This window comes from Artibeus jamaicensis, unplaced genomic scaffold, assembly GCF_021234435.1.
Source record: "Artibeus jamaicensis isolate MK-2021 breed Jamaican fruit bat unplaced genomic scaffold, CSHL_Jam_final scaffold_1689, whole genome shotgun sequence".
In the NCBI taxonomy this organism is placed as follows: Eukaryota; Metazoa; Chordata; class Mammalia; order Chiroptera; family Phyllostomidae; genus Artibeus; species Artibeus jamaicensis.
In genome coordinates this window covers 10,680,504-10,824,682 of record NW_026522029.1, presented here as the reverse complement: position 1 = coordinate 10,824,682, position 144,179 = coordinate 10,680,504, and the positions used below count along the sequence as shown (strand labels likewise).

Below are 144,179 nucleotides of genomic sequence, written 5' to 3'. Positions count from 1 at the left end.
AAGCAAAATGGTGGGCAGGAGCAAGACCTTCAAACCAAGTTTTCCCGTGGGAATAAGACCTAGAAAATGCATACAGATTGTTATGGCTCGCTCTTACTAAAACTCCATCACCCTGGTCTAAAACAACAAATGTGTATTGTCTATCTTCAAGGTAATATCCAAAGCCTGTATGAGATTTCCCAAGGACAGAGCTAATCGGCTCATCACCATTCCCCTCTGCATGTTATTTTCATTTCCTTGATTGTAGCTAAAATGTAGACAATAATACTCTAGGTAACAGATAATACATCTTTCTCTGATGTAAGACCCCAGGAAAACAATAAAAGCCTGTCTAGGCAAGGGTCAGGGTGCTCCCCTTTTGAGGGAGTGGCCGAGGCACCATAGGCACTCTCCCCTTGAGAGAGTGAGTAGTCGTGCCTGTTCCCTTTTTCCACACAGGGTTGCTGTCGCCTGTGCATTCATTCTTGTCATCAGCCACAATAGGCGGACTCTGCTGGCCAGAGTAGGGCACTTGTGTGTCCCCTACCTTTAAGTCCGGACCCTATGACTTTAATGTTGCTTGAACCAATAAAATGCAGTGAAAGTGATGCTGTACCAGTTTCATGCTTAAGCCTTAGGCACTGTGGCTTTTCGTTTCGCACTAACCATGAGTTTTCATGAGAGAAGTTCAGCCACCCATCTGCAGAAATAATGGGGAATATAGAGAGGCCACGTGTAAAGGGAGAGGTCCTGCAGCTTCATGGAGATGAAAAAGGAGACCCAGATGACAATTTAGATGACAGACCCATAAACTGTTCTGGCCAGCCCGAGCTTTCTAAGCTTTCACAGCTGAAGTTTAGCCTTGTGGCATCAAAGGCCATCTCGGATCTTCACATCTAGCAGATATGACATGGGGCAGACACACTCTCTGCGCTGTACCACGTCTGAATGCCTGAGCCCCAGAACTGTGTGCAATAAAACTTACTGTTTTAAGCCATTACACTTTGGGGCAGTTTGTTATACAGCAATAGGTAACCAAAATAACTAGGAGTTTTTTCCTTTTATAATGAGAAGAAGAAAATATGGTGTATCTCAAGTGCAATATAATTAAACAGTTCAACCTTGAGAGCCAACACTGTGTTATGATGTCATGATGCTATTATTTTTCACATTGAACTTCAGGTATTGCATTATATAACATCTGTGCCAATATTCATTTTCTCTAATGTATTTTTAATATGAAATGTGATCAAATGCATAAGATGCATTTCATTTTTAACAGAATCGTCTCAGTTATGGAGAACAGAAAGCTTATTTTTTAGAAATCTGTTTCCACTCAGGAATTCCAACTTTCATTTTGCAAAGCCTTGTGGGAATACTTTTTCCTGGTATGCATTCCAGTGGCCTTTTTATTTCCTGTCACTGTGTCAAAAGCAGTAAGAGCAACACAAAAGAATGGAACAGGTTACCTTATAATATATATACCATATGGTTGCATAGTCTTATCCCTCCATTGGTTTGGAAATTACTGTATGTGGTAATAGCAAATTGGCCTTCTAATTACTATTCCTTGCATATGACTAAGTATGTTAACATCTAGTAAATAATAAAGATGAGACCTTTCTTCTCAAATCTTGTCTTTCTGATTTTTCCAGCTCTCTGTTATCTTAACTACACCTAAGATCTTTTGTGGCAGGACATTAGCATTCTGCCCCTAAGGATCTAAAGAGTAGCCTTAGCCAGGGCAGAATTAATAAAGGGGAGCACAGATGAAGTGTGAGATACAAAAAAAAAAGCTGTGACAACTCAAAGATCAGTGGCTTAAGTAACTGCCGTTTACTCAAGTGAGAAGGGGCAAATGTATTCGCTTCAGAAAATCTATGTTATTTGTATTCTTTATACTGACATTTACATGAAGAACTGACACTGCATCTGAAGTTATAAGCAAGGAACTGATTTCACCTCAGTGCAGAAGAACCACCCAGAAAAATTTATGACAAGATCTAGTTGTTGAAGAGGGACATACACCTGTCGACTGTACTCCAGGCACAGTTCTTAAAAAAAAAAAATCAAAACAGCACTCTGGCACAAGTGCATTGTAAGAGGGTCTAGAGTAACACAGTGTACACATTTTTTCTGGGCTTCCTTGTCTATCAAAGGTTGAATAAAATAAATCAAAGTCTTATAAAAACACAATGAAAAAGGAACATGATCCTGAACATTACAAATTTTTACATATTTCTAAAAATTATAACATACAGGAAAAGCTATTCTAGAAAATATTTATTTAGTCCATTGAAAAATATACACAGAATATGCCTCATAAGAGAGATATTGGTAAACATAAGGAAATATTAACCTAGACAAAGAGTTAAAGTGGAATTGATAAAAATGATGACAAATTTCAATTCCACTTTTAAAAAGATAATTTTAAAATTAAATAGTGAAATTAAAAGTCCCCATGAAAACAACAGAAGCAGAATTCACAATGTGGAAAACTGTATCCATAGGTTTTTCTCCAAATGGAATTTTTAAAAAATAAAAATATGAGAGGACACAGCTAAAAGTCAGCAGTCTGCAATCTGGAAAAGGGTCTTTACCAGAAGCTGGCCATGCCAGCCCCTTGATCTTGAATCCCTGGCCTCCAGAACTGTGAGAAATAAATTTTATTATTTATAAGCCAAAAATAAAAAATAAAAATAAAAGGTACTATATAGAACAGATTGTTACTAAGCCTGAGAATTACAGTAACCTTGGCAAATAATCTAAAAAACTGAGAGTAAGCAATAGCCAAATATTTAATGGAAAAGAAGAAAACATTTTGTGATTTTACTTATTTGTGTTCATTAGTTGTTTATTTATTTATTTTAATCTAACGAAAGTTTACAACAGATACTACAGAAATACAAAATATAAGAAACAACTTTAAACAATTATCTGTTAACAAATTAGATAACATAGAAGAAATAGATACATCCCTAGAAACATAAAATCTACCAAAACTGAATCATAAAGAAATAGAAAATCTGAACCAATCAATTACTGGTAAGGAGATAGAATCAGTAATAAAATCTCCCAATGAAGAACAGATGGCTTCACTGATAAATTCTTCCAAACATTAAAAGAAGACTTAATACCAATTCTTCTCAAACTCTCTCAATAAATTAAAGAAGAAGGAATAATTCCAAACTCATTTTATGAGGTCAGTATTACCCTGAGACCAAACCAAGACGAGAATGCTATAATAACCCTGCTGAACAGAAATGCAAAAATTCTCAACAAAATATTAGAAAACTGTATTCAACATCAGTTAAGGGATTATATACCAATATCAAGTAGGCTTTATCCCTGGGATGCAAGGATGGGTCAGTATGCTCATGTCAGTGTGTGCATACCCCATAAAATTAAGGATAAAAAATCACATAATCATCTCAGTGAATGCAGAAAAAGCTTTGAAAAAGTTTAACTTCTTTTCACAACAAAATTATCAACAAATTGAGTACAGAATAGCTGTATGTCAATGTGATAATGACCAGGTATGACAAACCCATGGACAACATCATAGTCAATGGTAAAAAGCTAAAAGCTCTTCCTTTAAGGAAAGGAACAAGACAAGGTTGTCTGCTCCTGCCTCTTCTTTTCAGCACAATACCGCAAGTCCTAGCCAGAGCAATTAAGCAAGAAAAAGAAATAAAAGACATCCCAATCAGAAGGGAAGATATAAAATTGTTTATAGAAAACATGCTCTTATATGTCAAAAGACCTGAAGACTCTACCAAAAGAGTTTGATAATAAATAAATTTAGCAAAGTGTACAAGATTGATTTACAAGACATCAGTTGTATTTCTATGTTCTGACAATGAACTACATGATAAAAATAAACAATGCTATTTACAATAATACCAAAAAGAATAAAATACCTATGGTTAAATTTAATCAAGTTAAAAATTTGTATACTGAAGACTATAAAACATTGATACAAGAAATGGAAATAGTACTGGCTGGTGTGGCTCAGTGGATTGAGCACTGGCCTACAAACCAAAAAGTTGCTGGTTTGATTCCCAATAAGGGCACATGCCTGGGTTGCAGGCCAGGTCCCCAGTTGGGGGCACATGAGTGAGAACCACACATTGATGTTTCTCTCCCTCTCTTCCCCTCTCTAAAGTAAATAAGTAAAATCTTTTAAAAAAGAAATGGAAATATATCCCATGCTCAGGAATTGGAAGAATTAACACTGTTAAAATGTTCATACTGTCCAAAGCAATGTACACATTCAATGCAATCCTTACCTAAAGTCCAATGGTTTTTTTTCCACAGAAAAAAACAACCTAAAATGTGTATGAAACCAAAAGCACTCTGAATAGCCAAAGCAATCTTGAATAAGAGGAGCAAAGCGGGAGGCATCATGTTTCCTGATTTAAACTATATTACAAAACTTCAGTAATCAAAAGAGTTTGGCATTGCCATAAAAAGAGACACAGACATCAACAGAACACAGTCCAGAGTAAAGCTATTTCTATATGTGAACCATTGACAAAGATGCCAGGAACATATGATGGGGATAATCTCATCAATAAATGGTGCTGGGAAAACCGGATATCCATGTGCAAAAGAATAAAACTAGATTCTTATTTTATATCAGACACAAAAATAAACTAAAAATGAATTAGAATTAAATGTAAGATTGGAAACCACAAAGTTTCTAGAGGAAAATATAGGGTAAAAGCTCCTGGACTTTGGTCTTAGCAACACAATTTTTTAAAGATTTTATTTATTTATGTTTAGAGACAGGGGAAGGGAAGGAGAAAGAGAGATAGAGAGACATCAATGTGTGGTTGCCTCTCGTGCGTCCCCCACTGGGTACCTGGCCTGCAACCCAGGCATGTGCCCTGACTGGGAATCGAACCACGATCCTCTGGTTCACAGGCTCATGCTCAATTCATTGAGCTACACCAGCCAGGGCTAAATTTTTTAATATCACACCAAAGGACAAGCCAAACACCACTGTCTCCCCCCCCCAAAAAAAAACAAGTGGGACTATATCAATCTAATAAGCTGTTACAAAAAACTGTTATAGCCATTATGCAAAACAGTATGAAGGTTAATTAGCAATTAAAAATAGAACTATCATATGATACAGCAATTGAATTTCTGAATTTATATCCAATAAATGTCTGGGTTTATATCCAAAGGAAGTGAAATCACTATCTTTAAGAGGTGTCTGCACTCTCCTGTTCATGGCAGCACATTTCACAGAATGAAGAAATAGAAACAAGCTAAGGGTCCATTGACAGAAGAATAGATGAAGATGTGATACACACACACACAGGAATATTATTACTCAGCCATAAAAGAAAGAAATCTTGTCATTGGCAACAATATGGATAAATTTGGAGGGCATTATGCCATGTGAAATAAGCCATAAAGAGAAATACATATGCAGTATAGTATCACTTAAACTATATGCCAAATCTTTTCTTTTTGAGTCAAATTCATAGAAAAGAGAGTAGGCAAAAATGGAAATTGGGAGATACTGGTCCGAGTGTAATGTCTTTCAGTTAAAAGATGGATGAGTTTTTAGAATACAATGTACAGCATAGTGATATAGTTAATTCTGTATTGTATACTTGGATTCTGCTAAGAGTGGATCTTAGGAACTCTCACCCAACAGTAAAAAGAACTTTTTCTGAACTGAAATATGTAAGTCTATGAATCAAAATGACTAACTTTCTGAACCCAAGAAAAGCAATGAAAAGAAAAAAAATGATTCAAAATGAAGTCTGAGCCCTCGGGCAGACAGGAAAAACGTTACCTAGGAAAAGGACAAATTTTGGGCTGACCTCAGTCTCTTTTCGGCAGAGCCGAATGACAGTGGACAGCACAGCATTTTAATGGAAAAAGTGTGTGAACTGAAAATTCCACATCAATCAATTTATTGCTCTAATGTGAAAGCAACAGAAGACACTCTTAGGTTAGAAGGACTTGGAAAATGTTGCGGCCAAGCAACTCCTCTTAGAAAAGAAAGAGAATCAATGATACAATGCAAGTGATAAAAGCATAAATCAAAGTAGAAAGGCTAGTGATGAGCACTGAGACTCCTTCAAAGACATTAGATGAACACATTTGAATGCAAACCCAAATGATCTCAATAAAAAATTGGCTGAGGACCTACTATGTACAGGAACTCTTTAAGTACGGGGGAATGAAAGGCATGGCTGCGATTTTAGAGAGGTGAGCTCAAGACCCTATTCTGAAGGAGCGGCACCTGACTGCAATGAGAGAAGAAGGCTTTGAAAAGTCCCAGAGGAGAGTCTTCGGAAAGTTCCAAGTTCCAGAGGCCAGCAAGAGCTTGTCATGTTCCAGAAACAGTGGGGAGGAAGTGAAGAAAGAGGGAGAGTTATACTCAAGGTCCACAGAGCATTGGGCCATTTAGTCATGGAAGGACTTTGAATCTCCTCTACAGCAGTTGAGACACCAATGAAGACATTTAAGCAGAGGAGTGATCTGATCTAATTTGCCTTTGAAAAGAATGGAGAGCAATCATATGAATCTTGGCTTTTTTTTTTGTCTGACACATTTGACTTAGCTTAATATTCTCAAGAACTGTCAATGTGATTGCAAGTGGCAGTATTTTGTCTTTTCTTATGGCTGAGTAGTATTCCATTGCATACATGTATAACATCTTTACTTAGTCGTTTATCTGATTTCACTCCTTCGTGGGATGTAAAACTGAAAGCAACAAGTGAACAAACAAGACAAACAAACACTTGTAGACACAGACAACAGTATGGGGGCCACCAGAGGCAAGGAGGTGGAGGGGCACTAAAAAGTAACAGGGGTCAAATACATGATGATAGATTTGGTTTTGGGTGGTGAACACAGTACAATTGACAGATGATGTAGTATACAACTGCTCACTTGCAACCTATTTAATTTTATTAACCAATGTCATTTACTTTAAAAAAAGAGAGAGAAAAGAGCCTTGGATGGTGTGGCTCAGTACATTGAGCATTGGCCTGCAAACCAATGGGTTGCTGGTTCTGTTCCCAGCCAGGGAACATGCCTGGGTCCCCAGTAGGGGGAGTGTGAGAGGCAACCACACACTGATGTTTCCCACTCTTTTCCCTCCCTTCCCCTCTCTAAAAATAAAATAAATTAAATCTTTAAAAAAAGAAAAGGATGGACAGTAGAATAGTGTTTGCCAGACACTGTTAGGAGGGGGATGAGGAGATGCTGGTCAAGGGTATAACCTGCCTATCATGAGATGAGTAAGTCTGAGCATGTAACATGTTATACAGAACAGAGGCTGAAGTTGGTAATATGGTGTTACATACATGAAAGTTGCTAACAGAGTGGACATGAAATGTTCTCATCACAAAAAAGAAATGGTAATTATATGAGGTGACGAGGTGCTAACTAACGCACCCATGGTAAACATTTCACAATATATGAATATATGAGTGCTCTATAATACATGTGACTTCACGATCATTCTCCAGTTACCCCTATTTTGATTGGGGTTCACCTACAAGCAGTGTTCTCAACAAGAACTTCTGGGCACAATAATTCTCAAGTGCTTGTGTGTTCAAAACCATTTGCCTGCTGAATTTTTATTTGAAGCACAAGTTGGCTGGACATATCATCCTATACATTTTCCCCTGCCTGTTGTACATGTTATTTTTAGCACTGTAAGACACACTGGACCATAAGACACACCTAGGTTTTAGGGGAGGAAAATGGAAAAAAAATGTTGAAGCAAAAAATGTGGTAAAATATTTCATAACCTGTGACCCCATTCCACCACCATCCCCACCCCCAGGGAGCCAGGTAAGCTACATTTGTACTATAAGACGTACCCCCATTTTCCCCCCAAATTTGGGGGGAGTGCATCTTATAGTCTGCAAAATATGGTAAGTATTGTTCCTGTTTTCTGATGCTGGACACTGCTAAGGGGAACATGGATTCTAGGCGATTTGCTTTTTTCTCTTCTGAGTGACCTAACATTTTCGCTGAGCTTTGCAAAGGATTCTTTCTTAACTTTAAGGACCAATACTTTACCAAAATGTATCTCATTATTGATCCTCCAGGTTCCAATCTCCCTGGCATCTGACATGTCTTCAGAAATGTGGACCCAAGCCTTCTCTCCTTTCAGGAGTGTTTTCTTGAATTATAGGTTTCTATATTCTGTGCCATTATTTTGGCTTTCTTCTTAAGGAACTCCAATTATGTACATTTGATCCCCTTCGCCTTTCTCGGGTATCTAACTATTCCCTTTAATCTTTTTCAGCTCCTCTGTATTTCCATTTTATTTTGATCGCTTTTGTCATTCTATACTCTAGATCCTTTTCTGTATCCTCTTCAAAGTTTATGTTGCCCTGGACTTCTAATTTTGTCTTCATTTTGGTGCTTTTTTTTGGGGGGGGGTTCTTTCTACTCTCCCTCCTTAGTTTGCCAATGCACATTTTATTGTCTCCTGTTTTCTCACCATAGTTTCCCCAAAATCTGGAGTTTTCACTTTTTGGGGGGTCTTCCTTCATTGGAGTGGTTATTTCATTTTCTTTTTTTACTTTCAGTTCATGATCAAATATTTGGTCAGAACTGGCCCCTGTCCTTTTTCATTGGCTGAGGTGTTCTTTGAGAAAATGTTTCCCACTTTATTTCTTCCAGTAGGTGTGTGTCAATTCTGGCCCAGCTCCAACTCTGCCTCTTACTGTGGAAGAAACTAGATTTTTTTTTTCCTGTCCAGAGAGTGCAGGAGTTTTCTTAGGAGAGTGTAGTTTTACTGGATTTTCTGAGAGATATGGCCACTTACCCGTTATTCTATTCTAGACCTTTCTCTCATGCACTTTGACCTGCTTTGTCCTCGCGGACCCCAGAGCCCCTGTTTCCCGGGGGGCTGTGCTGAGACTCGCAGCTCCCAGAGCACTAGGATTCCCTTTCTCCTGTGTGTCTTGGGCTGCCTCACAGTCCTTCCAGCTTTAGGCCAATCCTAGTTGCTTTTAGCAACCTTTACACTTAAAAAAAAATCTAGGGGGCATGCCTGCTTTTTAGTTTCAATATAAAAGGAAATTATAGATTTTTAAAATGTATCTTATTTTTATAAGACACATTGGAGAAAAAATGGGAAACACTTCAAGGCCCCATTTACTAAAAGAATTCCATTTTTACTTCTGAAATGCAATAGCTCATTAAAAAATATGTCTTTAAGTTGAGCAGCCTATGATAAAGTTTGTTCGAATACTATGAGTTTTTTCATCTTCAGAACCATTTCTTTCCTGATTTCTTCTGGGTAGATAATTTAGAAATCAGCTTCTGTTTCCTGGATTGGGTTCTTCCCTCAGAGACACTGATTACCCTTGACTGAATCATCTCTTCTTTAACACTCTGATCTTTTTTACAGCCTGGACGCATTGCATGTACCTCAACCCTTTCCGTCACATTAATACTTTAATTGTCAATGTTATTGATATATATCTTGCTATTTTTAAATCCACTTAATTATGTCATAATCGTGTTGCTTTTTGTAGCCTCAATTTATTTCTGGATATGGGTAATGGATTTCTGGACATGTTGTGAGGGACCTCCCAGAAGACCCCTTCATGAACACAGGGGCTTAGTTGGCAGGAAAGTCACCTGATCGTAACTCTCAACTGAACTTCTCTCGAAGGCTAGCCCTGGGTCTCAGGGAGCTTTCTCAAACATAGTCACATGCCTCGCCTTCTCAAGGACAGCCCACGTCAAATGACTGGCCGGTGAGAGCCACACACAAACCCGACCTCCTTGCCACAGCTTGGGACGACTCTAAATGGCCATTCTAGTTCTGGAGCTCCCCACTGGGGGAGCTGAGACCCCTGAGACCACTGCATTGCAGTTTGACTTCTCCCTCTTCTCTATCCTGCTCCATCTGTTCCCTAATGTACCTTGTTTCCCAGAATATTGGTGACAGATTCAAGAGGGACACCAGATCCTTGACACTCTTCCAAACAAGAGGTAAGATGCGTGTTTCTTCCCCTCGAAGCGGGGTGTCCTCTGACTGCTCCAGCCAATGTACCACAGTGGAGGGGACACTGACGTGTTTGGCCAAGTTTTAAGAGGACCGAGAAATCTAAGAGGTGCTGAGATCATATGGAAAGAGAGAGAAGTTCAGCTGAACAGAGAGAGCGCTGAACTTCCAGCCCTCTCTGCAGACCTCAGACATGTCAGGGATCGTGGGACCAGTCCAGTTGCCAAGTGAACACGCCCCCAGGTGTCCACTGCGCAGGAAGCAGAAGATCCTCTGCCACGCTCTGCCCATAATCCATACCCCACAGGAAACATCTCACGCTCCATCTCCATGTCAGAGCGTCCCCAGGAAATGTAAGACACTTGGTGTGAGGAGTGGCCCCAAGAAGCAGACTCTAACGCGGGTTTGTTGGCAATCAGGACACCATCCCTGAGGGGGTAAGAGGACAACCAATGGCTCCCGTCCTGCCGTGTGGGTGTCACTGTTAAAATTTGTAGCCACCGTGCACCAGGGTGAGATGCAGATGAAGAGGAGTCATGAGTAGTTTCCCTGTCTCAGGGTAAAGGGAGGTGTGGCAGGAAGAGAAATCGCAAGACCTACAGGTCAGAGGACTGTGTCAGGGAGGTGCCGGGTGCACCAGAGAAGGACAAGGAAAAGCTCGGGGGTGCGAATTTCCTGTTAGAGGCCAAGTGTGAGATGAAAGCCCCTTTGGCATCCTGTAAACAGTCTCTTATTTCCTGTTGTGGGATGCAAAAGAGAAAGAAAAGAATATGCCATGGAGGAGGCCTAGACGTTAATTATAAGGGTAACAGAGTTCAAGAGAAGTTTGCATTGTCAAGTCCAGCCAGTCTGTTGTGCCAAGGTCAGGTCCATAATTAGAGAGATGTAGGACTCTGAGATGCGGACTGAGCTATCTGGGTTGATGCAGGAGAATACACTGAGTCTCCAGATTCCCCCAAAATATCCCGCGGAAGTCGCTCGCTCTTCCCAATTGAAGACTAGCATCTTCTGTGTTCAAGTTGATACAGAAAACTTTGTCTTGCAAAACAACATGTGCCCCACCTCTGTCCCCACCTCTTCTCTTGCTCCTCAGATCGGTAACTTGGGTGAAGTCACCCAGCTGGGGAAGTACTAGGCCTGCAAACGGGAGAAGGGGAAACGTAAGCCAATGTATGTTATAGATCAAGGATAGAACATAAAGTTGCATAACACATAGCTTTTGCAATGGGAGCAATTTCCTGAAATGCGGGAGAAAACACCTTGGCAAGAACCATGGGCTATACTGCCACACTGCTTGGATGGCTCTCAGAAGCTTGCAAACAGTAAGGCCCACGGTACGTGATGTAGAAATGCTAGAACTACAAGAGCAGATGGTCGAAGAAGAAATGAAAAGGCTCCGAGAAGTGGGCGTGCTGGAGTGGCTAAAACGCACGAGACCAGAAATTCAGCAGCCGTCTCTGTCCACGGGAGAGCTCCACTTACAGAAATGATAGGAGTCGGGAGGCATTGGTCTTAGTAGGAAGTGCAGTGGAAGCTGTTACCTGTAGCCAGGTGTGTTGTAGCTCTGGAAGCCTGGTGTCCACAGGGATGACAGGATTCTGAAGTCAGAGAGTCCAGCTGCTACAGACTAACGCTCAGAAGCAAGATGAGTACATTCATCGTAAATAGCAAGGAGGTCTGAGTGGAAACCAGATGTTCCTGGAGAGAAAATACATGAGCAACCAAAAGAGGGCACTTTGTAGTTCACACCCCAAGAAAAAAATCAAGATAGATGATGACGAACTGGTGGAAACTTCTCTGGTAAAATGACCCTCTCTTGTCCAGTTTCTGAATATGAATCATCTCTCAGCCCAACGATCCAAATACCTATGAGGAATATCACTTAATACCATGCAAGAGAATTCTAATGATTCCCCAGCTCATTCTCAAAGAGAATTTATGACCATGAATTCCAGGAACAAAACAATATAAGAAAGACAAAAATTAATTCAAAGGAGCAAAAAGGGAAAGGGAAGGAAACTTAAGAAAAGTAAAAAGGACAAAATAAAATGTTAGAAATAAATTTTAAAAACATTACTTATTATAGCAAATAGAAAATGGGCAAAATGTTACAATGAAGTCAAAATTTATCCTAATGGACTGATAAACTAAATCCAGGCATACAGGTTGCTTGTGAACGCTACATCTAAAAATGTTACAGAAAGTTTGAAAGTCAAGACCTGGTAAAAAAAGATACACCATGTTTATACTGTTGAAAGTACAGCTGGTGAGGCTTTATTAGTATCAGGAAAATAAACTTCAAAGCAAAAGCATTGTTATGAATATAAAGCAAAAACCCCATGATAAAAATGACGGCCTCCCAGGGTGAGGCAAAAATGACAAACTGGAACATACCGGATAACATACCCCCAAATGTGTGAGGACAAAGGAGAGGGAATATATGAAGAACCAGTTAATCATAGTCGTAGAGGGAGATTTTAACATACCTCTTCTCATAACTTCTATATTCAACAGGAAAAGAAGAATAAGAAAGATCCAGAAATCATGATAAGTAAGTGTGCCACAGTTGGAGAAAATACCTGAGAAACAGTTATAAAACTCAACCACAGTCTGGGAAGGAAGTCCATTTCAACGTGTCTTTTATAACTCACAATCTCTGTTTACAACGTAGCTACATTTTAATTCGATAATCAAAATGAAAAATAAAATGTTTGGAGACTTGTAAGCATATGTTAACAACTAGTGCCCATAGAAAAATTAAAACTTCAAAAATATGAGAGTTGGTACAAACTAATACATTAAAAATGAGAAGAGGCACAGGAGGTATAGAAATTAGAGATTATAAGATGATGTAAATGAAAAATGTCATTGCAAAATTTTGAGACATCAACCCCCTGCCCCCCAAGAAATAAAAACTCTGAGCAGTTCTTTGACTGAGTAAATTGTGCCTCTGTAGCAAATCTGCTCACAAGGAAAGGTGAACAGGACAGGTGTTCCCTACTGAATATGGCTGTGTGTGACTACAAAAATTCATGAGTGATTCCGCTGGCTGTGTCTTCATCCATGTCTGGGCAAGCAACTGAACTGGTCTGCATGTATCTTTCTTCTCAGCTTAAGTTGTGAATGATATTGCTACCCCCCTGAAAAAGTGGTTGTGAGGATGAAATGAATCAGGGCAGAAAAGAATGCTCTCAAGAGAATCTGGCCCATACTGCACACTCTGTGTTCATCATCATCATTAGTAGAAAAATCTTAATACCAATAAATGACAAGAAGAAATATCTTAAGCTCATCTCATCAAGGGACACAGGTCTCTTGATGACTAGCGTTTGTGAAAAACCCTAATCACAATATGCCAAAAGCTGTCATAACACCATTAGTACAGTCTGAAGATTCACCTCTGTAAAATAAGGGGTTACGTTATTGCAAGGAAAACAAATCAGGATTCGCCTGCTGGAACTCCTGTAGTCTGACTGCTCAGTCTAGGGCTGCCTAAGCCCTGCCTGGCATGCAGTGCATCCCAGTTAGGGCTGCCTGCTCTGTCCTAAATGCCCACGGGAATGGCTCTGGGCTCGGTGGCACAGTGGCAGACATTCCCAGGCAGCAAAAGGCCCCTGTGTTCTCTCCAATTCCCCCCAGAGTCTCCCCACAGAGCCACCCATGAAACTGAAGATTCTTGAATTGTGACTTCATACCATATGTAAAATCAATTGCAGAGAGGTTAATGATTTAACGGGCAAAGCAAAATTATAAATAGTTCAGGAGAGAATATCTTCATTATCTCAGGGTAAGAAAGGATTTTTAAAAGGAGATTAAAAGCAGCATTAGCCTGAAAGCATACAGTTAATAAATTGGATGATCTTAAAATTAAGGACTTCTGCTCAGCATAAGAAATTATTTAGAAAGTGAAAATATAACAAAATAGGTAATATTTGCAACATATATAATTGACAAAGAACTAGTCCTGAGGATACATTAGACATTGTAGGGTAATAAACACATATAAGACTAGAAACTGAAAATAAAGATAAAAAAGTGATATTGATTTTTAATTTAATTGTTGTTCAAGTAGTTTTCTATCTTTTACTCCCATCCCAGCCCACCCCCCAGTGCTCCCCACCTCCCTCCCATTTCCACCCCCCACTAATTTCTGTCCATGTGTCCTTTATACTTGTTCCTGTAAATGCTTCCCCTTTTCCCCTGAAATTCCCTCCCCTCTCCTCTCTGGTCCCTGTCAGCCTGTTCTCTATTTCAATGTCTTTCGTTATATTTTGCTTGCTTGTTTGTTTTGTTGTTTAGTTTCCGGCTATAGGTGAGATCATGTGGTATTTGTCTTTCAACGCCTGGCTCATTTCACTCAGCATAATGCTCTCTAGTTCCATCCATGCTGTTGCAAAGGGTAGGAGCTCCTCCTTTCTTTCTGCTGCATAGAATTCCATTGTGTAAATGTACCATAGTTTTTTGATCCATTCATTTACTGTTGGATACCTAGGTTGCTTCCAACTCTTGGCTATTATAAATCTTTGCATTTTTCTCTCTCTCTCATGTACCAAGCCCATGCACACACCCTGTGTTATCTTTTTGTATGTCATGAAAATAGAAAGCAGGGAGGCGTTGCTAAAACACAGATTCTGTGTAGTTGGCTATACTCACTACCGCTAGTGAATGACTTCTCTCACATGGTAGTATCCGAGTTTGCACTAATTCAATAAAATTAGGATTTACTAGAGGAAAGGGACTTTCAGGACAAATTTGTTTAGAACCTCAAATATGTAAATGTGAAAATCTACAGGTGCCAACGCTCTATCTTCTTTTTTCAACTAATTTCCAAACGTGCTCTAAATACACTCCAAGGCCCTGGCTGGTGTGGCTCAGTAGATTGAGTGCCGGCCTGCAAACCAAAGGGTCGCTGGTTCAATCCCCAGTCAGGACACAGGCCTGGGTTGCAGGCCAGGTCCCCAGTGGGGGACACATGAGAAGCAGCCACACATTGATGTTTCTCTCCCACTCTTTCTCTTTCCCGTTCCCTCTCTCTAAAAATAAATTTAAAAAAATATTTTTTAAAAAACATGTCTGTGTCTCTCTCCCAGGCCATGAACTCAGAGGAAGGAAGCCACAGAGAAAGACGAGTTTAAGACTATCTCCAATGGGCCGAACGTCAACAAAAATCTTGAGTTTTCCTGCTTACAGATTGGGAATCATACTTCATGTCCTCTGGCTCAGAGGGTTATTATGAGAAGCCAATGTGATATTTGAAAGCAACTTGATAGCTTCCATGTACTACAAATTTATAAACTATTATCAGTCCAACAAAATATCTAAAGTTAGTGACCACGGCGTATGTGATGGTGACTTTATTTTCCCGGTACCCCCAACAAGTCACTATTATCCCACATACAGTACCACCAAGTCTAGCCAGGCTTTCCCGTGTTTTATTTTCTATCTTTCTCACTTTATTCTTATAGCCAATGGCTCCCAAATTTGGCCGCACACCAGCATCATTTGGAGAGCTCCGTAATACTCATGTAGCTGGGGCCCATCCCCAGCGTTTGAGTCAGTACTTCTGGGGAAGGTTTGAGAAAAATTGCATACTTTATGCTGCATCAATCTGATTTTTTTTAAAGAAGAATCTTGCATGATCCTAAGGTAACATGTAATAAAACAACCTCATATTTTAAAGCTACAGGATACTGAGGAAATCATCACATCCTGTAATGTCTTGAGCTGGGTTTCAGGATGCGGGTCAGATACCCTGGAGGTATATGAAAATTGGGTGTGTAAGTCCTTCTGTGCATTTTCTTAGAGAGAGGGTACAAAGCTCCATTGGGTTCACAAAGGGGGCTCTCTGTGGCAAGGATGGGAGGCTGAGAGCCTCCCAGGTCGCCCTTCTCATTTTGTTCCCACTTAGATTCAGAGAAGTCACTTGACCGCAGTGACATTGCTATTCTCATAAAACCGACACAGCGGGTCAGGTCCCCTAACTTTAATGCCTTTGATTTTTAACTACTTTTCAATGTATGTTTCCTAATGTGAGTGTCTTTGAGTGTTAGACATTCTTTCAGCCAATGACATAATATCAAACATGCATGTATTTAAAGAATGTCATAGAAATATAAGATAGCATCTCCTATCCCAATGGCTTTGATCTACAATCTTTATTTTCCACTGGTTTCCTCTCTCTCTCTCTCTCTCTTTTTGTTCTTTCCAAATTGCCTGGAATCTTCCCCATGAAGTGAAGACTAATTCTTTCTCCTATAAACTGTTATGAACACACTCCCCAGTGACTTCAACTACTAGAGGAAAAATGTCATCCAAAACACATTTATACTATTTAAAATCACCCAAAACGAGAACATTTGCAGGCAATGATGAAGTCTACACAAAGGCAGAAATAAATAAGCCTGAATCCTACTTGTTGTTTTTCTATCGGCACTGACATTAGCCCATTCTTTTCATTTCTCAAAATTTTTGCATAAGTAAATAAAGAAATTTGGACCTTTAGTTGATTACTAATACCCCCTTCACTTTGAAATTCCATAATTGAAGACATTCTAAAAAGCACTACAGCCTTGGCTGCCGTAGCTCAGTGGATGGAGCGTGAGCCTCCAAACCAAAATAAAAGTGCTACATAATATCTCCTAGCTCTTTGTTCTTCAGTCCTAAGTATTTTCCACATCTGCCCTCCCTCGTTTCACACCCACCAAAGTGAACATTAAAATGGTATCTCCATGTGTGGGGAAGAATTCGCTTTCCCCAGAGAGAGATCTAACCTTTGCCCTCAACACTGAAAGTTGATCTCTAGACTCCTGGAATGTTCGGCCCTTCGTGTGTCCAAGAGCTTCGGCCACAAGACAGTCCAAAGTGATATGTGTTGGGAGTTGGGTGCATGTGCGATAAACACCCACCTCTAGAAGACGTGGAGACTAAAGATGTCAGCCCGCCCTCCAAAGGTGCTGACCTCCAAAGGCCAGTCATGCAGACGGACACATGCGATCAAACCCCAGTAATAACTCTGGACGTCAGAGGCTCGGGCACGCCTTTGTCTGGGCTGATGATGTAATTCTGTCACAGTTTTGCGCGTTGTGGCCAGGAGGAGACAGTGCCACTCATGACTACAGGGAGAGCGGGATGTTCTGCACCCGAAACCCTCCCAAATGGCCTTGTGCAACTCTCCCTTTGGCTGATTTTCTGCGTCCTTTCTCTGCAATAAATATAACCACAGATAAAATAGGTTTCCCTGAGCTTTGTGAGCCTTTTCAGCAAGTTATCAAAACTGAGGTTGGTTTTGGAAAACTCTTGAACTTGCAGCCGATGTCAGACGCAGGGACGGTTTTGTGTCCCTGCAGGTGACTGATCTGGAAGCTGTGACAATATATTGCTCTGCTTTGTGTCTCTGTCTTTGGTAAATGAGCTTATTAATGAATAAAAATAAGTGAGAGAAAGATATAGTATTTTAGTCCACCAGGAGTAGAAAGCAGGTGTTTTTAATATTTTTTATTTAATTGTTGTTCAAGTACAGTTTTCTGTCTTTTACTCCCATCCCAGCCCCCCCCCCCCCAGTGCTCCCCACCTCCCTCCCATTTCCACCCCCTCACTAATTTTTGTCCATGTGTCCTTTATACTAGTTCCTGTAAATCCTTCCCCTTTTCCCCTGAAATTCCCTCCCCTCTCCCCTCTGGTCCCTGTCTGCCTGTTCTGTATTTCAGTGTCTTGGTTATATTTTGCTTGTTTGTTTGTTTTCTTGTTTAGGTTCCTGTTAAAGGTGAGATCATATGGTATTTGTCTTTCACTGCCTGGCTTATTTCACTCAGCATAGTGAGAAAACAGGTACTTTTAAAGTTTTGTGTTTCATGTTGTCAAAAAATTCCTTCCATATAAATCCGTAGAAGACATTGTAGGAACTTCATGATTTAACAGTCAACCAGGAGGTTTTAATCTCCTTTCTTTTTTTTTTTGAAATTAATTACTTTATTTATTGCTTACAAAGCTGCTTTTGATATGATACAATAAAGTGTTTTGAAATGAAAATGAAAATGAAAACAAAGGCAGGGAGTTGGGAAATGAACAGTTAGTACCACTCAGCAACATGGGTGAAACTGTGACATTTTTAAGAAGATTGGTTCACTCTTACATATAGAACTATGAATGGAAAACCATGAAAGAGCTGTGTTCTAATAAATAAATCATAATGGTTCGTACTTGCTAATTACTGTAAAATAATGGATTCTAATTTATGAATTCAGAAAAATCTCAGTTACTCTACTGTGCTAAGTAAATAATTGGCGCTTCCATAAACACTGTGATAAACCCAACAGTTGACCTTTCCAGCTCGGAATTCTTCACAGGACGTGGAATAAGTGTGTTTTTCGTCCAGCCCAACAGACTGCAGTAAAAGCGCTTATGAATAATAACAGTTGAAGTTCTTCTCCCAGAGTGGAAAGAAAAATACGAGTGTTGACTCTGGCAGCTCAGGGCGTATGTTTAACTGCTGATCTTTCAGGGAAGAGACGGACAGCATCTCCCCTGCGCAGGCAGAGTAATCAAAGCCAAGCCAGTGTTCTCGCAGCTCTTTACATAGGGCACGGTTTGCTAGCAGGCTCACTCTCCACGACCCAAACGATGTGACTGTGGCCGAGGTCTCCAGTGGCCCAGTGGCTCTCTTCACTTGTGGGACCTTATACTTCTTTAAGTGCTAAAGCTACAGGATTTCAAATAAAGCACAATTTTCATAACCCAAAAGGGTAAGTGAAGAGAGTGATCCTTTAAATACCTAGTGCAAAGCCAAAAAAAAAAAGTACCTGGGGCCTGACCCAATGACCGTGGCAGGTGACAGCGCTTTGTCAGGCCGCGCCACAGGGGTGATTGACGTGTGCCATAGAGCCCGACGTATAACAGGACAGTAGAAATCCTTGGTGACATATTGTTAGAGGCTACGGTCCAGCTGAAGACCAAGTTCATCTTCAGTTTTCAACAGAGTATATCCTGTGAAGATCTAATAAACAAACAAAAGTTGTCCTCAAGTGGCTCTGAATGCTAAAAAATGGAAATGAGGGAGGCCATTATGGTCAACTGGCGGAGGCCGGCGCCTGGTCTACTCCCAGACGAGGTCAGATAAGGTGACGCATCCTTTGAGAAGCAGCGTTACCGTGTACCCTACTGCTGTCATTTAAACAATCTTCAGTCGCCGACTTTCCCTGGAGGACGCTACTGAGGGTTCAAAAGGGCCTTCAGACTTCGTGTGGTCCCCTCCCACAGGTTAAGTTGTTTGTGTAAACTAACCGCCTTGCCAAAGGCCTCCGGCCCAGAGATTCTCATTTCCATTTACAAACAGGCTCCTCCATTTTTTTCCAGAATAAAATATTCATAACATTAAGAAAAGGTTTTTAATCAAAGCAGTACATTGCTCAAGTCAAAATAAGCATTTAAAATTACACCTAGGACCTTGTAATATAGCTCATTTCTGGCAAGCATGTCTTATCTCAAGACTGCAAAAATATTCCCAAAGTAGAATATTAAAATGTTATTAGAAAAATGGTATAGAGGTACAAGAGTGTTGCGTGAAGAGATCCATTCAAAAATCGAATGTCTGCACATGTAATTAAATCATCATTATATCATAAAGGGAAGTCTGGCGTGACTTGAACACTCTCTGACCTGAGGTTAGGTGAGAGTCAGAGGGAGTATGGAGAGAGAGCACATGTCTTAGACTATCTGTACCTTATCATTTTCAAAGAACATGGATACTGATAAGAAGAGTTTGAACACTTAAGTGTTTACATATTGTGATCATCTAAATAATTTAATCAAAAATAAATATATCCCCTATGAAGTAGAAGTTTTCTTGAACTGTTCTGTAATTTTTGCAACTGCATTTAATTACTCACTCTCATATTGCTAGATCATATAGAAAAAATAACTTTCGAGGTAAAATAAAGAGACATAACAAAGTAGCTCATTTAACTCTCAGAACTGATTATATCACATCCTACAAAAATATGTGTTTAGCAAGGCTGGCATCGAGTCCACTACATTAACCCTTTATTTGAACACTGTAAGCTTTCATCTTCATCCCTTGGTATTCATTGTTCAACTAAACCAACATCTACTTGTTTTACTGGGACTCCAGAAAGGTACAAACAAGTAACTTTTTTCTCAAAGAGTGTCTAGTGAAGTTACAAAAACCAACATGTACTGAAGAACTATGGAGTAACTCAACTTACGTTAATTAGAATTATATGAAACAGAGTCACAGTATTTAATGATGGTTTGGCTTATCCCTGACCTTGGGGAAAGCAAACAGTGTCTCCCTAGAAAATAGGAGAGTACCTCACAAGCATAGTAAACTGTATTATGAAATATTATTGCTTGTTCATTCATTCACTCACCAATATATTTATTGAGCAGCTATTTTGAGCCAGGTACTCTACCAAGAACTGAATATGCAACAACAAATAAAAAAACAAAATGTCAGCCCTGGCTGGTGTGGCTCAGTGGACTGAGTGCCAGCCTGTGGACCAAAGGGTGGCTGGTTGACTCCCAGACAGGGCACATGCCTGGGTTGTGGGCCAGGTCCCCAGTAGGGGGCATGTGAGAGGCAACCACACATTGATGTTTCCCACCCTCTCTTTCTCCCTCCCTTTCTTTCTCTCTAAAAATAAATAAACAACATCTTTAAAGAAGCTAAAACTTCGTCACATAGAAATTACATCCCAGACTGGACAAGAGTTTTCTCCTTTTTCTCCCATCTAAGTTTTCATTCTTTTTTGTCATCATCTATTTTTTAAATTTGGCCAATAGCCCAGTCCAGGCTCTTCAGAGTACCGTGCACCTCTGGCACAGGCACTGGTTCAGCGTTACACATAAGACCTACATGAAAACAAGAAGATTACTGTTAATAGTGATTCCTGCTGTGGAATTAATATTTCTGCTTAATTTAGCGCAGGTCAATTCGATTCCATCCTGACTTATAAAATAAGTAGGCCATAAATTATCATGAAATGAATAAATTCTTAGAGCTAGCAATGTTGTTTTGAGCAACGTCAAACTGTGTATCTGATGCTGGCCCCTTAGGTTTACAACGGAGCTGAGACAGTCCTATCACTCAGGGACTTCCTAGCCATTAGCACACTCAGCAGAGTGCATCACCACGTGTGTGAGCTGCTGCTGGTGTAAACCAACCTACTGCCCTGGCGGTCTCATGAAAGCACAGCACCTACAAGTACATGCCGTGCATAATAATTGCTAATGATAAACTGCTAAGTTGCTGGTTTATGCATTTACTGTACTGTGCTTGTTATTTTAGACAGCTCTCTTTTTATTTATTAAAAAAAACTTTGCTGCAAAATAGGGTCCCATGTCACTGCAACTCTTGATGGCATCACTGTCTCTGGTGCTTGGGTGGACCTCGTCTTGCTTTGTGACACAGCAGCATGGTGCCCAGGCTCATAGCCTGGGAGCAGGAGCGCCACTGCGCAGCCAGGTGCACAGTGGGCTGTATAGCCCGTAGCTGTGTGTACATGTGTGTGATGACGTCTGCACAAGACAAAATTGCTTAAGGACACAACTCTTAGAATGTGTCCTTGTCATTAAAGGGTACACACCTGTCAGTATAGATCACCGTAGTTTGTATATCAGATAAATGCTTAGGAAAAAATAAGTAAAAATAAAAACCCTTGGTAGTACACAAAAGATTCACGTTGGTAAATGGGTCTCCTCCTGCAAAAACAAGAGTACGCTGCTGTGCATCCAGGAGCTGGTCCATGGGACAAGCTCCTCAGGTTAGGCAGGGAAAGAGCCGTGTCGATGTTCTGGAGGTCTGACTGCGGGGAGAAGAAAGAGTGGCGTGTGGAGGACTACAGGCGAGCTCCCACGCCCCGCTGTGCAGCCCCTGCACCATCTCACATGCTGCCCCCTTTGCAGTTGAAGATTGCGAGCTCCCCAAGGACATGGACTCAAACTACTTTTTTCATAGCTGCCTCGTAGAAAGTGAACTGATGCAAATAATAATGGGTGCTCAGATATAAGTGAAATCACAAATAGCAGATGACCTCACTTACATGTGGAATCTAATGAACGAACAGAACTCACCAGCCAAAGAAAGACAGACTCATAGACGGAGAGCAGATGACAGGCGTCGGGTGGGGGCGGGGCAGGTGTGGGGGTAGAAGGACGGAGCGAATGGGAAAAAGGACTCATGGACCTGGACAAAGGTCTGGTGATTGCAGTGAAGAGGGGGGAGAAGGGGGTTCAATGGTAATGAAAAATACACAAAAAAAATGTTAAGAAAAATAAAAGTAAATAAATCAAATACAATACTCAACTTTTTGAATTTTGATGTCATTGCTTCTGTGGTGAACATCTTGGATATTCACCCTGCAAAGTAGAAACTCCCTTGGACAGGTCAGTAAAAAGGCGAGAGCTTGCAGGCCTGGCTCCGCCCAGAGGTAGGTGTGCACAGGTGTATCCCCTTGGTGTGCTTTGCTTTATTGCGCTTCACAGATGCTGAGTTTTTGATGAATCCAAGGCAAGACCCTCCACCAGCAAAACGACCATGACCCCCTTTACTGCAGCGATCTGAGACCAAACCTCCAGCGACTCTGGGGTCTGCCTGGGTGGGATGGGCCAGAGGAGTTTTACACTTGTTCGTATGGAAAATAGTACAGTAATTAATAAGTAACTATGCAAGAATACACTGTGTTTCCTGTACTCAGAACTGTAAGCCTCCTTTTGCCCACCCCTGAATGTCTTCTGTTTGTAAGATGATACCATCTTTACCAAGTCATTTAGCTTTTCTTCCTCTTTAATAGTAACAGATGAAGGGAATGGCATGCTCTTTAATGTGTAGGAATCTGTCTGAAATGAGGACTCGGTGCATTTGAAAAATTAATTTGTATGTTACCCCCGTATGTGTTGGTCTGTGTGTGATCTCACTCCGCGACACTAGGCTTGCAAACTTTCACATCCTATGATTGTCTTTCATCACAGCTAAGGTGTGGTGGTCCTCTACCCACCTGGCAGGTAAGAAATTCAATGTCGGTCATTTCGGAGTGTCCTCCCCACGGTAGCTCCATCAGGTCATACAAAATGTCTCGGCTTCTGGGGTGACAGAAAACCAGAGAAAGTGCCCCATTTATACTACAGGACTGTGACCGTCTTCACTGTTCTTTTGACCACACTGATATTACCTTGGAATTCTGAAAACTGCCATCCATCTCGTGGGCCCTGCAGCTTCAGGTAGAGTTTGAACTGGCTCCTCAACTCCCCTCCGCTGACCTCAGGCTCAGCCCCGGAAGCTTTTCTATGGCTCTTAAGTTTTTAGTCTTCACAGCTGCAAGAGTTGGACAGTGGCACAGACTGTCCAACTTCCCTTCCCGGCAAAGTAAATGCCCCTCTAGGTTTCCGCGAAATCTTAGACCACAGTCTCTGAAATGTTCCTCTTCTCCTTGGTTGAGGCTTCACAGTCCTGACTCTGCTGCAGGATACTCTACAGTGTTCAAGTCTGTGTTAGGGCTCACGCCGCCCTCGGATGGGGAATGAGGAGGGGGCTGTTTAGACAGCTGAGTACTGAGATCGCAAGGGGCCTGGGGAAAGCACACCTCCCTGCACCTTGACAGAAGACAAAGCCACGTCCAAGTCTTCAGTTGGCTGTGTTAAGTCCCCATCTGTCTAGCTGGTGGAGCGCAGAGTTGGGTCCTTAAAACCGTCTCTCATGTCCAGCTCCCCTCTCTCCTGGAGTGAACCCCCTGTCCCCTGCCTTCCCAGCTTTCATGAGCTGTTCAAGTTCAAAACAGTTGGAGGGAGGGTTCGGTTTCCACTAGGTGGAGCTCACCATGGAGAGTTTCCTCTGGGCTACCCCTCCCTGTGCCAGCTCCTGCTGGGCCTGAGCCACACTTTCTGGGCCGGTGCCTCCTCTGGCCAAGGACAAGTCTCCAAAGTCTTGGAATTGGTATAGAAACATTTTCACCAGCCCCGCAGTTGGTATTTACAAAGCTCACCGGATCATAAGTTCGTTGGAAACCACTCAAACATTCAGCCACAGCACTGAACACTTTCTTAAAAAATTAATTTATTGGGGGTGACACTGGTTATTAAAATTATATAGGTTCCAAGTGTATAACTCTGTGATACGTCATCTGTATGTGTGTTTATCCTTCCGAGACTCAAATAGCCTCAGACTCTGAGACCTTCAACCCACTTCTTCGTTGCTGCTGTTCCATGACCTCAGGTAATTTCCATGCCTCCTGTTGTGAATTCTTTCCAATGTCTTCTCAACCGACCCAGAAGTTTTATCCGTTCAGAAATCCTCAGTTTGGGAGAGTTTACCGTGTTCATCTTTGGAAGGACAGCCTTCCTTAGCTCTAGTCACAACATCGCAGCCAGTCTATGAGAATGGCGTTCACGGTCACGGAATACAGAAGTCCCTGCGGACTGAGACAGAGGCCTCCGACTCCCTTGGTTGGCACTGCAGTCAGAAGTACCACTTTCTGTGTGCTCCGCTAGAGTTCATAGGTCCATAAAAATGCGTGTAAAACAATTCAGACTCTTACTACATGTGATATAATCATGCATTTTCATTTTATTACAGGAACTTCACTTGGTATTTTGCAGAAATGCTTGCTGAGCTAATTCGAAAGAATGGCTGTACCCCCATCCTCTCTTTCTTGCCGCGTTATTGGCAATAGCCAAGATTGGAAGCAGCCAAAGTGCCCATCAGTAGGTGAGTGGATAAAAACACTAGTATGTTTATACAAAGGAATACTACTCATCCATAAAAAAGAAGTAAATCTTACCTTTTGGGACAGCGTGAATGACCTGGAGAATATTATAAGTGCAATAAACCAGTCAGAGAGAGACAAATACCATGGGACTTCACTCGTATGTGGAATCTAATGAACAAAATAGGAACAGACTGACAGCTGCCAGAGGGTTGGGGGTTGGGGGACTGGGTGAAAAGGGTGAAGGGATTAAGCCAAAAGAAAAACCCTCAGAGGCACAACAACAGTGTGATAATTACTGGAGGAAAAGAAGAAAGGGGGTGGGGGAGGTGGGGGAGGATAATGGAGGGAGAAATAATGATGGGCGGAGCCTTGACTTGGGCGTTGAACACACAATTACCAGATACAGGTGATGTATTACACAATTGTACCTCTGAAACCCATCAGGTTTTATTAACCAATGTCACCTCCAATACATTCAATAAAAATGAAGAAAAGTCCTGGTTGTGATTCTCCAAACTGATTCCATGATTCACTCACAGGTTGAGAAGGCGTTTTGAAACCCAGTTCCCTAAGACGCTGGGGACATCGACAGGTGAGGGTCCCTCTCTCAGATGGAAATGTTTATTTTGAAATTCAGAGCCTGAGATAGGGGACTTAAATGTTCTCTTCTTTCCCCCTTATTTCTCAGCAGGCTCTTGGAAATCACAGAGAAATTCATTCCAAAAGGCTAATTTTTGCTTCCTTTACTGGCCATTATATCCATCACTATAAATCTACTCACGGTTCTTGAAATATTCTGCAGGCTCCCTTCACACTTAGTCTCGCCTCAGTCCACTGGTGTTCCCCAAACGCACAGGGCTTTATGAGAGTCTGTACTGCTCGTTAATACTCTGACACGGTGGTAACACCCGGTTATCTCAAAATGAACTTCCCCCAATTGTAGTGTTAGAATTAGTCTTTCTTATAAATATATATGTGGCATGAAGCATTTCAAATAGTCCCAAGTTTACCCCATACATACCTGGTATTAACTTACCCCACACTATTTAAGCCTAAGAAATGTCATACTGATCCACCTTTCTAAATCAAATATCTTCCAAAGCTCTGCATACCTCGCTGGCAATAAATTCAATTCAGCTATTATTGGAATTCTTTCCCATGAAGGATAAAAAATCCCGAGTTCGTATGTCTGAGAAGTCGTCCACCACTATTTCCAACTCATCCTTGCTCCTTTAGCTTCAAATTGCTGCACTTACCCAGTGGTGCTGACGGGCCCCCAGGTCCTGGTTCGCCCCAAATTTAACCAAACTGGGGGACGGGTGTCACCGCCCTCCCGTTGTCCCCACTGACCTCCGCTGACTCTACACAGCAGGGTGGGGTAATATGCACCACCGGACAGGCTGCAAACCGCCCCCCCCGCCGTGGGTGTCTCAGGTGACTTCATTCTCTAGGGCAAGCAGCATCTCCCGCTCCACTAGAACCTCCCTCCCACTGCCCAGCCCTCTGACACAATTTAGCTGAAAACAAATGGCGTTCATTTTTCTCTGGAATGTGTTTCTTACCTGTGGCAACTCAGGCCTTAAAAAATATAATGAGGGTTTCTGACTTTTAGGGAATGGGGTGAATGAACATGAGGGAAGAGCTTTATTTTTCCTTTTTAAGTGTCCACAGCAGCAAAGAAGCGTGAGGTACTAAGAGTGTGTGGAGGGGCGGGGACAGAGGCAAAGAGACAGTTGAGAGGGAGAAAGAGGCAGGGGAAGAAAAGAAATTCTTCTTATAAGTTTATTTTAAGCACTTAAGCCTACCTTCTTGGGAATACCAGGAAAACTCAGTAAGGCAGCATTAAAAAAAAAGTTGCATAAACTCTTTACAGGTGCTTTGCTTTCTCTTTGATTCACTAGAATAAATATGAGATGAGATTATTACTTATTACCTTCATTTCTAAAATGTCTGCACACTCCATCGAATAAACACAAGATTAAAACAATAAAATAAAGCCTATAAGTTAGTGCCAGGAGAATTATAAAATTATACTAGTGATAGCTTACCCCAGGAGGAAAAGACTGCCTCTAGTTTTTGAAGTACGGCCTTTGAGATTCCATCTTGTCTGCATCTCTGGGACTTCAATGGTGGACCAACGGTGGACCGAGATCAGACAAGGGCAACCACAAGGGTAAATGGAATGGCGGTCCATCCTGTGTTCTCAGCACTTCTGGGAAGAGCAATGCTCATCCCAAAAACCAAAAGAATTCATAGGAAAATATGGAACTAGGCAGAAATAGATATAGTGACATCACAGATAATGGAGACTATACCCCCAAATCAATATCAGGAATAATTACCGATTGCCTTCTCATGCATGGCACAGAAGTAGATTATGGCAGAAAACTGTACTTGAACAACAATTAAAATTAAAAAATAAATTAAAAAGAAGAAAAAGAAGTAGATTACAGTTGTTCTAGTGTAGTTGCTCTACTTTGATTAGTTGCCACCACAAGCATAATTGTGACGCGAACGAAATTGATTACGGGAAGTTTCCCTGATGGCACTGACCAGGAGAGAGAGAGAGAGAATTAAAAAGACTGAACCCTCAGCAAACTAACGATATGAAACCTGTTCTTTTGCTTGTTACAGTAATTGCAATGCTCTAATTGACTCCATTTACATTTTTTTCAGTTGGTTTCTTTAATTTTTCAAGGCTAACTTTGTAGTGGTTTTTCTGAGTCTCTGTTTCAGCTTAAGAGTGTCCAGTGTTTTTAAATAATCAGTTCTAAAATTATTAAAAGCACATTGGATTTTGCTACAGATGACCACATCTTTACGTTCCTGGGTACATAAAACAAACAGAGTGCATGAGTAAAGAAAGACAAAAAGGGAAGGAGAAAGGAAGGAAAGAGAAAGCTTATCTTCAAGGTAGAATGTGTGCTGAGGAACCCAATTATTCCTATCAGTGCCTAAGTTCAATTGGAATACGAGCAAAAATCGATGGGATTGTTGCCAGTAGATCTGCCTTGTGGGTAATGTTGAAAGTTCTTCAGGGAGAAGGAAATGACATGGACGAGCCACTCCCATCCACATACAGAAAGGAAGGGACACTGACAAAGGAATAAGAGGAGGAGGAAGATTGCGTTGTAGGGTTTTAATTTCTGCTCCTTTGATTACTACTCTGGGGGAGTGTTTCTTTCTCCCAATTCATAAAAACAAATAGTCACTAGTAGCCTCTTTCCATTGTTAAATGTTATAAGCAAATAGCATTCTTTTCATTATTAAACGACCAATATCCCAGGAGCCGAAACGGTTATGTTTCAACAAATGCACTGCGCCACTGAGCCACACTGGCCCGAGTGACTAAGTAAGCGAACCTTGATCTAAAACCTCTTAGCTTATGCAAAAATTGAGTCCAAATGAATAATAGATTGAATTGGAAGATATAAAATTATAAAGTTTTAGAAGAAAATGCAGAGAAGTATCTTTGAGAACTAAGGTAGCAGAAGGGAGTGTCCAAGGATTGGCGTCAACGAAAATCTTCTAGTTTTCACACACACACACACACACACACACACACGCACGTGTCTCTAAGTACCTCGGATAAAGCACGTTTAATTCAAGAGAAGATGCTCATATATTGTGGAACAGACCGTGTAGGAAAGACGGGGTGCACCTCAGAACTCCTTCTGTAACAGGTAAGAGGAGAGAGACCATTCTGCACACAGATTGGCCTGGATGCTGAGAAAATGAAAATTAATTGATAATTAGGCCAATATTATGGAAGGCCTTATGCACCGGATAGAAGACTTTGAACTTGATGCAGTAGGAGGACTCCTCAGCTGGTCTGCCTAAGAGTCCCCAGCAGCAGAAAGGGACATAAACACACAGGCCTCAGGGGTCTGGAAGCATGACTGGAACTACCTGCAACTAGCCAGAGTGACTTGAAGTCTCATTCGTCCCCTTTAGAAATCAGGAGATATTTGCATGCTAATAATTAATACAAGACATACTAGTATTCATGAAACCATGCATACATAATGTATGTCCTGAAGTGTGCATGCTACAATTTCAAAAGCGTGAAACAGGCCACAGGTGGATTTTCCTACATTCTTCCACAGAGGTAAAAGTGCACTTTTAGAAAGATAATGGCTTACACTTCATTTTTGGCAAAGAACTTTCATAGTTGCCCTATGGCGGTATGGCTGAAATGGCATATTCATGTCCACTTATAAACAGATGAGGAAATTGAGACATAGGGAATTTCAAGGGCACAATACGTAGCTGCAGAGCCAAGAAGAGAACATGTTTGGAAATCTGAGTCCAACGCCAATTCCATAATCGCTAGTCCCCCGAGAGCAGAGTAGAGTATAAAACCAATTTATCTCGGATCACGTGGAAGAGAGCTTAGTCACGCCTGCACTAAAAGGCAGATTTACCTGCATAGGTCACGTTCACATGTACGGCAAGGGCAGCACTATGGCGAGTTTTTTAGGGTAGTAACTTTTCACATGTCAGATTGGCCGGGCAATGTCAGCTATGGACACCGCTGTGTTTTCCTTGATGCTGAAATGTGACTGGTGGAACTTGTTTGTACTTAGAAGAAAGAAACTGACCTGCCCAGATATACTTGGGGACAAGAAAAAAAGAAAGAAAGAAAAGAAAAAAAATGCCCCATAGCTCCAAACTTCTTTGAAAATAGTTGATATGTCAGGGAGACATTTTTATAAGCCATCTTGGAGTTCTCACTGCTATTCCCTTACATTTGAGAACTTCAGTGGCCAATTACCCTGAAGAAAGCATCAGAAACGAGTAAGGATTCAATTGCGGTCTCCCTCTCCAGTTGGTATCTGTAAGATACTAACCTACTCTAGTTGCATCCACAGATTTCTATCCTCTTTGCTACCAACTTCTGGCTCTTTTGGAGGGTCCACCTGCCCAGAGCCATGAAGAAGGTTTTTATTTTTACTATTTTTTAAACACACTTACCCCTTTGACCAGAGCCAAAAGCTTTGAAGTTCGTTGTTGATAACACACCTGTACCTGATGGGCAACCTGGACACTGGACTGAACTCTCCACTTGGACTACCCCAAAAGCATTATCGTACTGGGCTCTGGTTCCAATGTGGACAGACTTCCTGGAGTATTTTGAATTGGATTCTCTCGGCCTACTGGGCACACACAAAAAAAATCCTGCCAAATGAGACCTGAATTCCTGGACTGGAGAGTTACAGAAAGTACGCAGGGCACATTTGATATCCACAACCTTCTTTCATACCCACTGATAGCCAAAGTTGCTTGTTTTCCTCTGATCTTATTAGCAAAATTTCCTTTGAAAAGACAGAAAAGGAGTAGAGATGATAATAAGTGAATGAGATAAGTAGCTAACTTTGAAAGCAGTTCCCAAAAGAAATAAACAGAAGTTTTGGCTAAAAAAAATATAAATAAATAAAGCCTTTCCAGGAATCGGATTTTTGTTTTGAATTTTCCTTGATAACGCACTTGACCAAAATTAGGATGCTAAGAATTTAATCAGTGATCTCATAGAGCTTACGAGTGCCGATTTATTTTTCCTGTATTTTTGGATATGTGATTTCATGGATAAAAACCTAATTTCACTTTATGTATTTCTGTTCAGGGATAATACTCACCATGTCTGTGAATACAATTCATGCTAAGAAACCAGTGAGGATATGGATTAGTTGTACCTTAGAAACACATTCTGAAAAGAGGTCATTGTCAGGGTTCCTTGTGATTAAAAGAACTAGTCATTACCAAACATTCCAGATATTGGAATCACCTGGGAAAGTCGACTAATGTCTGACTCCCTGCATCACCTTTTTTTTTTTTGTTCTCCTATGAAGTCCAGCCTGAACATCAGGATTATCCAAAGCTCTTCCATTATGTAGCTAATCTAGTAAAATCAAAACTATGCCAGAAGCCTAGAGTCCTGAGTTCCAATCTAGTCTCTTACTCATTGACTGTAAGGTTTTGAGCAACTCAGATAACCTCTCTCACCCCTTTTTTCCCTGTCTATACATTTCTCTCTTCCATAGGAATTTTCTGGCAATTAAATGAGATGCTATACTGGAAGTCACTTTATTATAAGTTACCAAGTTCAGTGTGAAGTCACACATAAACATGAATTAGATTCATATAAAAAAGTGCTAGTTCAAGTCAGAAGGACACCTGCTGTAGAATAATTTCTTGCTCAAGTGAGGACACTCTTTTTGGTCTATTCAGGCTTCCAACTGATTGGATGAGACCAATTCACGTTTTGCAGGGCAATCTGCTTCACTCCAAGTTCACCACTTTATGTTAATCTCATCCAATAACAGCCTCAGAAAAGCACCCAAGGCAATGGTAGATCACATCTCTGGCCTCCCACAGCCCAGCCAAGTTGACATAAGAAATTAATTATTACAGTATTATTATTATCATCTTAAATAAGCCACATTGAAAGGTTTGTAATGACAGAGCTGTATTCTTGGCACTCACCTTCACCTTGACTTTTTCCAAAATATGCTTCCATGTACAGATGCTTCTCGACTTACAATTGGGTTACATCCCAACAAACCATCATAACTTGGGACATATTGTGATTTGAAGGACAACAATGACCAGGACAGTTCATCAGCCATGACTGACTTTCCCCTCTGTACTCCAGAGTTGTACCAAGGGGGAGGCAGCTCTGTTAGGTTCCAGGGGCACACAAGACAGGCCACGGACGTAGGTCGTGTGACCTGACAAATACCAAGGGGCCCCACCTGTGGAAGACATCTTCCCTCAGGGACATTCCTCGAATTCTTATCATTAAAGGTGAAATGAAAAGACCCTTTTAAAATGCACAGAAGTGTTAGCATACAGTGGATTTATTTAATAAGTAGTCTAGGACAGGAATAAAAATAGCTTTGCAAGAGGAAAAAGGTGATTACTCTCTCATCTTTGCTCTGGCAAAGAATGTCCCCCCCCACCCAGATCTCCCCCTCTAAAAAAATTAGTCTTACTAAACTAGTCCACTTGCGTACCTGAAATCAGGTAGATCACAGATTACTGGCTATTACAGCTCTATGACCTGATTCTTCACTATCTTCTCCATATGTTTCTAGGGAGCCATGTTTGTTTCCCAACAATGGAACCCACAATAAGCTCGAAAGAATTATCCATTTTCTCAGTAAACATTGATGGGGTTTGAGGGCTCTTTGTTTTTCTCAGCTAGAGAAAACATAACGTTCAGACATTAACCTAAAGAATGGGTACAAACTGAAAAGAGAAAGCCGTCAGATAGGTCAGCATACAATAATATTTGCAACTGACAGTCTAACAGGAAGAAGAAAGGACTTTTTTGAAGGATACTTATATGATGTGATGGGAACAGCTAAAGCTGTTCTCCAGTGGACATGTTAGATTATCACATTTTAAAATTAAATATTAGATGAAGATGGTTCACTTAGAGGGAAGCTACGTGAGCTCGTTGTGGTTGTCACTCACTCTCACCATAATGCATCCATCCCCTTTGTCTCCTGGAATGAAAACGAAGGAACCTTTCCAGCCCCCAAGGGAGCTGTGATGTAAACAGCCTCACTGTCCCCTGGGTATCGAGTCACACCACTCGTGAGCAGTGTATCTGACTCTGGTCCAGGTGTCTCTGACTCCCAAGTATGTGTTTAAACTACTGAGTTGCACCTCTTTACCCATCTGGGAAAAGAAAAGGTAAATACACACACGACATTTTTAAAAAGAAAAAGAAAGAAACAGAAGAATAGAAACCATCGAAGATGTGTACCCAGAGTAATTTCTTCTCTGATGAATATGTATGCACACTATTTTACATATCAATAGTCATAATATCTATTATGCTACTTATGCCGTAGTTGAGCGTGACTCTTATAAAGTCCAACACCCTTTAGTTACCTTTTTCAAAATTCCTCAATTTATTAAGGAATACATTAAGTATATAGTTTTCATTTTTTAAGAAACACTTTTATCATATTCGAGTTGCTTTCGTAACTTTAGAGAATCGTCCACTCTTTCTGTGTACATTTTGTAGTGTCTACATTGCTGGAGACAAGACGTATGTGGTATTTCTCTAAAATCTTGTGATATATTTATTTTTTGCACTTTGAAATAACAGGTCTTTTATAAAAGCACAAGAAAATGATTTCTCAGTCTTATTTTGCTGACTTGACTATATAGAGGGCTATTTAGCTTTTAGCTAATATTTAGAATACATATGGCTAGATATTTAAGGGGTTTCCCCCCTGAACTATATAGAATAGTGACCCTTGTATTTTATGTTTCCTAAATTTCTGCATTTATTTCAATAAAAAGTGCTACCAAGCCAAGTAAAACACCAGTGGGTAATTCTGAGTCCCAGCAACAGAGCAAGGACTGGTCCCACACATGAAAATGAAAGGAGTCTGCCACATTTGAAGCTTTATTTTTCTCCCTGCATAGCTACTAATTACGAGCAGCGGCTGTAAAACAAAACCCGAAACTATGCAATGAGAAACTTTATTATTTCCACTGTATTCAACTAGGGATGAATATGTTCAAAAAGACCTCACTTGGTTTTTAGCAGGGATGAAAAAATCTGATCTCCAGACTGACTCACGTTACAAATTTAGTTGCAAATATCCAATGCCCCTGACTCAGATTTTGGTAGCAGGTCAAAATACGAAATGAAATCTAATCTCTCTTCATAGATGATAATCCACTTGACGTGAAGACCTCTTCAACTCCCTGGGACTCATGATCTGTACTTATGTCATAACCAGAAATCACAGCGAAAGTGCCCTTGTGGCCTGCTGTGGTCATTCACTACAGGGCCGCAGTTGAACTCAAGATGCCCTGATAAAATGACCTGGGACCAACTAGCCCTATTTCCATCCAAAACACACACTGACCCAAGGCTACTCAGTCAGGTTTCAAACGGGGGAAAACAACGTCATCACACCAAAGAAGCCATTGTCACCCACAGAGAGGCTGAGGCCATTCTTCCTCTAGTTATCAATGGTTTGGATCTTTCTGTGTTTTTCCAGATTCACTGCCATGTCCACAAAGAATAAGAGAATAATCTGCAAGTGCACCAAATTTTCAAAAGCTTCCTCTGACAACTGCTTCTTGGGACCAACAACAGGACAGTAGAAGGACCCAGCACCAATACCCAGCACTGAGGGTCTGCAGGGCAAATGGAAGTGCAAATTCCACTAGAATGTTTTTACTTGGGGTGCTGTCCCCAAGCACCCTGAACAGGGCCCGGACCCATCATTGGGCCCCTGTCAATTGCTTGTGTGATGGTAAAAGGTATGTTCATTTTCACTGATCAAATGAAGGGATGGAAATACTGTACACCCAACTTTGTCTTGGTTACACACATGTACGTCATTCTGTCTACCCGAAGAGAAGAATTTGTCCTATCTGCAGAGAAGTAGCACGATTGCGCAAGGCCCGTGGTCTGGGGAACGGGAGATTTTTTAACCCCAGCCATGGCTTTTAACTGGCTTTTGCAAATCTCATGCTCCCTAGTTTTCCTATATTTAAGATAAAACAGCTTAGAGGTCACTTAGATCTCTAAGTTCTCACTAGTTCTGCAGTCCTCAGTGTGTAGAAAGCTTGTGGTCAACAGAACTGCCAGGTGGACTAAAAGAATTCTGAAGGTAATGCTATCAAAGACAAGATAAGAAAAAAATTACTTGCTGCCTCCAGTTAAATAATATTAAAAGAGAAAAAAATCAATAATTAGAAAAAATAGGCCAGCACCTATTTTTAGTATCATGATAAAAATAACCATTGAGGAGATAGGATTTACTGAATTAAAGTGAAGATTTGCAATTGTCCTATTTCTCTCTCGTTTGAAAGTGCTTTTATTAAAGCAGTGTTGTACGGTAGTCTCTTACATTCTGTGAAGAAAATGCTCTTTCTCTAAACACCGAGCTCCTAGACCGGTACATTTTCTCTTCTTCTTCCTTTTATCGCCAGAGTCAATTCCATGGAATGTGGCCAATGTCACTGTCAATGGCTCCTCTCCATTTATTCTGAAATACTGGCTCCAGCATGAAGCCACCCTGTGCGCTATTCTCCCCTGAAATCCATCTCGCTGTGACAACCTCCCTGCTTGGCGTCACCTGCAGAATGTGCGATATGCACCTTACGTCCGACGCGCCCCAAGTGGACAGCTTGCTTGCCACCCTCATTAGCTTCCCATTGCTGGGTAACAAGTCACAACTAATGGAACAGCTTAAAACAACATCCATTTATGATCTCACTTTCTATAGGTCAGAAACCCAAGCACGGAGTAGCTGACTTCTCTGCTCAGGACCCACGGCCAAAATCAGGGTGTCGGCTGCGGCTTTGGTCTCATCCGGAACTTGGGGTACTCATCCAAGCTCACGTGGATGGAATATCGAAGTCCCGCTTTCTCGGGGACCATCACCTCGGACAAGTAGCTCTTTGCTAGGTGACCTCCCTCAGCATCTTGGCTTGCTGCTTCTTTGAGGCCGCCAGAAAAGCATCCTTCTCATGGGAGTGGTACCCCATCGGGTTCAAGGGCCCTGCTCCCACTCAAGGGGCGGAGACGGTGGGGGTCGTTTAGCGTTCTGCCCACCACACCCACCCACACTCGGACTTCTTCGCTGCGAGTCCTGCCGGGACTAATTGTTCAAGGCCCAAACCGAGGAATCTCACTGAGCCCTCCTTCCCTCGCAGCCTCTAATCAAACTGTCACGATACCCTGTGAGCGCTCCCTCCGCAGCAGGGCCTGGACCTATTCCTCTGCTTCTCTGCGGTCACGAGGTCTGCAGTTCTTTCTCTACGTAAAGCAGAATGGCTTTGCAAAAGTCACCCTCCCATCCCCCTCCCGTATCTCCGAGGCTCCTGTGCACCCCTCCGCCCCCCATTGTTGGTGCCTTCGGCCCCTGCAGAAGCCGCGAGTGAAGCTCTGTCCCCGCACAAACGCTGACCCCAGAAGCCCATGCCCCCCCAGTGTAAGGACGCCATCTGTCGCAGCCCCGCGCCACACAGCTCCCCAGCCCTGCCCTGCAGCAGCGGGGTCTGAACCTTTCTCCGAGGGTCTGTCCCGCTCCCCATTCAGGCAGCTACAGTGTCCACATTATGCAGAGAGAACTCTGTATTAGTGGGGGATGCAGCGACCCTGGCCAAGTCCCTGTCTCTGTGTATAAATTGCACAGAACTTGAAGCAAAAAAAAAAAAAAAGGTTTTACTCAAACCGTGTTGCCTTCTTTTGGCGTCATTTACCACTTTGAATGCAGGCCAAAGTCTTCAAGGAGGCCTGTGAGGTCGGCCTCTGAGAAGAGACATTATTCGATAGCTCAGTGCCTGGCTGGGGAGGGAGAGCTCTGCCGCTGCCCCAGGAAAGACTGTCACCTGGCAGAGAAGGAGGCTGGGCTGAAACCCCAAGGCGGCGGGGAACTGGCCCAGTGAGAGGAGCCGGTGGCAAGCGAGGCGTGACTGAGGCTGTTGATGGTGGGTTGGGGCAGTGCAGCTTCTGACCCTTCCAGGAAAACCTAAGTGTCAGGGACAATGTTAAGTGACTGCTAGTGATCTGATTTAGCACCGATGCCCCCTGCTCATGCTGCTAGTGGCGTGGGGGTGCTCTGGGGGCTCTTTGGAAACCCCCGATCACGGGTAACATGGTCAAAGCTCCCTCCATTACGGTGCAGTTTCGGGGGCTGGCTGCCTTGGAGATGCCCACCACTGTGCGTTTCGTGCTCCCGGCCGTGCTTCCCCCGCCCCAACTCTGGTTCCCCTGGGGACGTCTCTCACATGAGCGCACACTGTGGGAGTCCCTTCAGCCACCCACTTTGGTCCCTGGGGCACAGTCCTGGACTGGGTCCTGCTGGCTCTCTTTCCTGGAATGGCCTGTACTGGGCCCATGCCCGCCTCCTTCTCAAGAGCCTCCTGCCAACCCCCAAGCAGCCAGTCAGCCCTTTGTCATGCTCCAGGTAGAGCAGGTGGGCCTCTGTCCCCGGGTGCCAAGGTCCCCAGATGTCGGGAAATGCACGTAACGCTCTCCGAGTGGCCTCACTGAAGCCCTTTTCAAGGCCACCTCACTTTTCTGAGAAGAGGTTTAAAGCACCGTTTTCCCCCCCAAAGTTCTTCTCAAAGTGGTTACCCTTCTCCACCCTCTGCCAGTTGCTTATGACCTTGAACTACCCGAGGGCTTCAAAAATCAGAGAACTGAGTTTCTGAATGTTCCTTTGTACGTTCAGCAAAGGCAAACTCAGGGTCGGGTCTGCCTCCTAGTCCTGTCCTGGCTGTGGCATTATTAATTCAGTAAGAAATTAGATGAGTCCCGGCAATCTCTCCTACGTGTATCACGTTCTGCTTTGCCTTACGCAGACTTGCAGACATGTGGTTCGTGTTGTGTCCACCACTAAATTGTACTTTTTGTAAGAAGATGCAGTGATTTCCTTATTTATATAAACTTTGTGCCATATACCTCTTCCCCAAAATTAATTGCTGAATCGAATCTTTGCACAGCTCATCGGGGAAAGCTGGTCCGGGGCTGGGGGTGGGGGCGGGGAGGTCTGAAGAGACAAGGCAGAGTGGAAGAATTAAGCAATTAAAAATAAAACATCACCTTGTGCAACATAAACGTACATGAGTTTTATCTGTCAACTATACCTTAATAAAGCTGAACCAATAAAAACATAAAAAAAACAGATATGGATATAAATCCATGCTTCCTGTTCTACCAGCCTGTGGTGTGATCTTGGACTTGTGGCTTGAATTTTCTAAGTGTTTGATTCTTTATCTGTAGACTACAGACAGCAAAGTTTCTCTCAGAAGGTTTTAGTAAGAAATAAGTAAAAACTTATATATAAATACAGCTATTTCAGTTGTTAAGATTTATTATCATTCATATTTCTAGAAGGATAATAGATCTGGCCCCAAATAGTAATAGACTGTTTTATAAGTAATTTCATATGTAATTAAAACAAGTAAGTCTGCAATTATCTGGACAACTCAGCCATTAATAAACAATCTTACTTTCATTATCTGAATCATGAGACTAATTACTCTGCATCTATTTTTTTATACACTTGTCTTAAAGAAGCAAAGAAGAAAGGAAGGAGTGAGGGAAGGAGAGGGGGGAGAGATACAGAGGGATTAGAGGTTATCCATTTCTTCTTCTTCCTCATTTTCCATTGACTATGCTGAACCAGAACGGAAGGGTATTTGCCCTAATAGTGCCACTGATAAGAATAGCTGGGATTTAGGTATGGCTAGTAGAAGGCCTCACACATAAGTATCCAAAGTGGCCAGGTTCACAACAAACTGATACATGCTGTCTTAAGTAATTAGAGCAAGTAGAACCAAGACAGCAGTTTGCAGCGGACCACAGCTCTGCCACAGCCTGAGGTCCCGCGAGGTGACGGGACATGTCGGTGTGGGTTCACAGGGGTTGAAGGGCAGCCGAGATGCACAGCAACAACCCCCGCTCAGGCAGGTGGCAGGGAACATGGATCGTCCCCTCTGAACCTTCTTCTTTATAATAAATACAGAGGGTCTGGCTTCGAATTCCTAGAATTCAGTGTGCGAAATCACTAGCTTGATTTTTAAATAAACTTAGTTTCTATTCTGTACCCTTCCCTCCCCATTTTGCTGGGCAGTAAAAACAATCTCAGTCAATTTAGGGTCATCTCAACCATTTTGGTTATTTACCCTTCTCCCTATAAATTCTTCACTGAGGCCATATCCAAGCTGCAAGGGTCCCAGAAGGTATTACGAAATGAGCAGGTTTTTCTGTGGCTCTTAGTTGTCACTTCACATTGGTTCCCACTGTGATGGACGTTCTGCTGGTCTCTGTCATTGGCTCATACCCATGATTGCCGCATCTTTCTGGTCCACGTGGTCCCTCCTCCAGCCTGCGGAGCATATTCACATCTCTTTCAGCTGGACAGAAACACAGCCTGCTGCTCTCTGGGCTGTGTTTGGTGGGGCAGGAGATTCTAAGAGGCCATGTTAGGAGCTGTACCTTGAACACCTCATTCCTGCTTTTGTTTTTCCTCATGCAAGGGTGGCGGGCGGGAAGGATGGATGAAGGTGGGGAAGGGCAGAACGGATACAAAGCTTGACACGCCTCTAAACTCACTTGGGAGATATCTGGTTTCCTAGGTTTGGAATCCCAGGTTTATGGGGTTTTTTGTTTGTTTGTTTTTCAACCCATTAACCCCAGAGCTGGGGGAACGAGGCACATGGAATCGCTTCTCAGGTGATACACCAGTGTCTGAATGCTGTTCATCTTCTGTTCTTGTCCTTTCCCAGCCCATGAACTTGCCCTGGTACATTGGAAAAACTGGTTTTGATTGATAATGTGTTCGCGTATCATTGTACCTTGGCTTTTCCCCCCCTCCTGTCATCTATGCTTTCTTAAAAATTAGCTTTTTTTCCCAAATTTTTGCATCTGAAACTCAGATGCCAACACTTTGGTCTTGTTGTTGTTATTCTGGTGTTTCAGCTCTTTTCTAGAAAAAGCTCAAAAACCCCCAGTTGCTGATAAAATTGTAACCAGGGTGAGAGGGATGTGGGATTGGGGGAGAGGCTACCACGTAATGACCCGAATATCAGCAAAAATACTTCAGACTGTTATCATCCGACTGCACAATGGTCAGGGTTACCATGGTTCGTACAGAAGGCCTACCTGGTTTCACAAAATATTTTCATAAGTAGCTCTATTATTTTCCTTCTGAGTCTTCAGTAATCTGTATCTAGAATAAAGTCTCCAGTCAGGCCTGTATTAGGCATTGGGTGCCTCATCGCTTGTGGGCAGTTACTGGCATTGTTAAAAAGAATAAAGGAGAAAAGATTCAGTCTCGTGCATAAAGGTGTGCTTATTAAGACTTGCTCGTTTATCAGTGATAAATATCACAATCTGAACTCAAATTCGCTTTTTTATCCATCAAACTGAGTGTTCGGTTTCTCTCAATCATTGAATGTTCCAATCAAATAAATGTTTCTATGAAATCTAATCAGTATATCTGATTCTAATTGGACATATAAGTGTGGCAACCAATATACCAAAATGCTTTCCAATTGGATAAAGTCCATACTTTCGTAAAAGACTCCTAATATATATGAATAATTTTAAGTTATCTAATTATGACCTAATGAGGTCAAATTGAAATTATTTTGGGAAGGACACAAGGCAGCCCCTGGCAGGTGGCTCAGTCAGTTGGAGCATCGCTGCGCAGACCAAAGGGTTGTGAGTTCAATTCCTATTTGGGGTAGGTACAGGAGACAACTGATTGATGTTTTTCGCATCAACATTTCTTTTTCTCTCTTCCTCTCTCTCAGAAAAAAATCAATGCCCACATCCTTGGGTGAAGATTAAAAAAACGAAGGATGCAAGGTAAAGTTATTACATGTACATGTCATTATATATGGTATGGGCTTATATGTCTGCATAAGATTTTCCCTTTGCATCTCTTCCAAAAGGATATGCACCCATCCACCACGGAATCCTTCATTTTATCAATTCCAATGTCGACGCCTAATTAAAGACAGACCCCAACACTGATCGCGCATGACACGAAGCGACACCCACCCCACGATGAACCCCTGCAGTGGCTCTGCAGGCCACTCCCAGGAAAGTCTAGCCGGTGGCCTGGCGCGCAGGACGCAGAGCCCGCGCACCGATTCACGTTTCACCGAGACTTGCAGGACCCGCTCTCCATTGCAGCCCAGCTTCGCCCGCGTTTCCACCATAGGCTCTGTCTTCACGTTCTAAAACACGAACGGGCCTCTGGTGGGCGGGATCGGATGACTGCCCCTCTCCCTTCACCTGTGAAATTTCAGAGGCTCTTTGAAAAGGGCCATTGTTTCCCAGGAATGCCAGGCCCAGTCCAGGAAAGAAAGTCTTCATTTCAACAGGAATCTGGAGCCTGTCTGAGGAGGCCAGCCAGTTACTTGGGGAAAACTGGCAATTCATTCACGTTCTGAACGGTGACTATTCCGGCCTCACTCTCTGACTTTCAGCTCCCTGAGCTTCATGACTAATGTGTTTTTTTCCCCTTAAATCCCAGGGACGTGCATGTGTGTCTGTGTGTGCGTCACTGCAGAAAGGAGAGTGTAGGGCGCGCCGCCGATGAAGGGACCTCTCTTCTCCAACCGCGAGCTGCAGCCGCGAGCTGCAAACATAGGTCCCTCTGTTCCAAGCGCGGCTGGACGTGTACGGCACTTGAGTGCGTGCATGTGAATGAACCCACAGGTTTCACAGGCATTTTGAAATAGGTTCCCAATAAAACACACTTGTGCAAGAACACAAAACCAAGACACAGTGCTTGCATTCAGGGCCCAGACAGAAGGCCCGTGTCTGAAGCGCATTAGAAATAATTTCTAAAGTAAAATTAGGACGAGAAGCCCAAAGAATGCATTGCTCTGAAAAGGAAAATAAGTAAATAAAACAAAACCTTCCTGCAGAGGTACAGCAGAGTCAGATCTTTCTTGCTGGAGCCCACAGGGGCTGACCTACTACTGTTCAGAGCTCTCTGACATTTTCGACAAGGGGACTTGAACATTTTTCAAGATGTGTTCATTCTCCCAGTAAGGTATTTAAGTGCACAGAATCCTTACTAAGAAAACTGACCTCTGCCCTGCAAATGTTTCAAAACATCATTGAACATTCAAATGTACTAAAATGTAAAAACTAAACAACAATGTCAATGAACTTGAAAGCTAGCATTCACCTTTATGCGTTTTTATTAGCAAGGAGGAAGTGGTGTGGCCAATTCAATCAGGAGAGAATTTTGGGACTATTTTTTTTCAGGGCAGGGGCAAGCGGCTCTGAATATGAACTGACGTTAATTTCTTTACTCAGGTCTGAAAGATATTTTTTATGGTGGCTGATACAGCACAGGTTCAATCTCTCATTTAACAGTAAAGCACCGTTCATTTGTGGCAAATGACCACGTAATTATGTTCCAAAGAGAATATTCTAAAATTAGAGCCCCGAAAACAGGCTAATCGAGTCAAAAGATGACATTTGTTTTCTTTCCTCCTCTTTCGTCAGATGTTTCCTGCGATTTTGTGACAAACCTGATGTGGTAACGTTATTTAGTCGCTGGACTTCAGGGAAGATGGTGCACAAAAGGAAGCTTGTCCTTTGGAGACCTGCTGTTGAATCGGTTACAGACGACAGAAAAATACTCTTTTGTGGTCGCTAAAGTTCAGGAATGAATTCTGGCAGTCTTGCCCGATTCCCTAAAGCAAAGTCCACATGACCGAGATCTAATTGGCAGGTTTCGCAGGCGACTCCCACTAGGGCCAGGGTAATGAATGGACTTAGCGGAGGCGTTCTGAGTCAGCTGCCGAGGGGCTGGGCTGGACACCCAGGCTCTTCCTCGGACCCTCCCCAGGCCTGTCGCTCAAGGAAAAGAGACAGCCTGGTGTGCTTTTGCATAACAACCACAGACTCGGTGTTTTTTTTTTTTTTTTAATCAAATTGTAGTCCCAAAGAACCTTTTTTCCCCCCTTCATTTGATGCAGAAAAAGCAAAAGAATCTTAGGAAAGAAAACATATTCTTGGTGGATCACTTGATTCCTTAATTTCCATTCCAGAAATCTTTTCTATTTGGCTTGCATACCCAGCTGGCACGTGACTTCCTCCAGGCCTATGCCAGGTTATGTCTGAGGCAGAAGTGCGGTCCCTCTGTGCCCAGACAGCAAATGATCAAGGCTGACGCAAGAGCCTGATGCCCACCATGACCAAGTGAGGTGTGGAGAAAGAAACTGTGACATCTCGCAGTCTCAGGGACATTGGAGGATTCAGTCGCTGCTTGAACAACGCAGGGGTTAGGGGTGCAGACCCCCATGCAGGCAAAAATCTGCCTGTAATTTTAGTCGGCCCTTCAAATTTCCACATTCCCAAACATGGGTCAAAAATACCATCTTCAATCCACACTTGGTTGGATCCGCAGATGCAAACCCCATCAATAGAAAGGGAGAACTGATTACATTGATATTTATTGGGGAAAAAACCTGCATTTAAGTGGACCGGCACAGCTAAAACCCTTGTTTGGGGTCAACTGTTCTTTCAGTTACTAAGTAACTTTTTTCCCTGTGTGTGAGAGGGATAGTTGGCTTATTTCCTCTAGTTCAGTACATGTCGATAGCATTCGATATTTAATATTGATCTCTCTTTCATCTTCTTCATTCTTTCAATAATTTATGCCAAATTCTATCTGAAATATTTTTGCATCTTCCCCTTTACTGAAGTTCCACCAGTCTCCTAAATCCAGCGATGAAGATTGAATATTGACCACTTCAGTGCCAATAAGAATGTCCCGCTCGAACTGACAGTCAAAGAGAAGTTGAGAATAAAATTACAATGGCCATTGCGACAAAAATTGGTGAAAGATTTATTAGTGTTGGAGGAAGTGGTCTCACTTTCTACCAAGAGATATTGATAAAGAAATATTATTTACTTTTTTAGCAAGTATTTTCAGCACTGATTTGTGGTGAACAGGCTCTGTCATAAATAACGCCCCCCAAATTTTTTTTTTTTTTTTTTTTAATTACAAAATCCTAAACATGTGATTCTGGAACTTAGGAATATCACACTCAATCCCACCCTGGGACATTTTAAGTGAAATGTCCAAGTTAAAACTATACATTATGCCACCCATTTCACCACCCTGCCAACTCACTCACGTGGGAAAGCCCACTGCCATCACAGGGAAGTAAGTTGGGACATCATTTTCATCCTTTGTTATATTCTTGTCCCCTCTCCCTTCCCTAGATCCAAGAGTCAGCACATACCCTATATTCTACCGCACTTTAAATGAGTGAAAAGAGAAGGAGAAGTGTCAGCAACAGAGTCCACGGTGGGAAGCGAGGGGCTTTGAACTTCTGCACCCTCGTCCCAGGTTTCCGCCTGGGCGGCCCGAGAGGCGAACAATGGCTCCCTCACAAGCGGGCCTGTAATTGATTACGGCTGTGTTTATGGCAGCGGAAGAGAACTGACACAAAATGACAGATCCCCCTGGTTCTCCGGGCCTGCGGGCCTGCGTGGGCCGGGGAGCTCGGCCTGTGGACCGGTCCTGCCGCCTCTGCCCCCTGCAACCCCTGGGTGGCCGGCTAACTCAGTGCACACCGAAACGCTTACTTGATGCCTTTTTTTAAAATCAGAAGTACCTCCCCAGTTTGTTTTCTAATGGGGTAAAATGTACACTCTTAAAACATATACGTAGTCCATGTTTAGAGAATCCAAACAAGGTCCAGTTTCCACCTGCCTTTTTACTATACATGCTTATTAAATGTGATAGAAAGCCACTAAATAATAGGAATTGATGAAAACTTAAGGAGTCTTTCTCCTTTCAGTTTGTTGAGAACATGGCAGAGATATCTTCTCTAGTCTTATTTGCATAGCTCATCCAAGTAGCAATATCTACTTTTATCACCTGATTATCTAAAAATATCCTGACTTTAACTCTGTGTTACCTGTTTAGGATGTTGTTTCACAAGGCAGTGCTCTGCTCTTTCCAGCGCGTGGGGACCCACCGAGTTTAAGATTTAACTCCATTAACCTGTGGTTCCAAAAGGCTTTTCTTTTGTCTGCTAACAGTGACCTCTGCTGGTCAACTGGGATAACAGCACGCGCCCCGCGGTAGCTGCTGTCCATTGGGAGGTTAATTCCCTGAAGAATAGCGGTGTAATTGTTATATTAAGTTTAAAATATATTAGACCCTCCATGACCATTTAGATTTCAAATCCCACAGAAGATCGACCTGTCTCATAAATACCTCTGTACTCTGATTTGAAAACAAAGTGATACCTGGCAAGGTCTTAGCTGATTTAAAAAACTTTGATACCATAAAAGCAGAAAAACCTAAAACGTATGTTAATGTCAACCTTTTTGTTAAGGGAAATAAAGAAGAAAACATATGTTATGGCTTCTTTTTCTAAGAGGTGAGTAAACATGAACACCGATATGAAAGAATAAATCTATAAATCTAAATTATCTCAGAGCACTGACAGTATTTATTTTTCAAGGTTAGCATCCTCACCAGCAGTATTCATTCACCATGAACTTCTCTTTCAGCTAATTGTGCAAATGAGTAGTTTTGAAGGTTTCTTATTTTTTTAGGAATAAATTGTAGGCCTGTATTCTATTAACATGCTATTAAGTCACTATTTTTTAAAAGACGACGTACTCTGGTAAGTCCACAAAAAAGAAAATACGCTTCTTGGGGGTATTCAATTGAATAATTCTATACAAACAAACTAGAAAGTGTTTCACTATTGCTTCCGTTACAGTTACCATTTCGGATTATCAAGGTAAAACTCACTCTGACTCCAGTCCGTCCACAAACAATCCAATAACCAGCCTTCCTGGTTTTAGTTGTGTTCCTTTTAGTTGCACCAGCTGATCCGACGAACACCTGAAAACTATGGACTCCCAGGCTGCCACTTCCTGACTCCAATCTCTGGTCCTTTCATCTCTTCCCATCACCTCATTGGAGCCCCAAGCGAATGGCCATCTCTTCGTCTTCCTCGTCCAAGGCCCAATGCTCCGGACACTCCCTTCTCAATGCCCTTTACTCCTTATCTCCACGTCACTCCCTGCCACTCGGCCGACATAACCCTAACCCCCTGTCTGCCCTCTGTAGGTCTGTTCTTTCGGAGAGGAACTTGGCAATTCAAGAACTTGTTTAAGATCTATAAATGTCCCCGATAAACCAGGCAGCATCTCTTGAAAATAATAAGGTATGGTTTGTTGGCAAATGACTATTACTTTAAATAATAAGGTTCTAAAATCTGGGATTTAAAAAAAAAGAGTTATAAAAAAGACAGTTCTGTCCTAGCCAGAGCAATTAGGCAAGAAAAGAAAAAGGTGTCCTCATTGGAAAGGAAGAATGAAAACTGTCACCATTTGCTGATGCTATAAGGATACATGATGCTATGTATTGAAATCCCCAGGCTCCCCCCCCACCCAGAGAAACCTGTTATAATGAATAGGCACATTCAGTAAAGTTATGGAGGATAAAATCAATATACAAGAATCAGTTGCATTTCTATACACTAATAACGAACTATCAGAGCAAAAAATTAAGAAAACCATCTTATTTACAATTGCATCAGAAAGGATATAATACCCAGTGATTATTTTAACCAAGGAGTGAAAGGCCAATACACTGAAAAAGTATATTCAAGTAGATGTGATCATAACAATAAATTTGAATATAAAAAGAATGAACAAAAACAGAATGTTAAATATGAATATATAACAGTAATAATGTGTGTTATTTAAACACTCCTTACAACTCTACTTTCCAAATTTTTCCCAAGTACACAACTTGTCCATCCCTTCATTTCTGAGACTCACTCGCTAGACCCGGCTGTAACCACAGGCCCTAGAGAGACAGCCCTTTAGGGCCTTCTCGCCCACCTCCTTGTTCGGCCAGAGACAACCACCTTGCCCAGAACTCATCGAGGTACCAGCAGCCCAGCCCTCAACCTGAGTCTTCCCAGACAGAGCCTGAGCATCCTAAGTTAGAGTTGAGGCAGGTGGTTCTAAAGGGCACCGCACAAATGAGTTCGGAGGGTGGATAGACAGAGAGGAACAGCGGCTAAGCAGCGGGGAGAAAGCTGGAAAGCAGACTGTGGAGTGTGTGGGGCTTCTGGGGTGAACCCAGAGCGGCGTCAGCTCCTGAGAACCCATGTCCGAGTCCCAGGACAGACAGCCAACATCACTGGCGTCCCTTTTCTGGAATCCTGACCCGTGTGTGGCTTTATAATAAGGAGGGGGCCTAGGAGGCTGGTTAAAAAAAGGGAAGGGATGAGAAAGTACTACTTAGTGTAAGTACAGAACAGTCACAGGGGTGTAAAGCACAGCATAGGGAACACGGTCAGTAATGCCGTCGTAACTGTGTATGGCGCCAGGTGGGGCAGAAGTACCAGGGGCACCACTTCCTTACCTACATGATTGTGCACCTGAATCTGAGACAAAATAGTACTGAACGTAAACTGACATTGAAAAATATGATTAAAAAATGTATTGCATGAAAAAACATTTTAAATAAACCACTTTTACTTGTTTACTAGTTTAAGTTGGTTTCTGTACCCTGAAACGAAGAGAACTTGACAGAATAAAAGGAAATGCATCAGAACACCTTAATATACTCCCCTTTTTACTAAAAAAATAATAAGAAAGAGGACTATCAGCTAGAAGTGCACAGGAGTTCACGCGGCTTCTTTGACACAAGCTGCAGAAATGTCACTTAAAAGCAGACAGACGAGCCAGAGAGACGGTCAGTCGGAGAGGGACTAGTGAGACCCCAGCGCGGGAAGGAGTTAATGGGGACTCCAGCCCTGCACTGCAGGGGAGGTGCCTCCAGGAGCCCAGGCTGCCTCTGCGGACAGCCGCTGGCCGGGAGGGCCTCTGTCCCGCAGCTACTAGGAACCCACTCTCCCAACAACCTGAAAGGGTTTATTTCCTGGGGGATTTTCCCTGGAGCCCCCAGGAAGAGCCAACACTGTGATTCGGGCCTAGTGGAACCTGGAGCAGAGAGACGAGTGGAGCCCGTCCGGCGTTCGGACCTACGAACTGTGAGATGACAGTCACAGACCTGTCCGATTTCTTAGGGCAGCCTGAGGCCACCTCCCTCAGGGGACAATGACATGACTCCCGGCCACACTGGGACCCCAGCAGAGCCTCGCCCACCTGTGATCCACAGACTGATGATTGCAGCCACGGTAATGGGAATGTGCGGTAGCTTGGTAGGCAGTGAAACACAAGGGGCACAGACATAGGTGCCGAGAACAGGAGTCCGCTGTGTTGAAATCTAAAGCAAGGGGCTTTGGCTCAGAGGCTGGGCAAAGGGTGGAGACGCGAAAGGAGAGAAGGCATGGGTCGTGGAGGCTGAGAAAATGGTCACGGGACTGACATAGGAACCAGAGCTAGTGGCCCTGCGCTGGGGGACATCACCCAGGAAGAGTATGCACAGTGAGAAGAGAACAGTTCCATCCTTGAGAAGCAGCAACCAGGAGGGAGTGCGGAGGGCAGGAAGCTGTCAGTAACGGAGACCGTGAGTGGTCTGCCCAGGTAGGCAGAGGTCAAGGTAGAATGATTCCAGCAAAGGATAATCAGAAGCCAGAAAGTTGTGAGACATGTGACGATGTGTCTTCCAGGCTTCAAAAATATGGGTATATTTCCCTGCCCTGGATGGCCTGGCTCGGTGGATTGAGGGCCGGCCTGTGAACCAAAGGGTCACTGGTTCAATTCCCAGTCAGGGCACGTGCCTGGAGGGCGTGCCAGAGGCAACCACACACTGAGGTTTCTCTCCCTCTCTTTCTCCTTCCCCTCCCCTCTGGCTAAAAATAAGTAACTAAAGTCTTTTTTAAAAAGGTGGATGAAGCACCTATATACAGAACGCTTCAAAAAAATATATGTATGTTTCAATGTATAATTATACATTTAGCAAATTATCCTAAGGAAAATCACAGTATTTTTTTAATAGCCAAGAAAACTTCAAAAATAATCTAAACACCCAACCGTGGAATACTGATTAATGATGGTGCAGCCATACTAGGCAACCATTCTAAATTATTCTGTAAAAGGCTATTTGTTGACATATAAAGATAGTAACCTTTTATTGACTGGTGAGAAAAACACTTTAGAAAACTTCATAGACTTTGAATTTAAGCACACACACGTGTGTGTACATATTCAAAAATATCTGAAATTATATTCAGTAAAATGGTAATGTAATCCCCTCTAAATGGTAGGATGACCGGTTTTTCTCCTTTTTATTGGTATTTTCTAGTCTTCCTATTACAAATGCATGTAAGACAAGCTATTTTTTACTTGATGTTAACGAAGACAATTTACTCCACAACGGGTACTCAGAAATACCAAATGGCACAGAGAATAAACCGAGGGGAAAAATAAGTGTTTGCTCGACCAATAGATTATTCGCGGTTTGAGAAAAGCCATTTCACGTGAATGTAGAAAATCCAGGGAGGTCGAGGTACGAATGGAAATGTGGGTGAGGGTCTTGACCAGAGCCTGATACATAGTAACAGAGTGAGCACCCAGTGAACCCACTGAACCCAGAGAAAACCTTGGAGGAGGATGACGATCTCCCACTTTGCAGGGGACAGGCTCTGGTTTAGGTCATCTCAGGTCCTCAGCCTTCCTCAGTTTCCCCGTTTGGGAATCGGGAGCAGGGATATCGACAGATATTTGCCTCAAAGTTAGGACTTAAAATTGATCCCACGTGCAAGCCCAGCCTCTAAGCCTTGGCTTCGAAACGTTTCTGAATTCCTGAGGCAGGGACAGAGAGAGCAAGGCGGCAGAGTCCTGATGAGGAGCTAGACCGTGGAATAAAGGAACGCGTGTGAGCGAGGTTTCCAGACAGAAGAAATCGAGTGTATACACTCATCCTCCGAGGAGAAGGAAAGAGTGAAGAGTGATCAAACGGGGCCACGAAGAGAGAAAGGGAGAAACAGGAGCCCGTGGGCTGTCAGGCATATTTATCTCAAACACCTGTCCTCTGAAACGCGGTAAGGCGGGATTCAGTGTGGAGGCCACGAGCCCCCAGGAAAGCCTGTCCTGACCTGTCCCCTCATGATTGAGCTTCCACCTGAAGCCTGGAGACTGTTCCTTTTTGACCCAGGCGTTTGACGGCAGCCACCATCACCCTCATCATCAGTTTCCTTACTTGAGCAGTGCCCTATTTAAACACCTTACCCCCCCAATTACTGCGAGGTCCCAGGTACCTTTATACAATTAAGCCTCAGTAACAGGCAAACCCACTTCTCATAAGCACTGCCTAACACAAGGTGTGTGCTTATCCCCTGAGCGCTTCGAATTAACATTTTGAACACTTCTAATTTTTTGGGTTCTGTAAAAGGAACATTTTTTAAGGTATTTTTGGCAGGTGCTCTGGCCAGCTTCAGTGAACCCATTCATTAGTACAAGGGAGCTTTCTCCATGGGCTGCAGAGCCAACTCAAGGCACAACTTACTGAGTAAATATTCCTGTTTACTTGTCGTGGCCACTGATTTGATTTATGGTTTAACTCCTTTACGGTGCACAATAGTTTTGTTTGATAAGTAAATTAATAAATAACATGCGGGGGCCAAGATAGATAGCCGGGAATGGACAATATAGCACTGTGAGATTTTAAATAAAGTCGATTATAATGTAATTTGCATAGCTATGCATTGCAATTATCATCGTCATCACCATGATCATTTTAGGAGTTTCTTCTAGAACTCGGATATGAACATAGATTATATTTAGTAACTATTTTAGTTATGCCCTGGTATTAGGATTCTCCAGAGAAACAGAACCAATAGATTGTGTATACATAAAGATTTAAGAAATTTGCATTTCTGATTTTGGAGGCTGACAAGTCCAAAATCTGCAGGGTCAGGGTGGGCTGGTGGGCAGAAGACCCAGGGGAGGGTCATGAAGGTTTCTGCTGAAGGGTTCCCTCTTACTCGGGGCAGATCTGTCTTTTGTTCTATTCAGCCCTTCAACTGATTAGATGAGGCCCACCCACCAACATGAATCTCATCCTCACAGACACACCTAGATTAATGTTTGATCACAAAGCTGGGCACCACAGCCCAGCCAAAGTGACACATAAAATTAGTCATTCTATCCTTCCTCAGTTGTAACCCACTTTAATGCAACTTATAGAGGCTGGAGGGAGACACCCGTGAGAAATAGAGTTGGGGTGCAAGGAGTTACCTCCAGGGAGAGACCTGTCAGATGCCCATCCCTGCTTCAATCACTTCTGCCACACGTGACAAACGGTGTGCCAGGAACCCCTACCCCCACCCTCTGCTCCTACCCTTTAGTCCAGATGATCTTGTGTCTGGTACCATTAAGAAGGCAGGGAGGAATGGACGATGGGCATAAGTAACCAGCAGTGTGGACCCTACGTCTAAACTTTAGTTTCACAGTTAATTCGGTATGGATATGTGTGATTTCATGTGCATGTACTTGTAGACATGCATAACACATTTAGAAGAAATAGTAGTGTATTTTATAGCTTAGAATTAATATTGTAACTGCTATTGTGATATAATACATCTCTGTCAAGAACTCTTTGCTTTATGTGATAAGGTATACTAGATTCATTTGGATTAGAGAATCTGTAAGCACTGGACGATTTCTCTGTGGATATTAAATAAACCGTGTGGTTTATTCATTAATTAGTCGCATGCAAAAATATCTCATCACAGATAAGTACCAGCTCTCCCTGCAATCCTGCCTGCGCCAAGCCACCTGCAACTCTGAGGCGTAAATGATGGGCAGCCATCACTCGTTCTTGCTCACACAGCTGAGTGCTGGCCGGGGGCTGTCTGATTTAGGTTGAACTTGGCTCCAAGCTATCGCCTGGGTCCCAGTCTTCTCTCTCTCTCTGTCCCGGATCAGTGGGACGACTGGTCTACCTGGGGTGTGTTCTTCTTGCAACAGTAATGGTGACAGGAGGGCAAACTCCACTTCTCCATTACTGTTTAGACCTTCATTTGTGTCATGGCTGCGAACGGCACATACACCACTGCCGGACAAATGTCCAAGCCCCAGACCGAGGGCTCCTTTCCCACCTGGCACGTGGCAGGGCGTGAATATACATGACTAGTGGGAGGAAGTGAACACTGGGACCACTATGTCAATCTCCCGTGAACTCGTATCGTGCCCCTCCAAAGCCAACACGAGTCCACTTTGTGTATTAGACTCATCGCTATAAATTGATTCATTTCCTCTACATTTACTCGGTTCCTGTTACGTGTGAGGCACATTTTTTTAAAAAAAAAATTTTAAGATACACCTGTTGCTCTATGCAAAAGTAGTTTGATGAAAGATTACGGTGAAGTTAAAAGCAGTTATACTATATAATGTGGGCCTCCTGGAAGAAAAGTCTTGAAAAGCTGTGTAATAAAACGGAGGAGGGGATTAAAGTTTATCAGTTATCTTTGATGCATTAGAACTGCCCACAGCCCTCCGAGGAATTCTACTCACGTGTCTCTGCGTTTGCTGGGGACGCCCTCAGTCTCACCCTGGAGCCCGTAGCTGGCCGTGGTCTCTGCTTCTGGTGGGAACCGCGGTGAGCTAGAGGGAGCTCTGCACGAACAACGACGCACAACGACACGTGTTCTAGCTCCTAAAATCCTACTGGCCGAAGCAAGTCACATGGTTGAGCTCAATATTAAGGAGGAGGGCAGAGAACAGACTCCTTCGCGCGTGCGTGGGTAGACTTAAAGGCTTGCAGGGCAGTCGATTAGAGAGGCCAAGGTGAAAAGTTGAAGCAAATAATTCAGCCTACCTTACAAACAAAAACATCACCAAAACCTAATTTCCTACAAGTACCGATCTGTTTACCTAGCTACGCTAATATGTGTCTTACCATAAATGAAAAAAATACATAAAGAAGATGTATACATACGCTATGTATTGAGTCCATACCATGTGATTCAGTCCATATGGTGTAATCGGCACCATGGTGTTTGGACACGTTAATAAATACGCATTATTAATATACACCACACTAGTTCTTACGGCTCTGGAAATGCACGCTGATCCCGTGGCCCTTCATGATGACAATGGCGACATTCGTTTAGCATGTACTTAGTACATACTAAGTACATACTTAGCATTGTTATGCCATTTTCCACATGATTACAGATTTCACTTGTGATATAAATTTTTAATATAGCAAATCATTCCTTAAATTCTCAGCACCAAATTTGGTGGGTTATTTTTGCTTGCACTAAACGTAGTCCTAGGGGACTCAGTTTAGTAGGCCAGCTTTATTAAAAGACAGCGAACACTCACAGCAGCTAATGGATTTGGTGTCTGCCTGTGGTTTAAGTTCTACCAAGAATTAAGGCTTTGCCAAAGGCAAAGCTTATTTTTTTTTAATGAAGTGGATTTTTAGGTCTCTCTTCAACAGTCTGATGGTGTATAGGCTGAGTATGGGCTTGAAAACACCTAACAGATATAAGTAGAATCATCCTAACTATATTGTTAAGAAGTAGTCAGGTGATACAGTTAGTCCTGGAATACACTTGGAGAAATATTGATTGTGGGTTTAGAAGCTCAATGGGGAAGAAATCAAAATAGCAGGTAACAGTGAACACCCCCCCAAAAAAAAACAGTGCTCAATTGTTGGCTACTTACTTTTCTGACATGCACTCTGAAGATAAGATTTGTTAAAATAAGGCGTTAAGTGGACATGTGGCAAACACCACTGAACTGAGCCAATTAACACTCAGGTTATTTTTATTTCATTACAAGTTGCAGTGACTGCAGATATTTAGTAGCATTTTCTACTTGGAAAACTCGTAAATGAGATGTTGTTCAGGCTGTCCCTGATTTTCACTTAGCAGAAGACTTCCAATAATTTGCTTTCTCCCTCCTCTATTGAAATGTTCTGGGGTCTCACGACTGATACCTCTAATTCTAATTCTTTTCTAATGTATCTAATCCGCTCTGAAGAATTAGTACAATCGGATAAGCCGGGAAGGATTTTCAGCTTCCTCACTGTGGGCATTCTTTAAAAGTGGCTGCCAGCAATATTCTTCAATTGAAATATCGGATGTGAAAATCTGATAAGTGATTACTGGATGAAATATCTAAAATCCACACTGGATATGTCAAATGTAACTACAGGGTGTAGCCTCCAAGCACATTTAAAAGTTACAACACAGTAATAACCAAACATTATTTAACTATGGCAAAGTTGATCATTCATTATGATAGTTGTAGCCAGCATTCCTTGAGCTCCCGCAAGCTCTTTGTATACATTATTACATTATTTCATTAAATCCTCCCAGAAGTTCTTGAGCTTATTATAATTATTTCACAGTTGAGTTCAGAGACATAATTTCTCACTATCACAGAACTAATCAGAGATCTTATGGAATAGCTATTTTCTCTGACTTAATAAACTGTAATCTGGCTGAAAATATCCAAGAATAGTTCAAAGCTTTTAGAAACTTCAGAGATAGAAGCAAAAGAAACCTTTAAGCTAGCCTTTCCTTTTGGCTAGAAGTGGAGAAAATATTACTTGAACATGCCTTTCAATTGTAAGAAGGTAAAGCAGAGACCCTCTTCTGGAATGAAAAGCTGAGAAAGATGAAGAGTTGGGTGTTTTAATGTCGATTGTGTCCTTTAGGAAAACGGACCTTCGCTAAATTTGGATGCAGACGTTGTCTCTGCACACTACTTATTTGGAAGAGATATGGCATCTGTGTGTCTTCTAATTCAAACAGTAACTCCTAAGGGACAGATCAAGACGAGACACCCAACAAAGGCAAGAAGGAAAAACTTGACCTCAGACAGATGGAGCGTCTCTCGGAGTGCAGGAGACCAACCTGGATCATTCAGCTGGAACTTCCTCTCGTGGCTTTGATGGTGGGAGACTTACCAATGTCAATGGATCACTGCGAAGCCAGGCTTTGGTTTAGAAGTGGGGTGGTGGGTTCATGTGCGTTCTTTTTATTATCATTAGGCTCCCTCATATCTGTGTTACATATATTCTCTTGTATCAAGTACTGTATTTTAAGATATCATAAATAAGAATAGTAAAGGAATTAAATTTATGCATTGGGATTCCACAAAATATGATATGAAGAGCATAATCACACAAAATATGTTTGTAATGCATTAAAAATTACAAAGTCATATGAATGATAATACTCAATTTTTATAAATACATGCGTAAAATATAGGCAGTGTAAGTAATACACGATTACCTTTCTTACTAAGCAAAGAATAGGGAGGGGAAAAAAGCTTTCTTCAAGGATGAAAACAATTAACCGAGTTTCTTTCTTTTAGCTAATAATATATTACTTCAAGGCACAAAGGGAAAAAGAATACAAAGAAATGCACCACTGTTTTTTTAAAACTACATTTTTAATAGTTTTTTCAAAAAATAAGAAAATAATTATTATACTTTCTAAAAATTATTATAATAAAAACTACCACTGTCTTAAAAATTATTATTCACTTTTACATGTCCACATTTTGAATATATTTTGGTGAATTTATCAAAGCATAGACACACATTTAATCAATTTTAATCGATATTTACAAAATAAAATTTCAAAATCCAAAAAAATGTGATCACATAGAGGTTATCTAATTTGTAGACTCTTCAACACTTTCATTTCTTCCTTTTGTGCCAGGCGCCTGTAGGTAATTTTGCTCAAAAAGGCAAAGCCAGACCAGCAGGACAGCAAGCAACCTACATCTTCTTTTCCCCAGACGGTACATGCGTGTTGGGAGAGAACGGAAAGGACAGGTGCTTTCCATCCAAGAGCACCCCCTGTAATCAGAAAACAAGACAAAGTTCTTGTTCAAGAAGGAAAATAGAGGGTATAAGATAGAGAGTAACGTGTTCCAGCCAAAATCATAATAGGTTTTGTGAGGGGGACCCTGTCCCCCGGAGCTGCGGTTGGAATGAGACCCCCAAGACCAGACCTGCTTTGGGGAGAGAAGGCTGGCTAACTTCTCAGAGCAGAAGAGCCCGAGGCCCTTTCTCCGGGGGCTTTTATTGGGAAGATCTGTGCAGGGCTGTGCCACAGGGGGCAAAGCTCTTGGATCACTGTCCAAAGGCCAACCTATAGAAAACAGATGTTATCTACGGATAACAGTGGAGGAAACCCAGAGATCTGCCCCAGGTCAGGGTCAGTGAGACAGGCCAGATGGTCCTTAAGGCAGGGCTCAGGAGTCTTCTTCCCTGCCTGGAAGTCAAACAGCTGCTTCTTCCTTATCAGGGCTGCAGCGGAGCAAGCTTCAGTAAACAAGATGCATTCTCTAGGCCAGATTTCCCCAGGGAACCCGAGGTGCTAACATCGGGGCACGCCTGCCTCCCAGCATCCCCAGCGTCTGGTCAAGAACTTACAGGCCCTTATGCAAGGCCCAGCTTGTGCAAAGGTTACAGTTCCCAATATCATACAAAGTGGTCCCCAACCATTTTGGAAGCGCCAGGTAAAGGATTTGAGGTTGAAAGTTAGGAAAACTCCTGTTAGTAGTAAATACTAGAAGAGACCTCTCTAAACATTGTTTTCATTTATCCACAGAAAATGACAAATAGCGTATCCAGGTGTTTAGTGGGGTGACAGAAATGCTAAAATGCACCCTGTGTAAAAGATGAGCGGCTGACACCCCCGTAGTGCCCTGTCTGCTCTGGGCCCTCTGCTCGGCCTGGCAGCTGCCTCACTGGGTCCTGCACCCGGTACCTGGGGGAGACAGTGGAGCCAAGCGGTTGCTGCCCTCCTGAGGCTTCTGGGCCAGGCTGGGAGCCCGCAAACATTTTTTCAGCAGGCTCTGACTCGCAGTCTGTGCCCTCAGGACCACAGGGCACCTCAGGCTCTGGAATCCTGAAGCCACACATCCCCAGGCAGCTGGTTGGAGTTTGGTTTCAGTTTGGATGCTCGAGGGACCTTAAGAGCTCAGCAAATACGGGTTTGTGTGACTCTCTTTAGCTGTCCCCGTTTGCACAGATGTTCCCAGGGGGCGAAGGGGCAGTTGCAGCAGCTGGTCCTTGAATAAACAAGGACCAGCTAAATGAGGAATTTCTAGAAATGAAAGGGCTGAAACCTGAGCGTATCCAGTTGTATGCCTCTTGCCGGTTTCGGTGTTAATGTTTCCAAGACTTGATCCCCACTGAGGAAATGTCGAGGATGGGAATACACAGAAGGTGAGCGAGTCCAGGCCTCAGGCCTGCCCTTGCTGTGGGTCGGGGGACAGTTGGGGACCAGGTCAGGATATGCAGGTGACAGACTCACAGCAGCCCACCTGTGTTCATTCACTGTCTGTGGGTGGCTAATTACAATTTTTTAAAATTTAAATAATAAAATAAAATGAAAGATGAGCTCCTTAGCAGGGTAGAACACACAGTGGAATGGAACAGAATAGAATTTGGGCTGATTGAGCTGTCATATTCTTAGCATTCTACCAGCCTAAACATATTTATATAACCTAATAATAATATATTATACGTGTATTATGTAATATATAACATTATTATATTGTGTAATATATTTCCCCCATCTTCAGTTCTGGAGAGCTTAAGGCCAGCAACACTTGCCTTGCCTAGAACGCGACTGCCACCTGGTGGCCGACATTGATAACTGCAGGACGTGGGACCGCGTTCAGGGCACAGGTACAGGCCTCAGTTCACAGCGTTCTCATTGCTCTTCACGATGCAAGGGTGGGAAAAAGTAACACGGTTCCTAAAAACCTAGTGGGGAAGACGAAGACGGACATTACTCGAATAATCACCAATTAAATGTAAAAATAACAAATAGAACAACTCCGGGCCAGGTTAACTCACTTAATACTCGTAAGGAGCCTATGAGGGAGGCTGTCTCTTCATTTTGCAGGTCAGAAGGTTTGGTGTAGGCAAACACGACAAACGTGAGATTGGACGACATTCACTCGCTCCGCAAGTATTTACCGACATCCCCAAATGCGCCTGGCGTGGTTGGCCTGGACACAGAAGCTCACCAGACAGACCCGAGGAGCGCTCTCACCTCGTGGGGCTTATCTCACGAACGCACGCGTGCCCGCAAACTCACAGGCACACCTTAGCGTCGGTGTCACCTCTGGGCTGTTCCAGGCCAAGGGATGAGTCAGGCAGGACTAGTGAGCGGGGAAGGCGGGGCGAGGAGGTGCACTGGGCCCCAGCAACCTGGAGGGGAGGAGGAGGGACCCTGGTTTTCTTTTCGGCCTCCACCCCACCCCCTCCCCACCCCCACCCCACCCCCACCCCCGGGGCAGCAAGAACCACCCACTGCTGGGAGTGGGCAAGAATCAGAATAGCAGACCACGAGGTCTCAGAAGTACCCGGAAAGGTGCTAGAGGACAGGATAGGCCTTCAGATTTTTATCCCAAGCGCCTTGGGCAACCGACGAACGTTTCAAACAGGGAAGCATAAAACAACGTGGAAGGCAGGATTTGGCCCGTGGGCCTCATTATTTGCCACCGGTGATTTAGGGAGACACAGACAGCAAATCTAAGTGTACAGGAGCAAGAACATGGGAGTGTCTGCAAAAAAGAGGAAACAGTTCAACTTCGCCGACACATAAGGCTAGTGGAAGGGTAGAGAGACTATGGATTAGAGCCAAACAGTGGGAGATTCAGGGGATTCCGGAGCTAAAACTAACCATTACTTTTCCCTTCTCTCCTCTTTCTCACCCAGCTTCCGGGGGTCTTCACAGCACTCGGGGCCAGGCTGCTTTCTGCCTGTCAAGCTGGTTGATGGGTCTTTTCAAACGTCCTTGAGAATGCGGGGCACAGAAAGCATTAATCAAAAATGATGAATAAACCTGCGCAAAGACTGCCGAACAGTGCCCTTGCGCAGTCTGACTGAATTAGGCTTATTAATTTGCTACCGTCAGAGCTTCCATGGCTGCAGAATGGTGGGGTTTTTCACCCAAAGTTAGAGCCCGGGTTCTTACTGGTCTGGGGGCAAGGTGGAGTTTAAATGAAGAGTGTTTGATAGGGTGAAAGAAAACACGGCTGGACTGAGAAGTGGGCTCACGGTTCCATTCCCTTGCAAACTACAAAGTTAGGACAAATGGGGAACCTGGCGTCTGAAACCATTCTCTGAATCCTCACAGCTGGGCAGGGCACAGCTGCTTCCCTCTGTCAAAGTGGCGGCGTGGCTCCGCCCCCCGGGCATATGGGCCGGTCCCATCCCACGAACAGGAGTCCAGAAAGCAAAGCTTCCCAGTCTATGATTTTACAGGACAGTGTTCTCTCTCAGTGCTTTGCCACTGACGTCAATGAACAGAAGCAGCTTGTTTGTTTGCTTATAGTTTTATACCACTATGGCTTTTAACAGGAATATTTGATTGCCTTTTATTATTTTTAAACAATTTATTATACCTTATGAAATGAAAAGAGAAAAAGACCCAAGGAAGATCTTTAAGAAACCACAGAATACAGCTATTGAATTAAAGTATCGATTTAAACATGCTTAAAATAGTAAACGTGTGCAGTTATAAGTATTCTGTCTCTTTTCAAAAATACGAATGTATTTAGTCAGAGGTCAAGGAAATCAGTAGCATTAGGGTTTTGACTTAAGCAAAGCACTGACCAAAGGACATTGGACCCCTGAGTGGTGAGCGCACAGCAGGACTGGCAGATGATGTGTGATAACATCGTACACCTGAGACTTACGTAATGTTACGTCACCAACATTACCCTGATAAATGATTATTAAAACACAATTTTACCACACTAGCTTTGACTGAGACAGTGAAGTTGAACTTGAGAAGGCTGTGCAGGAGCATTCTAGTCTTGGGAAGGGACCAGGAGGAGGGCAGAGGAGCTCAGGGAACTAGAAATGAGGTCCCTCTACCCTGTCTCTACTTTATTATTATTATTATTATTATTATTATTTTTAACCAAAGCACTTTACAAAAGGGAAGACTTTACTATTTACATGTTTTGGTCTGTTTTTACTACTAGAATGAAGAGTCAAGAGGGAAAGGGTTCATCAACTTGTTCTTCCTCTTCTCCTCAATTTTCAATGTTGGCATGGCCCACGCGGATCAATACAGGGTGCCCTTCTCCACCAACAGTATCTCCCAACCCTTGGCTATACGGTATACATTTTATGTATGGATGCTACATATGTGTATAGTGTTGACATTTCTCTGCTATGCCGGGCTTATATATTCAACTGCCTACTTGAACTATGGATACTGAATAGGTACTTGCAATTTAAAATGTGTCCCTCCCTCCCCCACCCTCCCCCCACATCCCTAACCTAGTTACACTCTAGTCACTCTTCTTATGTTGAGTAACTGCCATCACAATCCACCAGGACGGTGGACAGTTTGGGGCACAAATCAAAAACCTGGAATTTATCCTGAATCACTGGTCTTCAAGCCTATCAATCACTCGCCTGTAAGCCTATCGATTCTATTTCCCAAATATACCTCAATTCTCGTTCTTTCTCTCCATGTCTACTGTGCCCAAACTATTTGAGCAGTGTCTCTTGCTGGGCTCCTGTGTTCTTCCTGCCTCTGCTCTATTTTTCACCCTGCCACCAAAGACCGATTTTCGTACGTACCTAAAATTTAGTCATGGTACACACATACATACACATATAACTCTACTAAAAAAAGTCTGTCAGTTTCCAATTGCTCTTCAGATAACCAAGACTCCAAATGAACCTGCAGGACTCTCATGGTCTGGCTCTACACACATGACATTTTGTGGTTTGTCCCCATGTTTTTTCCCTTTTTTATTAATGCCTTTCTCTCCGGGATCCCCAACAAATGCTTCCTGAAAGCAGAACTTTGATTTATTGCTATACCTTTAACATCGAATTAAGTGGAAAGTACAGTCATGCATTGCATAATATTTCTATCAATGGCAGATCACATATACGACAGTGGAGCCATGATATTATAATGGAGCTGAGAAATTTTTATCGTATAGTTATGTTTTAGCCATCACAATGCCCTAGTGCAATGCATTATTCAGGTGTCTGGGGTGATGCTGCTGTAAATGCATCTACTGTGCAATCAGTTGGATAAAAGCATAACACATACAATTATGTATAGTCCTCGACAAGGATAATAAATGACTCTGACACTGGTTTATGTATTTACCCTACTTTTTATTATGTTAGAGTGTACTCTATCTGCTTATCATAAAGTTTGCTGTAAAACAGCATGTGCTGTTATGCCTCATACATCTTGCGCTCACCATGTCTCTTGATTGCAACATTTTTCTTCTTCCTGAGTTAACCTCGGGTCGTTTTGTACAGTAACATGGTGTGCAGGCTTCTAGCCTGGGAGCAGTGGGTAATACCACGTGGGCTAAGTGTGCACCAGGCAGTGTCGTGTAGGTGTGTGTGAGAGCCCTCTATGCTGTTCACACTGAGGACGCATCTCTGAGGATGCATTTCCCCCGTCTAGTGGTGCGTGGCTGGCAGAGCAGGCTGCGAGACGACTGCAGCAGCTTCGCCGAGAATGACACTCCTCTGTAGGGACCTTGGAGGCTTTTTCCGGTGCACAACGAGGGAGACCCTTCCGCCTGTTGTTGGGCTGATCTGTTTCACTGCGTCCAGAACCTAGACAGAGCTGTGGCTCAGAATGTAAAGCTGACACGTGAGCAGGATCAAATCCCAGCTCTGCCATCTACAGGCTGTGTGACTTACATGGTACACTGGAAAGGAGTACTTAGGGTTGTTATGCGGCTACGCGTGTTAAGGAGGGTGTGTATGTGTTTGTGTAATTTTATGTACATACACATTAGGGTCTCTCTCCCAAGAGGCCACCGATTCTGTGAAATGAACACTGGCCTGCCTGCCTCCCAGGCTGCTACGTGCCTGAAGATTCCAGAACACAAAATACGTGTCTGTTTCGACGCTTTGTTCCTTAAACTGAGTTCCCTGGTCCACGTGGACCCTGCTGAGTTGAAGGAAGAACCTGCTACCTGTAGCGTTACCACCCCCACAGTAAGGCCACGCCCCATAACCCGACACTGCACCCCGCCCTCCTCCCAGGGGGCAGAAGGGTTTGGGGAACCGGGCCCGGTAGGAACCCATAGGGGGCGGCCGAGGGCGCCGGCGGCCCGCCCGGACCGCACCCGCTCGCACATGCGCAGCAGCGACTCCATCTGTCCGGCTCTCACCCTCCGGCGCTTGCGATCCCACATCTCCGTTCCTTCTTTGACAGCGTTTGAAACGTGTAAAATCCTCACACCTCTCTCGGGCAAACTTTTCCTTCTACTACCTTCAGCATCGGCCTGGAATTTTAACCACGTTACTTTCCAATCCCTCCTCCAGTCCCAGGAGCCGGCCTCCCAAGAGGTGTCACTCTTCTTGGGTGCAAGTCTCGCGAGAAGGCGCCCGTGCCTCGCGGTACTTCCGTGTCACCAGAATCCTTAGCGCGAAGCGGAAATATATTCTTTTATCACAGTCTGTGTTTCTCCGCAGCTTCTGGGCTCGGCGCCCCTGTCGCCCCGTCTCCTAGGCAGATGGCGACCCCCGAGCAGCCGCTGCCGATGTCCAGAGGATGCCAGGGCTCGGCTTCGCTCTCTCCGCCGCGGGGCGACCGAACCCTTCTAGTGAGGCACCTGCCAGCGGAGCTGACCACGGAGGAGAAAGAGGACTTGCTCAAGTATTTCGGGGCGCAGTCCGTGCGCGTCCTGTCCGACAAGGGGCGACTGGTAAGGGCGCCCGTCCCCAGCCGCCCGCGGGGCGCGGGACTGCTGAGACGGGGAGGAGCGCTCGCGCGGTGGGGGCGCCCGTCCTTCCTACTCGCGGCGCTGGCGTGCGGAGGGAAGTGGATGCTGCCTGGCGCCCAGGTTACTGACAGCTCAGCGACGGAAGTCGGGAAAGGCCGGGCGCGAGAGCGGAGTGTGCCTTAGTGTCGCCCCCTTCTCCGACCCGGCTCGGGAATCTCTAAACTACTCCTATTGGGCTGTGTGTGGGGGAGGGGGTTCCTCTTAGTCTCCGTATTCTCAGAAATATGGAACAAAGGACTTGTGAAAAATCTTTCTTCATTTACAAGCCCATGTTAACATGATATGCTCGGCATTCACGCAGAGCATATCAAACTATGATAGTAACTTTGAGTAAACTAGTTACAGTGTTTCTATTTCACTTCCTTTATACCTGAAGATTTCCTTTATACCTTTAGATGGATCTGTCTGCATTGCAAGAATAAAGGCCCTGTTAAGTTTCTGTAAGGTGGTTTTTCGTGGGGCAAAACATTAATGGTTCGAAAGTCTCCCCAGTGATTCCAACAGGCAGTCAGGATAGAGACTTACTGAAAAAATACCAAGTGCCAAGTCCTCGGTGTCTTTGATAGGTTCTGCACCTGTACGCACAATGGCATATAAGGAATGCAGTTTTGCATAGGCTGAGTGATACAAGGAAAGTCCTTATAAGGGAAGGGCTTTGAACAAATGACATTATTTCCAGCAAATATAAATATTCTACGTGATTCTGTTTAAGTCTGCTTAATTAGGTCATCTTGGATCAAATTAGGCAAAAGTATAATTTTGATATAATTACTCAAGCAATTTTATTTTTTTAAATTTTTATTGTATTTTTTGCATACCATTTAGCACCCTTATACTTCTTCCACCTTGCCATTACCACAGCGCTGTCTGTGTCCCTGAGTCCTTTTTCCTCTATCCCTTCGCTCCCACCTTTCCTACTCTCGTTAGCTGTCATCCTGCTCTCTCTAAATCTGTCTCTATTTTCAAGCAACTTTAAATACTTTAGTGAGTACAGACAAGAACTTCTCCTTAGCATAATGATTCATTTACTTTGGACTTATGTTCCTTTTCTGATGGCTTTAGACAACTTACAATTTATACTTAAAAATAGGTTTCTCCCATTGAACCCTAGTTACAAAGATAAAGCCCAAAGGACAGAGGCTCTCAAGGAATGTTTTTCGGTTGAACATTTTAAACTCTGCATTTGGCTCTATAGAGGAAGGTTTAAGATCTTTAGATGTGTTACAAAATGGGAGATATTTTATATTTTTGCATGGTTAAGGGTGGTCTGTTGTGTCTAGTAGCAGGGTTTTTTAATTTTTATTTTCATTGACTTTGGAGAGAGAGAGGAAGGGAGAAAGGAAGAGCGAGAGACATTGATTTGTTGTTCCACTTATATATGCATTCACTGGCTGTTTCTTGTATGTGCCCTGACTGGCGATCAAACCCACAACCTTGACCTATCAGGATGATGCTCTAACCAAGGAGGCTCCCCAGCTGGAACATAGGGGCAGTTTTTAAAATTGTGGTGAAAGATTGTATACAATATGCTGCGTGTGCATGTACCTTTCTGTGAAAAAGGCTACATAGCTATTGTCTTGAAGAAGTCCGATGCAAAAAAGATTCAAAACCACTGTAATGAAATTAGTAGTGATTAGTTAAAATCATCCAGATTTTTCATCCTTTTTCAACATTACATGAATGTGTTGAACACTGTTAAGTGGTAAAATATCAGTTTATGAAAAACTGAAATTATATTGGAAATAATTTGTACCTTAATTCTTTTTCAGAAACATACGGCTTTTGCTACTTTTCCTAGTGAAAAAACAGCCATCAAGGTATGACTTTTTCTGTACTATTAAAGTTATCAACGATTATTTATTTAATCATGGTTCAAAAATAAAACATCATGTTAAACTATAGTATTTAAAAACAAAAGGTTATGCCCCACAGGCTACATTTGGTTTGTCATTTGGCAGATCTTAACCCAAAGCTTGAAGTATGTAGACAGAAGAATAGTAGATTAATAGGAAATAAAATGAAAATTGAATTGTAATCTCATGTATTTAAGAATAAATTCTAAAGGATACAAAGATCCATAACTTTGTCACTGTTGCAAGGCAAGATGTGTTAAGTATCAAAGGGAGCGTGGTGTGTGTGTCTTTTTGTATTAAGTTTTGGGGAATTGCTGGTGGTGGAAGTGACAGTTTATGGAGGCCTTGAACAGTCAGTTGGATTTTGAGAAGGAAGCAAAGGGAGCCGGCCTTCCAGGTTGGAGACGTGGCGCCGGGAAAGTTGTAAGTGAGGCAATAGCCTCGGGCTGAAATGGACACAGGGCTTGCCAGGGAGGTTCACTCTAAATTGGGAAGGAGAGATCGAATTTTGTTTCTAGCCATTCCAAAGGCACTTGATACTTTGGCTCGGCCAATCATGTGGTCAGGCCTGCGGGAGAGCTCTGGTAGCTTCCTGTGACTGACAGTTGGAGGTGGAACACGTTCGGAGGCAGAAACAGCAGGTGGGAAGTGGAGATGAGAGAAGCAGTGGCCCAGGCAAGAGGAAGGGTCTGTGTGAGCTGGGGAGAAGATGAAGAAGCAGGGCGAACTTGGCAGAGGCTGAGCTTGTAGGTCTTGTGATCCCTGCAGACGCAGAGGCTGAAGGACAGGGACAGCTTTGAGGCGTTTGAACTGAGTTACTGGGTTATTACGTCTGACGACAGAAGGGGCGGGGTTCAGAAGGTGTTTGTAAAGGTAGATAGTGAATTCATATGTTAACTTTGAGGAGTCAGTGGGCTACTTCCGTGGAGATATTTTTAAAACAGGTAAAAATATGGCTCTAGAGCTGAGGCAGGGTCAGAAATGGAGTTTCTTCAACCAGACGAAGGGACATGGTTGCCCGGAAGACTAGCCGGCAAAGGAGGTGGGCTAACCTAGCTTTGCCCCACCTCCCTGCAGGTTTACACATAGAAAAAGTGTAGCAGAACCGTGTACCAGGTTGTTAACAGCTTTATCTGAGGGTGGGATTGCAGAAGACTTTCACATGTGTATTTTTTAACATAGAAGAATATTTTTCAGAAACATGTTTTTTACAGAGCATAAAGATTGTAAGTGAAATCCGGTGATAAAAGCCACATTATGTGAGGCTCACAATTCACTTGGAGGAGAGGACATGGAGCCAGGCAGAGTCTCGGGGAGCTGTTTCTCCAAAGAGAAGAAGTGAGAAGTGGGGGGCCTTTAGGCTACAGTGTACTTGACTGATTATTAAAGAGGGGAGGGAGATGTTTAAGAAGAGGTAAGTAGCTGAAAGAGACAGGGAATGAGTTAACCTGAAGAATGAAAATCTGAAGTCCCAGAAAAGAAGAGTGTGGGTGACGTTCGTCTGAGAGGAGGAGAGGTGAAGCATTTAGCTTATGTACCTGGGGTTCAGGCGATGAACGGTTAACTGACTGAAGACATTGATTTAGGGCCTTGAAAATCATTGAAACATTTTGAAACTGGTTTTGTATATAATGAAGGAGTCAAATAAGGATGCACAAAGGTGGTAGAACAGAACTGTAGTCCCAGGTGAGGCCCACAGTCTCATTTGTCCAAAGTATATTAAGTGCCAGCTGTGTGCTGGATGCTGCGTTGGGTCCGGGGGTACCCCGTGAACAGCAGTTTTACGCCCTCATTGGGGATCCCATTCTCAAAGGGACGATGGACCATAGATTGTGTGAGAACGTGATAAACGCTGTGAAAAGATGAGGAAAGCAGGAGGACCGGAGCGCTGGTGGGGGCTGAGTCGCACTGGATGCCATTAGGGTCGTGTTCAGGCAGCAGGGTGATGGTGGTGAAGGAAGTTGGCCCAGGCGTGTCTGGGGAAGTGCGTTCTGGGCAGCGGGACAGTTAGGACCGTGCAGCTGAAGCAGACAGAATGAGGGAGGTCACCGGGTCGGAGGCCAGAGAGGAAATGGGTGTCCTGTACGTAGGTACAGTCGAGTAAAGCAGGGAGTCACAGGGATGTTTAGGGTGAAGCAGTAGCACAGTGTGACTTAGGTATTAAAAGGGACCACTTTGGCTGCGGCGCTGAGACTGGATGTGAAGAGGCAGGGAACTCTGTTACAGGGTTATCGTGGATCAGTTCACAGGGTTCATTCAGCCCCGAGGTCGGGTGGTTGTAGCAGCGGAGAGGGGGAGAGGCGGTTAGATTCGGGATATATGATGAACGCAGAGGCAGGCAGGATTTCTCCATGCTTTTTTGATTATGCAACGTGCAGAGGTGTTAAAGGTGACTCCAAATTTTAGGCATGAGTGTGGAAGAAGGGAGTTCCAGAGACTGAGTGGGGGAAGGGTGCGGGTGGAGAACCTTTGTGGGTGGAGGAGAAGGTGACTGGTTCTGTTTCGGAGGTTTTGATTCTCAGGTGTCTGCCAGGTGGTAGCTCAAGGGGAGCTGTCCAGCAGTTCGGATGTAGGTTCCTGGACTTCGGGACAGAGGTTTGGGCTGCAGTTACACATGGGGTCATCACTGTGGAGATGGTGTTTAAATTTAAGGTGCCGGTTTAGGTCACGGAGAACTTAGGTAGACGACCAGTAACAGAGTTCCTGAGTGAGCCCATATTAAGAATTCGAGAAGGCACAAGCCCGAGAAATTGAGTAGAAACTGTAGCATCCACCAATGCGAGCAACAAATGGTTGGAAGCTTTCAGGAGTTTAAGATGGAACTTTATTGGTCAAAGTTTTACCTGCGCAGGGGCGAACTCTCGGGGTGTCCGGAGACACGGTGCCAAAATGGCTGCAAATGAGAGTCGCGCCTGGTGCTTACAGCCTAGAGTTTTTTATTGGGGTGAGCAAGCAAGCAAGCAAATACAGAAGCAGACGTAGCTGTTAGCAATTGGCTATCCCGAGAGAACACACATGGCTATGTTCTCTGCTTGCAACAATGGATACTTTCCTGCAAAGACAAGGTCATGCACAAGGTGGTTTATCTTGTCCAGCACTCTTTGTACTTTCTATCTTCCTTGCTGAGACAGTCTGGAGCCTTGCTCCTAGTCTGGAGCCTGCCTCGGGTTCCTCTTGGCTACTTTTATCTAATTCCGGGCCTAACAAAACCAGTGACAGAGAACTAGGAAGAAAACGGTAGGAAAGTACGGTGTTGACACAGCAAGTGGAAGTGCGTATGAGGAGGGGAGAGAACTGTGTTAGATGCAGAGGAATAAGCGCTGACCGTGGCCCGAGCGCTGACCGTGGCCCGCCAGCTTGGCTGTGCAGAACTCGTTGTCAGACAAGCAGTGCCGGTGCACTGACGGGTTAAGGCCTGAGCCGGGGCGGATGAGTGTGCGGCTGGGTGGGAGGAGAGGGGTGTTCCATAGAGGGCTCAGTGACGCTGCAGGGGGAGCCGTGGTAAATAAACAGGGTCACCGGCTGAAGAAAAGAGTGGGATGGGGGAAACTGGGGTGTGTTGTACACTCACAGGGATGACCCCCTGGAGAACAGAGGGGTAGCAGTGGAGGTAAGAATAGCCCCGAGCAGTCCTGGGGAGTAGAGGAGGGACTCCTGAGTGGTGAGAGAGGGTGGGATTTAGCATCCAAGTCAAGCCATTGGGTAAAGAAAAAGAGCATGGATAGTTAATATCGTGGTAACAGCTGGAAGGTAGAATGTGTGGATGCAAATGCCGGTATGTGGGGGTTAGGGTGAGAATCAGAAGTTCTCAGCACTCGCTTGAGTTTTCTCAAAGCAGGAAGCAAGGTCCTAGGCCCAAAGAGCGGGGCAGGAGTGTGGCAAGGCTGAGGAATGCAGAGAGATCGGTAGAAAAAATGAACTAAGAATACTCGTATAACATGAAATTGTGTGGCCTCGTTCTGGTCCCCCCCAGATTTGTGGTTCTGGTCGTGAGCTTAGAGTGAGACTGAGCAAATTCATTGTGCTTGTTTTTCTAACCATCTTCAGCTGCCAGGAACTGACAGCTGCATTGCACTGAACCCGATTTTAGTTTCGCTAAGTGGTAGGAAGCAGTTCCTGTTGAGCAGTAAGCCTGGCATGGCAGCCTGAGGTTTGGAAAGGGTGAGAAGTAGCCCAGGAAGCCGTGACAGCATTGACAATGAACGTGTGTAATGCGGATGGCCTCTAGCAAATACTTTCTGGTGCAGTGACCAAATTTTTCACTCTCTTTTTCCAACCAAAGGCACTGACGAGACTCCACCAGCTGAAACTTTTAGGTCATACTTTAGTTGTTGAATTTGCAAAAGAGCAAGATCAAGTTCATTCCCCATGTCCCTCTGCAGGCACTGAAAAAAAGAAAAGGTAAGTAGATGCTAGGCTTTCCTAACATTTCAGTGTTTTTTAATCAGTTGTGTTGCTATTGCATTGTCTTCAGACTAGTAAGTAACTAATTTGAAACAATAAGTGACAGATCTCTCTCTAATTGAATCTAGTACTTTAAGGCAGTGTATTTGTTTTTGTTTCTAACTGCAAATGTGAGGTGGGAAGAGAATGGGGTTAAAAGCACTGAACTTGAAGTGGGGGGAAGGCCACCAGGACGAAGCCTTTGCTGTGTCACGGAGAGTGAGGGTCACCAGTAGGCCTGGCCTTTGAAATCAAAGCCTGGAAGTTGGTTCCCAGCTGTAACTCCCGGTAGTGACAGAACCTTCACAGATTTGCTTTACACCCACAGTTCGAAAAGACTAGGCCCTGGACCAGCTGCATCTAAGACCCAAGTCCCTGGCTCTTGACTGGGATACAGATTCTTGGGCCCTAACCCAGTCCTGCAGAATTAGACATTGGGGGCGGGGGTAGGGAGTGGGCAGGGCCGCAGAAACCTAAGTTTTAACCAGCGCTTTAGGTGGTTTTGGTGCACGTAAAGCCTTTCAAGTGCAGTTGCTGAGACCCTCAGGAGTTCTCAGGGTCTGCAGTCCTTGTACCACCTTCACCGGGTGGCAGGAAGAGTACATGGAAATGCGGCCCGCCTAGTACAGGTCTGCAACGGGGGAGGCGCTCGGCAGAGGTCGGTTCTCTGGTCCTTGTCTGTCATTGGCGTGGGCCTGAGAGAGGCTTGACGTTTTATTTGTTGTGGCGCTGTTCTCCTAAGGCCTTGTGTGAAAAGGGCATGTTTTCTTGAACCCAGTTTTTCACCCTGTTTCTAAAGGTAAGATGAACTTGGACTTGGCTGTGTTCTAGGTCTGATGACCCTGAGGAGGAAGAAAAAGAAAAGAAGGAAGTTGGTTGTTTAACTGTAGAAAATGGAATTGCACCGAGCCACGGGTGAGCCTCTGTTTATATTTTGTTCTTCAGGTTGGTTGCACTGGCGGGTTTATGTGTGTGTATCACAAATAATACAATTATAAAGGGGTATTTTGTTTATATTATTAATTTGTTGATTAAATATTTAGAGCTATAAGAATTTGTCACTGAATTTGCTTCCCTGAAAATATTCAGAGCTATAAGATAAGGCCTGATAAGAACTACCTTATTTTTCTTTAATGGAGTCAGAAGGCAAGTTTCTTTTTAAATGTTCTTATTTGGATCTATTACACACAAAGCAGATCTAGAGAACTGAATCATTCAGGCAATTTTATATGCTGTCAGATGACCTAAAACAAGTTGTGGATATAAAACTTGGTAAAACGTTCTCATGTTAAATATTTTTTAGGCTGACGTTTCCCCTGAATTCATGCCTCAAGTATATGTACCCACCGCCATCGAGCACCATCCTGGCGAACATAGTCAACGCCTTGGCAAGCGTGCCCAAGTTCTATGTACAGGTAGGCGGAGCAGAACTGACTTCACCCAGTAAATGCTTGTGTGCCTTGGTACGCCGCTTTTCATGCCGATTCTCCTACTTTTTCTTACTGTGTTAATTAGACTAATTCGGACAGGCGGTGATAGTACGGTATTTTGAAGGGGTCTCAGTCAGTCCAGGCCCCTGTAACCCAGGGCTGGAGACCGGGTGGCTTGCAGACCGAGGCCGTTCTTTCTTACAGGGCCGGAGTCTGGATGTTCGAGGCCCGGGGGCCAGCGTGGCTGGGGGCAGGGCCTCTTTGGCTGCAGACGGCCGCTTCTCTTTGTGTCCTCACTTGGCCAGAAGGGGGTGACAGGGCCCTCAGGGCCCCCTTTCATAACGGACACTAATCCCGCTCCTGGGCTCAGCCACGTGACCCAATTACTTCCCAGGTACCCCTGTCTCCTGACCAGCGCGTTGGGGTCAGGATTTACTGTATGAATTTGGGGGCGGGTCGCAAACATTCCATCTATCTTTTCATTACTACAGCACAAGCAAACCATTATGTTCAGCATTGATACTAATGAACATAAGGCAGGTCAGGAAACATAATTTCGGGTAATTCTTTGTACTTCAGTGCACACCTTTACGTAGAGATTCTTTCTGAAAGGAACAGGCGTAGTGGGGCCCTTGGCAGGTGCAGGAAAGTGTTGGCTGTAATGGGAAACTCTGAAGAACAGCACACACACATAGATAATGTTTATTTTCTTATTTCACTTCTCTCTGCTCACTCATTCACAGTAACCAAGGGGAAAATAACATTTCAAGAGACTTTGCATTTTAATAAGGAGGGGGACACCTGCAGAGGTGACGAACATTTTGGGAATGCCAGTCTCCCGAGAGGCCCCGGGGCCTTGCCCCAGCCCAGCCTGGGCAGTGACGGGCTCGGTCTGCCGGCCGCTGGGCCAAAGTGATCGGCAGTGTGATGGGGGCATTTTTAAGTGCATGGTTTTGTGAGGCGAATCATTATTTTTCTAAGTGATTTTAAATGTTTCATCACTTTAAGGTGCTTCATCTTATGAATAAAATGAATCTGCCCACACCTTTCGGACCCATCACTGCGAGACCTCCCATGGTAAGAAAGGTCTCAGAGTTTTCAAGGCTCCACATGTCTCCGCCCCAGGTGGGATTCTGGAGGCTGAATCTTACACGTGCTGTTCCGGTGACTGGTAATGTGCCCTGAAAATAAGGCGCACGTATGAAGTTACCGTGATAGTAAAATAGTGGAGTGGAGACCCGGGAGGGAGGGCGGGACCTGGAGCAGAGGCTGTGTCCCCACCGGCGCCTTGTGGCCCTCTAACCCAGACACGGCGCCGCCTGTGACACAGTCACATGGGAGACAGGTGACGCTCTAACTTCCCGCTGCTCCTCTTTCGTCGCCTGCAGAGCTCCACTTGCAGAAGGAGGTTGCTGATGTTTATTGGACTTGACTGTGCTGCAGACTTACCAGTGACTTAGGTCATGGGCTTTGTCTGCTCTGGAGGAACTCTGGTTGTTTGCTGTAGGGCTTCTTTAGTTTAGGCAGTACCCATGAGGAGGGGTCTGAGAGCTGACCCTCAGCTCTCAGTGGAAAGCGTGCCTTTCTGCTGAGTGCCGTGGTCGGCTGCTTCTCTAACCGTGCGCCTTTAGATTTCCGACCGTCCCCTGCCACCCCAGCACCGCAGTGCCCACACACCGCGGCGGCAGGAGGGAAGATGCGGCCGGCTGCGGGAACAAGTGGACTCAAGTCTCAGTCACTTGGCACAGAATGTTGTTTCTTGCTTATGTCAAGCCCATTCCCAAAACAGGGCAGAATGGTGTCCTGCTCTACTGAGTCATAGGGGAAGCCCTAAGCTGGCCCACTGCGTGTGTTCCCAGGTCGGAGGGGTCATCGCCACGCAGCCTGCAGCTGTGTGTGGGGGGATTATGTGCAGAGGGTCCGCAGGCCAGCAGCCCCGCTGACACTCAGGTCCGAGGTGCACTCCAGCTGCCAGGGATGTTTGGGGAGTTTGCCTGGCCAGGGCCCCGGGGAGGAAACCGCGTGGACCTCAGCTGGCTGTCCGCCACCGCAGGGCCGGGTGTGTGAAACAGTGTCCCGAGGTGCAGAGCCGAGCGTCCTGCGTCCGAATGGAGTGGCTGCCCTGCTCCGCAAACATCACGGGCCGTTTCTGTTGTCCTTGTTCAGTATGAAGACTACGTGCCATTGCACGCCCCTCTGCCCCCCGCCTCTCCCTGGCCTCCGGAGGAGCCCCCTTTGCCCGATGAGGACGAGGAGCTGTCTAGCCTGGAGTCGGAGTACGAGAGCAGCGATGAGGAAGACCGGCAGAGGTCTGTGGCTCGTTTCGGGTGTTTGCAAAGCACACGCTGTCAGAAAGAGGTCCTCTTGCTCGTCTTAATTGTGCTGGAAGCCTTTGTAACTCGACATTAGAGCTTGTGCCTCCCCCGCCCCAGCCCCTGAGTGTGTAGTGGTGGTAGATTAAGGTCCGAGACTAGGTACGGAGACGTAAGGAAAACTTTTGGATTATGGGTGATTTTTCCGATTTGTGACTATAGTGTTATAAACCACAACCGATCCTCATTATTTGTGGATTTACCCACTTCCTAAATGTAGTCGTGACTCCAAAGTCAGTGGTTGCTGTGCTTTCCTGGTCTTTGGAGGCCACAGGCAGGCACAGGACGGTGGCAGGTTCGAGTCGTCTGCCACCTGCTTTCCAAGGTGAGGTGGAACAGGTGACCCTCTGCCTTCCTGTCTCAGCTGTCGTTCTGTGAACAGGGGTCCTTTTCATTGTCTGTCCAGTACCACGTGTCCCCCACCTTTGTGCTCTTGGTGTGGTGATGTTGCCATTTAAAGTGGTCTCCCGGCATAGTGTTGAAGTGCTGCCTAATGTTTCCAAGATCAAGGACACTGCGACAGCCCCGGTGGAGAGCAGGTGTGTGTTAGATAAGTGTGTCCAGGCAGGAGGTGCCCGTGCCTGAGAGGTCGGTGGCAGCGCATCAGCAGTCTGTGTTAAGTGTGTTTGCACAGAACCACACAGGGTGTGTCTGGGTCGGGAGCCCCTGGGAAGTCAGGGGCGGAGGCTCACAGGAACCTGACCCTGAACTTCCCTAGGGGCGGCGAGTCATCGTTCACCAGGTTTTGTTCGTGGAGATTTTATAGAATAGGAGCATGTCAAATAGCAAGAATGAGAATACTAGACTATGTTCATATTGTTTCAGCTTTTTCCCCTGGATTTTATTCATCTCAGAAAATTTTCTAGAGCAATTCTGTAGAATTTCATTGAAAAAACTATTTAAAAACTACTGCAAATTAATTACTTTTTAATTAGCGTTCTGGATGATCTACAAGTGTTATTTAAGATTCTGGTGAAGAGCAGTAGGTTGCTAATCCACAGCATAGCCTAGGAAAGGAATCGCTAACATTTTCTAGGGCCAGAGAGTCCGTCTCCGGGGGAGAGCAGCCCTAGACTGTCCCTAAATGCACGTGCACACCCGTGTCCCAGAGCACCCCCCCACCCCCCCGTTCACAGACACGGGCAGCTGGGTTTGGTCAGGGGCTGCAATCTGCCAGTCCTGGCCCGGAATCCTGGTGGGGGCAGAAGGTGGGGATGTCGGGACTCCACGCAGAAGGCACGTACAGGAGTAGTGGATGGCCTGGGTCAGAACCCACGCAGGGACCCGGGCGACATAGACAAGTAATCAGCAGTTTTATTATGATCGTGTCAATTTGCACTGAATTAGCAGCTACGTGCATGTCCTCTTTCTAGGGAGAGAGTTCAGACCGACGTGTAGGGGCTGCAGAAATCACATCATAGGGGTGCAGGGAGCATCCGTCTCGAGTGGAGACTTTTAGGAAGGCCCATCGTTCCCGATAGACTCATTTGGGTTATTCTCCTCTAAGTTTACTTTTTAATAAAAATAATGACAGGAAATACAAATGTGGACTGGCCCAAACCTGCTTGTTTTTGTACCATTATGTGTACGGAGTCCTGAGAAGTACCAGGTCTTTGTGTGAACCAACCTCTTGTTTCATGTCTCCCTGTTATCTTCTGGAAATGTGGAAAAAGGGTGGTATTTAGTCATTCAGCAAATACGTGTTGATTACCCTGTATAAGCCTGGCGCTGTTGTTGAGACTTCGTGTAGTTTGGATGAGCAGTTTATGAATGTAGACATATGTGTTGTACACCTGGATTTCCTCATAAAAGTCTTGGTTAACTGTGGTTGTGAGGGCTTTAAGTGTTCAGCGTGTGCTTACGTTTTCCCTTGCGTAGGACAGAAGGTGTCAGTCTTGTTTAAACCACGTGGTCCCCCCTTCCCTGCATTTTACTGTGTATGTTTGCTTTGCTTTTAAATTGCACGCATGTGACCCTGGAGAGGTAGCGACTAGTGGTTTTGGAGCTTCCACTCATGGAAACGAGTGTCCAGCCCTGAACAAGATCCAAGATGCCCGGAGAAGGGCTATTCTAAGTAGTTCTCGTAATGGAGGTAAACTGTGTACAATGTATCGGTTGTCACAGGGTGATTGTTACTCACAACCTGCTTCAGAGTATCGCCCTGTTTGAAAACTTTGTCCTCAAGTAAGTTACTTGGTTCTATAATGATTTGCAACAGTTATTTACAAATACTTTTAAATAAAAAACTTCACTGCGGGTTCCCTTTAGTAATTAGAATACGAGTCACAGCAGTTTCAGTGTTTGTAAGGCCTTTGGATGGCCGTCCAGGCAGGAGCAGTGAAGTTCCCTGGGCGGTATCCGCGTGTCCCGCTGCCCCGTGTGCAGCCTGTTGGGCTGTTTCGGAGGGCAGCTGGTAAGTCTTAGAATGAAACTTATCCTTAAAAGATAAATTAAGTAAGTTCCCACTTCCTTCACACAAAGATGAACGTTGAGCAAGGAGATGTAGAACCTGTTCTCTTGTCAGGTGTAGTATATCTCAGTTGATTGCTCAGGAATTCTGCGAACTGTTTTGTGATTTTTAAAGCCAGGTGCAAATTTCAGGTGGATGGAAACAGTGGTGAACAGTTACGCTTCTACATAAGGAAATGCATTTTTTTGCTTTCCCTTCCCCAATGTAGAATGGCCAAACTGATGGAATTAGCAAATCTTCAGCCCAAAAGACCAAAACCCACAAAGCAGCGCCAGGTGAGAAAAAGGCGGAAAATAAAGGACATGTTGAGTGTACCAGCGTCTGTCTCACACAGGTAATTTTGATTTGGGTTCTGAAATAGGGGCTGGGTACGCCCTTGTCTGCTCGCTTAATTCACATCGTCTAAAGCAATTACGGCAGAAATTCTACCTGCCTGTTCATCAGGGAATCTGATGTACTTTCATGTCTTATTCTGATAAAATTACTATTCGTTGCAACTTTAATGTCATTTAACTTTTCTACAGTGTAAATTTCCCTCGAATTTGTAAGTAACTTCATGAATTGAGAAAGGAACTTATTAAAAGTATCTGTTTTTATTTTTAAAGGAATGAATTTTTAATCCTTGTTTGTTTTTATTTCATCTTAAGTGTTTTTCCTGCCTCTGTCTGTCTGGACACCAGTGTCATGCATTTGATCTCTAGGAGCCCTGAGCAATTAAAAATCAAATAATGTGAACCAAATTAAATGTTCTAATAGCTACAATAAAAGAATAAAGAGAAACTGATGTAATTAGTTTTAATGATATATTTTATTTTACCCATTATATGTTTTACTCATTATATATAATTTACCCATTATACATAAAATATTACTTAGCATGTAATTAATATAAAATGTTATTGATGTTTTACATTTTTTGTGCAATATTAACAAAGTCCAGAGTATATTTTATCCTTAGAGCATATTTTAATTTGGATGGCAACATTTTAAACGTTCACTGTCTATTCCGTTGGACAGCTGTATCGTATAGTATATGAATACACTGCATAAAAGGCTTATATTAAATGTAGAATGAGCTTTCATTGCATGTCGTCAAGTAACCTTCAGTTCAGAACCAGTAGTCCTCACGTACTGTCACTTACTGAGCGAGTCGATGCAATTTCTTAGCGTCTCTCCAGTCTGCTTGTCCATCTAAACTGGGACTGAATAGTAGCAGATGTGCCAGGGTTTATTGGTGTGGCAGACGGAAGGTTTACTCTGCGCCATGCCTGTGGTGTGAATGCCTTCCGGTGTAACTTCCAAAACGCACAGCAAAGGGGAAGTGGTGTTTCCCTGGGGGGTCCTACTTCCGGTTACAAAGTAACAGCGCAGTTGTTGGTCCTTCCCACACAGCAGCGTGCACCCCGTGCTGTCCCCGTCGGATGTGTTCGATCAGCCCCAGCCGGTGGGGAGCAAAAAAATTGAATTCCATATAAATACTGACGTGCCACCTGCATTAAGGAAAGATTTAGAAAAGGAGCAACACTGTGAAGAACAGAATCGTGGTAAGCATGTTTGTTCTAGCTCTTTAATATGCTGTGTGAATAGTCTTTTCACTCAGCGTTTTGTGCTAGAAGTAAATTTTGTGTGTGATGTTTCTGTCTTGGTGTTTGTGGACTGTTTAAAATATACAATTAGGCCTTCCTCAATATCAGGGACTGTTACCCATTTGGAACCTTTTTTTTTGAAATTGGAACTGGTGCTCAGTTAACAATGAAAATGTCACTTGTGTTTTGTCATTGACGAACTCCAGGGCAAGTGCAGTCTAGCTTGTGCTGATGTCGACACTACAAATATAATAGAAGACGTTCTCGAGTTTTGTGTTGCTTGTTACAGGCGATGTGCAGTGGTTTTATTACTACAGTGGTTTTGTTAGTGTTATTGGTAGAAAACAGTACCGTGACTATCTTGTGAGTTGTAGATTTTATGTAACTTTCTAAGAATCGAAACAGGGGAGATTGTTTACCAAGATGCTGTTTGAAGTGTAAAGATAGTTCATTGAATTCACAGATATTTTTCCTGCTTATTTTAGGCTTTAATTTGATCATAAACGAGCATTCCTTTGTTCTTTAAATCTTTTATTTAAGTTTTGGAAATAATACAAGTTTATAGAAAATGTGACTGAAACAAGGGCGAGTAAAGTACAACTTTTAGAAGTTAGCACTTCACACCCACTGGGCCCTTGTTCCACTACTCAGAAAAAGCCACCGTTGACGGTTTGGTGCATGGAGGCCCCTCCGGACCTCGTTCTGTGCACAGGATTGGTCATCCACGCAGGAGCGACCCGTGGGAAGCCCAGAGCGAGGTGGGCTCCGAGCAAGGCCCTGGAGGGCAAGTCAGACGTGGTCACTGCGCTTTCGGAGCTGGGAGTGCAGCGGGAGTAGCTCGTTAGGTCGGAGCCTGAAAGCGTGTGTGTTGCTGTTCACGGCCCCCTGACCCCCAGCGGTGTAGTCGTATCGCTGGTTATCACGCATGCTCTGTCCGCAGAAGCTGAGGGGGCTTCCCCTTTTTTGCTGTCACGGGAAATGGTCTTTGCTCGGGTGTCTGCAGCGCAGGCGGGAGCGTAGGTGGGAGTCCCGGCGGGCACTGCGGTGCGGAAGGGAGAGCCGGTGCGGGAACGGAGAGCCGCCTCTGGTTCCAAGGCCCAGCCCCCGCGGCCAGCGGGAGTGCCTTGCCGCTTCAGCCGGCTCCTCTCCTGTCCGGCTCAGTGTTTGCGTTTTCCCTGCTGTGTGCGTTTCTTCCTTCTCTCGTCTCTAAGCTTTGAAGCTTCACTTAGCCAAGGGCTCAGCCCTGCAATGACAGGGAGACCGCCCGCCCTTTCTGCAAGTCTAGCGGGGCCCTTGAAGCAGGACGGAAGCCAGGTCGCCTGGGCCCCGTGTCTGCGGCGGCCACCGGGGCCTGTGTTCACTTCCACACTCCTCTGTGCAGCGTGATCTTTGCACCGTTTCACAGCTTTTCGGAGGGTCTGCTTGTTGGTAGGTGGTACAACTAAGGTTTTTCTAGTGAATGTTGACTCTCGGCCTTCCCGACTCCTCTGCCAAGCCAGGTTACTTCTCCCTGGAGCTAATAGTCATGCTTCATTAGTCAAATCCACTAAATGTTGTTGTCTAAAATAAAAAATTTACAGTGTTTTGAATTTTCATAATTGAATGCGTAATTTCTTAAGTATGCAAATAATTCTTTTTCTTAACTTCCTGTAGGATGAAGATTAGGATTGACTTTTTTTTCTTTTTGGGAGTGGAGGTTTAATGGATCTTTTTTAGTATATTCAAATAGGAGCATCTTATTTTATGATGTTTTATTCAGCGATTGTGTTTGGGAAGGTCGATACTTGTTTCACAGCATTCTGGTGCAGTACTATGAAATCTTTTTACCCACTCTGTAAATAACCCTGAATCACCACACCCCGTTAGCAGAAGGCCTTTTAAAATTATGTGATTCTTTGATGAACGGCAGTGTTTTCACACAGGTGTTAATAGTTCTCAGTGGGCAGGTTAAACACGATGTTGATTATTGCCCTGCCCCCGCCCCCAACACACATTCTGCCTCTTCGTCATCAACTACATGTTTCATTGGGTGCCTTTCTGGTACCTCAGACTAAATATAAATTAAATACGGGTGGGCAAAGGTAGGTTTGCAATGCACTGCGACCTCTTGAGTTAATAAAGCCACTGCAATAATCATAACCTGCATGTCTTCTTCCGCATGGAGATCCCTAAACCTACTTTCGCCCTCCCCGTATGTAGAAAATGAGTTCATTTCCTCCCCACTTCCCAGGCCCCCAAAATGCACCGCGAAGCAACCGCAGGCTGTTTGCTGTCGTCTATGCTGCTCCCCTGTCACAGTGGCAGAGCTGGAGGGTCATGATGGGAACCATGTGGCCTGTGAGCCCTGGAAAGTTCACTCTTTGACCCTGTCCAGTTAAAGTCTGCAGGCCCGGACACTGTTTGGAAGGGAGGGGTGTTTAACGGCTGTTGTTGATGTTAACTCTTAGATTCACCTGCTGAGGAGGTGGACTCATCCAGTGTAGGATTTGGAAAAATCTTCCCCAAGCCTAACGTGAACGTCGCCGAGGAAAGTAAGGAAGACTCCGATGAGATGCCGTCGGAGTGTATTTCCAGGAGGGAGCTGGAGAAGGGCAGGATTTCCAGAGAAGGTAATTCCGTGACGTAAACAGCACTTACTCCATTTTACATTTCTGCCACCGTGCAGGAACAAAACTGCAAATCCTGCCTGCTCCTTACCTATGGGCACAGACTTCAAAACACCCCTCGGCTAAGGTTTGTTGGCCGCTTTTCGATTTTAACGCCCAGACTTCATGGGGAGGAAAGTCTCTGTCAGTATGTTTCTGATTCACGTTTGGAAACACCGTTGTTTTTTCCTGAATGTTTTCTGAAACATCGTAAACAAGGGCCCGTGGCCGCAATCTGGAGATCCCCATTCCAGGTGACGGGCCAGCCCGGTGCTGTGCCCGAGACTGGGGCGCAGCCCTTGTTTGTTTAAAACCAACAATTGTTACTGTTTGGTGATTGGAGGTCAGTATTTAAGGATTTCATATCTGAACACGATAGTTTTTTACTTCCAAAGGACTTTTTCCTGGTTTTTAATACATTTTGGGAAGATATTTAGGAGTTTTAGATTGACATGGAACACCTTACAATTTTTCCTGTAATCACGGGAAGCAGGTTTCTACCAGGCAGAACGTCTCGCTGTCGGGAACAGATTATTGACACTAAGTGGGGGAAGTGGTACAGGGATTCGGGAGCTGTGTTTGTCGGAAATACTCCCATATCACGTGTGAGTCCTCGTTCTTCCCTTTGAATGTGCTGGTGCCTAGTGACGTGGGAAACTGACTTTAAGCAAAGCGATTATACCGACAACTGGTAACATTGAGTTCAGTCTCTTTTAGTAAAGTAACTCATCTTAAGAGGAACTTCAAGTAGATATTGTGTGGGATAAATTTTAGTTATTTTAGATGCCTGGAAATTTTATACTTTATTTCCTTTTATCAATTCAGGTTTTTAATGGGTATTTTTATCCCATAACATTACTTTTAATTTTTATGGTTTTAACATTTTCATAATGCTTATTTTGTCTAACAGTTATATTTCAATGTTATAGGTTTTTAAAAAATTCATAAAAATATCTTAACTTTATATCCTTCTGTGTTTTGTTTTTGAATAAGAAATGGAAACACTTTCGGTTTTCAGAAGTTATGAACCCGGTGAACCAAACTGTAGAATTTATGTAAAGAATTTGGCTAAACATGTTCAAGAAAAGGTAGGTTGAAATTTACAAATAAATTTTATTATTTTACTTTATTTTTTTTGCTGGACTTCCTTATCTGTTTTTCTCTTGTTGAAATTCTAGGACCTTAAGTTTATTTTTGGAAGATATGTTGACTTTTCATCAGAAACACAACGAATAATGTAAGTGGAAGTGATATTATCAGCTGATTTTCTTCATGGGTTGTAAACCAAGCCCCTTGTTTACCCCAGCTTTTTCCCTGTGGTTACAAACAGGATTCAGCAGCCTCCTTGAAAATGGGCAGATCGTAGAAATGTAATATTTCCGTTTTCTTGTGGGCCATATGGTACCTGTTGCAATACTCACCTCCGCCTTTGTAGTGTGGAAGCGGCACGAACAGTACATTCACGGCTGTTCACGGCTGAGTCCGAGTGAAACCTCACGCAGTGGCCTTGTCGTGGATTCCGGCTACAGCAGAGGTTGCCACGTGCCAGCCTGTGTAGAAATGACCGGAAGAGCTGGGCAGACAGTTTTCTGGTTGAGGTAGCGCCCACGAACGTGTGTTCCTAAAAAGCTCATGGGCTGCGCCGAAGCTGCCGGCGCAGAGATCGAACTTGGAACACCGCTGTTCTGATGACTCATCAGTGATAGCAGCCAGGAGACTGTTAGATTCTCACCCTGGCGGTGAGATTTATGGGCAGTGCGTTAAGCGGGGCTCCCAGTTTCATGAGAGTGGGAGAGAAGGATCCAATTGGTAATGATGTGGAAGCTAGTGTTTGGAGTTAGAATGTTATTCTTTGTGATTCCATAATAACTCCTAACGATACAAGACCCTTTGCCTCGTAATTAGAAGTCGGAAGAAGTAGAAAAGATGAGAAGAGAGACTTTTCAGTGAGGGTAAGGGGGAGGAGTGACTCACAACTAGTTAATTTTGTTTGAAACTCCCGGTGCAAGCAGTACTGCTGCAGTCTTATCCGGCCTGTGTCTGTCCGGACGGGAACACACAGGTCTCGTAATTCCCCATCATACCCGTCAGGGGGGACACCTCTTCTTATCAGGACGCCTCGTTGGTTTCTGCTGGCCCTGTGAAACCCTGGGCCTTGTTCTTGTTGCTGCCTTTGAATGTGATTATAAGAAAAATAGATATTAAATATACATAAATATACACAAATGTGTATATGTATTCTTTTCCTCTATTTCTAGTGTTGCCTGTAATTAGATTTTGATGGGAAAAAAGTTCTATATTGAGAAGGCAATTCACAACAAAATGATAAATTAACAATTGTTTCACACAAGACTAGTTATGTGAATTTTTTAAACCGTTACTGCAGTTTTAATGCTTTATAAAATGCTTTGGCCTAGTCCTCTAGACTATCTAAATGGCAAGCTATACTTGAGTTACAAGCTACAGCCTGATTTTTCTAAGGAGTTTTGGATATAGTTTGTCTCAGAAATGCTGAAAACTAACACCCTGTGGAACAGCGGGACCCTGTAGTCGTAATGAAAGGCTCTAGTTGGTGTCTCCGTGTCTGACTCGAGCGCATGGGGGACTGCGAAGACCACCGGTGCGACCGGGCTCTGACTCCGTGGGGGGTGACGCCCTCCCGCTCTGGAAGCCCGTGGCTTTGCTCTGGTTTCTGCCAGTCCTTCTCTTCCCGGCTCGTAGTTGTTTTTTGTCACTGGAGTGGGTAGTATTGAATTGCCTTCATGAAATTTTTTAAAATAAAGATATGAAATAAAAACTTAAGCAGTTTGCTTTTATAGTTGCTTGTATTAAAATTTTTAAATCACAAATACATGTAAAACAGCTAAAAAGGTAGGTACAAGTTCATCCTCAAAATTATATTACCTACCTATAGAATCAATTTTAGAACTGAATACAGAATACAATCTTAGAAAGCTTGAGTCATTTATGCGTTAGATTGTATAGCTGTGTTTTTCTCTGAAATACCAAAGTTGTAAATGTTCAGCACGTTTCCATTCGCTCCATCAGAATGGTGCGACCTTCTGTGAACCCAGACCCCTCTGCCCCGCCCCCAGGTTTGACGTCCGCCTGATGAGAGAGGGCCGCATGAAGGGGCAGGCCTTCGTCGGGCTTCCGAACGAGAAGGCGGCAGCGAAAGCCTTAAAGGAAGCGAATGGATACGTTCTCTTTGGAAAGCCGATGGTGGTCGTATCCTCCAGATCGGTCTGTTTGAAAGACGGTGGTTTCTAGGAGGAGGGTGTCGTTGCAACGGATTGTTGTTATCCATAAGAAGACTCAACAGCTGGCATTCTGACTTGAGACGGTTACAAACGGACTTACCTGAGTCAGATGAGTTTTATTTCGGTTTTCATTGAAAAATAAAGGAACCTCAGCAGTGTGAGGTTATTAGAATTTAGCCAAGTCTAAACGTTTCACTTATGTAGCTCAGAACAATGTATTCATGCCAAGCTTGAGACTTCAAAATCCAGAAACACATTCGGAATCATTAAAGATGTGGTTCATTGGAGTTTTATTTTATAGTTTAGCATATTGTAATTCATATTTGTATTTGAGAATTTTAATAGCCACAATGTATGATTTATGAACCGTCCTACTTTTAGTTAGTAGTTAATGCAGTTTGCAAACCAGAAACCAGCAGGATGGACGAAGGAGCGAAGGTCTAGTTATAAAATATATTTTAGCTGGAGAGAAAAGGTAAATTGTTTGCTTCTTCTCCAGGGACAGCAGGTAGATAAAGAAATATTTGGCCAATGTCTGAGAGTAGAAAAATAAATTAAAAAGATGAATTCAAAAACTGCATTCCTACCCTAAATGAGAAAGTTGATAATTCCTTAGAAAAGATTACTTTCATGTTTGAGAAGAAATCCTTAACGCTTAACTATTAGCAGTTTGCTCGATCTGCGAGACCAAAACAGGATCCTAAAGAAGGAAAAAGGCGGCGTTAACAACTGGTACAGGTGAGTATGGGCATAAATTAATAAAAGGAGGAGCCTTGTTTGAGCTGAAAGTTAGGAAGAGTAAAACCCTAATGGAGGAATAACTCAAGTGCCTCCTAAGATTGTGAAGGGCTCAGTCAGATCCATCTGTCTGTCTGTCTGCCTGTCTGCAGTTAATTCCCATCAAACTTCAAAGTCGGCACCCCTCCCCACACTTTTCTGGGACGGCTGGGCCACCTCAGGACAGATTGGTCACCCTCAGTGGGGCCTGAGAAATTTGCATTACTAATTACTCATTGAACACTTCAAAGAAATAGATAGGCATCTTTTGTGGAATGGAATCTTTTGTCTTCTAAGCATTTCCAACTTTAAAGTTGACTGATTTAGGAAAGGTGAATGAAAATACATACTTTTCGTTTTCTCTTTAAAATCTTTCTGCCTTGGTATGCTAGGAGAACATGAAGTAAATGGGTCAAAATGCCTGGTGTTCAGCTTAAAAAAATTTTCTATAACTTGGAGAAAATCTTGCTTAATGTTTATTCCTTTTGTGAGATACCCTGAATATCTGAGTTTTGTTTTAAAGGGTCTATATTAGTTTAGTTAGAAATCCTACAGAAACCTCAGTGAAACAGTGAAAAATAAACAGTTTTCAGTGTGTTTAAAAAAACCCATTTAATTGTGAATTCGATGTGGAATGTGAGAAGAAAGTAAACTGCCGTCTGCTGTTCTTCCTTAGACGCACCCTGCGCACACGCTGCCGTAACTGACACACACAGTGTATCCTTTCTCGTATCCTTTTGGGGGCCGCACTTTTTGGTTTTTGTTTTTCTTAAATGTTTTGTCCCTTCCACCCACCCACGGATCCAGATGAAGCCACAATTTTTTTACAATTTCAAGGAAGTACTGCTGAATATCACTGCTGATTAAACCAATCTTGTGTGGGTTTTTTTTAGATTTGTTGCTACATTTTCTATTCTGTTCTTTAGCTTACATATTTTTTTGCAGGGAAAGTTAATGAATCAGGTCAGTTTGTTTGCTTTGTAGAATGTGTGCCTTTACTCTGATACAGAATTTAGTCATTTTCTTCGTTTATGTATTTTCTGGACCTGATTCAGTATCCCCTATATTCTGTTTCATGACATGTCTGGTTTAGAAATTCTGTATAATGTGTTGTAAAATTTGGCTGGGGAAAGGTTTTTTTTTTCCTTTAAAAATTACAAATACTTGCAATAAAACAACTGGATTCCTGTATAAATTCCAAATAAGAGTGGCAGACCTCACAGAGGAGGAGTGGTTATAGAACTCACCATTGAGATAAATAGCACTAGAAGTTTTTTTTCCTCTTTTTTGTTTCTAAACCAAATCAAACCAAACCAAAGGAAGAAGAAAGAGTAGCAGAGGTGGAAGACAGAACATTGGCCCAGGGTAGCACGTTGAGTGAGAGGAGGCGGCCCCCGGTGGGTATCGTGGAAGAGTGGTTTCCGGGCTGGTCCCGGACAGAACCACCCAGAGCAGGTTCTCAGTCCTGGCTGCACATTCGAATGACCTGGGAAGCTCTTTAAAAGTACTGATTAAAATGTCAAACAGAAAGACACGCTAAAAAATATACTGAAGTTCCTCCCCCCGAGTTTTGACTTACCTGGTGTGCAGCAGATACTGGCTGAGAACACGGAGGAAGGGTTTTTAGACATAAAGATTCCTGAACTCCAGCCTAGAACGAGTAAATGGGAGTCTCTGGGAGCGGGGGAAAGAATCTAAGTTGATGAGGTTGCCTGTGTGTGGTTGTAAGGACTGGTCAGTTTGGAATCTGCTTTGTGAGATGAAAATGGTTTGGTGCCGAGTTCTAACCTGGCCATCCTGCTTTTATTAGTGCTGTGAAGACAATTCAAAAAATCTGTTAACCATTCTTTCCCTAAGAGTACGCATAAATGCTGAAATTGCTATTATTTTTTTTGACAGGGAAGTTAAATACTACAACTTTTGATGTTGTAAATCAATTTTTAATGTTGTAAATGTTGAGCTCTGTTTCAGACAATTAAAATTTAGTCCTGACATGATTCACTAATTTTCTAAATAAATATTTTGGTTTTGGTTATTTTGAAACTAATGAACTTTTTAATAAACATGATTCTTTTTAATGAACTTTTATGCTGTTCTAGGTTCCTTTTGAATTCCGTATCTTTCCTGTGTTTCCACCTTGGAGAAGAACTTGACCTCCTGGGCTGTGGAACTGTGCGTAACGGCTTTTAAAGTGTATTCAAAAATTAAGCTTATATTCACTTAAATTAGTTTATCGGAGATGTATTATGTGCATTTTAATTAACTTCATATATAATAAATTATTTTCTTTCCAATAAAATGATGTTCTTAATTTTTAATGTGTTTTATACTGCTAGGAGAGTATAATTTGATAATTACATAAATTTATTATAGTAATTTTTACATTAAATTTAAATTTTACTGTAATTTTACAAATAACAGCCTTTTAAATTTTTTACCTGTATACCAGTGTACTTACTTGAGAAATTTTTTTAAAGTTATCTTATTTCTGTTCATTCCTGTAGAAGTTCTGATTTTGTTTTGTTTTGTTCTGGGTTTTATTTGTTTGTTTGTTTTTAGTGGTGGGGGATTTTTTTCAGTTAAGGAAATTTGTACTGTTGCCCTCATTTCATCTTTTATTTTTGGGCCCTCACAATCTATCAGAATACCACTCAGAAGGTGCCGATGTTCCCGTATAAAGGTATCTCTTCCTTTAGTGAAATTAGTTCCGTGTGTGTGAGTAGAGGGACTTTTCATACAGGCAGAGCTCACAGATACCAGGAGTTGGGTCCAGACGACCACAGTAAAGCGGGTCATACACGTTTGTTGACTTCTTGGTGCATATCAAAGTTACGTCTGCACCATATGGTGGTCCATTGGCTTGTGATAGCATTATAGCTAACAAGAGCAATGTGCATACCTTAATTTAAAAATACTCTTTTGCTAAAAGATGCTACTGTCATTTGAGCCGCCAGCAGGCCTGTTCTCTTGTTGCCTCTGTCTCGGTGGCTGCGGACCCTTCGGGGGCTGGTTGTGAAGGCGGCTGCGTCGGCTGACTCTTTTCCTTTCAGGTCGGTTTCTTTGGAGCATGTGATGTTGTTTGACAGCATGTTTAGCCACAGTAGGACCTTTTTACAAATTGGAGACATCCCTTTCAAAATGATGCTGCTTTTTAAACTAAGTTTATGTTATATTTTAAATCTTTGGTTGTCTTTTCAACAATCTTCACCAGGAGTAGATTTCACCTCAAGAAACCGCTATCTTTGCTCATAAGAGGCAAGTCCTCATCTGTTAAAAGTTTTATCTATTTTTGGGCTCCACTCCTGGTTCTAGTCCTTTCAATTCCTGCCACACTAGCATTCGCTGCCTCCACTGAAGTCCTAAACCCGTCAGAGTCATCCCTCAGGGCTGGAGTCAGCTCTCTGGAACTCCTGTTAATGTTGATATGCTTACCTCTTTTCATGAAGTGCAAATGTTCTGAATGGCATCTAAAATGGTGAATCCTTTCCAGAAGGTTTTTCAATTCACTGGCCCTGGTCCCTCACAGGAGTCACTGTCTGTGGCAGCTGGAGCTTTATGAATGTATTTCTGAAATAATAAAACTTGAAGGTCAAAGTTACTCCTTGATCCATGGGCTGTGGGATGGATGTTATGTTAGCAGAAATGAAAACGACAGACATTAAATTTCATTGTACCTCTCCATCAGTCCTCTTGGGTGACCAGGCGCATTATTAATGAGCAATAATAATTTGAAAATCTTTTTTACTGAGGTCCTAATAGTAGGCTTAAAATATTCGGTAAACTTTGTTGTAAACAGATGTGCTGTTATTCCGTTTATGGAACACAGGCAGAGTAGATTTAGCCTAATTCCTAAGGGCCCTCAGGTTTTCGGAATAGTAAGTGACCACTGGCTTCAACTTAGCATCACCGGCTGTATCGGCCCCTAATGAGAGTCAGCCTGTCCTTTGACCCTTTGAAGCCAGACAGTGACTTCTCTCCAGCTCTGACAGTCCTGGACGGCATCTCCTTCCAACATCAGGCTAACAAAAGCAACAAAATTTAATTTTATGAATTAACGCCCTTTTAAAATTTTTACCTATATACCACTGTACAGGTGGTATACAGGTATACCTGTGTTTCATCTGCACCGAAACCCGTTGTTTAATACAGCCACCCCCATTAATGATCTCAGCCAGGTCTCCTGGGTAACTCGCTGCTGCTTCCACGTCAGCACTTTTGATTCACCTTGCACTTCGATGTTGGGGAGACGGCTTCTCTCCCTGAACCTCATAAACTGACCTCTGCTGGCTTCAGGCTCTTCTGCAGCCTCCTCCCCTCTCTCAGCCTTCACAGAATTGAAGAGAGTCGGGGCCTTGCTCTGGGCTAGGCTTTGGCTTTGCAGAGTGTTGTGGCTGGTTCGGTCTTCTATGCAGACCAGTAAACCTGTCTCCACACCAGCACTAAGGCCCGGGCACTTTCTTATCATTGGGGAGTGGCCCTTCTCAGTCCCTCCAAGAACTTGTCCTTTGCATTCACAGCTTGGGTGTTTGTTTGGTGCAAGAGGCCTTGGCTTTTGCGATGCCACCTTCACTGAGCTTAACTTTTTCTAGCTTTTGATTTAAAGTGAGAGACGTGTGACTCTCCCTTGCACTTGAAACTTAGAGGCCATTGCAGTGTTATTCACTGGCCTGTTTTCAGTTGCTGTGTTTTGGGGAGCGGGGAAGTGTGAGGGGGGAGAGATGGGTGGGTGAAGGCCGGTCGGTGGAGCAGTCAGAACGGACACAGTATATGATCTGTAAATTATTACTGCCTTATCATGGTTTTCCAGTTGTGCTTTTTCCAAGGGCTGGGGTGAATATGCAGCAAGTGAGCATCTAGAGTGTTTCCCTTCAGGGGACACTCTCAAGGTAACGCAGGTGCCCCTCACCTCACCTGAGTCACAGCCCTGCCTTCCGTTAGTAACGTGGACAACGTCTGCAGAACCCAGACGGGTCAGTCCTCAAACGCAGGGCGGTGCACCCAGGTCGCTGTTGGAGATGATGTGCAAAGTATGTAGCGTGCAGATGAGACCCCTTCAACACCACATCGAGACACACAAAGGCTTTTGGAGAAAGTAAGGATGCCTCCTACGCACCGCAGACTCAAGAGGCCTGCCCTGGGTGCTCAGATGTGGTGACTCTTTGCTCTTTACTACTGTATAAGGAAATGCTTCCCCTGGTCAGTAATGGAGGTTTTTAATAAACTTCACCTGTAAGTCAAAAGGCGTTTCATTACCTTTAACTTCCTTACCTAACGCCTATGAAACAAAAGCAGTGCTGTCACTAGGACAGTTCAGTAGACAGGAGAGCTGACCAGTGAATTAGACACGCGAGAGAGGGGACTGATGATTCTTCGGGGAATGGAGCGCCTGCCCCCACACACGCGCAGGAGCAAACTGCAGTGCGGGCACAGCACTCACAGGAAGGGCGGGGGGGGGGGGTGTCTCAGACCAACCACCACCACCTGACAGTGTGGAGACCGGGCCGGGGAGGGAGGCCCTGTACCTGGAATGCCGTGGGGAGTCGGGAGGTGAGGCTTCAGAGCGTCTGTGGTTCACAGACAGACGTTCTAAGGACATTATATCTATTAAAAATGTACGTCAGAAGAAGGGTATTTGACAACGCAGGAAGAAATCTTAATTTTAAAATAACGACATAGCACCAGTACACCATTTACGTAGTAGTTAATATACCAGGATCTTTGAAAATTCAGAAATTCAAGAGGGAAACCTGAGCAACAGACGCCTTTATCACATGGAACAGCATCCCAGAGTTAGGGAAGCACTCGGTGCGGCGGCCCCCGCACTGAGACGAGGCTCGCTGCAGACGGGGGGTGGGCAGGCGGGTTACATTTGCGTTGCATTCCTTCTTCAAAAAGATACTCGAAAAGCGTTTTTGGCAAAATGTTAACATCTCTTAAATCTGGGTCTTGAGACATGGAGTTTTTTTTTTAATTATGTTTTTCTGTATGACCAATATAACCAAAATGAAAATAAAACAGTGTGGTGGAATACCTCTAAACCAGTTTCTCAGCTATTTTTTTTTATTATTGTCCCTCCCAAAGGAGGGATTTTAAATCGCCCTGTACGAGATTGTACGGTCACAGTGTACTATGTGTCTGTTTTTAAACTGCATGTGCCTGTCCTGTGGGTAAAGGAGAAAGATTTTTCTTCCTCCCCTAACCCAGGAACTAAACAGCCGCCCGTGATTTGGAAGACGAATGATTCTGTACCATTAAACATAACAAGTCATGCAAAGTATATTCTTTGACCTTGCCTGAATTAAACTGCATATCAGTAACAGAAAATTTTGAAAGGTCTTTGGAATTCCTGGGCGTTAAATAACAGATTTTAAAATAATGCATTAATAAAAAAAAAAGAACAGGATTCTTAAGGGAATTGAGAAAATAATAGAATTTGAATGGAAATGGAAATACAACATAGAAATATGTGGCATACAGCCACAGGAATGTTTAAAGGGGATTTGATAATATTGGAGAAGAATGAAAGTCACAGATTGGTGATTTACATTCTACCTTAAGGAACTAGAAAAAGAAGAACAAATTAAATCCAGAGCAAGTGGGAAAAGGAAATAATAGAAATAAACACAAACCAATAACTTGTAAACAGAAAACTGAACCCATCATGGTAATCAAAACTAGTTCCTAAAAGATCAGTAAAATTGAGGAATTCCAGTTAGATTGCTAAGAAATATAAAAGACCCCCCCCCAAATTGTAAGAATATAATAATGCAATATTTGGAACAAATTTGTTTTCATAAATTTGACGACTTCGGTGAAGTGGACCAATTTCTCGAAACTGACAAACTACCAAAGCTTATTCAAGAAGTAGGTGACTTAAAACAGTCTTATATCTATTTAATAAATTTACTTAGTAATTAAATTTTCTGCAAAGAAAACTTACGGCTAGGTAGTTTCACTGATGAGTTCTGCCAAATGCTAAATGTAAATGAACTATTTTATGGAAGAGAACACTTTGAAATTCATTTTACGTGACCTGTATTACCTTGATACTGAAATCAAAAGTACAAGAAAACTACATGTCACTGCTTTCTCATGAGTATGGATGCAAAAATCCCCAACAAAATATTAAATTAACCCAGCAGTGTGTAAGAAAAGGGTTATCCATTGTGATCAAATGAAGTTTATCTTGGGGAGTTCAGATTAGTTCAGATTCTGAAAATCCACTGTAATCCACCACGTCAACAGAGTAAAGAAGAGAAAACATAAATGCAGGAAAAGCATTTAACAAAATTAAACATCCATTCATAAAAACTCAGTAAAGCAGGGACATAAAAGAGCTCCCTTAATCTGTTGAAAAATATTCACAAAACCTTTAGCAATCCTAATACTTAAGGGTTAAAGGCTGGACTTTTTCCTCCTAAGATTGAAAAAGGTCAAGGAAGTATGCATTCACCACTCCTTTTCAACATCTCTGCATAAACCAAGAAAGAGAAAAGCCATACAGTTTGGAAATGAAGACATAACATTGACCTTATTCAGAGATGACATGTAGGAAATCCCAAGGAATTAAAATGTTCCCACAACTAACATGAGTTAGACAAAGCTACAAAAGTAAAGATGCAGAAATCAATTGCATACCTATATACTAGCAATAAGCAACTATATTTTGAAATTTGTCTAGAAATATCACTTGCGATAGTACCAAAGCTGAAATAACTAGGTATAAATCTACCAAAAATATGTACTAAACTTCTGTAGTGAAAACCATCCCTTTTTGATAGTAAAAGAAGAAAAATGGAGAGAGATAATGTATACATGGGTCAAAAGACTCATGAGTCTTAAGATGTCAACTCTTTCCAAATTGACTTATTCCCATTCCAAGATTCTGTTTTGTTGATGTTGTCAAACTGATTCAGATTTTCTTGGAAAAGAAACAGAGCTACAATAACTAGCACAATTTTGAAACAAACAACAACAACAACAAAAAACCTGGATGACTTAGACTACCTAATTCTAATACTTATTGTAAAGCTAGAGTTTTCAAAATAGTGTGTTTTTTGCACAGAAATAGAGAAATAGATCATTGAAACAGAGAAGTCCAAAAGTAAACTCACAGGTACAGTAAATTAATTTTTCACAAAGGTGGGATGGCAGTTTAATGGAATAAGGGTAGTTATTTTAACATATGCTAGAATAATTGGACACCTGCATTTAAAAAATGCATTTCTTAAACCTTAGACAAAAATTCAGTCAAAAAATGGATCATAGACCCAATTGTAAACCTATAAACTCAGAAAAAGAGTCAGATAAAATCTGCATGATCTTGCTTGGACAGGAAGTTCTTACACACAAGACCAGAAGTTTGATCCATTAAAACAAAAAGATAAATTGGATTTCATCCAATAAAAATATTTTTTTTCCCCGAAGACACTAAAAACATGAAAAGGCAAGCTGCAGACTTGGAAAAATCTTTGCAAAGCATAATTTGACAAACACTGTATCCAGAATATGTGAAGAACTTTCAAAACTCAATAAAAATAAAACAAAGAACACCTCCCCTAGAAAATGAACAATGAATTGGAAGACACTTCATCAAAGGTTTACAAATGGCAAATAAGCCTATTGTAAGGTGCACAACATTGTGCATTAGACAAATACAAAATAGAGCCACAGGAAGGTAGCACTACACACCTGCTGGAACGGCTTAAAATCGGGCAGCACCAAGACTTGTTAAAAATAGGGAGTCACTGCAGCTTTCATGTATTGCTTATGCGACCAGAGACTTGTACTTCTGCTCTGCAAAAGAGGGGGAATTTTGTTATGAAGCTAAACATACACTTACACATGACCTAGCCAGCATCTGTCTAAAGATTTATCCAAGTGAAACAAAAATAAATGTTGACACAAAAACCTGTATGTGAGGGTCCTAAGGACATGCTGGGTGGGAAGCACCAGGAATTCCTCTAACGAGACAGCAATTGCACTGTTGGAAACTGCCTGTCGTAGTGTGGAACTCTGGAGGCCAACAAAGGCTTGTGGATTCCAGGGGAAGTCTTGGGCGGTAAATTGCAGTTAATTTCATTCAATTTCAGCTCTTAGCATAGTAGGAGCTATCCATGCCCCTCCCCCAGCCATGTGGTAGGCCACTGTGCGTGTTTACCCAGGGCAGCTGGCACACAGCTAGCTGGTGGGAGTCAGGATAGGCAGAAGGAACCTTGACCTGTACATGGTGGGGCCCTGTGCTCTGAGAGCTACTTCTGATCAGAGGTACAAAGGGGGGGTGGGCAGCCATGCACGGTGGTTGCACCTCCCATTCTTGTAAGCCCACCTCCCCTCTGCTCAGCCTTTTCCTGCCCCCCTCATTTTTTCCTTGCTCTCCTTTGGGAAGCCAGGCATTAAAGACAATACATTAAAAAACAAGTGTATATATAAGGAAAATTAGAAATGTAGTGTGTATGCAAAGGGAAGGACTCAAAACAGATCTGAGAAGACCTTAGGTTTTATACCTCAGGCTGATCCAAAATAATCAAAAACCAAGAATGATTAAAAAGAAAATCCACCAAACCCTGGGAAGGCAGAGGATCTGAATTTCAGAGTTACCATATTATTAAATTCAAATGTCCAGTTTTCAGCAACAACAAAAAAAACACATGCAAAGAAACTGGAAAGTATGGCTCATTGGAAAGAAAAAAAAAAGAAAATCGAACTGTCCCTGAGAAATACCTGATTGCAGGCACACTAGACAAAGAAAGTAAAAAAAAAAAAGTATATATATGAACAAAATGGAAATAGCAATAATAAAGAGAAAACTTGTAAAGACACCAAAGGAATTCTGGAGCTGAAAAGTACAGCACAATAACTAAAGTGCAAAACTTACTAGAGGAATTCCAAGGAAGATTTGAGTGGGCAGAAGAAGCAATCAGCAAACTGGAAGGTAGGACAATGGAAGTGCCTGAGTCTGAGGAGCAGAAAGAGAAAAGATGGAAGGAAGTAAAGCTAAGGGACCCGTGGGCCACCTTCGAGCTGACCAGCACAGACTCTGGGAAAGTCCCCGGAGGGGAGAGAGAAAGAGGCGGAGGATACTTGAAGAAATAGTGGCGGGAAACTGTCCAAATCTGGTAACAGTTATGAGTGTAAACACCCAAGGAACTCAACAAATCCAAAGTAGATGAATTCAGAGACCCACACTGGGATATATACTCAAATTTTTGAAAGAGAGAATCTTGAAAGCAAGTGAAAGAGAGGTGGGTTATCACAAACAAAGGATCCTCAGTAATTCTAGCAGCAGGCGTCTCCTCAGAAACCTTCAAGACCAGGAGGCAGTAAGCTAATATATTCAAAGTGCCAAAAGAAAAACAAAAACCTTAACTAAGAATCATACACCATAAAACCATTCTTCAAAAGTGAGAGAGAAATAAGACATTTCCCAAAAAACAAACCTGAGGGAGTTGGTTACAACTGGGCCTACCCTGGAAGACATGCTTAAGGGACCCTTGCAGGTGAAATGAATAGACACTAGACAGGAACTCAAAGCCGTGTGGAGGAGCACAGATCTCAACAAAGGAAATACATGTGTGTAGTAAAAGCTAGCATGACTGTAGCAGTGTGTTATAAGCACAGTTGTTTTCTACATTATTTAAGAGGCTAATGCATTTAAAATAATTATGTGTGGGGGCACACACACGTAATTAGTACATGAAGATGTATTTGGGGGACTTCAAAATGAGAAGGAGGGGGAACAGCACTGTAATGCAGGGTTGTCTGCTCTTGAAGTCCAGGAAATGAGGGACCAACAAGCTGTAATACATACAGAAAATGGTGAAAATGACTGAGGTAAGTCCCTCCTATTCAGTAATTACTTTAGGTGTAAATGAACTAATCTTCAGTTAAAACACAGAGATTAGGAGACTGAATAAAAACATATGATCCAACTATATGCTGTCTACAAGACTCGGTTTTGAAGACAAATAGATTTAAAGGGAAATAGAAAAAAAAATCCCATATCCATTGAAATGAAATGATTCTTGAACAACCAATGGACCAAAGAAGAAATCACATGGGAAATTAGAAAATATGTAGAGACAACTGAAAACAAAAAGAATGTTCAAAATGAGAGGCTGCATTGAAAGTGGTGTGAAGGGGAGAATTTATAATTACTTAGAAACAGTGAAGATCTTAAATCAATAACCTACTTTGCAACTTAAGGAGCGAGAAAAAGAATAAAGTAAACCCAAAGTTAGCAGAAGATAGAAGTAAATGAGACTTCCTCCAAGATGGAGGAGTAGGTGGAAACACTTTGCGTCCTCGCACAACCAAACCTAAAAACAACAAAGTTTTAACAACAGTAAACGCAACCATACCACACAATATCGACAATATGGAGTCCCAAAACAACAAAATGCTCAGCTAAACCGGTGAGAGGGGCGAAACCAGCAGCCGAGCGGGCGGGGCAGGGAAGATCCCCTGACCTGGGAGGTGCACAGGCAGCCGAGGGCACGGATCCCAGGTGTGGGCTGCTATGGACGGACACAGGGAAGAGGCACAGCTGGCTGTCTGCGGTCGGTGGAGTATTTGCCCACAGATAAACCAGTGAAGAGACGAGCATTGAGACCGCACAGCGCAGGGTGGGGCAAGTGGTGGGACGGACTGGCCGAGTGGAGAGCACTGCCATAGCTCCCCCTCTGACCCCGCCCCCACACGCAGCGTCACAAACCAGCGACCTGGGTGGCCTCGCCCTGGTGAATGCCTGAGGTGCCTCTACTCATATGTAACAGGCACAAACAGATCAAAACATGGCTCAAGAAGAGCTCAGAGCCCCAGAGCCGATAAATCTAAGTGACGAAGAAATAGCCAAACTTTCAGATGCACAGTTCAAAACACTGGTGATCAGGATGCTCACAGAACTGGTTGATTTTAGTCACAAATTACAGGAACATATGAAGGCTAAATTAATTGAAATGAATGGTAATGCACAGGAAACCAATAGTAATGGAAAGGAAACTGGGACTCAAATCAAGGGAGTACACCAGAAGGAAGGAAAAAATGACCAAACAGAAAAATATGAAGAAACAAGAATTCAAAAAAAATGAGGAGAGGCTTAGGAACCTCCAGGACATCTTTAAACGCTCCAACATCCGAATTATAGGGGTACCAGAAGGGGAAGAGGAACAGTCACGAGTGGAAACCTTATTTGAACAAATAATAACAGAGAACTTCCCCATTCTGGCAAAGGAAATACACTTCCAGGAAATCCAGGAAGCTCAGAGAGTCCCAAAGAAGTTGAACCCAAGAAGGAACACACCAAGGCACATAATAATTATATTAGCCAAGATTAAAATGAAGGAGAGAATCCTAGAAGCAGCAAGAAATAAGGGGACAGTCACCTACAAAGGACTTTCCATCAGACTGTTAGCTGATTTCTCAAAAGACACCTTACAGGCAAGAAGGGGCTGGAAAGAAGTATTCCAAGTCATGAAAACCAAAGACCTACAACCAAGATTGCTCTATCCAGCAAAGGTTTCATTTAGAATGGAAGGGCGGATAAAGTGCTTCTCAGATAAGATCAAATTCAAGGAGTTCATCATCACCAAGCCCTTATTATGTGAAATGTTAAAGGGACTTACCTAAGAAAAAGAAGATAAAAAAGATGAACAGTGAAAGGACAGCAAACTCACAGTTATCAACAACCACACCTAAAACAAAAGCAAATTAAGAGGACAGCCAGATCAGGAGTGAACAATAGAAATGAAGATCACGTGGAGGGTTAGCAACAGAGGAGTGGGAGATGGAGAAGGGGGGGAGAAGGTACAGAAAATAAGTAGCATAGACAGTAGATAGAAAATAGATGGGGGGAGGGTAAGAATAGTAGGGGAAATATAGAATCTAAAGAACTTGAGACACGTGGTCATAAACTAAAAGGGGGGAATGGTGGGGGAGGGGTGGGCAGGGTGGAGGGGAATGGAGGGGGGAAATAGAACAAATGTAATGGCATAATCAATAAAATAAAAATATATTAAAAAGTAAAAATAAAAAAAAAGTAAATGAAATAGAGAAGAGAAAATCAATGAAACCAGAAGCTGACCATTTGAAAGAAACCAGCAACAACAAACCTTCAGCTAGATGGACAAAAGAAGTTACTAAAGTCAGAAATGGAAATGGGATATTGCTGCGTATTTTACAGAAATAAAAAGATAGTGCAATGAAGAATTCTATGCCAATTAATTAGGTAACTAAATGAAATGGACAAATTCATAGAAATATATAACCTACTAAAACTAAATAACAAAGCAATAAGAATTCTGGATAAACCTACAACTAGTAAGGAGGTTGTATCTGTAATCAAAAATCTAAGGAAGCCATACCAATCCTTCTTAAATATTTTTCCCAAAACTGAAGGGGAGGGCACACTTCCTGACGTGTGCTATGAGACTAACATTACTCTGACATGAAAGCTGAGCAAACACCACAGGCCAAGATCTCATGATTATTGATGCAAAAATCTCATCAAAGTACCAGCAGACTGAACTCAGCAGCACATTGCAAAAGGCTTATACATCACGTTCATGCAGGATCTATTTCTGGAATGCAAGGATGGCTCGACATACGAAGATTTATCACTGTTAACAGCCTACTTTAAAACAGTGAAGGACAAAACAGGATTATCTCAACGGATGGAGAAAATGCATTTGACCCATGCGACTCCCTTTCATGATGAAAGCTTTCATGAACAAGCTGGACAGAGAAGGAGACTATTTAAACAGTGAAAGCTCTATGTGAAAAACCCACAGTGAACACCATGCAGTTCATTGTTATACCCATCTTTTCACACATTTACCTTTAGGTTCTCTCAGCAAATTTCAGTTACACAACAATGTTAACTACAGTCAGTCACCATGTTGTATTACATCCTCAGACCTTACTCATTCGGTAACTAAAAGTTGGTCTTCTTTTACCGAACTTGTCGTATTTCCCCCAAGTCCTAGGAAAGCACTTTTCTCCTATCTGGCTATAAGTTGCACCTTTTTTATTTTTATTTTTTAGACCCCACATATTCCCCATCTCCTGTGAGTGTCCGTCCGGTCGTGCACACTCCAGGTTCCGCTCCTTCCTGCCTGGGCAGCTCACCGAGGTCCTCCACTCCCACAAGCACTTTTTACCTGCTTCATGTTCACACGTGGGTAGAGGTCTCCCAGGTCTCCTGACATAATGTGCAGAGAGGCACTTGGGCTTGGTTACCTATGGCCAGTGAGTTGCAAATCCAAGAGGAGCCAAAAAAAGTACGATTCGTGCCACTGTGGTGCTGACGTCACAGTTTTGTTATTCTCTCAGTGGTTATTTGTATAATGCAAATGCTCCTTGTCTCATTCCTAGCTCTCATTTTCTGTATCGATACAATTAAGATTAGGTTTAGAAAAGCAGCTCCAAATGACAAAAAGAAACCAGAACAATGTATTGATAGTAGATTTCTAAATAAAACTAAATTTTATAACTTTTGTATTAAAATATTTTTTAATTAAAAAAATTTTTAAAGGCTTTACTTATTTGTTTTTAGAGAGAGGGAGAGAAACATCAGTGTGGGGTTGCCTCTAACATGGCCCCACACCAGGGACCTGACCCGCAAGCTTAGGCATGTGCCCTGACTGGGAATCGAACTGGCAACCCTTTGATTCGCAGCCTGTGCTCAATCCACTGAGCTACGCCAGCCAGGAAAAATATTTTTATGTATTTCTTTGAGATGTGACTACTTAGAGCTGAACTCTGGAAATCACTGGACTAGTTTATTCTAATAGTCTCTTACAATGTTGACATTCTTTCGTCCTCTGCTTCTACCCTTGACTTCCCACATCCCAAGAGAAAACAAATGTCATGTTGAATGTGTTTTGACTCAGAGTTTATGGGAACTTAGTGGTTGTATCAGAAAAAAATAGGTTATGCTGCAGTAATAATTAAAAAAGCCTAAAAATCTCTGGCTTACAATAAGCAAGTGTATTTCTTCTGTTAACCTCACCCAACAAGGGCCGGAGTCTTCGCGTTAGCGACTCTACACTCTGCCAGCAAAACTGCGTTTGGACACGTGCTTTCCCAGTCACGGGGCCTCAGCAGAACATCCCTGTGCTTGCATTTCATTGCCCCAGCCAATCACGTGGACACTCCCGGATTCCACACCCGCAGGGGGGAGTGCTGAATATTTATGAACAACAAAACATTTGGAGGGTGCATAGAAGGTCAGGAATAAAAACTAAGAAGGCAAAATTAATTTTCTTAGAGTGAAAATTTGGAAGATAAAAACCAAGAGACTAACCCTCACTATATCTCTTTAGTCTTTTAAATGGATTAGCAAAAGAAATTTCCAGATTCCAAAATAGCTTCACAGACAATATTCTGTTGTATTTTTGTAACAATCCAGGGACAGAAACTGAAAGACCGGGCTGTGGCTTAGAGCTCATTGTGCAAAGTGCTCGGTTTTGATTGGCAGTCTCAGCATTTGTGAACATTTCACTGTGGACATTTAGCTTCTCCGTGCCTCAGACGCTTCCTTTTGAAACTGTGGACAGTCCTAACTGTATCTTCATTTACGTATTGTCAGAACTCAAAGTGGGAACACAGAAATGGTGCACAGCAGCCCTCCATGCATGTTGTTCATTGTTTGTAGTTATTCTGCATTTTTATCATATCAACAATACTATTATTCTCATTTTCTCAGTGAGGATCTAAAAGTAATCTATAGACTTAATAGATTACTATTAAGCTTGGTTCATGCAGTCAATGGCAAAGCTTGAATCCAAAATTAGTTTTAGTTTCCTGCTTTTAGAGACTTTGTTTCCATTCTAGTCATAATTATGTTTCTGAATAATTTCACACAATTAGGTTCTCATCTGCCCTTCAGGTCACTGAGGTTATTTTAGCAAACTGTTTTTTCCCCAGTGGATTACTATAAATAGCCCGGAAAACAAGGAGTTGTTGAGATGGGGCGAGGACATTGAGAAAAGGCAGTCAGGCAAAGAGAAAGCAAATTGTTACTGTGCAATCAAAAGCCATGGTGGGGCTGCAAGCGAGGGTGGCGAGGGAGGCGGACTAAGCTGACCTCATTGTGAAGCTCTGGTTAGACTTTGTACGAATCAGATTCAGAGAATGCAAGACCTGCTGGAAGGAAGAGGATTACAGCAAATCTGTGAAGTCTTACATTCAGCTCCCCCCCACCCCACCTAATTGAAGAGAAAGAACACTTTAAAACTTTATAATTGAAAAAGACTGAACTGAAGTTTTGAGAGATTGCCAACTGAAAGAAGTGGAGGTGGTGAGTTATTTTAATTTTTTTGGGGGGGGGAGTATTATACAATCCCTTCCCCACTTTTATCTTGTAATAAATAGGTTTTGTCATATGATATGATATAGTACGAAGTTTCACAGTCTATTTTAGGTTTGTTGGCAAGTGAAGTTGCAGCTCCCAGCAGGACAAAATGTACTGTTTATATTTGAAATGCATCTGAACCGTCACTTGAAGTCTTTCTCTCGTGTCAGAAACCTGGTAGGCAAACTTGATTATCTGCCTTCTTTTCTCAAACACTCACGTGTGACTTATTGATCTGAGCTCGGGTTCATTTAGTTTTTCTTTTTTTGTGTGTGGGGGGAGGGGGTGCTCCTAGGCCCCAGGAGAGCGCGTTAAGAAAATTGTACATGAGATTCAATGTAAAATTTAGAGGGATTATGACTTTGTTCAGTAAAAGAAAGCACTACCTTGACCAAGTACAGTAATGTAACTCCCTAAAGCTCTAGAATATGGATAACAGGGAAAATAGAACAAAACAAAAACACCCAGAGAGCAATGTAAGTGATCAAATAACAGACATGGAGGTTCAACTGAAGGTATTTCTATTGAAATTTTTAACAATCCTTTTACTAAGTTACTGGCTATAAAGATATTTATGAAGCATCTAGACTAACAACAACAAATGACAAGAGCAGACACCTTGTCTCTTCTTGGTCAAGATGAATTCATTTGCATGTTAAAAAAATAGAGCCGTATCTGCTGGAGATGTGAGGCTGCTTTGGGCGAGGATAAAGACAAAGAAGCGCTCACACACCACTAACTAGTCTACCCACTACATTAAGTACGTGATTTCCTGGAGGGAAAATGCATGGATGTTCCACTTCCAAGTGCTTTCTTAAGTTGCAATGCAGAGATTTTAGTAGCTGAAAATTTGGGCTGGGAATGAGGAACAGAACCGAACTGAACGTCCTCTTTCTTTTTGAAGTTGAGACAGTACGAATGTTTGCAAATAGATGGTGAAAGCGATAATTCGACTATGAATGCTGTCGGCTCTGTTTGTGATTTTCCTTCTAACCTTGAAGGGTTTCAGAAATAAAATCTAATCCTAAATAAATAATACATGATTAAGGACTCCTTTTTTAAGCCTACGAAAGGCCAGATGTTTAAAAAGGTTAATATTCCCTCAATAAGGAAAACATTAAGCTCCGGAAGGTCATCTAGATTCTATTCCTGGAAGATTTTATGCATATTCTTTATTTGTTCAGGCTATTATTAATAACGCTTTCCAGATTATGGATGAACATTGTGTGCTCTGAGTATTCGTGTCTATTAACATTGACTTTGTAAAATATGCTCTGACAGGAGTATAAATAGCCGCTGGAAAGAACACAGACACCTTCAAAGCAAAATGAAGTTCCTTCTCTTGCTTTCCGCCATTGGGCTCTGCTGGGCACAGTACAACCCGAATACCAAGGCTGGACGGACCTCCATCGTTCATCTGTTCGAGTGGCGTTGGGTTGACATTGCCCTTGAATGTGAGCGATACTTGGCTCCCAAAGGATTTGGAGGAGTTCAGGTGGGTGCTGTTCACAATATGAATTGTGGAGTTTGCTAGGCTTACAGTGAATAAATAGCAGGATCTGTGTGGGCGAAGCAGGGACTATTTACTTCATACATACCTAGCCTAAAAGAAGGAGTTTCATGCGGAAGATACAAACTTTAGTATTGTCGGCAACGTTTACGTTTTGTTTCTGCTATACTTACTTCAGTAGGCTATTTGCCACAAACTGTTAATAATAGTAAACATATGTAGCGGTTTATAGAGTCAGAAACAATTCTAGATCTTTGATGCTTTTCTAGAATATCCAGTGATACAAAGTAAGCCGTAACTTGATACCTGAGATGATTTTATTTGCAGATCTCTCCACCCAATGAAAATGCTGTCATTAATCAACCTTCGAGGCCGTGGTGGGAACGGTACCAACCAATCAGCTACAAGTTATGCACTAGATCAGGAAACGAAGACGAATTCAGAGACATGGTCACTCGATGTAACAATGTTGGTGTAAGTGAATTCAGTTTCTTTAAAACTATTGTGTAAAAAAAATACCTTCTCTCTCCTGTTTCTCGCTCCTTCTGAGCAGACCGTATTCCATATTTTTTATTTTACTTTCTACTTCAGCTATAACTAAAATTTAATTGTTGCTTATTGTCCAGTTTTGTAAATCTTTGTGTATGTGACATTTATCTCCTAAAGATACAAGTCCCTGTGTAAAGCTATCTTACTTATAAAGCAAATATCAACTTTTAACCCTTATCACTACACACTTTTCCAGGGAGTACTTTCCAGTTAGAAATGGGAACTTCCAGTTATAATATTAGCTGCCACTTGTATGTGGCATGTGTCTCCATCTCTAAGTCCTGAGTCTTCCTCCCCATGGGTTTTTTGGATGATAAATAGATACAATGTCTTTGACGAGGAGCATAATGAGAGATAATAGTTGAGTCTGGTTGCTTTGTGAGGATGAGCCATGGAGATTTCAAAAATCAGTAATTCCTGCTGTCTCAACTTATTCTTATCCCTACCCCCCACCCCCAAAATAAAGGCTCTTTGCATGTTCTCATAGTTATGATAGCTTCTGGTTTAGTTTCTGGGGCTGTTGATTTACCATTAAATGTCAGCATTTGGCCTGGTGACTAGAATGCGTGCAGGTGGGCCTTCACCTTGACTTCCTGTCACACTTCACTCTTGGTCCTCTCAAAGTCCCAAATAGTAGGGGTGCTGTGGACATGCTGTAAAGTTCAATCACTAATAGATCATGGATTTCTGCCCGGCTGCCAACCATCGTGAACTGGAAATGCTGCCTTTCAGGTCCGTGTCTACGTGGACGCTGTGATCAACCACATGTGTGGGAACGGCGTGGCTGCGGGGACCAGCAGCACGTGTGGGAGCTACTTCAACCCTGGAACCAGGGACTTCCCCGCAGTGCCCTTCTCTGGGTGGGACTTCAATGACGGCAAGTGCAGAACTAGCAGTGGGGACATCGAGAACTACAATGATCTCTACCAGGTAGCTACAAAAAAAAAACCCCCAGCATTCTGTAAAAGAGCTCTCTCTACCTTTCACTGTCTACATAGAACTCATCCATCCCCACTGAAATTCTAGCTTAGATTCCCCAAGAAAGCAGGATTGCAGGCATGACTGTTGAAAAATAAGAAACTCAAATCAAGATTTAAAACTTTCCTCCACTTAGTCTCTCCCCATTAAAAAGCCCATCCACTTTACTGCCTACGTTCTCCATTTTCATAATAGGAAATATTTCCCAGGTATGTCCAGACTAGAATGTCCATGGCCCCAGAGCCCAATGCGAAGAAGACACTACAGGAATTTCCACTGATGAATACATGAGTGAATACACCTGAGCCTGTGGATTCTCAGGTAGACACGATGTTTCTTGCACCCACCAAACAAATTTTCGCCCCAACAGGTCAGAGACTGCCGTCTGTCAGGTCTACTTGATCTCGCGCTGGAGAAAGACTATGTGCGCTCCAAGATTGCTGAGTACCTCAACCACCTCATTGACATCGGCGTGGCAGGGTTCAGGATAGACGCTTCCAAGCACATGTGGCCCGGAGACATGAAGGCCGTGTTGGATCAGCTGCATCACCTGAACACAACCTGGTTCCCGGAAGGCAGTAAACCCTTCATTTACCAGGAGGTACGTCAACAGGTCTATGTACCTGTACACGATCACCTAAGTCGGTGGAAAATAAACGGCGGGTTTCATGAAAAATATAACTTCTGCGGGTTAATCACTGAATCATTGCTGTAGCACGGGAACCAGCTGTGTAGAACATCCTTTCATCTTTCATTCAGAGGCTGCTCTTCATCGAACTCGCTGTTTATCACAAGGGGTTTTCAGGAAGGGCAGGCAGAGAATTCGTTTAGGCTGCAAACAGCTCTTTGCTATTCCCCGTCTCCCCGGAGACCATTTCAGGAGACAGACAGTAATACAGCTGCTGCCTTGCGCCGGTCTCTGTGGTTTAAATCTTGTCTGCAGCACTGTTAGCTGTGTTCTTGTAGGCGAGTTGATTTATCTCCCTACGCAGAAATTATGTCATGTGAGGAGAGGAGATAGTGATAATAGTTACGTCTGTGTTTTTGTCAGAAAGTTAGATGCATTGATATTTATCGAGCACTTAGAAATGTCATCGGCCATGTTATTTATGTGCGAGACCGAACAAGGTCAGCGTTCCCGCAGGACGGCAGGTCGCCTGGTCAGGGCACTTTCCAGGTCGTCGTAAACAGGAATCTTGGCATAAGGACAGTCACTTGGGGCATTTCAAAAAACGCGAAGAGTTTCAAGCCATTTGCTATGTAGCATTCACTGGTTGGCAAAAATGCTAACCCGGAATGATGTTTTCCCCTCTATTCCTTCTAGGTAATCGATCTGGGTGGTGAGCCCATCAAAAGCAGCGAGTACTTTGAGAATGGCCGCGTGACGGAATTCAAGTACGGCGCAAAGCTGGGCACGGTTCTGCGCAAGTGGGATGGAGAGAAGATGGCCTACTTGAAGTAAACGAAATACGATTTGCCTTTCGAACCCCTTCATAGACCCGTTATACAGCTTATCACCCCAACAGGAGTTGTCTTATTCAGACCTTATTTAGACTAACACTTTCGAGGAGTCTGTTACCAGTAACAAGTGTTCCAGTTCCCCAAACCCGAATCGATCGTTGTTGTTACTTAGAAGGTCAATCGCAGGAAGTAGGTCTAGAAAAGCACGCAGACCACCCCCGGGAGGTTTCGATCTGTGTGTTACACCGTCGCACCCGGTTTCGCTGTCGCCCAATAACCTGTGAGGCCCAGGTGGTTATTCAGGTGACTCTGCCACCTATGAAGTCCCCACAGCATGGCCACACTGTGGAGTTTACATTTACTCCACCCGTTTACTGCAGATTTTAAAATATTGCTATTATAGAAGGACAGTGTTGAAGTCTTGGTTGTGCCGATCTATATAGTATGATGTGGATTTGTCCCTCCTGGTGTCCATTTAAATTGTACCGCACTAAAGCTTCTAAAAGGACTTGTTTCAATAGCAAAAATGCCTGTAACATGAATGTGATAAAGTAATTCATGCATATGTATAGCTATATATTTACCCATGGAATGTATGTGTAGATAGCACAGCTATATGTACACAGTGTATATGCCAGGATGGGCAAATGTGGGTTTACAGTTCTTAATATAGAAATAACCCAAATAAACGATGCCATAATTAATACATAGTCAAACAGATATAAACTCACAACTGCAAACCTACGCTTGCCCACCCCTGTACAGATAAATTGCATCCTTTTCACTGGAGAATTCCCTGCGGGGTTCCACGGTGGGGGAAGTGCGTGTGGAGCTTTCTCTGAAGGGCACCCGTGTGTCTGAACAGGAACTGGGGAGAGGGCTGGGGCTTCGTGCCCTCCGACCGGGCGCTCGTCTTCGTGGACAACCACGACAACCAGCGGGGACACGGGGCCGGGGGGGCCTCCATCCTCACCTTCTGGGACTCGCGGTAGGCACCCGTTCTCTGTTTTGTCTCCTCCTACCTTTCTGTCACACTAACAACGTCGTTCTCTGCTGTGACGACACCGTTTTGTGACTTTCAGACTGTACAAAATGGGCGTGGGCTTCATGCTCGCCCACCCTTACGGGTTCGCACGAGTGATGTCGAGCTTCCGCTGGCCCAGGTATTTCGAGAACGGAAAAGTGAGTACTGCTGTTGTACAGAATCTTTGTGTCTCCAGAAAAGGAGGGCAGTTTTGTTCTGACTTCACATGATACCAATATGTGAGTGAGTCATTGATGGGGTGTATTAGTGTAAAGCCTGACACAGGATTCGTGGCAATGCAGCGGATACTAAAAAACTACAATTTGTGGTCTCTGCTCTCAGCTCGTATGTAAGGTGTTTCAGAAATAGGACAAACATACCTCCTTACTTCCCCAAAACACTCGAAAAAGAGGATACAGGGAGTTTAATGCGTACCCCTCATCAGAACCCATTTTACAGGGCTGGTTTGTGAATGGCAAATGAACAAACTTGTAAGGAACTTAAAGCAGTACCTGCCCATAGCAATAGAAGTACTGGTTATATACTTTTAAAAAGTTCTATGAAAGGCAAAACCAGCATCGCGTTGACCTGAGGTTCAACAGGCAAGGCATTTTACAGGAAAGAAAATGCATGTATTGAAGAAGGTAAACTTGCCGACTATCCTGGGGAAGATTAGTATGGGGGGAAATCTTAGGGAAAGGCGTTAATCTGACTAAACATTTTTAGAAGAAACTGAAAATCACGTTTTAAATGTATTTAGAAAGGTAGCGGAAACTGTTCTCTTTAAGGTGACGGTTTCAGCTGTAGCATCATCAGCAACCTCACAGCTGAAGGAGACAACCTTCTTCCCTACAAAGGACACAGATGTTTCTCTAGTTTGTCCCAGATTCCTTTCACTGTGAGAAAGGAATCTACTCTGTATAGCAACTCACCCATTCTGTTGTTAGACAGGTTCACTATTTAGACGTCCCTGTTTATTGAGCCAACTTCTGCAGATTTCCATCAATTGGTCTTATTTCTGACGTCAGGAGTCATAGACCACGTCCATTTCCGTTTTTCTCATAACATTTCCACTTTCCTAACACTTCTGCCAAAGGATCTTAGCTTTGGCCACTGTTCATCACGTGACCTTTAAGACACACAGTGAGAAGCTTCCTGGACATAATCTGTAAGTTTCCTACATTTATCTTACAAAGTACCAGCCAGGAAAACGGAGCCTTAAACCTGTGCTCAAATGAGAGTGTGGTGATGTCTTGCTGGATGCATTTATCCAAAAGGAAGAATGAAGGGCACTGTTCTTAGATTTACTTAGTAATTACTGTATTTAAGGCATTTTGCATGTTATTTAATTTTATAGCATCTCAACAATATTCCTATTTCACAGAAGAAGAAAATAAGACACAGAGAAATTACGTATATCGACTGAGCTTTCTCAGTAGTAAAACGTTTTCATTCTGTCGTTTCTGACACTAAACTCCTAGCTGTCTCAGTGACATGGCCCTGCGTGTAGTGATGTAAGAAGCCATTGCAATTTCTGGGAAAGAAAGTGAGAGGATAAAACAAATTTCTTTTGAAGTTTGGCTCCAGGAACCGAGAAGTTGGAGGGAAGCTGGTGAGGACTCAGTGGGGGGGCTTTACTGAAGGAGCTGGATTTTCAGTGCAGACCCTCCAGGGCACAAACAGGACAGATTAGATGGGGTGTTCTGGAGAGGGAAGAGGTAGAACTAGTTAACGTTTCAGATCTGCACATTTTTAATTTTTTCTGCTAATTAAGGATGTTAACGATTGGATCGGTCCACCAAATAATAATGGAGTAATTAAAGAAGTGACTATTAATCCGGACACCACCTGTGGCAATGACTGGGTCTGTGAGCACCGTTGGCGTCAGATCAGGTGGGAGGACCTTTTTAGGGGCGTTCTCTGAATTGGGGGGTGGGGGTGGGCGGCGTGGGGGAAAGCGGTGGTGGGGAAATGGAGACAACTGCACTTGAACAACAATTTTTAAAAAACAAATTATTAAACTTTTTCTGCCTTCTATTTTAAACTGTTGAAGTATCCATCGCCATGGCACTTTGTTTCGTGTTTAGGAACATGGTGATGTTTCGCAACGTCGTCGATGGCCAGCCGTTTACAAATTGGTGGGACAACGGCAGCAACCAGGTAGCGTTCGGCAGAGGCAACAGAGGGTTCATCGTCTTTAACAATGACGACTGGTAAGTGGGTGCCCATTAGACATTATGATTCATACGCGTGCGCGCTGGGTTTGTTCTTTTCTCCGTCTGCTCATTTACTTTTTTGTATCTGAAAAAGTCTTTAGTCAGTGGATTAGAAACAGAGAGATCAGAAAAGGACCCAGAAAAGTGAATGATGAAGGCTCTTACGCCTCTGACCGCCTCCTTGTAAGGGATTTCTGGGCGGAGCAGAGTGAGTTTTGCGCACCTTGCGCACCTTGCGCACCTTGCGCATCGTGCGCCTCGTATCCGCTCACGTGCCCACCTCACTCGAGACACAGTCATTCGTACGCAGGTTGTGACGTCACTGGAAGAAGCTGTCCTATGACCCTCTTTCATTTAAATGCAGCAGTGGAGAGCTACAGCGTTGGTACTGAAATACCTTCTTTTTCTAGCTCTTTCTCTCAACTCTTCTTCTATCTGTTTCTTTGGCCTTTGTCTTCACTCCTCTCTCTCTGTGACAGTGTTTTTGTGTTTTTTTTTTAAGCACAGGTGTAAAGAATATGTATCTTATGGTAAACAATGTTGTTAGGAGAGTTTTAAGTGTTCCATTTGAGACCAGAACGATGGCTCAGGCCGTCACAGTGTCTGCCCAGGGATGGCTTCCACTCACGCTTAGCTCATCCGAGCTTGAATTGTGTTTTACTGACAAAACAAAATTAATCGAATGTATCTCTCTTGCTGAAAGAATCAGTGGCTAGTCCTTCAATTTCTGTCTTTTATGTTTGGGAGAGCCAATATAAATGTATGAGACAGCTTTATATTTAAAACCTAATCAACAAAACAAAGCAAACAAGCAAAATATAACCAAAGACACTGAAATAGAGAACAGGCTGACAGGGACCAGAGGGGAGAGGGGAGGGAATTTCAGGGGAAAAGGGGAAGGGTTTGCAGGAATAAATATAAAGGACACATGGACAGTAACAGGGTGGGTGGGAATGGGAGGGGGTGGGTTGGGGTGAGGGGAAAAGCCAGAAAACTGTACTTGAACACCAATTAAAATTAAAAATCACAAAAAAAACCCTATGTACTTCTTCAAAGAAATATTAGGTTGTTTTTATCTTTAGCCCAAATGCATTGTAGCCTCTTGAAAACAGAAGAGTTTTTTGAAGAAATAACCAACTTAATGGTTTGACAGTAACTTGCATTTTCTTCAGTTGAGATGGGGGCACATTTAAAATATTTGCATTTGCCACAAGAAGTACTTTTATCCCGTGGGGGCAGCACGACTCCCGTCCTCACTGATAGTCTTCACCCTCCGTTTCCTGTGATGCTCACTAGCGACTCGAAATCATGAAGTCTTCTGTAAGACTGCTTCTGTTGCCCAGGAAACCGCCCCCCTGCGCCCAGAGGTCTTTGTGGGTAGTTGTTAGCGCGGAGCCCCTGACTATTCCGGTTCTGCCCCGTGTTTCAGAGGTCATCTGTATTCTTGCCTTGAATTGTGTCGATGTCAAGTTAAATCTTAGCTTTTGTTCTACAGGCCATTGTCTATGACGTTGCAAACGGGCCTTCCCGCTGGCACATACTGTGATGTTATTTCTGGAGATAAAGTCGCTGACGACCAGTGCACGGGAATTGAAGTCTATGTTTCTGGGGATGGCAACGCCTACTTTTCCATCAGTAACTCTGCTGAAGATCCATTTATCGCCATTCACGCTGAATCCAAATTATGAAATTTGAATTAAACACATATATACCCAGAGAAATAACCAAGTGTGTGGCGTTGTTCTTACCTTTATAAATTCTTACCATTCAATCATTTTTGGTAAAACCGTAGTAAATAATCCACTTGAAAACTCAGAAGGGCATAAAAAAATCCCATAATGTTACAATCATAAAATAATTACAGTCGACATTTTGTCATATTTTAGCAGACTCACATTAACCTACTTATCAGAGTTGGGGGCTTGGTGAAAAAGGTAAAGGGATTAAGCAAAAAAAAAATTCACAGACACAGACAACAGCAGGGTGATTCCCAGAGGGAAAGGGGATGAATGGTGATGGAGGGAGACTGGACTTGGGGTGGCGAACACACCATACAGTGTACAGATGACGTATTATAGAATTGTACTCCTGAAACCTACATAGTTTTATTAACCAATGTGACCCCAATAAACTCAATACTCTTTAAAAAATAACTAAGTAAGAAAAGAGATTTCTAAGAACTCAGATAGGCACCTTGATAAATATGTTTGTGGACGACACCGGCTGCCCAGCTGTGGGTCACTGATGTATGTCTGTGTTCATTTCTCCCACACAGTGTTTCTAGCAGGGAGTCAGGGAAAGCTGACTTAGAGATGATTCCTGTAAAAATTGATAACATTTGGGTGGCTTTAACAATGTGAAAGCCCTTTTACAGCGAATAAGTTTCAGAATAAACTAACATTATGCCATCTGTAATTCTGATTATATGGAGCTCACAGGAATCTTTTCTCTTTCACCTTTTCTCTCTCTACCTTGTGGCTTTAACTAGATGCCGTCCAGCTTTCTGTTCTACCGCTTAACCCTCACTATGAACGGATGTTTATTTAGGGCATTCAAGGTACCATGAACCAAGGTGTCCTTAGCTGGTCATTCTCCCTCACCCTGACATTAAATGTGGGGTTTGTTGCTCCTTATCAACATCATCAAAAACAGCTGTTATTAACCCGTCTTTTCCTTCATCTATATGATTTCACGAGAGTATTTAAAATGCCGAGTCGCTCCCTCCTCTTCTATTCTGTTGGCTTCTGTGACTCTCATCTTAGTCTCCCTTTTTGCTCATTGATTGCCCTTCCTCCACATTTTTACTGGTTCAGCTTCCGTTTGACATGTGGGCTTTTTTTGGATCTATAATTACCCTGTTTCGCTCACTCAGTCAACGGGACCTTTAGTCCCAGGACACTGGAACATGTTACATAACAGCTTGATGATTGTCCCTAAAATAAACTGAGATAATGAGAGGAAAAGAAGCAGCACAGATCATTTTGGGGGAGAGAATTATTAGTCAAGGTGTGGCCTGGGAATATAAAGAGTTTTATTCTCTCTCTAATTCTTTCAAGGTTAATTCATTCTTGCTTAGCCCTGAATTCTCAGGCCAGAAATGTCATGGGATCTCAACAGAGGCAAAAAACGTTTGATAAAATTCAACAAACCTTTGTGGTAAAAACTAAAAAAATTAGAGAAGGAGTGTATCTCAGCATAGTTAAGGCCTTTATAACAAGCCCACAGCGAACATTATAGTTAATGGTAAGAAGCTAAAAGGCTTTTTTCTTAAGATTAGGAACAAGACAAGCACCTCCTGCTCTCTATTTAACACAGTACTGGAAGTCCTGGCAAGGTTAATCAGGCAAGATAAAGGAATAAAAAGCACCCAAACCTGAAAGAAACAAGTAATACTGTCTCTAATTCCAGATGACATGATCTTGTCATGGAAGCTCCTAAAGACTCAGGAAAAAAGGTGTTAGAACCGATGATGACATTTAGTTTAAGTTGCAAGATACAAAATCAACATGCAAATGTTGCCTCTGTTTCGATGCACTGACATTGAACTATCAGAATGAGAAATTAAGAAAGCAATTATATTTACTATAGCATAAAGTACATAGGAATACATTTAAACAAAAAGATGAGAGAGTTATACACTGAAACTATAAGGTGCTCATCAAAGAAATTGAAGAAGATACAAATAAATGAAAAGATACCCTGTGTTTTTGGATTGGAAGAATTAATATTGTTAAAAATGTCCATGCTACCCAAAGCAATCTATAGATTCAATGCAGTCTCTATCAAAATTCCAGTAGCATTTTTCACAAAAACAGGAAAAAAATTCATATGGAACCAAAAAGGACCCAGAATAACCAAGGCAAACTTGAGCAAAACAAAATTGGAGACATCACACTGCCTTATTTCAAACTATATAACAAAGCTCTAGTAATTAAAACAGCATGGTACTGGCATAAAAACAAACACATAGAACAATGGAACAGAATAGAGAGAAATAAACCTACATATATACGGTCAACTAATCTTTGACAAGAGTGCCAAGAACATACAATAGGGAGAGTGTCTTTAATACATGGTGTTGTGAAAACTGGATATGTACAGGGAAGAGAATAAAACTGGACTACCTTACAGCACTCACAAAAGTTAATTTGAAGTGGATCAAAGACCTAAATGTGGAGCCTGAAACCATAAAGCTCCTAGAAGAAAAAGGGGGAAAAGCCTCATAACATTGGTCTTGGATTTCATAGATAGGACACCAAAACCACACACAAAAAAGCAAAAATAAACAAATGGAAGTACATCAACTAAAAAGCTTCTGTACACCAAAGGAATCAGTCCATAAAATAAGAAAACAGCGTATGGAATGGGCAAAAATATTTGGAAACCATATATCTGAAAAGAGGTTAATACCGAAATTACATAAGGAACTTTTAAGGCTCAATACCAAAAACCCAGCCCATTTAAAAAATGGGCAAAGCCTCCTAACAGACATTTTTCCTACAAAGACATACAAATGGCCTGTAGAAACATAAAACGGTGCTCAACATCACTAATTATATGGGTTATGCAAACCAAAGCCACAATGAGACATTACTTTACACCTGTTGGGATGTTTATTATTAAAAAAAGGTAAGTGATAAATGTTGGTAAGTTTGTGAAGATAAAGAACCTATGTACACTGCTGGTGGGGATGTAAGTTGGTATAGGCATTATGGAAGACAGTATGGGGGTTTCTCAAACAATGACGAGGAGAACTATATGGTCTATCAGTGCCTCTCCTGGATATACATTTGGAGGAAATAAAATCACATCTTGAGTTGATATCTGCGCTCTCATGTTTATTGCAACACGATTCACAATAATCAAGATACGGTAAGTACACCTAGAAGCTGGACCAATTTTTGATAGGAGGACAACCTAAAGGTCAGTGGATGAGTGAATAAAGAAAATATACACAATGGAATATTATTCAGCCATAAAAAGGAAGGAAATTCTGCCTTTATGAGAACACACGTATGAATCTGGAGTGTATTATGCTAGGTGAAATAGCCAGCTGAAAACTAACACGTACTGTGGTATTATTTATATGGAATGTAGATGAAATACAAGCTGAACTCATAGAAACAGTAGAAATAGCAGTTGTCAGGCCTGGGATGGGGAGATAAAGAGATGTGGGACAAAGGGTGCAAAATTTTAAGGGAAGATGAGTAAGTTCTGAAGATCAATAAGTGACTAGAGTTGATAAAGTGAGTTGTTCGCTTGAAATGCTCTGATAGCACGTCTTACTAGTTCTCATGAAAATGTTAATTATATGAGGGGGTGGGTGTTTAATTAACTTGATCTTGGTCACAATTTCACAATGTGTATGCATATTATATCATCACATCGTACACTTGAAATGTATACAATTTTATCTGTCAATTATTTCTCAATAACGCTAGAGAAAAAATCATGGGGAAGTCAAGTATTTTGGCAAAATATGATCGTGTTTTCTGGATTTTTAAGCCATAAGAGGTCATTATTTTGGTAAGCTGTGCCCTTAATAAGAGAACCAATTATTCTTAAGGCAGAAAAATTATGTCACCTGGTGGGGATATAATACATTTGAAGTCCATTTCTACAGGTTCTGGCAGAAGTGATGCCTGCTTGAGTGTGGTTGGTAGGGTAATAATAAGGGTGTAATATTTTGTAGTTTTAATGTGAACATTTCACCTAAAATGTCATAGGGTGTGTTTGAGCGTGGTATTATGTTACAGAATTGCATGCTTATGATTTTGTAATAAAAAGGGGCATCCATCGCACTTTCTGTTTGCTCATCTATATAAGTTGTTTCTTCCTTGAGATGGTTCATTTCATGGCAGGAGTAATCCTGCCTGTACAGACTGAGTTGTTTCCTTTCTCATGGAAGAGAGGACTCTCTGTGTTGAAAAGTCATCATTACTATTATTAGACTTTTCCTTTTAAATCAAAGCTGAGCCAATGAACCTCTTCATAGGTGATCGATCACAGAATGATGGGGACATCTGCTCAGTGTCTTTTCAGGGAATCTCAATATGATGATTATTAGTATCATTATTATTATCTTTCAACTTCCAAATAAAGTGAACTTTTATGCACCAGGCCAATTTCTGATGTTTCCAAAAAGACACTTACGATTAATAAAGCAAATCTGGAAAGAGAGCACTTTCTGTGGTAAAGAGAGGTAAATGAGACCGTTTTTTGTGAAGGACAGAAAAATCTCTAATTATTTAAACTGAATTGTTTTTTGAACATTTGCATTTTGCTTTTAAGAATCTATCAAAGCAAATTCCTCCCAACTTGAAAGTGACTAGAAAAAATTTTAGGGTCTTAACTCAGGGCTAGTTTAACTGAATCTTAATTTTCCTTCTGTTTTATTGGCTCCTGCTAAAGTCTTAAAAAATACAAAACAAAAAAAACTAGCTATAAAGGAGGAGAGTGGGGGAAGCTGGATATATTAGATGTAGCTTACAATTTGCTGAAGAAAATCACAAAGTTTTAGAAGAAATCATTAAAGAATGCCAATAAAAACAACACTTCTTAAAAAAAAACCAGCAGGGGAGTGATATATTAAAAGACCTTTAAAGGTCTTTCACAAGCAATTGAACAGATGGGCAAATACACAGTCTGTTTGCTCTTTTTACCCTTGAACATAAACTCCGGGAAAAGAAAAAAATGAAGTGTGGTTCAAAGCCACTTACGTAATCCGTTTTTAGGGAGAAACAGATGAGTTAAAAAGGCACAAAGATGAGTTTAGGTACAAAGAATATCACTTCCTTTGAAATAAAAGGTAAAATTTATTATTTCCCTATAATTCCAAATCGACAAGTCCAATGCACTATCTTTTGACACTTTTGAAGATGTCTTTCAATCAAGAAACAATTATATTTTCATAATCAATTCAATCAGTGAAGATCTTTCAATCACCTCTCTGAACCTCAGTTTCCTCATCTGTGAAATGAACATAATATCTCATTTTAGTCTGGGGAACTACATAAATTGTATACACGTATAACAGTAATTGCTATTTTTGGTTAAATGCATACTGTACCTCCTCAATAAAGACATGTCTCTTGTTCTAATGCTGAGGGCTAGCAATTTGATATTTCTCCTAAAATCTAACTGAAAGAAGAAGAAAATCTCACAAAGTATTGGAATTGGAACAGAAGGTAACATCTTCCCCTAATCTGAAATCTTGCCAGGTTCAGCCTGGGTGCCATTAGCCGAACGTTAGTTAACAGAAAAGCCCTCTTGACTCCAGTGTTTCTAGTTAAGTTCTAGGTCATGGATCTGCAGGAAGGCCACCAGCAGGGATCTCAGGCTCAGCTTTGTGTCCTATGATCTTACGTGTGATATAGGGCCACAGGTGAAAAGGGAAGCTGCGTGTTACCATGAACACGCACATCCATCACCACAACACGTATTTATCCAGCGCACAGCACTCCTGTAGGTTCTGCAAAAGATGTCGCCCCTGCTTAAGTGCAAAATAGAGTTGGGAAAGCAGAATGGAACTACACGATGCATTAATGAAAGTAGAGGAACGTGGTCAAAGGTATGCAAATTAAGTATGGATCGTAAGTTGTTTGATTTTGAAGAAGGGAGACCTTGCGTGTCTGAGGAAGATTAGTGGGAAAGGAAGGTCTGAGACAGACAAGGCGGGTCTCTAAGGAAGGGGAAAGAGGGAGGGGGGCGTTCCAGGTGGAGAAAGGTCAGGACAGGAGGAAGCACAGAAGGAGGAGAGAGACTGTGGAACTGTGTAGGCCCATCTATTAGTGAGGCTGGAGGTGGGGTTTATGGAATACTAGTGGAAGATAGGTTGGAAAGGTAGAACAAAACCTACCAGTAACATAAATTTTCTGTCAAGGCCTTTCTCTTGGGTTTCATGTATTGATACTAGCCACAGCCTTTCCAAATAGAAAGGGGATTACTATCCATGCAGGATAATCATAGGTCACCACTGGGAAGTTCCAGGAACTACCGTTACTCATGCTGATGTTAAAACCGACTTAGTCGGCTAGGTTTGGGTTGGCGTGCATTACCTCTAGGTTGGCTCTGGTTCTCCCCGAACTCCCTGCGGTGCGGTTTCAGTGGCGCTGGGTCCCGCCCCGTCTGGGAGCACGCACGCAGGTCTGCCAGCCTTCCATCAGCTCTGGTGAGCCTCCCAGGCTGTCACTGCTCACCCCAGGCTTGCTGAAATAATTTCACTATTGTCATGCTGCAGTAATTGATGGTGAATGACAGCTTGCTTCCTGCTCACCATCCGTACGTGATTGGGGAGAGAACTAATAGGACTGTATCCCTGATGTGACTGTCAGTCAAGAGCCATCTCAAGAACAGGAGAAAATGAAACAAAGCCCCACGATGTGTCAGGAGAGCATGGTTTCAATCATATTGCTGCTGGCTTTGGAGAAGAAAGCACGGACGTAAAATGTCTTCCTATAGCAGTACGCACAGGAATGTATTTTCAAATTAAACTATGCGATTATATCCAGCAAAATTCTCTTTCAATGAAAATAAACTTTTGAAAAATTTCAGGGGAGCATAAAAGCATCATTTGGTACAAAGTATTTTCTGCCTTTTATTCGAAAGATTCCAAAAAGTTACATTTGTATTCATGTAACAAAAACAGCTTTAAAAGGCAGAAAAATTTTAAAAGTTTATATATCAGTATTTTTATCAGTAGTTCCTATATTAGAAATTTTTCCGAGAAAGAGAATGTTTTTGGCAAAGTATAGGTTTATTTTTTTAGAGGCAGTACATGAAAACACTTAGTGCGCAGGCTCAGAGCTCAGGCCAGTGTGGCTCAATCAGTTGGAGCATTGTCCCATAGACGGAAAGGTTGCGGGTTCAATCCCTGGTCAGGGTGTGTAGGAGAAGGCAACTGATCGATATTTCTCTCTCGCATTGATGTCTCTCTCTCTCTCAATGAAAAAAAGTCCTTGGGAAAGGATAAAAAGAAAAAAAATTGATGCCACGCTGTAAGTTGAAGTCACGTCAGATTCATTTTCTTCCATCAGTGACTGATGACTCAAGGTGTGTTCTTTTTTTATTTATTTATCTTTAGAGGGTAAGGGAAGGAGAGAGGAAGAGAAACATCAATGTATAGTTGCCTCTCATGTGTCCCCTGCTGGGAACTGGCCTGCAACCCAGGCATGTGCTCTGACTGGGAATCGAACCGTGGTTGTTTGGTTCGAAGGCCCGTGATCAATCCACTGAGCTACACCAGCCAGGGCTCAAGGTGTGTTCTTCATTACAGTTCAAGGCAGAAATGCAGGGGTCCAAGTCGAATCATGAAAGAGCATTCAGAGCCTTGGCTTGCTGGTATGAGCACCAGTCACATCAAGACTCACGGAAATACACTCCGTCTAGTCTGACAGGAGGAATGGCGAGGTCACATGCAGAATGTGCGGTGCACATTTCTTTTAATGCTGACAAACTGGAGAATTTGGGATGATAATCCAAACCCGAAATACCCAAGGCAAGTAGTAATAGCACAGACTGGACTCGGCTTCTGTAACAGGCACTTCGGGACAAATACGGCACAGTGAATCAGCAATACACTAGACAACACGCACACGCATGCACACGCGTGCACACATGTGCTTTTTACTACTGTAAGTCTAAGGTGGTGTGGTTCCCTCTTAGCTAATTATTACAGTTAGCAATAACTCCTAGTGATTCTATCTCCTTGGCCCGGTCATGAGCGAGAGTTCTTCTGTACGTGGATGTGATGAGTATCTATCATTTATTCTGCCAAGTATCCTTATCTCTTTTACTGGTAACAGCTCATCATTTTCCTGTTGAGAAACCACCCAGACACCATGTTTCTCCCACGCTGGGGAGGTTCAGTGGACCTCGCGTCTCACTTCTGGGGCAGGCGTGGGCCCTCTGCTGGAGTGTTCAGGACATTCCAGTCCCCTAGCACCTCGTTTGGGTCACAGATAGGCTTGTGCACCGAGCCAGACCACTGAAGAGCCGGCCGTGGGGCTTTGGTTTGCACTGGTGGCAAAGATGCGTTAAAAGGATTGGAGAAGAAGCGTTTGCTTTTCTCTCCGAGTTTGCTTACCCAGCAGGAACTAACCCTGGGGCTGCGTGTGAGCAGCTTTGCTGCTGCCTGGGGAGAAAAACCGGCCTGAGAACGAGGCCAAGACTTGGGAAGACAGAGCCAAGGGGTGGAGACAGCGCCCATCTTGTCATTCTCTGATCTCCTAATTTCAGCCTGATTCCATCTGTCTCCCTCACCTGCTACCTGTAACAGTAGCCAGTTGTCACTGTGCCCAAGCCAGTGGGACTGCATTTGTCCCTTCAGATCCGAAGCATTAATACTAATGCCCATGGCTTCTTTTTGTTCTGCAGTCCTTTGCTGAAATCCTTTCTCTGGACTCACTTGTCAAATCGCGTTGCTGGCATATAGGTTCCCTCCAGTTTCAAGGGTTGTCTACTTCCGTGTGATCTTAATTTTTCACCATACCCCAGACTCATGATTTATTTGTTATTTTTCCTGAAAGTGCCGACTTGCTGAATAAAATCAGTTCCTTAACCAATTTTCCCATTTCCTCAGTTAAGCATTCTCCCTCCCAGACCTCAGGACATGGGGAAATTCTCCCTCCCAGACCACGTTTCACCGTTCCTATTGCTATGGCGTGGATAGATTGCCTTCGAAGTCTTCCAAATTCTCCGTCTGGAAGACTTGGTGCTGCACCTTGGGCAGGAACATATTGTTCTGAACCATGGGGCACCTGCCATTCTCCTTTGCATTGTGACTTCCTCAGTGACTGTTAAGTTAGCGCGTGAAACCACACCTCCCTCCCCGATGATGCGGGTTCTCCCTACGAAGCGACCTCGCCTCCACGCCAAAGCCTCTCGTATGGATCCTGCATGTACTGAGGGACAAAAGCTGTTGATGCGCCCAAGTCTTGTACTTGGGAAGAGTCTCTTTCTCCCAACCAAGCCATGTTGCTTAAATCTCAAATCAGCGTTGCTTTTTAATTCAGATGTATCACAGAGTTTCCGTTTGTGTGTAGGGTTGCCTTGTCTGGTCATTAACAACCAGTTCAGGGAAGCTGCCCCTAGAACATGCCGGACACACAGGCAATAGCTCTCAGAATCACTCCTTTCTGGTCTCACTAATTTTGCCTTGTTGATTGTATGAGTTATTTCCTCAGGTTTCCCCCAATTTCTTGGGGGAAAGAGAGGTCCTGCCCCTTGCAACTCACCGTTGATTGAATTCATTATTACTACCTCCTGATCACACTGAGAATCCCACCACGAAACAACAGGACATTTCTAATCATGTATATTGGGCTCATGGGTTGGGCATTGAACTTACAGACTGAAGTCTAAGGAACATCTTTACTGTCTCATCACAAAAATGAATACATCATCACAGATGAAAATATAGAAGTTAACACTGAAATGACTTGAAAGCAAGAAGAAACCCTTCAAAACTGTCAGTGAGTCCACCATTCGTCATTAGAAATTAGAGAGCTGTTAGAATTACTTCAATCATCAGACCTGGTCTTTGCTTCCTTTTTTGACGATGTGAGATTCTTGCTTTGGATTCACATTCGCACCTAATCCTGCACCAAGACCCTACTGTGCCTGCGTATAAATAATTCTACTGTGAATTGACTTGTGTTACTTAGACACCCTAATGAACTCATGAGGGCAGCAATGTAATGATTACAATACTAAAATGCATCAAAGCTTATATTTGGAAATGTACTTTAACTCAATACTGTGTTCATTTAACACCTTATCTGAACCCAAAGCCTTCCACAGTGACGCTGCTTTCTATCGTAAGACCTGTAATTTCCAAAATCTTGTCTTCATGAGGTCCCATGTGAAAAGTAACTAAGTGAGAAAAGGTGTTACGGTGAAACCCTGTCGCTGAGTCTCATTCACCCCATCTATGGCAGGACAGCGGACTGGATGAGTTCAAGTACGGAAGTCTCACACCTGGGCAGGTGATCTGTGTCCTAATGGAATAGAGGCCACAGAACTGCCTTCTCTATATTGAGTGTCTTATCGTAGCTGATATTCTGTGGTTTTATGTATTATTAATATCTATTAACCTCAGAATAAAACGCCCTATTGAAATTGGAGAGGGATGTTGGGACTCTGCTCAAGAAGATTGCTTTTCCAGATACAATGAGATGTAAAATCAATTCCTGTTTCCTGGTGGTACGTTTTATGAGAACTGGGTGTTATTTTCAGAGTTCTGGGCAATTCTGTCTTGGGGTCTTGTCATCTGTCAGAGTCAGACCTCTCTGTAATTTACTCTGGGATATTTCTCTTTCTTTTTTTGGACAAATGTTATATTGCTGAAGATTTGCTATTCCCCTTCCAATACATCGCCGTCATACCTCATTTTATCGTGCTCGACTTTTTTGTGCTGCACAGGCAGACACTGGGTTTTTCACAAATTGAAGGCTAGACCCCCCCACCTGCAAAAAGATTATGACTCACCGTATAATAGGCTACAATATTTTTTTCACTGCAGCCTTGATATGAATTAAATTTCTTAGTGTTGAGATTTAGTTTGACACTGTAGGTATGGATTCCAAATAGTTGAAAGCAAATCTAGTTACCTTATTTCTTTCTTTATTTTTATATTTGTCAATTGTATAATTTCAGAATCCAAAATAATTATTTAAAATGTAATCATTTGCTTTTCAAAGCTTCTTACATATTTTCAATGTTTATGTAGGGTCTTTGTTGATTCTAAAATTAAAACAAAACAGAACTGATTCTTTTACCAAAATCAAATATATGAGTTTAAAGGTAATCTTTTTTTGTGTAAACATGTCTTCAAATCACAGAAGTTTTAGTTATAGCAGTAGAAGTCCTTTTAAAAACTGTTGTTTTATGTTCGGTGGTGATGAATTGAAATTATTTCCAGCCCCATCCTCTCCCTGATGAAAGCAGAAAATACCAAGAACAAAAACTATAGGGAAAAAAAAAAACCCTTCATCTCTAATAAAACTATGAGGTTTTCAGCCCCCAAAATAACCTATAGGGACCAGCACAGAAACACAGCTAGGGTGGAATTGGTTCTAATTATAGAGGAAATAGCACTTGCAGACTTTGAGCTGGGCAAAAACTCCTGAGAAAATATGGTGGGCTCTTAAAGCCCACCATAAAGATGGAATCAAAGATTCCTTTCTTTGGTGAGCAGCTGGGGTGTGGTGGGCATTGGAACCGTGGGACAGGAACAAATCCAATTCCATAATGGGAGCACCGACAAGCTGCGCGCACACGCACACACACACACACACACACACACACACACACACACACACAACTGTATCTCTGCCAGGAGAAGTTACTAAAAGCTGCAAGTCGCAGCAAGAAACGTGTTTGATGACGAGCTCAACAACTGTACCAAGTCCGCCTAGCGGTGTAAAGAAGTAATGAACGCAGATCGCCTGCAATGATGTATTAATTCTCTTCACTGTCAGAGACCCCAGGAGAAAGAACAGAAGGGCGGTGACCGGGTCTAACCTCCTTGTCAGCTGGGCTTGGGGGGCAAGGGGCTGCGGTGGGAAAGAAACTTTATCGCTGGAATGTCCTTGGTCGTTGGTCAAGCGCCCCCAGTACGGGTGATCTATAGCAGATAGAACCCAGGGTCTGTGAGAAGGCATGGCAGGTGTCTTCCAAGTTGTTCCACTCTTGGAGACACACCTGGAGATGTTTTATACCTTAATGTTCCTATTGTGCGACGTAACCCCACGAACCTCGTTGGAGAGCGGATCTGCTGTCGGAGTGATACTCAGGGTTCAGTTCAGGGATGGGAGACCTGGGGGCGGGACTACTGTTGACGTCACAAGCCTTTCTCGGTTTTATCTGAACCCTTTGTTCGCACCTTTGGAATTGTTGGTAAAAGGCGGATGCAGGAATGAGGGCTGGGATGCACTGGTGTCTGACCTGATCATCCGACCCTACGTGTCAGCTTGAAGGACTAAAATGAACGCTGACACCACAAAGGAAATTTACAACGCAAAATCTTCATTAATGAGCCTGACGGCTTTTCAGCTCATTCGGAAAAGGATTGAGAAGCAAGCAAAAAGGTCCTGCAGTGAAAAGGCAGGTTCTCAGAGCAGACGCAGAGGACGAGACGGCAAAGGTGTTCTGAGACAGTCGCCGCCAGATGGCGCTGTCCCAGCTCCTACGACCACCTCAATGGGAGCATCACAAAACCGTGGCCCCCACCGGAGGCAGAGATTTCGTAATTAAAATGACTAACAACAGGAAAGGAAACGACTACCCTCTGGCCCAGGTGAAGCAGTTATTTAAAAAAAGGAAAGGGAGGTAAACAAGCGACCGATTAAAAATTCCAGCAGTACAACGTTAATAGCGTTCTTAAAAACCACCAGACATCAATGGGAAAAGTAGCTTAAAAACATAATTGACAATAAACAACAAAACTGTAAGATGTCTAAGAATAAGCCCAACAGAATTGGAAATGGATACTATAAAGACAATTCTAACGTTTTTTAGGGTCCATAAGAATGAAAATGGAAATGTATATTTATATACACGAACGGGATCCTTGAAATTAAAACTGTGGTCACCTATATCTGAAATTAAACATCTGCAAAAAAAAAAAAAAAAAGCTGGGAGGTAAAATTGAGGAAATCTCTCAGGAAATAGAAGAAAAAATAACAGAGGGAAAATAGAATAGAAAAAAATCATTCCAGGACTTTCAACATCTAATTTTGATGATTTGTGGAGAGGCTACAGGGTAACAGAAAAGGGGTAATTATGAGCTCAAGAATATGAGGGTCTACATTAAAAATTGATGTTGAATTCAATATTATTGCATGTAATAACGAATGCATATCATTAATGTTTCAGAAAACTCCAAGGATAAAAGGCGATGAGAAACACTTCCACAGAAAGAATCACTTGTCCTCATCAGGTGGACCAAAATGAGATTATCACCAGAGGAAAAAAAAATTTAAATAAAAAGATTAGCACTAGCTTGCTGATGCAAGATAGATAGAGTGTGGTTTTAGGTTTTGACTACAGTTTATTTGCTAAGTATCTCGAGACAAAGGGCTTAATTTCTTTGGACCTCAATGTCCTCATCTGTCACTAGGGATAGTATTACTGTCTCCTAAGTTTGTTATGAGGAATAAATAGGCCGATGCAAAACTTGGTATACAGGAATCACTAAGTTCATGTCAGCTGTTACTAGAAAACTCATTTATGGCCGCGTGGGAAGCTTGAGCACAGGGGACAGTATCTTTAACATCCTGAGGGAAATGAGGTCCAACCTAGAATTTTGTAGGGATCCGTGCGCTCAGTTGTAATATGTGGGGAAGAATAGAATACTTATTTATTTTTTAACCAAAATAAATAAGTAAACCCAGGAAGACGAAAATATGGTTTCCAAGACAGGGAGAATCCAATACAGAAGGGAAAAGAATTCTCTCAATATAATGACAAAGTTCCGAGACAGCAGGGTCCCCCAGGCGAGAGACAAACCAGGGAACATGAGAAGGGGACATTAGTGGGATTCGTGAGTAAGGCCATTTTAGAAAAATAAAGGTGATACGATAGTTGACAGGTTTGACCATGGGAATAATTTGATTAAAAAGCATCTTAGCTAACTGGGGGTGGGGGGGTTGGGGAGGCTTGAATAGATATTTTTTAGACACCAAGCAACTAAAATTGTTAAAAAATGAACTGGAAGAGAAGTAAACACTATTGTTTAAGGCAATAAAATGTTATAATGCTCGGCTCAGAATGAAAAATGTCTACAGAGACGTACTACTGAAAACAGCACGTTTAGATCTAACTGATAAACCCCAGATTGAGAGGGTGGGAAACAAGGAAGCGCACCTGTGTCAAGGTGTGTGCTGGTGCCGAGCGCGACCTTCTGAATTGGGAGGTCGATGCCCGGTATCTGCAATGAGGGAGGGCTAGCCACTTCAGGGTGCTTCACAGTAGCTATCGCCTACATCAAATAGAAGAATCCTTAACGCCGACATGTATTTCTAACTATCACAGGTCACCTGAACGAGGGGAGTGAGTGCCAAGGCCAGCGCTGGCCTCCGACTTTGAGAGAACCCACATGCCTTTGTAATAAAACCATCTTAAGAACCAAAACACTAAATTGCATAGAACTCTAACAAAGTTCTGAGCGTCGTATTATAATATTTTAATGTTTTTCTTGTTTGTAATTTTTATTTTTATGTATGTATGTATGTATGTGTGTGTATGTATGTATGTATGTATTTCTATCTAGTCCAGCTTTTCCGAAGCCACCGGCATAGGTCCATGTGCGCATTGCATTACCCGTCCTGGGCGGAAACCCGGGTGGTCCTGCGGTGTCGCCCCAGAGTGTTAAACACATGCGGGAAGCTGCTGGGCATTTGCAGCCCTCGGCCCCTTGACCCTCCGGGAAAACGCGGGTTCTGCAGCGTGCCCGGCAAGGTGTCCAGAGCCGGCTGTCACTGAGCGTCCCAGATCTGCGCTGAGGTTCTTCGAAGACGTGGGCACTCCACGGAAGGGGAGGCCTCACTGTAGCAGTGAGCGCGGTCCAGGGGGAGACGCCGCGCTGGGTGTCCATCCGTGCAGTGCTTCCCATTAGGGCTGTGGGGGAAGCACCCACATGGTGGGCCATCCAGGCACAGATATGAGGTCACTCTTCTCTGTCCTAACCCGCAACATGGTGATACTGATACTGATCCTGGGAAGTGTGTTAGAATTACCCCAGGAGGATTTTTGTATTCTCCCTTCCTCTCACATGCCTCCGATAATACCTTGTATCATTTTGTCTTTGATGCACAAGGAAATGCGTTGAATCAGGGATTTCTCTGATGTCTTTCATAAGTTTAGAAGTTTACAAATCAAAGCAGGTCCAAGGAAATGTCTGTTGTTTTTGACTTACTGTCTTCCACCAAATTAGCCGAAGTCCTATTAGAGTCTGGAGAAGATGTGTATCATTGAGCTCATCCCTGGGAGATTGTTAAGCCAAAGCCGTATTTTAATGCATGGATTTTGAACTTGAAAACGGCACCTCTATTTTAAGGGGAAAGATCTATTCTGGGCACATTGGCTGTTCATAGAGTTAAATCACCTGTGTTACGGGAGGGCTCTACCTGCCGTGAGGTCAGGCTTGCCTGGGCTCTTACTGCCGCCAAGTTCATTGCTGTCTGTCACTCAGAAAAATGCTGACATGGTGCCAATTAGGGGGAGTTTTCCTGTCACCTCCATCCTAGATTTTATTTTTTAAAGATGAACACAGTGCAAGTGTGAACCAATATGTTAGGGACAGTCAAAGGAGCTAAGAAAATACATCCAATATAATTGGGTGAGCGAGCCCATGTACAGGTCAGGCAAGGCTGCCGTCTCATTATTCCAGAGATTTTGGAGGAAAAACTTTAAATGAGGAACCGGCAAGGTTTCTAAGGGGCGGGGGGAAGTATCTCAGACAGTTTAGAAAAAATATTTTCAAAATTTATTATTGCATTAATAGTATTAAATATAGTATTTAAAGATCTCTATTTGAATAAATATGTAATTTGAAAAAAGGTCATAAAAGAAGAAAATGTTACTAGGAGGGAAAATCTTTATGATTATTGAAATACCTATTTATATTTGAGGAATCATTCAATCTGCGCACATCACATGCTATTGGGCAGCTCACCGGGGTTCTGGTTTGTGTTTTCCTGATGCCAAATGATGCTGAGTACTTTTTCCTGTACCTGTTGACCATCTGGATGTCTTCTCTGGGAAAGTGTTTACTCAGGTCCTTGGCCCATTTTAAATCAGGTGATTATTATTTTTTTTATGATGTTGACTTGTAAGAGTTCCTTACATATTTGGGAGGTTGGCCCCTTATCAGACACATGGCTGGCAAATAGTTTCTCCCCTTCTGCAGGTGGCCTTTTTATTTCATCACCTGTGTCCTTTGCTGTGTAGCTTTTTAGTTTGCTATAGTCACATTATTTTTGCTTTTGTCACTTGTGCTTAGGGTGTAATAGCCAAAAAAAAAAAAAAATCATTGCCAAGGGTGGTGTGAAGGAGTGTTTTCTTGTTTCCCTCTGGGAGTTTGAAGGTTTCTGGTCTTACATGTAAGTTTGCAATCCATTTCAAATTAGTTTTTGAATTCTGAGACATAGAGGTTCAGTTTCATTCATTTGCATGTGGATACTGGGTTTTTCTGATATCATTTATTAAAAACACCATCCTCTTCCTATTGTGTGTTTCTGGCAACTTTGTCAATAATTAGCAGGCTGTCTATGCGTGGGCTTATTTCTGGGGTTTCTGCTCTGTTCCAGTGGTCTGTGTGCCTGTTTTTATGCCAGTGCCAATCTGTTTTAATTACTATAGCTTGGTAATATAGTTTGAAAGCAGGAACTGTGATAAATCTAGCTTTGCTCTTCTTTTTCTCAAGATTGGTTTGGGTATTTGGGATCTTTGTGATCCATACCATACCAACAAGCCAAAGGAAAAATTAAAAAAAAAATCTTGAAAGAAGTTAAAGTGGAAACACAACATACAAAAAATTATACGATATAACAAAAGCCATTCTGAGGAGAAATATAGCAATACACGTGTACATTATAAAAAGATATCTCAAATAAACAATATAAAATTACACCTTTAGGAATTAGAAAAAGAAGGTCAAGCTAAATCAAAAGTTAGAAGGAAGAAAATAATAAGGATCTTGGCATAAATAAATAAAATACAGACTAGAAAAACAATAGAAATAAATCAACAAAACTAAGAGCTGGTTATCAGAAAGATAAACAAAATTGAGAAACTTTTAGCTAGACTAGGAGAAGAAGAGAAAAGCCTTAAACAAAAAAAGCAGAAATGAAAGAAAAGACATTATAACTGACACCACAAAATACAAAGAATCATAAGAAACTAGAGTGAAAACTTACATGACCACAAATTAGATAACCTAGAATAAATTAATAAATTTCTAGAGAAATATAACCAATCAAGACTGAATCATGAGCAAATAGAAAATCTGAACAGACCAATAACAATAGGGAGATTGAATCAGCCATCAAAAATCTCCTAACACAGATAAGCTCAAGACCAAATGACTTCACTTGTAAAGCCTATTAAACATTAAAAGAAGTATTAACCGCCCTTCCCAAACTCTTCCACAACATTGAAGAGGAGGGAACACTTTCAAACTCAGATTTTGAACCTAACATTACTCTGATTCCAGAGCCAGGCAACAACACTGCAAGAACAGAAAATTACAGGCCAACATCCCCTGATGGACATAGATACAAAAACCTCAATCCATCCAACCTCAAAGCCATCCATGGATTCAATACAATCCCTACCAAAATTCTAGTGGCTTTTTTTTCTTTTACAGAAATAGAAAAATAGTCCTAAACTTTGGATTTAACACATACTTTCTTGATGGGTAGGAGATATTCTCAAAGGTGGTCCATAATATATTTATTTAATAGGTTAAAATGCTCATCCTGGTGCCTCCATATTTTGTTACTATAATATAATTGAGCATTGAAATCTCAGGATAAAACTATATGTAGCTAAGAACTGGAGATGTTTTAAAAAATGCCACCCAAATGCGATAGTAGTGCAGTGCTTATGAGTGAGAAAAGTGAAAGACATGCATAGAAGATTCACAGGGTTCAGCACTAGAAATCACCGTGCTCCCAGAGAGGCAGGGTCTGAGTGGCTGTCACCTTTGTTGTGACATCTGGTCAGGGAGTGTAAAGACTCACTGTCAAACGTTTGGCAGCGCATGAGCAAAAAGAGGAGAAGACCAAACTTCCTTTGTGTTAGTTCTGGAGAGACTGCGGGGTTTTCTATGTATTTACTGTATCTTGGACTCGTTAAAGGAAATAACAAGAAACCAGGTAAAAAAGAAAAGGGAGAGAAGGCGTGGTGTGTTTTGTGTGTTGTTTGCGAGGACAATGATTTTCACGAGGTTGGGAAATGAATAAGGATGTGGCTTGTTACAGCTGCGGAGAAGGACAGCAATAAGGAGGAGATCTTCAGAGTAATCGGGAACGGAACTGAGATTGCTTTCCGATGAAGGGGATATCAATGGTGACGAGGAAGAATTTAAGAATGAGCGCTAAACTTGTGATGTAGTGCCATCACTAAAATAGGGAACAAGAAGAATTAAAGGTGAATGAAGAATTGCATAAGAATAAAGAACTGGGTATCATAAATAAATTAACAAACAAGTGCTGGCAAGGTTGTGGGGACCCTTGTGCACTGTTGGTAGGAGTGCAGACTGGTGCAGCCACTGTGGAAAACAGTATGGAATTTCCTCAGAAAACTGAAACTGGAACTGCCTTTTGACCCAGAAATTTCACTGCTGGGATTATACCTTAAAACCCCTGAAACATCAATTTAAAAGAACCTCAGCACCCCAATGTTCATAGCAGCACAATTTATAATAGCCAAGTGCTGTAAGCAACCTAAATGCCCATCACTAAATGAGTGGATCAAGAAAACTATGGTACATTTACACAGTGGAATACTATGCAGCAGAAGGAAAGAAGGAGCTCCTACCCTTTGTGACAGCATGGATGGAACTGGAGAGCATTATGCTGAGTGAAACAAGCCAGGCGGTGAAAGACAAATACCATATGATCTCACCTGTAAGTGGAACCTAATCAACAAAACAAACAAGCCAAATATAGCCAGAGTCATTTAAATAAAGAACAAACTGAGTAACCAGAGGGAAGGGGGGAGGAGAATAATGGGGGAAAATAGGGAAGGGTCCTCAAGAAACACGTATAAAGGACACATGGACAAAACCAAAGAGGGACAGGATTGAGGGTGGGTGGGGGTGAGGGAATGGAGTAGAATGGTGGGGGTAAAAGGGAGACAACTATACTTGAACAATAATAAAAATAAACAAACAAACAAAAAGAATAAAAATTGGAGGTGATTAGAATGGGATAGAGATGATCATTGACCCAGATTTGAACCTGAGTCTCTGGGGAGCGACATTCAGCAGGCAGCTGGATGTATAGAATCATGCTTTTATGAGAAAAATCTTTTGCATTTTCCATATATAAGCGGTAGTTGAGCCACAATGGAGATTCCTTTTATATTTGCAGAGTAAAAAAAGAGGTGAGAAAGAGTGAAAAGGGAAGAAAAGGGGATGGAAAGGATGGGAAGGGAGACAAGAGGAATGGGGAAGGAGAGCAGAGAAAGGGGGTAGGAAATGGCTGTGGAGGTCAGAGCTAGGAATTAGTGTAACAGAGACAGTGGGACTAAAATGAAGAGAGAGTCATCGGAGACAGAGGGGGCAGAAAGATTGTGATGAAACTGGTTACCTTGACCTTGGAGACCTGGAAAACTCCTGAGAGTTATGTGGGGAAGATAAACAACATCAAATAACCATGTTTAGAAATCTCAAGCTTAAACCCCATCAGAACATCGGGGTAATTTGAAGGCAATCTGCATAATATTGGCATTATGGAGCTTAAAAAAGGTTGCGTAAAAGAAATGGAGGTTGATCGGGACATGAGTAGCTGTTTGAAAACAATGTACTTTTTATAGATTTTAATTTAATTGTATAAATTTTGGATGGTGTGTGTTTCCACAGTACTGTGGCATTTAGATTTTTAAGCTTTCCAGAATTGCTAGCTGAATTGAAATAGATAGCTTAGGTTGTCTGATTTCCATTTAAATGCTCACCAAACTGTCACGAGGAAGTAGTTTTGCGTGGTTTATAACAACTTGAAGAGATTTGCAGCCCTGCTATGAATACATCCAATTATAATAAATATGACTTTCAAAATTACTTTTTGCTGCTACCTGGACAATTTAGTGTAGAAAGAAGTGGTTCACCTAGATATGGAATGCTAATATAGATTTGAACATTTGATATATTAAAAAATAAGATGCGTGAAAAAGGGAAAAAATTCAGCAACTACTTATTACAGATAAAACTTAATTAGAAAGAAAAAGCTGAGTTTTCAGGGCTGAATTTTTTATAACCGAGCCAGATATTTTAATGAAGTGGCTGAGGGGTCAATGAGAGTTCTCAAAAACTATCTATTGAATTTTAAATGATTTTATGTTTAATTTCAGTAAAAATTTGATTGCAGGAGGAGGGCAGAATCTAGAATCACAGTATCTGAGAGCAGGAAGATAATTTTCACCCTGAAAATATATTTAAAGCTTACATGTGAGACATTGGGTTGCTCCCGGCTAAATTTTGAAATGGAAATCTAAAATATGTGTTCGTTCTAAACTGCTAAGTGATTATTTCTTCACTTCCTATCCTAAAACAGTAAAACTAAACTTTGGTTTCATTTTAGCCTAATTTTTGAAATTTAAACATTGCCCTTTTATAGCTGAATTTTTATATTGACAGAAATAAAGCTTAACTTGAATACATATATTTTCTGCTATAAGTGAAAATAATAAAAACAAAGAAAAAACCCCTCACTGTGATTGTGGGGAAATCCAAATGGAAAGCGTCCTAACCAGCCATGCTTCTTCTTCCTTCAGGTTCACTGTCACTGTCTCAGTTTGTACATGGTGTTTGTGTCTTCCTGTTCCTGGCTCCCAGACGTCTGCTTTGTCAAGGGGGCGGGAGGCCCATCCATGTACAGATTTCCAGTGGAAAACTGTTCTGTTTCCTCACAACCTATGTACGGGGGAAGTCCTTTTGTGATCTCTCTTGTTTCCACTTCTTCTGCCTCTGGCTTTAGGGGAAATACAACCTTCTCTTGAATTTCCTGTGTTAAAATGCAGTGGATTTAGGGAAAGGGTTTACGATGAGTAATTTTTAGAGGGGAATTATCCTCTTAGATTATTCTAAAAATATCATTAGATGTGAACCACCGGACAACTCAATGTCTGAAAAATTTCTGTTTGCTATGAAAAAGTGTAAGACTTACAGGACGAGACCCAATTATTTTAGGAATAATTACAGTTACATTTTTCCCCATGAATGTAATAAAAGGGCTCCAAGAATTTTGAAATATACCCGGGCTAAGAGCATCGATAAAGGAATTTAAAAATTTGCCCTGGCTGGTGTGGCTCAGTGGATTGAGCACTGGCCTGCAAATCAAAGGGTCACTGGGAAGGCGCTCAATCTAGAGCACATGCCTGGGTTGTGGGCCAGGTCCCCAGTAGGGGGCGTGGGAGAGGCAAGCGCACATTGATGTTTCCCTCTCTCTCCATCTCTTCCCTGGTCTCTAAAAATAAATAAATAAAATCTTTAAAAAATTCTTCAGTGATTATCTGTTCTTGTTAAACCTGCGCAGGGTCACAGAGAACAAGATGCTCAGTTTTTAAGAAATTTAAAATGTAAAGAAAGGAATACTTTGGGGCCCAATTTTCCCCATCATTTCCCCCCTGGGGATTGCCTCATAAATGTTGATTTGGTTACTGGATTAGACGTTGTGAAACAAGGTGAAGTTACAGTTCTGCTGATGGGGTGAGGACCAGAAGACACACCTCCATTTGCATGAATCCTGCTTTGGGTCCCTTGCTCCTGGTAGCCCCAGGAAGCCCCTGCACGCCAGCTCATCGCCGGCCCGAAGGTAAGCGGGTGACCGAGCCGAGTTTCAGGACAGCAGAACGAGCAGTTTCTCTTCCTATTAGCTAGAGTTTTGTCAAAGTAACTTGCACAGCAGGAAGATAAAGGCACTTATACCTTTTATTGCCTAACAGGCATTTGATGCTAACTGCGATTTGAACTGAACCATGCGCATTAAAACTCGTAGTTCCCAGAACTGTGTAGATCATATTATGCAATAATTTAATTACCCAGTAGATAAAAGAATGTCCTTCAAAATATAGCACCTGCATACTAGGAGGAAAAAAACACAGTGAAAAACATTAAAACGTTTTTAAAGTGACCATTTGTGAGGGCCTCCGGCACAAAATGAATCTCACTGAATGGGTCCTTTTCATACTTTTTACAGAAATTTGAATTTTCAAAAAAAATTGCATCTTTTATCTCTGGAAAAATAAAGTTGAATAATGGAGGGGAAAAAAACCCATGAGATAAGACAAAGGGAATGTTTTCCCCAATTAGCCTCTGATAAAATATTTATGCTATTCCAAACAAAAAATTGTGAAAAAAAATTAAAATGATCTCTCTTCCCTAGGGGCTGCCATAGTTTGAGGTCCGCTGAAAATGCTGTTCTCTGTGATTTCCTTTACTTGCCAAATATTTGCTTCGTGAACCTGTTTTATTTTAAAAATCAGCGTTTCTATGATTATGTGCCTCTCAAGAGGACTAGTCTGAAGCAATGGCTATTTCACAAATTTTTGTGTGGCCAGAGAAAATATTTCACATACAGTGGCTGCTTAAAAATGTTGATAATTTTTTAGTGTAATGGTTAGTTCATAAAGGAAAATCTACATTTTAATGTCTTTTTAAATATTATGAATAAATCAAAACACATTCTGTTTTTCATTATATTTTTATATTTTAGAGGTCAACACAGTCGGTGAAGAATAATGAAACGCGGAGTGAATTGTATTTCAATGTCTTGTCACAAGGGGGCACTGCTGTCTCAAATATGAATATATACAGAGAATTTTTCTTCCGGAATGGTGGTTGGGGGGGATTTTTTTAAATGTTGAAAATACTTTATGCTACATTAAGGATTTTAGATCTCAGATAAACTTTTAAGTAGAAAAATTTGCAATTAGTCTTGCCTTTGGCTACTTTTCTTTTCTTTCTTTTTTTTCCCCATCAAGGTCTGTGAAGTTCCTCGTCTCAAACATGAAGGAAGCTTTGATTTGAATTAAATATGCAAATCTCATCTAATACCCTTCGAAGGAAAAATAGGCAGATGGGCATATTTCGGGCCATAAGAGTGTTTTATTTTTGACTTTGATTTCTTTATTGACTTCCTAAGAAAATAATGGATTCCATTTTACTAAATGTCGTGACAAGGGTATGAGAATTAACTTTGTCCATCAAGTTAGTAATCACTGTTGTTAATATGGGTAAACAGTTGTAGTCATTTCTTAGGAAAGCGAAAAGTGTTAAGGTTCTCAACAGGCATTTTGGCAAAGAGGGTGTGCCATCGAACTGCCTGGCGCAGCTCACGCACCAAGTTCAAGTCAAAGCCAAGTAAAATGACACCACACACTCTTACATCCTCCGTGAGAAACATTCACTCAGGCTTACTTTTCTACAGCCATGGTTTTCCCAGCTATTGTTAAAAGAGTAGCGCTTTTTACATAAAAACAGTACTATCAGAATAACATATCCGAGTTACAAAAGCAAAAGGTGAGAGGTGGCTTATGAAGCAGATGGAAAGACCAGTCAGGGTCAAGTGTGCTAACGGCAAAAAGTCACCTTCACGTGTGTAAAGAAAAGAATCACGCCAAAAACAGCCTTCCTGCCTGGCACGACTGAGAGGGAGAGAATTGGTTTAAAAGCACAGTTTTAGAAAGAATAGCAGACCAGCTTTTAGGCATGGCAAATTCTATGTTCTCCAGGGATAATTAGGTTAGATCTCAGATCCTGAATTGCCTCGTGTCAATAGCTTGTGTGCTTGTCTTAGGATCAAACACGTGATTTGGCCACGCAGGTGTGTGTGGACAGGATGGCAGTCTTGTAAGTGGACCCTTGGCAGTTAACCTGAGAAGAGCCAGTCCTATAGAAAGTTCTTTTATTTGCTACTTGGGGTGGAAAGGGGGAAGGGGAGGAGAGAAATAAAGGTGATGTAGTTCTACATGAAAAACGAAACCCTCTGCTGACCCACCTCCTGAGAGAGCCCCTCGCCTGACCACGCCTCCCTCTGCTCCCCGTGCCCCAGGGATGCTGTCTGTCTCCCTCACTGGACTGAAAACCCCAGGGGCCCAGATTCAGGGTTTTGTTCACTGCTGCGTCTTACCCTCAGCAAGTGTTTGTTCAATAATTAAATGAATTTTCTTTCTCCTTTTAAATCCGAGAGGGAGGGAGGGAGAGAGACAGAAATGTTGCCGTGAAAGAGAAGCATCCACGGGAGGAGGAAAATGGACCAGTTGCCTCCCACACGCTCTCCAACTTGGAATCGAACACGCAGCCTAGATATGAGCCTTGACTGGGGATCGAACCTGCAACCTTCCGGTGCACAGGACCTCACTCCAAGCAATGGAACCACCAGCCAGGGCCGGTAACTAAATGCATGGTCATACATCATGGATACAGAGATGTTACTGCTTTTATTTTCACCGTAATAAGCAACTGGTAGCAGATATTTAGTGAAAATGAACTTTAGAAGCTATTATTAGAGAATGCCTGAAATTTGGCTTTACCTAACTAATACTTTTGGCTGTCCAATGCAGTTGTTCTCTAACCAACCTGCACCATATAAAACATGCAGAAGTTGGAAGAATCAGAATATCCGGGCTGTGGCCACTGAGGGGACTCACCAGGGGGCACAGACTTGGCGAAGTCGGAATATTTGCGTCCGACTTCAGCCTCAGACACGCGAACATTCCCTCTTCCTATTCAGTCTTCTCACCGGGGATTATATGATTTTCAGAATAGTAATTTGGCCAAGTCAAGCTTCTCACACAGGGCATGCCTGTCCCCCTGGGCCGCTGGCTGCCTCTCACAGCCGAAGAGCTCCCCTGGGGGGCGAGCCCAGAAAGGTATAACGGGATCTCTGGGTTACAGAGCACAGAGATGGGGAGAGACCTCACCATAACTTACCTTGCATTCTGAGACTGTAAACCTAAGTTTGTTTACACATTTTATAGTTTACTTCCTCATCTACCCGTTTTTTTCTAAAACAGAAATCATGTCCTGACTTTCTTGCTGACTGAAGGCAGTGCCCAGGGTGGAGGGGGGTGGAGGGGGAGCTGCTCTTCACATACCATGGATGGTCTGCCTGTGGCAGATACTCAGCTTCGGAAGTGTGCCCTATGCCATCATTCATTATTTATGTACTGGGGCCACCTGTGTGCCCAGGACTGTGTCATGAGTTGGGGAAACAAAGGTAAACAAGTGTGGGAGACAAAGCAAAACACTAGTGAGTGCAGTGTGCGGACTGTCGTGATAGAGGTGGGCAGAGGTTGCTATGGGGGGCACATGTAGCTGACCTGAGCTAGGGAACATTTTATTAGAAAAGCTTCCTAGATACCAGTTCTGGAACATTCCGCTCTGACCAGGGGTGAAAGGAAATAACTGAGGGACGTGGAAGCAGAAATCCTAAGGATGCAAGGGGTGAAATGGAGTTCCTAGTAAAGCTGGAGAGGATTTTGTGCAAGCGATCACGTCTGCTTCCTGCAGGAGAACTAAATGGTTTTATCTGGACAATGAGGCCTTTGAATTCCGTGACTGGTAAGGGCCCATCTAGTCCCTAATATATATTCTGCTCCCTCCAAAGTGCCTAAGTATGCCTGTAGGAAGGTTGTTACTTCTGAAGAGCAGCAGACACTATAAATAAGAAATAAAATGTCCTGGAATATGAGTTTATCCAGAGTTCAAGACGACCATGTATCATTTTAAAGCATATATTTTCAGTGACAGGTCATGAATAGAAAACTTGAATAAGACAAGGAACCCAAACTAGGCAATTTCACTTTACATTAAATGCATTTGAACTCTGTTGTCATACAGACAGTCCCCACCCCTAGAAAAGTAAATTAAACTAAAGAAGAAGAGAGTTTTTATGTGAAAGCCAAAGAATTTGATTCTTATTGCTGGCATTTTGTATGTTGAAGTTACAGGCTTATCATTTTTAAACCTATCTACTAAACCTTCTTTATAGTCTTAATTTTCTTTCACCTTGAAATCTCATTATGGCTATTTTTGGAGTGTAGACATTTTATGTTATGTTATTGTATTTAGTTATTACTCATTGAGTTATGTGCTTTAGGTTATACGCCAGGCAACATCTGCTTCAAACGTAGGTATTGTTCCTCTTCACTTTCGTAATTTTTAGTATGGACATGTCAAAAATACAAACAGATAGAGAGAATAATACCATGAAGTCTTTGAGCCATCGCCCAGCTGCCGTGATGAGAGAAATCTTCCCATCTGCCCAGGGCACTTGTCAGGGTGTGTTGGCGAAAGGCCACTGCACACAGAGAGTTAAATAAGACCCAGAGCTCGTAACATGATACAGAAACACCCAGCGTTCAACAAAAACAACAATAACAAATTCAGTCATCTGACCAAGATTGTGAAAGATATAAACTGACTTAAGAAAAAGATGCCCATAGATCTCAGCAATGAGATGACATGGGTGTTAGAATTGTCTCACAAACTTTCTCTTTTCAAAATATATTTTGTTGATTATGCTATTACAGTTGTCCCAATTTTCCCCTTTGCTTCCCTTTACCTGGCAATCTTCCCACCCTAGTTCATGTCCATGGGTCACGTGTTTAAGTTCTTTGGCTTCTCCATTTCCTATACTGTTCTTAACATCCCCCTGTCTATTTTGTAACTACCAATTATGGTTCTTAATCCCTGCGCTTTTCCCCCCATTCTCCCCCTCCCAGCTGATAACCTTCCAAATGATCTCCATATCTATGATTCTCTTCCTGTTGTGCTTGTTTGCGTAGTTTGGTTTTTTTGGATTCAGTTGTTGACGGTTGTGAATTTCTTCCCATTTTAGTGTTCATGGTTTTGATCTTTTTCTTAAGTAAGTACCTTTAACATTTCGTGTAATAATGGCTTGAGGATGATAAACTCCTTTAGCTTTACCTTGTCTGGGAAGTACTTTATCTGCCCTTCTATTCTAAATGGTAGCTTTGCTGGACAGAGTAATGTAAGTTGTAGGTGCTTGGTTTTTATCACTTTGGATACTTCTTTCCAGTCTATTCTTTCCTGCAAGGTTACTTTTGAGAAATCAGCTGACAGCCTTATGGACACTACTTTGTACTTAATTCTCTGCTTTTCTCCTGCTGCTTTTAAGATTCTCTCTTTACCTTTAACCTTTGGCATTTTAATGATGGTATGTCTTGGTGTGGTCCTCTTTGGGTCCAACTTGTTTGGGATGCTCTGTGCTTCCTGAACTTGTATGTCTATTTCCCTCACCAAATGAGGAAAATTTTCTTTTATTATTTTTTCAACTAAGTTTTTAATTTCTTGCTCTTTCTCTTCTCCTTCTGGCATCCCTATGATTTTGATGTTGGTATGCTTAGAGACATCACAGAGGCACTTTATACTATTCTTGTTTTTTTTAATTCTTTTTCTTCTTGAGCTTCTGGTGGAATGCTTATTTCTTCCTTATGTTCCAAGTCATTGATTTGAGTTCTGGCTTAATCCCCTCCACTGATAGTTTTCTGTAGATTTTCCTTTATTTCACTTAGCATAGCCTTCACTTCTTCCTGGGTCTTTTTTAGTTTGTTGCTCTACTCAATTAATTCTTTGAGCATCCTGATCAACAGTGTTTTGAACTCTGCATCTGATAGGTTGGTTATCTCTGTTTTGTTGAGTTCTTTTTCTGGGGTTTGGTTCTGTGCTTTCATCTGGGCAATGTTTTTTTGTGTTATAACTAGACCTCGGAACAATAGGCTCAATTTGGCAGCCTCCCTGTGTTTGTTTCTGTGTATTAGGTAGAGCATCTTTGACTCCCTGTCTTAGTAGTGTGGCCTATTGTAAAAACAGGCACCTGTAAATTGTGTGTGGTGGATTAGCCTTAGGTGATCACCAGGACAGGGTGACCCATGTCACCATTTTGTGGCTCTGTGCGCAGGGAGGGCTCAGAGAGGGCACAATGCTAGTGCCTGGCGTCTGGAGGTTTGCTCAGCACTTGCATGTGTGACTGGCATCCTTCCAGCTGTTGTCCTGCTGCTGAATCCCAGAGGGGCTTGTTTTAAGACTGTCAGGCCTTTTAAGTGGAGTCTCCTGTAAATCTGACAATTTCTTCTGCTGCCCCAACCCATACTGGTTTTTATAGCAGACATTATGGATATTTATCATCCTAGTGCTGGAACCCTGGGCTCTGTGGTCTGGCCTGGGGCTGGAATCACTCACTCCCAAGGTATCCCTCCAAATTTTTAACCAGCACTTGTGGATGTGGGACCACCCATTCTGCCGCTGCTGCCTCTCCACACCACACCACATCTCCGTGCCTCTCTGCCTGTCTCCACATCTCTGCCCCTCCTACTCATCTGGATGAATGTGGCTTCTTTAATTTCTTGATTGTCAGACTTCTGTGCTTCTTGATTTTTCTTATGTTTCTGGGTGTTATTGTTCTGAGGTCTAGTTATAATTCTTTCTGTGGTTGCACGAGAAGACAAGCATGTTTACCTATGCCTCCATCTTGACCAGAAGTCTCTCACAAATTTTCAAAGCAGCTCTAATGAAAGTGCTTGAACAAGCCACTAAAAGCATACCAAAAACCCATGAAAAAGAACACTCAAACTGTGTGAGACAAAACTAATGGAGCTGCAAGGAGAAATAGCTGAATCCACCATCACATTCCCTGCCTTAGAATTCTTTTCTGCTTGGCATGCCTTGAAAAGACCTTGCTTCCCACACAGATCTGAAACTGCTCCATACCCTTTATTGGTCTTCGCTTGCATGTCCTTCCCCACTAGGCAGTGATCACTGTTTATGAACAAGGGTAGAGCTTGTGTTTGTTCATTCTTGCCTTCATGTTACTGTGCTCGCTCTTTCGATGTGTTTGGCCTGAAATGACAAAGTGCTTGAGACCGTGGTACACAATCCATGCCCACTTACTCAATGAATTAGTAAATGCATGATGCTGGGTAATGTGCAAGGTACTAGAAATACAGAGACGAGACATCCTTAGCAGTAATAAAATGATAAGATACATTTATGAACCACTTATGATATGCCAGGCTCCATGTATAGCATTTTGCTTGCACTGATTTGATTTTCATGTTGTGCTTGCTTGGTTTTACGTTTGTTTGTTTTCTTACTCTCATAACATTCCCCAAAGCTAGTAGTTACAAATTAGTACTTCCCATTTCACATGTAAAGCAACTGAAGTTAGAAGAGGTTAAAAACACTTGCCTATGGTTACCCAGTTTGGGGCAGGCTGGATTTGAACCTAGGTAATCTGATTCAGTAATTCTTACTCTTACTCCATACTGTGGGATCTCTAATGCAGGTGGTGAACAGATCCATAAAGAGATACTGCTTGGTAAACTCCACAATATATCAGCAGGGTGAGAAGAGGCTTCTGTCTACAGGAAGAGAGTCTTAGGTACACGGGTCCAAAGGATTAACAGAAATAAGGAGGAGCAGGAGGGATAAATGGTGCTCTTTTAGGTGGAAAGAACTATTCATACTACAAAGGAACCAAAGACAATGGAGAAAGCACCACTGAGACAGCATGGGATTTTTATGGATGAGGTCTAGCAAGGAGGGATAAGTAATAGGTGGAGAGAAGCAAGGAGGGACCAACCGTAAAGCACCAGGTGTGCATTTCTAGATAAAGATTTTTTAAATTAGGGCCACAGGGTGTTATTGAAGCACCTTAAAACCTTTGAGAGGACTTCCACTACAGAGAGACCACTTTGGAGCAGTGTGGACGATTCGGACATTATCAGGTGGAGTGAAATTGGAACTGGGAGTTGCAGTAACTCAAGTACAAGCAATTCTCATCTTTGGGCTCCCAGACTGAACCCAATGACTGGCATAAATGGTGGGAGCGATCCACAGTCACCAAGGTGGGCTGAGCCCAAATAACCTGAGGCGCCAGAGAGGTGTGATCACCTGTCAGCGTTTACAGAGCTGTCTGGTGGTACACCTGGGACCAGAAACTAGTCCAGTGCTTTTCTTTGACCTCAAAAACAGTCTGGGAAACATTGATTATATATACACCATTGGGAATACAAAATAAATCTGCTAGATAGTGTGTTTAGAAATGTACTTGAGTGACACACACTGGTATAAAGTTATGGTTAAATCTCATTTCTTGTCTTCCCTTATTGTGTGCTTAATTTTGAGTCCATGGCCTCAAATATTCCAGTTCCTACTTCTCCCAATGACCTTTGAAGTCACCTTCCTTGCTAGGGAGTCCTTCCACTCCCAAATTTCTGTCTTCTAATACCTGAGGGCAAAAGTAGTGAAACAGAAAAAGAAATCTGGGCTGTGGTAGCACATTGCCACAACCATCAGCTGTTAAGATATGCCATTAAAATCCTAATGTAGAAATACGGGTATTGTTTTTCTCTTAGAAAGACCAAGGGGCAATGCTTTGTGATACTCTGGGCAACTTTTTCTTTTCTTTTCCCAGTTACTGTTTCAGCCTAAAAGACGGTGTTCTCTCATGAGGTCCAGAGACTGACATTTCTGTCGACTTAATCTATATGTCTGAGGACACTTCAAAGGTTCTGTAAATTCTATTTCTAATACCATGATTACTAAATTGTAAATGCTAGCAGCTTTCGGCTTTGACAACTTTGGGTCCTTAATTTTGGATAAAGATTCTGCCACCACTTTGAAATGTCAGATGCCTCACACTGGCGGTGGGCTATAGAAATCTACGGTATGGGATATATCAAAACAGGTTTTATGAGGATTGGGCTATTTTAGAAATAGAATTGGCTTAAATATACCATGGCATGCACTATATATATATATATTTGGAGCTGAAGAGACAATACATTTTGATCCAACTGCCTTGTTTTTAAAGATGAATGCAGAGAAATTTATATGGAAAATAAATTTGGTTTCCTAAAAGCATCCAAGCACATCTCCCAGTCATTTGGATCTTCAGGAGCTCAAGGCCTTGCTCTGTGTAGGTAAGCTGTCAATATTTTATGCTCTCTCTCCTGTTGACTGATTTGGAGATGACACCACAAAATTAAAATCGAAAAGAAACAGAAGCACTTGCTATAACTCAGCATCAGAGACAAAAATTCAGGGGGTAGTTGCAGAAGAGTGAAGGTTCTTTTGTGGTTAATGCCTGGGTTTTCCTATTTATAGAAAGATATCCCAAGTTCAAACCCAGAGGGAAATGGCTCACCGATCCAATAATATTTGGAATGTGCAACTACCAGCAATATCAGGGGATTTTCACCCAATATATTTGCCAACAAATCAATAACATGAGTAAATCCTTCTGCATTGTGGGCAATCAAATGCTTGCTGGCAGGTACTGCCGTCCAAATTAATGAAATCCCAGAAGTGCTCCGTCTGTTTCAAAGCTAATACCACCAAGGCTTAAAATTCACACATGATAAGCTGGGGGATATCTCTTAATAACGGATTAAATAAAAGGAAATTATGTGAAGATCCTGAATTAAATGCTCTCGCACTGAGTGGGCTGAGTTTAAATCGCGCTCCTATCTCCATGGCATGTCCCCCACTGCCTGTATTTCTTCACAGTGCACACTCAAAGTAGAAAAACATTTTTGAGGAAAATATGGCTTGTTTCACTAAAACCTGTGGCTGCATCTGGAGACTGTTGTCAAGATCGTATTGGGCGGCGTGGCTCATTGAAATAGCTCTCATCGCTCACACTTTCTCAGATCAAAAGTCATCACCTCTGTGAAGCCTATGCAGGCTCCCCAGGAACATCGGCAGCTTTCTCCTTTGTTTCCAATGACCCGTCTGGTCACATTCGTCACACTGTTCCCTAGCCATGCCTTTCAGCGCTCGAGTGTGGCATTAGGATCTGACACACAGTTCACTGAATGGGAATGGGAGTATCATACCAAATAGGCAACTGAGCGTGCGAACATCTGTCACATAGTTTAATGGTGGCATGGGCGCCAATGTGGTCTCAGGGATGGCAGTTCAGGTCCCCGGTGTGGAACCCCGCCCCCTGGTTCCAGAGAGCGGAGCAGAGCCAGTTCCCGAAGAACCACGTTTCTCCATCTGCACTACCCAGGGACTGTCGAAAAGACTGGTTCTACTCGAGGCCACCTGCTAGGGACTCACATGGAAGGAACTAAGGGGCAGCTGTTCCACAGCGAAGCGATTTAAGAGACGAAATGAAACAAAAAGTCACAGAAGAAATAGTTAGATCTCAATTCCCATAAAGCAGCTGTGTGAATACACTTTTCAACAACGGAAGGAAGTTTGGTTGTGAACGGAGAGGATACTGAGGAATATTAGCGCCTTTTTGGTCATCACTTCGCGGCTTAGAAATTCATACTAGTGCAGTTACAGGGGAAACTACAAGATATTAGGGATTACTTCAACTGCTTTGTAAGGAGGAAAGTGATGAAGTGGGGAAAGCAAATGTGACAAAATCGTGATAATTCTTTATGGGTGATGGATATATAAGGTCACTAGACTATTATTTGAAATTTTGACTGTGTTTGAAAGTCATCACCACTAACATTATTTTAAAACAGAGTGTGAACAACCCTTTCCACTGCTTCTGCCAAAGACCACTGACATCTGTGTGCAGGTGAGGGAATCCTTTGTGAGAGAAGCAACAATGAATCCAACTTCTGTTTATATTGCTGCTCGGGCTCCTTGTGTCCCTCGGAGTAAAAGCCAAGGAACGTCCTGGAAAGACAGTTTTAAAAGGCCTTCCATGACCTTTCTCACCTTAGGTCTCGACCCCTCACTGATCGCTCCCCATTACCCTCCAGCCACACGGATCTCCGTCCTTGAGTGAGGGACGGCCCACCACGCGGCCTCTGCTCTAGCCACTCCCCCTTTCTGGTGCCCACATTGGTAACCTCCTCACCTTCTTCGAGGTTTAGCTCAACTGTCACTTTCTGAAGGAGGTTTAGGGTGACCTTTCTTATCACAATTAAAATTACAGTCTGCCCTCTCTCAGCCTGCTGTGTTTCTCTTCATCCCGCTGATTGTTTTTAAGATATTTTTTCCCTAATGTATTTTGTTCACGTTTAATGACCCCTCTCTCTCAGCTAGAATGTCAGCACCATCATGTCAGGGAATTTGAGCTGTTTGCTAGTTTCTTTGGTGTTGCGTACCAAGTGCCTTAACACAGCCCTTAGCACATCACTGGCAACAACAAATAATTCCTGGGTGAATGAATGAATGATTTTTTAAACTAGTTGTAAACTTACACCTGAAGGCATTAAATATCAGAATGTGTGCAGATAAGCCACAGCTCAGTAAAAAAAAATGTCAATATATGTCAATTTAGACAAAGTATGGATTCTGGAGTTGGTAGTTTACAAAGTTTTGATTGGTTTATTTATCCACTAGATCAGTTCGAGAATTTCCAGTTAAAAGAGGACATACATTCTGAGAAATGCTATGGGTTTTCAGAGAGACAGTGAAAAGTAGAACTCTGACATTTGTCAAAATATGTGTTCATTTACATATGATCAGCAAAGAACGATGACTTTAGGGAGGTCATCATGGCTATGGGTGCTACAGGATATATCAGAAATCATACATTTTTACTTCAAAAGTTAAAAGTGAGTAATTACGAAAATCTATTTTATAACTTATCTTTTCAAAAGGGAAATCTGGATGGATGAAAGGTTATTTAAAAGCCACGTTCAGCTCTCTGATCTGCTCAGTGTGACATTGTACCTCTCCCTCGTTAGGAAGAACCCACCTGCAGCCAGAACGAAATGAAAGGAGACGGATGAGTTATCTTTGAAATTGAGAACAAAACTTAAAGAGTGGAAAAGGAGAAATATGTATTGGACTCATTCATTTGTATAATAAACTAAGAATATTAGATGAAGTGCAGGAAGTTTAAAAGAGTAGGTAAAGTGGGGTAAAGGTTGGCAGGCCCTTTCCCATCAATTCTTTGACAAGCAATGGTATTAGTACTGACCAGGGTGAGGAAGAAGAGGGGCCACATGGTTCTGATTAACTAATTGAATGAATGCTAAAGAAATGAAAAGGCCAGGGAAATATATACATTTCCTACCTTGGTTTCAGCAAGCCATTTGAACTTGGTATCTTTAACTGGTTGAACAAATACACCTAATGACTGTTGGTTAATGGATTAATGAAAGCTGTCATTGCATGAACAAGACTCCTTGGTTTTCGGTCTATTAACTCAGATGAGGAATAATGTCCGACACTGTACAGCATCTGACAGTTCACAGAGAGTGTTCAGGTAAAACACCGCATTTAGTCCTCATCACTGCCTTGTGCCGAAAGCTGGGACAAGCTGAGGCAATGCAATTATCTTTAACAAGAAATGGAAACTGAGATTCCAAAGGGTAAGCGATTTGCCGAAGAACCTGTGGGAATGCTTTTTACTGATTCACATGACACAATGCTGAGATGGGTAACTAGCATGCTGGGTGAAATAATACAGATTCAAAAACATCCCCAAAGTGGAAGCCTAGGATAAATTTAACAAGACACAATTTCATTACAATAACTATAATGGTATGCACTAAACTGGGTGTTATTCTTCAGCTCCTTTGTCTCAGCTTGTAATTATATCTTTCACCATGATTATTTGATTAATGCCTGACTCATTCTAGAGACTATACACTCAGTGTGATCAGGGTCTTTGTTCGGAAGTATATGTCCTGCATCGTTCTGATTAACTGACTAATTGAATGAATGTTAAAGAAATGACCTGAAAGAGCCAGGGAAATATATACATTTCATACCTTGGTTTCAGTAGAGTTGAGTGGAGCTGGCTGCTGGTAGTTAAGCATCAAACAATTAAATGAATTCACACCAAGGTTACCACAAATGTCAAATATAAGTTTCAGACTTAGAAATACCAATCTTGAGAACTTTATACCTCCCAAAATATAGGATGTTACTTATCAGTGAGAACAAAGAAAACAAATGAGGCTATTTGTAATCTCAGCCTAAGCTATTACGTGTAATTTTATTTACTTATCTATTTTTACTTAATTTTTTTCTTTTCTTTGTTACTCTCTGTGATTTTAATATTCACTCACATAAACAGAGAAATAGTCAACCAGATTGAATGCAGAAAAGAGTATTTTAAATTACCAATTTTTTTTGACATTTAACATGGACATAGCTTTAGTTGAAAAAGTTTTAACATATTTATAGGTAGGTGATATGTAAGAAACAGATTTGTAATGGATAAGCACAAGGTGAAACTAGAGTCAAAGAATGGCTAGTCTAAGGAAGGAGGTTTATTCTCTATAAAAACTAAAATTTAGTGAGATATACAAATAGAACAACCCAAGTGTAGAAAATAGTCTTGTGAAATAAGGGAGTCTAAGTCACTGGAAGTATTTAAGCAGATCTGGATAAACTTGCCAAATTCATGGTAGAGAAAATTTGTTTTCTTGTATCAAAATTTATTCGATTTCATTTTATTAGCTATATCCCTAATTAAATCAATTGTAATGTTCTTTAATATCCAATTAGTATCAAGCATTCAAGAATAAATAACACACACTATATATATATGTATTTTTCCACTTTGCTACCTGATTTGTGGCACATTATATTTAAATTCTTGCCTTTATAAATACAAGAAAATATTATTTAGTTTTGTAATTATTG

The 144,179-nt window shown here is 42.5% G+C and overlaps 2 protein-coding genes and 1 long non-coding RNA gene across 8 annotated transcripts; 2 read left to right on the top strand and 1 right to left on the bottom strand.

Annotated features, from left to right (window-relative positions):
- Positions 1–54,711: 54,711 nt before the first annotated feature.
- Positions 54,712–61,506, bottom strand: LOC119054962 (uncharacterized). Its single transcript, XR_008389840.1, has 5 exons — positions 61,322–61,506; positions 57,866–57,947; positions 57,515–57,715; positions 57,003–57,359; positions 54,712–56,909 (listed from the first exon to the last, which is right to left on the bottom strand). It is a non-coding gene; the product is annotated as an uncharacterized LOC119054962 (long non-coding RNA).
- Positions 61,507–61,666: 160 nt separating this feature from the next.
- On the top strand, positions 61,667–85,789 carry RNPC3 (RNA binding region (RNP1, RRM) containing 3). Of its 4 annotated transcripts, none has more exons than XR_008389839.1 (16): positions 61,667–61,858; positions 63,706–63,753; positions 68,072–68,190; positions 69,064–69,147; positions 69,536–69,647; positions 70,671–70,739; positions 71,829–71,971; positions 74,713–74,838; positions 75,900–76,048; positions 78,538–78,699; positions 79,729–79,823; positions 79,914–79,972; positions 81,831–81,963; positions 82,662–82,733; positions 83,449–84,169; positions 84,872–85,789. XR_008389839.1 is itself a non-coding variant. In XM_053655903.1 (15 exons), exons 1-14 carry the CDS (start codon positions 61,667–61,669, stop codon positions 82,719–82,721), a joined length of 1,554 nt encoding a protein of 517 aa, XP_053511878.1. In that variant the 3' UTR covers positions 82,722–82,733; positions 84,872–85,789. The 4 variants fall into 4 exon arrangements, 2 of the variants coding, with proteins under 2 accessions (XP_053511878.1, XP_037008920.2); XR_005083606.2 differs by having other exon boundaries at positions 75,897–76,048; XM_053655903.1 differs by lacking the exon at positions 83,449–84,169 and having other exon boundaries at positions 75,897–76,048.
- Positions 85,790–98,744: 12,955 nt separating this feature from the next.
- Positions 98,745–108,585, top strand: LOC119054978 (pancreatic alpha-amylase). 3 transcript variants are annotated; one of them, XM_037153061.2, is made up of 12 exons: positions 98,745–99,069; positions 99,193–99,300; positions 100,405–100,618; positions 100,961–101,107; positions 101,915–102,112; positions 102,531–102,761; positions 103,485–103,618; positions 104,487–104,609; positions 104,704–104,803; positions 106,420–106,538; positions 106,733–106,858; positions 108,357–108,585. In XM_037153061.2, the coding sequence occupies exons 3-12, from the start codon at positions 100,451–100,453 to the stop codon at positions 108,547–108,549; spliced, it is 1,539 nt and encodes a 512-aa protein (XP_037008956.1). In that variant the 5' UTR covers positions 98,745–99,069; positions 99,193–99,300; positions 100,405–100,450; the 3' UTR covers positions 108,550–108,585. The 3 variants fall into 3 exon arrangements, with proteins under 3 accessions (XP_037008956.1, XP_037008955.1, XP_037008957.1); XM_037153060.2 differs by having other exon boundaries at positions 99,183–99,300; XM_037153062.2 differs by lacking the exon at positions 99,193–99,300.
- The last annotated feature ends 35,594 nt before the right edge of the window (positions 108,586–144,179 follow it).

Bases quoted from the DNA above. Each gene is read 5' to 3' on its own strand.
- RNPC3 (XM_053655903.1), top strand. From the start codon at position 61,667: ATGGCGACCCCCGAGCAGCCGCTGCCGATGTCCAGAGGATGCCAGGGC. The intron at 74,839-75,896 runs GTAATTTTGATT...CTTCCCACACAG, and splicing joins CCAGCGTCTGTCTCACACAG to CAGCGTGCACCCCGTGCTGT. The intron at 81,964-82,661 runs GTATCCTCCAGA...CTTAACTATTAG, and splicing joins TTGGAAAGCCGATGGTGGTC to CAGTTTGCTCGATCTGCGAG.
- LOC119054978 (XM_037153062.2), top strand. From the start codon at position 100,451: ATGAAGTTCCTTCTCTTGCTTTCCGCCATTGGGCTCTGCTGGGCACAG. The intron at 100,619-100,960 runs GTGGGTGCTGTT...TTTTATTTGCAG, and splicing joins AAGGATTTGGAGGAGTTCAG to ATCTCTCCACCCAATGAAAA. The intron at 106,539-106,732 runs GTGGGAGGACCT...TTTCGTGTTTAG, and splicing joins CACCGTTGGCGTCAGATCAG to GAACATGGTGATGTTTCGCA.